The 144,179-nt window shown below is 42.1% G+C and overlaps 1 protein-coding gene and 2 long non-coding RNA genes across 6 annotated transcripts; 1 reads left to right on the top strand and 2 right to left on the bottom strand.

Moving 5' to 3' along the window:
- Nucleotides 1-26,799: 26,799 nt before the first annotated feature.
- GABRA2 (gamma-aminobutyric acid type A receptor subunit alpha2) lies at nucleotides 26,800-96,282 on the bottom strand. 4 transcript variants are annotated; one of them, XM_083755035.1, is made up of 10 exons: nucleotides 95,830-96,282; nucleotides 94,854-94,941; nucleotides 91,173-91,288; nucleotides 68,802-68,869; nucleotides 51,480-51,700; nucleotides 50,278-50,360; nucleotides 40,969-41,112; nucleotides 39,000-39,152; nucleotides 31,888-32,090; nucleotides 26,800-29,690 (listed from the first exon to the last, which is right to left on the bottom strand). In XM_083755035.1, exons 2-10 carry the CDS (start codon nucleotides 94,919-94,921, stop codon nucleotides 29,394-29,396), a joined length of 1,353 nt encoding a protein of 450 aa, XP_083611161.1. In that variant the 5' UTR covers nucleotides 94,922-94,941; nucleotides 95,830-96,282; the 3' UTR covers nucleotides 26,800-29,393. The 4 variants fall into 4 exon arrangements, with proteins under 4 accessions (XP_083611161.1, XP_083611162.1, XP_083611160.1 ...); XM_083755036.1 differs by lacking the exon at nucleotides 95,830-96,282 and adding an exon at nucleotides 95,739-95,757; XM_083755034.1 differs by lacking the exon at nucleotides 95,830-96,282 and having other exon boundaries at nucleotides 94,854-95,287.
- On the bottom strand, nucleotides 52,317-62,100 carry LOC310852175. The gene is made up of 3 exons (XR_014568008.1): nucleotides 61,863-62,100; nucleotides 56,050-56,120; nucleotides 52,317-52,642 (listed from the first exon to the last, which is right to left on the bottom strand). It is a non-coding gene; the product is annotated as an uncharacterized lncRNA (long non-coding RNA).
- Nucleotides 62,172-64,364, top strand: LOC310852185. Its single transcript, XR_014568018.1, has 3 exons — nucleotides 62,172-62,189; nucleotides 63,457-63,642; nucleotides 63,785-64,364. It is a non-coding gene; the product is annotated as an uncharacterized lncRNA (long non-coding RNA).
- Nucleotides 96,283-144,179: the final 47,897 nt, after the last annotated feature.

Raw genomic sequence — 144,179 nt, 5'->3', positions numbered from 1 at the left:
ACAGTGGTTTGTGGTCCGTTTCAATGGAGAAATGACGACCGTACACATAATCATGGAACTTTTTGATTCCTGCCACAATTGCAAGCGCCTCTTTGTCAATTTGAGCATAGTTGCGCTCCGTGGGCGACAACGTACGGGAATAGAAAGAGATGGGCTTTTCCGATCCATCCGGTTCCCTATGACTCAGCACCGCCCCCAGGCCGTATTGAGAGGCATCACATGCCAGGACCAGCGGCTTCGATTCATCATAATGAGCAAGGACGCTCTTGCTACTCAGCATTCCTCGCAAAGAGTCAAAAGCCTTCTGCTGCTCCTGCCCCCATCGCCACACATTCTTTTTCTGCAACAGTCTATGTAATGGTTCAGCTACCAAAGCTTTCTGGGGTAAGAACGAATGATAAAAGTTAATAAGTCCCAGGAATGACTGCAACTCCGTCTTGTTCTGTGGTCGTGGTGCCTCGATGATGGCCTTAACCTTAGCATCTGTGGGGTGGATACCTGATGCATCAATTTTAAACCCCAAGAATTCCACAGTTGGCACCCCAAAACTGCATTTTTCCTTTTTTAGTTGCAACCCCACCTCCTTGAACTTGAGCAACACTGCACGGACACGCGCAACCAGTTCCTGTGGGTCTTTTCCAGCAATCAAAACGTCATCAAAAAATGGCAAGACCCCCGGCAGACCTCTTAACAGGCGTTCCATGAGCCCTTGAAAAATCCCTGGGGCCACACAAACTCCAAATTGTAATCTGTTAACTCTGAATGCCCCTTTATGTGTGACAATAGTCTGTGCTTCCGCTGATTGTGGGGTTACTGGCAGCTGTTGGTAAGCTTGTGCCAGGTCAAGTTTGGCGAACACCTTGCCCCCAGCCAGTTTAGCCAACAGATGTGATACGACTGGAATGGGGTATGAGTTTCCCCTGAGTGCCTTATTGATAGTACATTTGTAATCAGCACAGATCCTGACTTCCCCATTTGCTTTAAGGGGCGTGACTATTGGAGTCTCCCACTTAGCGGAGTCCACGGGTGAGAGAACTCCCTGCTTGACCAATTTATCCAGCTCTGCTTCGATCTTGGGTTGCAGTGCAAATGGCACTCGCCTTGGTTTGAGTCGGATTGGGGCCACCCCAGGGTCCAATTCGAAGTCAACTGGGGGCCCTTTATAACAACCCAGTTTTCCATTAAAGAGACCAGCAAATTCTTTGCATAATGCCTCGCTCATCTCAGGGCAGGTTTGGATTGAATTAAGCCCTGATATACTCAGTCCCAGGGCAGGAAACCAGTCAGTGCCCAGGAGACTGGGGCGACTGCCCTTCGCAATCACCAGTTTGAGTACCGCCTGTTTGTCCCGGAACTGTACTCTCACGGCACACATTCCCATGACATGGATGCGGCCCGCTGAGTATGACTGCAAAGTTGCCGGGAAGGGCTCCAGAGGGGGCAACTTACCCCTGGGGAAGAATGTCCTCGCGGTCTGATCCGACATGATAGTGAATCCAGATCCGGAGTCCACCTCCATGTCGCACAGCTGACCCTCAATCTTCACCTTGACGTGTGCCTTGCCTTGTGCTGGAAACTGCACGACCCTCCCGTTGATCTCCGTTACGTAGTGGCAGTCCTTTAGAACATGGTTCGCTGTGGCTGATCTGCAATGCTCCAGTCTAGGTGCTCCTGTCGCTCCCAACGCCGCCGATCTACAGACCCTGGCGATGTGACCTGTCTTTCCGCACGTCCGGCACATAGCATCCCGGAAACAACAACTCTTCCGCTCATGGTTTCCGCCACAACCAGGGCACCTGCCTCGGTGATCTTTGTGCACTGTGCAGGCCTGACGCACTGACTCGACCCCACGGACTGGGCTCTGGCTCGGAGTAGCCTCTAGCTCGTCCATGGCATGCGCAACTTCTATCTGTGGCTTAGGGACCCTGCGACTGGCATCAAACTCCTCTCTTTCATAATTCTCCGTGGTGGTGGCCTCCTTCAAGGCTGAAGCAAGGGTAACCTCTTCTTTAGCCACGATGCGTCTTCTGGCTTTCTTGCTGCTCAGACCACCGATAAAACGATCCAGGAGAGTCTCTTCCAGATCTTGGAAGTCGCAGTGCTGAGCGAGCTTCCGCAGTTCAGCTAGAAATGCAGATACAGACTCCCCAGCACGCTGCTGCCTCTTATGAAACTCCATCTGCCGGGCCATCTTGGTCTCAGTAGGTGCTAAATGGCTTGTTAGGCAGGCAAGAATATCCTTGAGAGATGTCTCACTTAGCTTCGCTGGGGCAAGCAATGCCTTGGCCAGCTTGAAGGTCTCAGGCCCACAGTAGCTCAGGAATGTGGCCCTTCTTTTGCTGGCATCGGTGATCCCTTGAGCCACTGCGAAGAACTCGAAGCGTTCGACGTAGTCTTCCCACGTGTGGGGCTCTGATGGCTGGAAGGGCTCCAATACCCTTGGACTCTCCATTGTCCTGTGGGCAGGGTCGTCTTCTCAGCTGGCCAGTGAGTCTTGTTCTTAGCTACAATCCGGACTCTGAGGCAGGGCTGCGTTTAACCGCTCCTCAGCATTCCGGATCCCACCTTCGTCGCCAGTTGTTGTGACGTGGGGTTTGCGATTTCAGCTCTCTTGACATAATATGCTGGAGACAGTTCTATAGTAACACTTCTTTATTAAAGCAACAAGACTGAAGACTGAGGAGGAGAGAGCTACATTTATAGGGACAGGGAACAAACTAGAAAGGATACATTTTGGAGGGAACAATCTCAGGCAATCACAGTCCTGCCTTTTGGAGGCAACCAATAAGACAGAGGATCCAAATACAGCAGCTTAAATGAACCAATAGTAGCTGTACCCTCTGGAACCAAAAGGCAGTTACTTTACCCTAATGCAAATACAGACAATAATAATGCAGATATAAAATCCTTTGACTCAATACACAACACATACTGTATTGTTTGCTCTATAAGACTCACTTTTTCCCTCCTAAAAAGTAAGGGGAACTGTGTGTGCGTCTTATGGAGCGAATGCAGGCTGCGCAGCTAACCCAGAAACCAGAACAGCAAGAGGGATTGCTGCTTTCACTGTGCAGTGATCCCTCTTGCTGTTCTGGCTTCTGAGATTCAGAATTTTTTTTTACTTGTTTTCCTCCTCCAAAAACTTGTGGTCTGGTGCGTCTTATAGAGTGAAAAATACGGTACTTCCCCTCAAAGCAACTCCATTTAGAATTGAGGGAAATAATGACTTAGCTGTGTTTTCATAGACTCTTAGAGCTGGAAGGGACCCCAAGGGTCATCTAGTCCTACTTCCTGCAATGCAGGAATCTCAGCTCAAGCATCCATGACAGATGGCCACCCAACCTCTGTTCAGAAACCTCCAGGGAAGGAGAGTCCACCACCTCTCGCGGGAGTCTGTTCCACTGCTGAACAGCTCTTACTGTCAGAAAGTCTTTCCAAATATTTAGTTGGAATCTCCTTTCATGCAACTTGAAGCCATTGGTTCGAGTCCTACCCTCCAGAGCAGGAGAAAACTAGCACCAACAGAAGTTATAGTGTCAAGGGAAGTAATGGTACCACTCTAAGGCAGAATAGAGTGGTACTATTACTTCCCTTAATCTGGACACTATACTTCTGTTGATGCAGCCTAGAACTGCATTAGCCTTTTTTGCCGGTGCATCACACTATTGACTCATGTTAAGCTTGTGGTCCACCAAGATTCCTAGATCCTTTTCACATGTACCGCTAGGAAACCTGGTGCCCCCTTCCCCATCCTATATTTCTGCATCTTGTTCTTCCTGCCTAAGTGCAGAACCTGACATTTGTTCCTATTGAAATTCATTTTGTTAGCTTGCGCCCAGTTCTCCAATCTGTTAAGGTCATTTTGAACTCTGATTCTGCCTTCTGTGGCATTACCTACCCCTCCCAGTTTTGTGTCATCTGCAAATATGATGAGCACCCCCTCAATTTCTTCTTCCAAGCCATTTATAAAGACATTAAATAACAAGGGCCCAGGACAAAACCCTGTGGCACCCAACTTGTCACTTTTTTCCAGGATGACGAGGAACCATTGATGAGTAGTCTTTGGGTCGGTCAGTCAACCAGCTACAAATCCACCTAATTCAACCTACATTTTACCAGCTTCCTCATGAGAATATCATGGGGGACTTTGTCAAAGCCTTACTGCAGGCATAAGCAAACTCGGCCCTCCAGATGTTTTGGGACTACAACTCCCCTCACCCCTCACCACTGGTCCTGTTAGCTAGGGATGATGGGAGTTGTAGCCCTAAAACCTCTGGAGGGCTGAGTTTGTCTACGCCTGCCTTACTAAAATCAAAATACACTATGTCCACAGCAGGGCCCATTATTTACACCATAGGAGTCTACACAACACAAAATACTGTTGCTGTATGTAGGTTTTATTTTATTTGTTTTTATCTTATATTTTGGAAATGCACATCCAGGTGTTTCTTTTTCCTTTAAATTTTTTGGGGGCCCCCAAGAGAGTGGGTCCCTGAGCTATAGCTTGTTTAGCTTATACGTAAATCCAGCACTGCTTATACCAGAGAAAAGAGAGAGGGAGGTCTTACCTCTTTGTTTTTGTGTGTTCAGAACTGTTCTCGTGCACAGTACAGGGTTTGTTTTTTAAAATATTCATATGGAATTATCCTAACAATCCACACGGGGATGAACCAGGATACCCAAGTGGAAAACCAGTGTGGGACAGATTTGCCCATCCCCTACATAGAACCTACTTTTTTTAGATAGATATAGATAGATAGATAGATAGATAGATAGATAGATAGATAGATAGATAGATGATAGATAATACGGTACATCTAGAGTTTGTAAGTAATGTGAAGGAGATTATGTGTTGAAATATTTTAGTTGATATTTTAGAATGTAAAATGCTATTTTGTTTATTGATTTGTTTTACCTTGTGGGCTTATGGCCGAATAAAGTATTATCTATCTATCTATCTATCTATCTATCTATCTATCTATCTATCATCTATCTATCATCTATCTATCTATCTATCTATCTATCTATCTATCTATCATCTATCTATCTATCTATCTATCTATCTATCATCTATCTATCTATCTATCATCTATCTATCTATCATCAGTGTGGGACAGATTTGCCCATCCCCTACATAGGACCTACTTTTATATCTTTCTTTCCAAATCAAACCTCCTAATTTGAGGCCCATACTTTAAGGTGTTAGGGCGTGCGCAATAACCCAGTTTCAACTTAGCATCTGTAGGACTGTCTTATGGCTATTGCTTCCAAGATAATAGCAAGATATCCAGGCTCTGATCCAGCCACAGTCATCCTGGGCAATGAGTCAAAGGCGACAGCATGTGGCACAGGATCCAAGTGCACATCAGCATATGCATCCAGGCATTTCGATGAGGTCTGGATGAGAATCAAGATGTGCATCTGCCCATGCATGTCTACATTTAAGCTAGCAGTGCACACAAGATTGCTGCTCGTGTCTACGGATCAGGGCGGCACTTGTAGTTATTGAATCTGAGAATTGTAGGACGTGCTTAGTGCTCCAGTCTGTGTAAATGTGCCTTCCACCATAGAAAGCATGGCCAGAAAGACCAGGGTGGGTTGTGACTCTTTGTGCCATGCGAATCCATTTATTTTTTAAAAGGTATATTGGTGCAGCCAGTCAGACAGTAGATGAAATTCTAACACTTACAACAATTCAGATGTACCTTGATCATTATGCTGACCAATCTCCATGAATTTCAATAAAGGGTTTAAAATTAAAATAAATAAAAAATTAAGTTCCCCATGTTCTTTTTAAAAAAGAAAATTCTTCACATTTTAGTGTGAATATCTCTTAATAAACACATTTTATATGCAGTTTTGAGTAATGTACGCACCCTCCCCCTAAAATAATGCATTTTTGCATGTCGTTTTCATGAATACCTTCTTTTTATGCACACTTACTCACTTTAATTTTATTTCATAAAATCAACACATTCCTTGATTGTAAAAGCATCAACAACCTGCAAAGCCATTTACAAACGTCACCTATTATATGCATTTTTGTAAAACGTGGTTAGAGAACCGCAGTGCAAAATTTGGATCAGCGTGAATTTTGTCTTTCAGCTCACATATTATTTTTTTTAAAATGTGGTTTTTGACAGATTTGGCTTCAAATGTTCCCTGAACTAAATTTCTCCTACATCTCCAGTCAAGAGGTCTACACACTTGGGCATACCTCTCCACCCAGGCAAACAAGAGAAATTCCCATAATTCAAGGAGCATCTCAGCCAGGCAAAAGCACTGGAGGATGGTGCAGAAGAAGGCCAATGAAGGGGATGGCCTGGGAAGGAATCATGGCCAGATAGAGAGATGGGCTCCCCTATGCCAGTTTTAGCTCTTTGCAGCTTCTACAAAGATACAGAACTGAAAGCACGTAAAGCTGCAACTTAAGCAATTGAAAATGTTTTTGTTGTTACTATGAGGAAGGCCTGGGGTGGAGTGGGGGCAGGGAGGTAAATCCAGCAGACTTAGAAATAATGGCTCTCTCTTTAGTTCCATATGATTTCAAACTCCATGCAATATTTAAGAAGCACTGGGGAGTTACGTCTGATAGAAAGTGAACACTCCATGCTGCTAATTAACAGCCAGCGAATTAAACATGTCCAGAGGAGGGCAACCAAAATGGTCAAAGGCCTGGAAACGATGCCTTATGAGGAACGGCTAAGGGAGCTGGGCATGTTTAGCCTGGAGAAGAGGAGGTTAAGGGGTGATATGATAGCCATGTTCAAATATATAAAAGGATGTCACATAGAGGAGGGAGAAAGGTTGTTTTCTGCTGCTCCAGAGAAGCGGACACGGAGCAATGGATCCAAACTACAAGAAAGAAGATTCCACCTAAACATTAGGAAGAACTTCCTGACAGTAAGAGCTGTTCGACAGTGGAATTTGCTGCCAAGGAGTGTGGTGGAGTCTCCTTCTTTGGAGGTCTTTAAGCAGAGGCTTGACAACCATATGTCAGGAGTGCTCTGATGGTGTTTCCTGCTTGGCAGGGGGTTGGACTCAGTGGCCCTTGTGGTCTCTTCCAACTCTATGATTCTATGATAAAGCAGGCGGCTTCCTCCCAGGCGGCTATCAGTGGAATCTGTAGAGACATGACAAACTCCAAAGGCTTGCCTGACACGAAAGGCAGAATAGCTTGATGCTTGCAAACTTGAGGGCCTCTCTCATTTATATACCAACCCACACTTATTCCTATAGTCAATTGCATTTTTTAAATTGGCACGCATTTTCTCAGTAGTGTTGTATGGAAGTGAGAGCTGGACCATAAAGAAGGCTGATCGCCAAAGAATTGATGCTTTGAATTATGGTGCTGGAGGAGACTCTTGAGAGTCCCATGGACTGCAAGAAGATCAAACCTATCCATTCTCAAGGAAATCAGCCCTGAGTGCTCACTGGAAGGACAGATCCTGAAGCTGAGACTCCAATACTTTGGTCACCTCATGAGAAGAGAAGACTCCCTGGAAAAGACCCTGATGTTGGGAAAGATTGAGGGCACAAGGAGAAAGGGACGACAGAGGACGAGATGGTTGGACAGTGTTCTCGAAGCTACCGGCATGAGTTTGACCAAACTGCGGGAGGCAGTGGAAGACAGGAGTGCCTGGCGTGTTCTGGTCCATGGGGTCACGAAGAGTCGCACACGACTAAACGACAAAACAACAACACAACAACAAGGCCAGGCATGGCCAAACTTGGCCCTCCAGCTGTTTTGGAATTACAATTCCCATAATCCCTGACCACTGGTCCTGTTAGCTAGGAATGTTGGGAGTTGTAGTCCCAAAACATCTGGAGGGCCAAGTTTGGCCATGCCTGCATTAGGCTTATCTGGCACCCTCAAAGGTTCTGGAGAGCATTTCAATTATCCTATAATAGCTTGGTCATTTGGAAATGTTAATGAGGTGGATCTAGAGTTCATCATGATTCTCTTGATGCCTGTTGATTGCAGTGGGTGTATTCTAACTGTGACAAAATCTGGATCCAACCCAGGGTGGTTTTATGAATCCCTACCTGTTTGGGTGTCACATTCCAGCAAACTCTGGTCACATAGCAGAGAGAAATCAGCAGAACTTGAGTTAATCTCATTCACATGTAATTGAGAGCAAGTCTCATGGAATTTGTTGGGACTCAGGCTCCGTGATGCATTCCATTCTTGCAGCGGGACTTAGTTGCAACAGTTAGCTTTTGCTAGACTGCATTGAGCCTTCAAGAAAAAGCCAAGCAAGCAATCTAAATAGATTACTATTTCAGAAATAAATTATATAACATCCATATGTTAAATGAGTCCTGGATAATTTACTTCTAGGTTCTTTGCAGCGCAAGCCTATGAGTGCCTACTCAGAAGTAAGTCTTGTTTTAAGGTGAAAACTTTGTCGAAGAGTGGAGTTTCTTTTGGGACTATTTGAGAACTAGTCCAATGAAATCGTGAGCAGGATTTGAATAATAGGCAAGGGAAGGAGAGGAAATAAATGATTGTAATATAAGTTATACTACAACGGAAAATAAACAGCAGATATGAAAGCAGATAAAGGAATACAACAGGAACATCATGGGTGTAAGGATGGGAAGTCAAAATGTAATGAATTATTATACTGAAAGTGAATTGAATAATGTCACATTTTGTGTAAAACACGCACATACACACATATATATGAAGTAAGTATGAAACTAAATAGGACTTACTTTCAGGTAAGTAGGCATAGGGTTGCAGCAAATAGAATGGAAGAAAAACAGTGGACACTTTATGCTAAAGTGATCAGTAGGCACCCACCAATTAATTAGCTAAATGTTTGCCTAGGTGACCCCCCCCCCCCCAAGCAGAGCATGTATAATGTCAAGGTGAAAATAAGCTTTTTAAAAAATATCTGATTTGGCTAGTGCCTTCTCCTATGGATTCCCCACAGTCCAGTAGGATTTAGCTTAACGCCCTGTTTGATCAGCATTTATAACACACACACACACACACACACACACACACACACACACACACACACCAAAAGCAGCCCTCTCAAACTCATGGCTATAGATTTATTTACTTTTTCAGTAACCAATTACAATTCTTAATCAGTAGTTCTTAGGTTTATCTGACACCAGTGCTTTCCCCCCCTGGGGGTACGCATACCCCTAAACATTTTGTGAATTTTTGTACTTTTGTCCCTTTACTGTATTTATTTTTCCCAATTTCAGCTATAAAATGGTGATTTTCTTGAGTCAAAATGAGAGTACCCCTAAACATTTTTTAAGAAAAAAAAAAAAGGACTTTCTGACATGATAAACTACCAGGCTTCAAGGACTGTTTTAGGCAGCTCATCTGTTTGTTACTGTCACTGAGAGTTAGGGAGCTATTAAATTGCAGAAATTGCATAAAATGTATAAGCCTGTATGAGACTTTGTTTAAGTAGAGCCCCCAAGTTTCCTTCCCATCCATCCTCTTCCCTAAGGGCCAAGAGGGTCTGTTTCTATGCATTCAGAGTGTTTATTGCCTGCTCTTCACCACAGTCAATTCTATGACGGGGTACAGAATACAAGTTAAATAAATCACATAAAAACAATAATACATTACAAGACCAGGGGGAACAATAAAAGCTAACTAAAACTATGCACCTAACATGTTGCTATGGTGGACTGACCTTGGTTCCACCTCTGTGTGGAATCCCCTAGAACAGGTTTCAAAGGCAAGATGTTATGAATGTCTCAGTCATGTAAAAGGCTTCTTCAGTTGGAGCTCACAAACTATGGAATCTATGCTACACCTTGGTAGATTGATTTTATTTCTACATTTCTGAGACAGCTAGTGCCTTTTGTTATGGATTCTCTGCAGGTAGGATTTAACCAAACTGCTTATTTCATCAACTACTAGGTCAAGTGTTGGAAATAAAACCAACAACTTTGTTTTGTTTGTTTCACTGACTGCGTATCTGTGGTCTTTGTGGGTTGTTAATACGCCTGGCTTGTTTGCTGAATTAAAACTGGTATATTGTGATCTGGGTAGATTTTGAGTAATCTCATCCTATGCCAAGTGAATGCCCTGGCCTTGGGCAAGGTACGAATGGGGTTAAGTGTATGTGAAACCTCTGGATGAGTTGGGTGGATGGAAGTTGGAAGCTGGCGCAGAAATAATTTGGGGTTTCCAAAGATCAGATGTTCTGAGAACCCCATATGTGGGGTATGAAGGCAACTGTCACCTGCTGCTGCTTGCCCCTCCCCTCAAACATACTGACTGCTGTTATGTACTGAAGTTCTCACCCTGGGCCAGCAGGGGGATACTGTAGATATTTATGCAAATAAGGGATCGAAAGTGACATTCAGTGATTGGATAGTTTTAGAAAATTGTTACAGTTACATTGTACTGGAGCTCTATATAAGCAGGCTGACTGAACCCTTCAGTTCAGTTCTGTTCTGGCCTGTGAATAAATAAGAGCTGTTTGAAGAATCGCTGTGTCGTCTGATATGTTCACCCACAACTTAACAACTACCATTCAAAGGAATACTGATTTTGGTTTTACTCTCTTGCGACACCAGTGGACTCTAGGCCATCTCGCGCATTTCAAAAAAGGATCCCAGCTTTGCTACTGTGTACATTTGACAGAAAAATCTAGCCAATTCCAGATCTCTGATAAGTGTACTGTACAGTGGTACCTCGGGTTATATACACTTCAGGTTACAGACTCTGCTAACCCAGAAATAGTACCTTGGGTTAAGAACTTTGCTTCAGGATGAGAACAGAAATTGTGCTCCGGCAGCACAGCAGCAGCAGGAGGCCCCATTAGCTAAAGTGGTCTTCAGGTTAAGAACAGTTTCAGGTTAAGAATGGACCTCCGGAACAAATTAAGTACAAATTAAGTAACCCGAGGTACCACAGTATAATGGTTCAATTTGCATCTACACATATTTATTTAAGGGTGCTGTTGCACTTGGTATGTGTGTGATACTTGCTGCTGGGCACCCATCCTTTGAAAACCTACACTGCTCCTGTTTAAATTTGGTGTTTGATCACAGGAGGTTGCTTTGAAATTTTCAGGTGCATGTTGCAGTTCAGAAGGATTCTTACATACCTTTGCTTGCAGTCTTCTGGCTGCTTAGACCAGCAACAGCTAACATGGTGCTCTTCAAAGATTTTGGACGACAATGCCTGTCATCCTTGGCCATTGGCCATGCTGGCTGGGGACGATGGGAGTTGTAGTCTTCCACCTAGAGGCCACTAGGCTGATTACTCCCTAGCTTATAAAACCTTCAGTAGGACAAACGTGAAGCATGCGGTTTAAGGTCAGCCACCTTAAGCCGAAATGAGAGATTACTTTGGTAGCTCGGTGCCTCGAGTCTGTCTACTGGGAATTCTTCTTAGAAGGCTGTTTAAATATAGCAAATGCTTATCTTTACTTTCCCTCCTCGTCTGAGCTTTGAGCATATAATTATTTATTTGCTCTCTCTTTGCCCTTCAGCAACTTCTGAGGGTGCTGTGCCTGCTCACCTAGGTTGGGAATGAGGTGGAGATGGATAGAAACTATGGCCTCAATGGAGGTAAGAAGCCCAGGTCAAGGAGCTTAGGCTGTCAGATCCTGAAGGTGAGTGACCAGGTCAAAAAGAGAGAATCCTGAACATTTAATGGCTCTGCAGAAGAGAAAATGTTAGCCAGGTATAGCTTGTTATGCAAGACTTGCTGACATTCCCAGTTCTATGCAACTGCTTAAGGGACAGGAGCCTCCTGCTGACATTTTTTTTTTCCACCAGCCCACCCTATCCTGAAGAGATCACCTCTGGATTTGTTGTAGGAGGATCTCTCCCCACATTCCTATGGACTACTTAAGAAAAATCCCACCTGATTCTCCACCTAAGAATCGGGTGGAAAGAAGTTCATTGAATGTTTGGTAAGAGTCTATATACATGGCAGGGGACACGGGTGGTGTTGTGCTGTGGGTTAAACCAGAGCCTAGGACTTGCTGATCAGAAGGTCGGCGGTTCGAATCCCCATGACGGGGTGAACTCCCGTTGCTCGGTCCCAGCTCCTGCCAATCTAGCAGTTCGAAAGTCAAAGTGCAAGTAGATAAATAGGTACCGCTCCGGCAGGAAGGTAAACGGCGTTTCCGTGCGCTGCTCTGGTTCGCCAGAAGCGGCTTAGTCATGCTGGCCACATGACCCGGAAGTTGTACGCCAGCTCCCTCAGCCAATAAAGTGAGATAAGCGCCGCAACCCCAGAGTCGGTCACGACTGGACCTAATGGCCAGGGGTCCCTTTACCTTTACTTTATATACACGGCAGTTAGTCTGTGTTTGACAGGTTGTACTGATGTGTATTACACCCAAACAAATTTCTCTTTCTTTCTTTCTTTCTTTCTTTCTTTCTTTCTTTCTTTCTTTCTTTCTTTCGCTAGGCAGCTGTGTACTTTAGCCCTCCAGCAGCGAGAGACCCAGCTGTGCATCTCTTCTCCTTGATACTTCAGTTTTTGACTTGTGGGTAGCTAGCTTACAAACAGAGAGAAGAATGCTATACATTGGTTGTGGCATTTCAGGGTCTTTGCAGAGTATTTTAATAAAATGATGGCATTTAAACACAATTGAAGTCTCCTTCCCCTTCCTTCTCTCGGTACACATCGCAGTGCAACCTTCATGCTCCCTTCCCACATATCTCAATGATTTCCTTCTTAGGAAAGCCAGGAATTTTCAACATTATTTTTCTGGAGCATCCTTGCTACCTTTTCTGACTCTCCTTTCGGTTGAAAGTTATGGAATCATTACTGAGCCTTGAATACCATGTAAAAAACTGTATTTTTAAAACCCATTGGTTGAAGCTGTAGGCTTTAAAAATATTAGCCATTTTATTAAAAGCAGAGATTCAATTTCAGGAAAACAAGTGTCATGTTAAAAAAAAGGGTTTTCCAGCTAATATAACATAGATAAGACACACTATTTGGAAGTCCAACAGCTTGCATAATGACATTGCAATCCTATTCACGTCTGCTCAGAAATAAGCCCCACTGAGTTCAGTAAGACATACTGTGCTGGAATGTGCTGGAATGTGTGTGCATCAGTTATATACCTCTCCATATCTTAAATATTATGACATATCATTAAAAGGTAAAGGTAAAGGACTCCTGACAGTTAGGTCCAGAAGCAGACGACTCTGGGGTTGCGGCGCTCATCTCGCTTTACAGGCCGAGGGAGCTGGGGTTTGTCCACAGACAGTTTTTCTGGGTCATGGCTCCAGCATGACTAAGCCACTTCTGGCGAACCAGAGCAGGTAACGGAAACGCTGTTTACCTTCCCACCAGAGCGGTATCTATTTATCTACTTGCACTTGGATGCTTTCGAACTGCTAGGTTGGCAGGAGCTAGGACAGAGCAATGGGAGCTCACCCCGTCATGGAGATTCGAAGCGCTGATCTTCTGATTGGCAAGCCCAAGAGGCTCAGTGGTTTAGACCACAGCGCCACCCGCATCCCTATGATATATCATTACACACACCCAAATCCTCCAGCCACCGTCCATGCAAGCAAGGTAGATGAAACATGGCACAATTATAATTTTTCTAAAAGTAGTAGTGGGAAAAAATAACAACTCACAAAACTCTCCTCCTGCAACATTTCGGAATAGTGTTGCTGTCTAAGCGATGCTGGATGGGACTGATTAGATTTGTGGCCCAAGACATCTGAAGGGCACAAGGTTGGGGGAAGCTGCCCTAGAGAGATAGGATTCAACATTCTCTTTTGAGCAAGGAATATGCCATGGACTAGTTACATTCATGGACTACTTGCATTCTAGGGGTTACTAAGATTCCAAACATTGTACCAAACAAAAAGCTCTGTGCTTTAAGATCTCCATACACCCAAAAGGTCCTGATATCTATTGTCCTGACTGTTGTCCTATAGTCTTACCCTAGTGAATCATTAGTTTGAATGGAGAGGGGCTGGCATATATTTATTTTGAGAATTCAAGACTGTAGGATTTGTTTATTTGCACAAGTAGTAGCACATTACTATTAATTAAAGATTGTTTTGAATCCAGGCTTAAATAGCTTGCTAATTGCCTGCTTGGATGGCAATTAATGGAGCCTGAAGCAAAACATAATATTTTCAATAGGGAAGTTTTTAATGTAGAATGTTTTATTAAGTTTTTGTATATGCTGGAAGCCACTCAGAGGGACTGGGGTAACCCAGTCAGATGAACGGGTACAAATAATAAAATTGTTATTGCTGTTGTTATTATTATTACAGTACAAGACTTGAAAAAAAAATCACTTTCATTGTCTGATAGCACAATTGTTAAATAACTGAATGCAGCCTGTTGGTTACCAAGGTTGAGGCCTTAATATTTATCCTCCATCGAGAAGCCCAAGAAATGTACTTATGGGCAGGTCTGCCTTATTAATCAGATACCGCTCTATCTTACCATGAAGCAAATTCCTCCCCTTTTTGAGATGGGTACCGAGGCTTGAAAATTTCTCATCCAGAAAACTGAAAGTTGCCATGGTTGAGTATATGAGGAGTTGAAAAAAATATTTAAACAAACATTTGTAAAAAAAGAAGCATTTCTACTGAGCATAATAGATTCAGACATTGCAAATGAAAATAAGAGAATATTCCTTTATGCAACATCCGCAGCAAGAATACTAATTGCAAAAAACTGGAAAAGTGAAACAGTACCAACAAAAAAAAAGAGTGGCAAGAGAGATTTTTTGATTACCTTGAGTTGGCAGAAATGATGGATGCAATTAGGGGATAGTCTAAAAAAAAAAAAAATTCAAAAAGAGTGGGGAAAGTACAGAGATTATTTTTTTAAAAAACAGTGCCCTCAAATTGAAACCTGGTCTTGCTTCGAATAATTTTTTGCAAAACAAAACAAATACAACATATGGAGAAGGGTCGAAAAGACAAAATGTGAAAGAAACAGCTTATCAAGTTTAAAATCAGACCCGCGTTGAGGAGGAGGTCTATTAGAATAGAATAAGAACTAACAATTGGGTAACATAAGTCCGTGTGCAGATACTTGCAGATTTATGGATATATGTTTATCATTTAGTTTGTGTTTCTTTTGTAGTTTGTTTTTTAAGTGCTGTGTGTGTATGTGCTGTAATAATAAGTTAATAAAAAGCATTTAACAGAAAGAAAGAAAGAAAGAAAGAAAGAAAGAAAGAAAGAAAGAAAGAATTGCAATGGTTGAGAGGTTTTTTCCTGTCTCTTGGTGGGTAGCACAATTGCAAGATGTTCTGCTTATGGCTATCTGCCAAACCTTTGGTGGAAATGGCATTGGGTGGCAGAAACAATATGGGGTGCCTCGTTGGGGGGGGGGGTATTGAGAAGGAGTACCAGCTCCTGGCCCAAGTTTGGATGGGATTGGCCTGGCACCACTCATCTCAGGTTACCAGCTGCATTCCAGTCATGTGGCAGAGGGAACACAATGGCCCTTCTGTGTTGGTGAACTGCCACTGCATTCTCCAGAAGGCAAGCTGGGATGGTGTATTGGGCTTTAGATCAGAAGTCTTAAAAGGTAAAGGTAAAGGACCCCTGACAGTTAAGTCCGGTCGCAGACGACTCTGGGGTTGCAGCGCTCATCTCGCTTTACAGGCCAAAGGAGCCAGTGTTTGTCTGCAGACAGTTTTTCCAGGTCATGAGGCCAGCATGACTAAGCTGCTTCTGGTGCAACGGAACCCCGAAACCAGAGCAGCGCATGGAAACGCTGTTTACCTTCCTGCCGGAGCAGTACCTATTTATCTACTTGCACTGGCATGCTTTCGAACTGCTAGGTTGGCAGGAGCTAGGACCGAGCAACAGGAGTTCACCCCATTGTGGGGATTTGAACCGCCGACCTTCTGATCAACAAGCCCCAGGCTCAGTGGTTTAGACCACAGTGCCACCTGTGGTGTATTGGGCTTTAGATCAGAAGTCTTAGGGGCTGACAAAACCTGACCCAATGCCATGGTAACCCTGCTTTCCAAAGTGCAAAAGTGCTGCCTGTTTTCACCCACCCCCATGTCCTGAGTATTATTTATCCCCCTCCCACTCGACCCAGGAGGCGGCATCCATAATACCCCTGCCACACAAAATGGTACAACAGAACACAGAGAATTTTTTCTTTTCTTTTATGTGAACACCTTTCATTATAGTGCTTCCATTCTTTCCGTTTTACAGAACACAGAGAGATGTGGAGAGGTATGCCGTCAGAGCCAAAACAAAACAAATACAGTCTATTTAAATTATTTTAATAAGTACGAAAAAGATAATATTTAGCAATATTCTGTGTGGGGGTTAATAAATATTCTTTTAACAGCAAGCAGAGTGACACATTCAAACATTGGTCAAGTTATTTCTTTTACATTTTCATGAAAGCAATAACTTTCCCCCCAGCTAAACAAGGTCACAAATTACAGAATATTATAATCCCACTTTGTTTTTGTTTTTTGTTTTCTCCTTATCTATAGAACACTTAAAAGTGAACTGCCACCCAGAGATTTTTTTTTAATGACACTGATGTTCAAAATTACATAGACTACATTTATCATGCAGATTTTTTTTTAATGTGCAAGTGTTTAATTTGTGTGTGTTTGTGTTTGTGTGTGTGTTTCTTTAGAAAAGCAAACAATTCACCACTGATGCTCCTTTTTCACTCAACAAAAAAAAATCAAAAAAGTCTCATCAGGGTCACGTTTTAGGAGTGTCCCTGGACCCAACACTGCCCTTGGATGCCCTGGTCATAGTGGCGATGAATGTGAGTACTTTTCCCTAGATTAGGGTGGTGCCTTAGTGGCAACATTTTCTGGAAAAGTCAGGCCTTGTCACTAACACACACAGGACAGTTATCCACTGGATCACAGCAATGCACTCTACATGGCTCTGCCTTTTAAGTGTGCTCAGCTCACGGGAGCTACTAGATCACTACCTAGGGTGCATTATATGGAGCCTGTAACTCCTAGATTGCACCATCTTCTCTGATTTCCAATTTATTCTCTAGCCAAATTCAAAGTGCTGGCTTTGACCTCAAACAGCTTGGGTCCTATGTAACTCAGATGGCATTTGAAAACAAGCTGGCTATAAATGAGGCTTGCTCAACTTTCGATCTCACCAAGGCAAACAGTCCACCAGCTAGGCATGATTTACAGAGTCCTACCAGTGGTTCAGTGAATCTGTTTTTTGCTGTCACCGAGGGACACAGAAAAAGTGTGCTTGTCACACACATCTGGCAGGCCAAAAATAATGGCTAGTGGATTGCACATGGCTTGGTGGGTCAAAAGTTGCAAACTTTTTAAGGTATGTTTGATCATTTCTTTGGCCTAGAGAAGCCACTTTATCCATATCACAAACCTTGGTTTTGATGAAGCCAAATGAATTACTATTCAGTACTGAATAGAAGTCCCATCAAATCTTCCCTTGTTTTCCTTAGCAGTTGGCTATTCCCCCCCCCCCCGAGCATGTATTTATACATGTATCTTTTGATGAATAAGTAAATTCCATGTTGCATCCTGTGCTGAAAGCTAAATACTGTAAACCCATGACTGCTAGATACAACTAACATGATAATCTGAGATAGAATTGCCAAAAACAAACAATTTCTTCTCTAATTCTGTGTTAATTTAAATGGTTATGAGAAAGAAGTCTAACACACTAGATCAGGCATAGGCAAACTCGGCCCTCCAGATGTTTTGAGACTACAATTCCCATCATCCCTGACCATTGGTCCTATTAGCTAGGGATCATGGGAGTTGTAGTCCCAAAACATCTGGAGGGCTGAGTTTGCCTATGCCTGCGCTAGGGCTCCTCTAGGCCAAATATGTTTAAGATCTAATAATTACAAAAACCTTAATTTAGTGCAATCCTGAGCACCTTGAACACAAGTTGCATGAGTTGCAGGCCAACAGAATGGTGTGACATTATGCAACAATTAACATTTAAGGTGTATGATAAAAAAACAAGTTACAGAGCTTATTATAAGTGCACCAGGAACTGCCCTGTGATCTTCGGATGAAGAGCAGTATACAAATTTAATAAATAATAACAAGCCATCTTGCATATTTTCAAAAACACATTTTGTAACACTTTTCAGAAGTACTAAATCAAGCTATGGTGCACATCAATCTCTAGATATCCCTAAATGTTTATTTTTTTTAAAAAAGTCAGTTAGTTGAATTAAACTGAGAAAGGAGGAGTGACACAGATATAAGATGTTTCAAAGTAAATTAGTTTCTTTAACGTCAGAAATTCAAACTGCCAAATGAAAAGGCCTCATCCACATTTCCTTTTGTATAGTGTTTCTAGGCACAGGTCTGAGATTTCTAGGTTTGTGTTGGAGTGGGTTGCTGTTGGGGTTTCTTTTTGTCCTGGTGCTTTCCCCAGGAAAACCTGTGTTTTACTGCTGAATCAAAGCAAATGGGAATCGGGTTTCCTGCGGATCTGCATTTGCTCTGATTCAGCGGTAAAACAGGGAATTCCCAGGGAAAGTGCTGGGACGGGGGGGGGAGGGGGGAGACAATGCTCAGACCTGGAACGCCCAGACCTGCGCATAGAGAGCACAGGGCAAAGTTAAGTGTGCATGAGCTCAAAATCTATGTTGACTGAATTCAAACTGGCATGCCCATTGACTCCCCAACTCCCATCTTAAAGGCTACCATACTATGTTTTGTAGCACAGAAGTAGTGCAATAAATCATAAATGATTAACCACACAGAGAAAGTTAATACGCTTTCCTGTATCTGAGAAAGAGAACGACAGAAGTGTGCAAAAGAACCAGAAATGAAACCTATATTGACAGCTTGAGTGGGAATGCAACTGGAGCATATTCCAGACAGGCAAGTCCAAACACCCAACTGAGTCTGGAAATATCAGTTTGCAGAGGCTTCAGATCGGGGTAGCTGTTACGGCAAAAGCCTATAAACATCCAAACGCCAAAACCTCAGCACAAATAAGCTCTATGAGTACTTAGCAGCCCACATTATTGAAAAAACAAAATGCATCCCAGAATTACATCCCAGAATTACATCCCAGGTGTAATTCTGGGTTGGTTCACAAACACCTGTTCATCTAGAATACATGAATGAGGTGAGGTCACAGGAAACAAAGTGCTTTTCAAGTGTTCTTTAAAAGTTACAAGGAGCACTGATTTTCTGGCAAGAGTTCTAATTCCATAAGAAAGACGAACATATCTGGCCATTTCCATAACCTTGTAGGCCTTTAAACATTACAGTAGCACTGTATGAGGGATCCATGGAAAAGCACTTCCCACAGTCTGAATGGACTGTTTAAATGACACCTCAGATGCAGAATGATGTGCTTGTGTAAATCAGCCCTAAGTTTCACTGAAACCCAGTGGCGTAGCGTGGGTTGTCAGCACCTGGGGCAAGGCAAGTAATTTGCACCCCCTAACCCGTGGATTTGCGCCCCCTAACCCTAACCCCCAGATGTTGCGGCCGGCCCCCCCTGCACCCCCCATGCTACGCCACTGCTGAAACCAGCAAGACTTTCACACCAAGTCTGTACATATTTATTCATAAGTATTCCATTTAGTTAAATGGACCCTTCTTTCTATAAAAAATACAATTTTAGCATGGATTCACCTACACGTGGGTAGCTAACCCCATCAGCAACCATTTATAGCACAGTTGGGTTTGTCTACCCACACAGATGTGGCAAATCATTTGAAGTAGTTGTTTTCCTTGTGGATTTTACCCTAGCCAACAGCAACTTTAATTTTCATGTTTCCTAATTCCTGGTTAGCTTCAATAACTCAAAACTGCCTAGACTCGGGTTCTTAAAAATCCGGTTGTAAAATAATTTTCTGCTGATCAGATATCTGGGTTTAGAGTCAACAACGTATGGAAAAATAAGATAAATGAACCAAAAGGATACTTTAAGAAACTGGAACATTATTAATTTCAAATTAATAGTGTTCCAATGGAAGACACATTGGCCAGATCCACAAGCCACTTACAGTGACAAAACCCCATTTCTTCAAACAGGATTACTCTAAAGTAAATGTGGTCTGGTTTGCAGCTATTATAAGGCTTCTGAGAGAAAATGCTCTACATGTTTCAATAAGTAGGTGCCCTTTTCTGAGGACTCCAATTAACAGTTTCTCTCAAGTACATTCTTCTTTTCTCAAGTAAACATACAATAATCGACGGCCAGCAACTACTCATTTTACTTTTCTGCAAAAGAAAACAAGACCTTATTCATTCATTCGTGATATTCCTCCCATTAAAGCATTTCACAATTTCCCACTCAAATTCAGATTAAACACTAACCCTGCTTCACTCTCTTATAAAAGCTATATCCATTAAATCTCTCAGTCCAGAACCATGTCAACTACGCATTTCCATCACAAAGAGCAGTTTTTGACTGCCTTAGTATAGCAGTGTTGTGTTCTGCAGGGAGTGCTCTGTGTAGCCAGAGGGCCATTTCATACACAACACAGTAATAAACCTGGGTCTCTCACCCAGGGAACACTCAGCAGGGACAGCTGTAGCCAGTCTCTGCTCTAACAAGCATACCTATATAGAACACATATTTTCAGATATTTATTTTCCGCAATAACACCTTACATTTTGAGGTGTACATTTAGGTGTACTCATTTAACAATGTGAAGACGGTGTGTGTCTGTGTCTATGTGTGTGTAGTGCAATTAGGCAATGTTAGATTCTGGACTTGATGGGGGTCACTTCAAAATGTTGTTCACCAGCCCTGCTGCTCTTTGAGGCCCTTCTAATAATTCTGCTGAGTTGGACACTGGATGTCGGCCCCAAAGTCCTGAATTGATGACATCGCTGCAGAACTATGATTCAGAATAGTGGATTCTGCAATCATCACAGCAGCAGCTGTTCCAGACAAGATTTTAATTGCCATACAGATGTTGAAGACACAGTGACCACTTTGCATCAAGAACTGCTAACTCTAGCCTTTGACCAGCTATTTAAATTTAAATTAAGTTTCATTTGCTATTGATCAATATAGTTGAACCTAATGAAATCCATGCAAAGTTCTCACCAAATGTACCACCACATCCAGCAATTTCTCCCTGCAATCTTTTCAACACAGATGCAAAATTCAACAAGTAGAACTGCCACTACTCTTTTGCTGCAGGGGGTTGCATTTTTTTAACTAGCAGAGGAGCACCACAAACCCACCAAGCCAATTTTATTTAAGTGTTGAACAGGACATTTGCCCCCCAAATAATAACTAAAATTCTCTCTGCACAAGGCAAAATTTCATGCAACCTGAGAGAAGTTAGGAGCCTGCTGAATTCTAAAATTGCAGCAGGTGCATTAGGATTTTTTATTTAATTTTAGTATAGCTTGTCTTGTGAGTTTGACTTCTTTCCCCAGATTTGGACTTAATATTTGATCTGGTAAAAATGAAATAGAAGTTCCAGGGGAGAAAGCTTAACTGCAAACAAGCTAAAGTTGTAGCAGCTGCAGCATTTTCACTTTCTCTTTCTGTTATCAGAAAAAGATTGCACCCAATAAAAATTATAATATGTACCATACATTGCATTAAGGAATTAAATTATGTGCCTAGCTAAAGCATAATGAGACAGGACACAAAATAGGTTCACTTTCTATCCACTCTAAATAAACCCAAGGACCACATTGTACTTCTTTTTATGTGCTCAGAAAAACACACAAATCAGTCTCTTCCTTGATGGTCAATCTACTGAACACTATCCTAGCTCTCTGTAACTCCTAGATCACCTACATTTTCAGATTCTGCCATTAAAGCTTCCCTATACTAACTCTCACGTTTTTCCTTCTCCCCTCCCCCCCCCTTACACTCTGATCCAACTCACAATTGTGTACCAATTCAGCAAAGATGGCCTGCACATACAAACAAGGCTTTATATCTAGACTAGCATTTTGGATGCAATCCTAAAAGTGTGCAGTTTGCACAAGAAGAATTGACACTGAGCACCTGTTCAAGGAATCCTCTGAAAACAGAAAATAAAACAGGAGATCAGTGTTAGAGCACCTCTAAGGTTCCAGGCTCAATCCCAGACGACTCCAGGTAAGGTGAAACCCTGGAGGGCTTCTGCCAAGTCTGTGTAGATAATAATGGTTTTGATTACTCAACATAAGGCAGTTCCTTACCTTTATAAGTGGCTAATAATATTTTCAACTGCCTGCTAACACTTACCATAGTCTTTGTGACTTAGTGCTATGCAGTGTAATGCGCCCACTGAAGTCATTCTTAATTCCTTCGTTGGAGCCTCTGATCCAATTGCCAATACAGAATAATTTTGTACCCAGTTGTAAATGTCAGCGTCCAGCTGTGCTGATACGATTCCTCAGCAGTGCAGGAAGCTCAGCCTAGCAAACCAGACACAGGTTTGGAAACACACGGGGCCTAGCAGTCGTTGCAACAACTATCAACGCTACTGTGGCAAAGACAAACCACCACCAGCTCATTGTGTTTGCCTCATAATCAGAGCAATACAAGCACCCATATTGCATTAGTTCTTTGGATTACTAGGCACAAATGCAAGGAGATTAACTACTGATGGACAACAACACAGAGGGACTGGTCATTGCTACTACGACATATTGCCCATCTAAAGTCCCTAACCTTTGGATCTAGGAGTAGGCAGAGGCAAACTCAGCCCTCCAGATGTTTTTGAGACTACAATTCCCATCATCCCTGACCACTGGTCTTGTTAGCTAGGGTTGATGGGAGTTGTAGTCCCAAAACATCTGGAGGGCCGAGTTTGCCCATGCCTGATCTAGGAGACTTACTTTTTTCTGTATAGGGTTGAAACTTTAGGCTAAATACTGGGGGAAGATAAAAGGCTGCCAAGGAAAATAAACACTACGTCTATTTAACAGTGTGTTTATTGAAAACTTGAATTTCACACTCAATTAAACAGAGGCCACTTAAAATTGTTACCGCTAATCATTTTAAAATAATAACCAGAAAATAATGACAATGGGTAGAAAATAATTAAAATCATTTTCATTTGAAAAACTAGGAGGCAGACTAGATCCTATGCATTGCTACACATGCAAACAAGCGAACCTAGCAGCAGTCAGAAAAAGCCATTATGATCCCTGTGCCAGAACAAAGTTTTTTTGGGGGAGGGGGCCCTGACCCAGCATGGTCATGGTCAGTTGAAACTGATCCGTGTGGCACTGCCAGATATAGAAGAGAGTTTTATCACAGAAAACTACTAAGGCTGGAAGCAGATGATAGGATATTCACCACCTCACACCTGAAGGTGAGCTAATATTACTTTCATTGCATACTAAGTGTACATATTCGCCTGCTACCATCTCTGTTCACAGGTTTCTTTTGGTGTTTCGAAAATATGGAAAAACTTGTTGGATCGAGACGATAGCGATCAAAATGAAACGAAGTATACAACAGGCAACAATGGTTCTATCATGCAATCTCCAACTCTCTCTCTCTCTCAAAAAACAACAACCCCACACACAACCCCCCCCAAAAAAGCATTATAATCTTTCTCCTGCTTTTGAGAATGGCTGCAAAGGGAGGGGAGAGAACTAATTAGCTAGGAGCTAGTGATATAACCACCAAAATTACTACTTAACATACATTCAGAAAGTGCTGGACACAGTGCCATCCACATGAGTGCAACTGTCCTCATCTATATCCTATTAGAATGCAGTCACAGTTCACAAGCATCAGCACCGGATGGACTGATATCATTTGCTGTGTGAAGGACATAGCTGTAGCTCTGTAGTTGTAGCCAGCACTGGGCCACCACTACAGCTACCCATAACTTGAGAATCAGGGTATTATTGTTGAATTTGGAGGCATTAATTTTTCCGTGAGGTATGCTTTTGCTAAAAACAACATAACAATTACCGCCTCATCTACTTAAGTAGGAATGGGATGGGTATAAGGATGGGTAGGCAAACTAAGGCCCGGGGGCCCAATCACCTTCTAAATCCAGCCCGTGGATGTTCCGGGACTCAGCGTGTTTTTACATGAGTAGAATGTGTCCTTTTATTTAAAATGCATCTCTGGGTTATTTGTGGGGCATAGGAATTCGTTCATTCCCCCCCATAGTCCGGCCCCCCACAAGGTCTGAGGGACAGTGGACCGGCCCCCTGCTGAAAAAGTTTGCTGACCCCTGGGTATAAGCAAAGCTATGGTTTGTGCCTTTGCAGTGAATCTACTAATATTCTACGGTGTTTATTATTATTATTAGTGTGGATGTAAACTACTTCCACTGATGGGGACATACTACTGCACTGGCTGCCCGTGTGTTACCAGGCCAGGTTCCAGGCTCGAATTTACAAGGCCCTTAACAACTTGGGTCCAGGATATCTTAAGGACCAGATGATGCCCAATCACAGGGATCTTGGGGAGAGTCTCTGTTGGTGGTCCCTCATGGCTCAGAATCACAGCTTGTAACTACTAGAAGCTGTGCATTCATTGTTGTGGGCCCAACTCCCTCCCAACTTAGATTAAAGGGCCCTCTCCTTGCTGAACTTTAGGTGCATGACAAAGACTTCCTAATTCTAGGAAGCTTTTAAATGTGATATTTGAATTTATGTTCTATTTAATGGTGGATGTTCATGGTTTTATTCTCTGTCTGGTTTGTTTTTAAATACTGTGTCCTGTTTAGAAATGGTAATGAATAGGTGGTGTGTGAATGCCTTAAGTAAATAATAAATGTTTGCAATAAACATTCACATTTAGCTCAATTTTTTTAATGCATGTTTTCTTGGAAATAAGTTCCATGATGTTCAAATGGGCTTACAGTTCCAGCTAAGCGTGCATAGGGTTGTATACTAAGTGTTCAGACATATGACAGACTGTATTAAATAGTTCTGTTTAAGTCAACATTCCTAGCTTTGGCTTCCAACAGTTCTGACAACTGCAGCAGGGCGAAGATCGGTCCCTTGGTGCAGACTGAATTTACAAAACGAACAGTTATCCATAAATAGGAATTGAATTTTTGCACATATATTAGCACTGATCCAAAGGAAGAACAGGAGGGACCTCCTTGATTCTGTAGGTTCTTTATGGGTCTACTGTCCCTTAAGAACATGTGCCTTACTGAGTAACCAATGCTAAACTCATCCCTCTGCCAATTACTAGAAGACAAAGTTCTGATTTTATACTGTTTAAGAGAAAAACATCTCAGCTGTCCACCTAGATTACATGATGTAAAATATAGTCATTGGCCTTCTTATTTCAAGGCCCAGTCCTATGCGGTACTGAGAGCTGTCAGCTCCCATGGTAATTAATGAGACTGAAAGCACGTAGCATTTGGCAATAAAAGAGCTTGCACACCGCACACCAGCAACAAAGCTCCAATTATTACATTCCTGGGTGCTCTCACAACCCACTGACCACAAACTCTGGATCTCCTGTGCTCTTTGTAGTGGGAAAAAAGCAACAAACGAACTGGACTGTTTTCATATTACTTGGGTAAATTGTGTCTCTAACCACCTGGTCCACCCTTGGAGTGAATCTGAGTTGGGTAGCCAAAAAAGAGAGGTGTCACAGCCAACAAAATATGGTAGTTATTTTCTTCCCCTGACGAGCAGCAGTGGGCTTGTATATGCCCGATATTAATACAGATTGAGAATTCTCCCAAGAATGTAATGTTTAAACAGGACAAGAACTGATGAGATGGGCCTTGCTTTAAAGTCATGCTGTCAGAGCCCTTTGCCAAAATCAAAGATAAAATTGAATAAAATTGTCTATATAACTAGTATTTACAAGTGCTTTACATATGTACATATTTATATATTTATTTGTACCTGGAAAATGTAGCATCAAAGGGTATATTTATATTTTACAAATAAAACATTTTTTAAAAGATATGTATAACTGTACCATGAATAACTTTTTTTTTATTGCTTGCCTTCAAAACTTGCACAACTTTATCACACATTTCTGTACTACACAGATCTACGTTATATATAAATAGGTATGAAAATAAGGATTTTTTTCTATTTTAATGTTTCAAATAAAGTGCTCATTTCCCCCAACTACTGTTACTGAAGAGGATGAATTGATTAGAGGGGATCAAATGTATACATTATGGGGAAGGTAATGTTCTATTCTTTCAAGCTATTCTCATTGTGTTAAGTATCTTACCTGATTTTGGCTGCAACCCTACACATGGTCACCTTTGGAGTAAGTCCTGCTGAACTCAGTGGGGTTACTTCTGAGTTTACATGTAAAGGATTGAACTATTAATCTCAGAAGATCTATTTTACCTCAATGTTCTAACCAATAAAATGCATTTGTGACCTTGCCATCAATATTTCTCATGCAGAGTAAAGACCATAACCACATTAAAGGAAAATGAAACAATACAGAAAATAAAACAGCAAATGGAAATATTGTTTGATTTTGTGCATGTGTGTTTCCACTTCTTAAGGTAATTTAAAATTGTTTTAGAAATATTTAAACAGTGTTGTTAAACTTTGCAATATCTAGTTATGCACTATACTCAAGTACTGTACAAAACTGCAATAAATGACACTATACGACTACATATGCTTCTACTATAAAGCCACCATCAGAAAGGTGGATCTTTTTTTTAAGGTCAACTAATAACTGCTAATATGTACGTGAATCAAAATACCTTTGACTGGCCAAATGTATTATTAAAATCTAAATACAGTACACAATTATTTATGGTAGTATGATTTACAGGGCCTTTTTGGGGGTATAAGGAATATTTGCAAAGGTTTCATGAGAAATAGTTAATGGATCAATATTAAATATTATACAAAATTTGCAAACAGAGGCTCCAGTTTTGTTTCCGTTTGCATTTAAGTACTGATGATGCACTGGATTTTCTTTTCTTAAAAAAAAAAAGACCTCCTCTTAGCAAAATTATTTCTAATATATAAAGTCATTGTAAATTTATGCCAGCAAAGTGTAAGCTTTCAATTTACAAAAGCAGCAATAATCTTTAATCATGAGGACCCCCTCATGAAAACGAAATCCCAAAGAACGGTTTCCAGTGGCTGCTATGGATAGACAAAGTTAACCTTTTAAGGCAGATTTCATGGAAACTGTACTTCAGAAAAGTTGTACACAGAAGTTTTATATTACTAATATGCTTAAACCCTGAAGAGTAACTGAAAGCTTTTTTTTTCCTGGACATTTGGCTTTTCTCTCTCTCTCTTTAATTTATAAAAGTTTCAATTCACAAGACGGGATTAATACTTAAAATTGTCTCGTGAATGGCTACTATGTGCAATATGTTACTAGGTAACCTTGTAAATCTACAGCTAAGAATCTGGAATGTTGCTCTTTGCGAGATTTCAAAGAGCAAATTGAACCATTTGCAAAAAAACATGTTCCCATCTGTATTGGGTCCCTGGATTTTTTTGTGGGAGCACATCTGGATGAATGACTTGCCTTTGTGAATGCATGGTCACTGCCGATATAAAACACAGCTATAACATTTCTCACTATCGCCTCAAACAAACAGATCAAATCCAAAGACCCACAAGCAGAATTAAAACAGCCAGGGCTTATCCACACAACTTTTGCTCCACCCTTTCCAGGGACAGATCCATGCTTTAAAGTTTCATGTCTGAGAGCTCTTTTCCACCACCCCGGAGCATAAATCCACTCTTTAAAGCTGAGTGCAACAAACAGCAGTGGAAGAAAGGTAAGTGCAGATAAGCTCTCACTTGTGTTGACCTGCAAATGTTTGCAGTTATTTTCCTAGTGCTATCAACAGGTAGGTTTTATAGCAGCTTTCACGTTTCCGCTACTACAAGAGCTTGCACAAATGGAAGAGTGTATTTGGGTTCAGTTTTGCTTTTCTCATACGACACTCTGGAGCATGGTGCCAAACAGCCCCTCCATGAGCAGAAGACAGCTTCTGCATGTAGGTGGGCAAGCTTTGAATCAATGGATTCCATTTGTACATTCAGCTGCAAGTAGTCAACTGCACAGCAACCAAGTGTAGTAACATTTGAACCAGCCCTAGGACTGCACATCCGAAAGATCCAGAGTTTACCATTTATTTAGGAGAATAGCTCTCCTTCTGCATATCAACGAATTACAAAACAACAACTCTAATACCTGATCTCACCTTACTGTGCACTATTTACACCCCTGACCCTGAATGTTTATTTGGGAGTAAGTTCTGCTTCTCTGTGCAACTGCAGCAAAAAAAGAAATATCCTACTTTGATTGTTCTGTACCACTTGCCAGACAAGCATCCCTTTCTTGCTATATCTACCTGAATATATCAGAGCCAAAACAGCCCATGCAATGCTATGTAAGGAAGTGCCTGCAAAGCTCACCACAGAAAACATCTGTGATTAGCCAAAAAAATAATGTATGAAGTCATTGTTATTAATTAACACAGCCCCTAATCATGTTTTCCCCCCATATGATTCTTTTTTTCATATTGAAAAAGAGCCATATGACCCACCCCTCCTGGGCCCAAATCAGGGAACTGTTAACAGCTAGAAGAACTATTAAGGACTGAATGAATATTGGCCAATGTTTTTCACTAGGAGCAAGCAGGTTTGTGTTGATTACTTTGGTGTATCATCACTTTTTTATTTTTTAAAAAGTATGTTGTCAACTTCTACCACAGTGTGGCATGGAGAGGTTGGCTCAGCATCAATTCCCTTGCCCCCGATATCCCTCCCCCCCCCCACATTGCACAACTGCTTTTATAAAACACTTTAGCACTGGACACAAAGAAAGAAAAAAACACTTTTGCTACAATGATTGATAGGAATCCAGCTTTGGGGCTAGGCTGGAAACTTTTCTTTTCTTGTGAGACCCGCCCAAGCACCCAATCCTTTTGCCTCAGGAGCAGAGTGCTGACCATACCGCAGATCTAACTGTTAATCAGCAACTTCAGCGCTTGACTCAAAAGTAAAGACGTGCTTAACCCTGACATTCCAATAGCCTTTACATATATCTTGCATTCATAATGGTTGCGAATAAGAGAATACTTGAGCTCACCACACACCTGTAATATTTACATGGGCACTGCTACCGTAAGAAATTAAGGTTACTTCTTATAAAAAAACCCTTCTCTTTTAAATGATAGTTTCTTTGCATTAAAGTAGAATCAGTCATTTTATAGAAAAATATCTTAAACTTTAAATTAAAAAAATAGTGTTACTAAATAGTTATGTAGGACCATATGCGGTTGTATGGATATAATTCAGCATTATTTGAATACCAGTTTAGGAGAACTCACACGGATAGGAGAGCGGGCTATATTCGCCATGGGTGCCATCTGTTTACAGATCCCATGAATAAACTCTGTGCACCTCCTTTGGAGATAAATGGACATGATACCTATATACATTCTGTACATCTCGGTTCACGGGTTAGCAGTTATTAGTCGTACTGTACATAGGAAAACAATCTGATTATAATGATGTTATACGCCCTCAGCATAAAGTTAAGGTTTGCTCCTAAAACCCATGTAAGACAGGCTCCCTGTTTAGATATGTTGCCCAGTACACTAGATTGAAAGTACCAAATAAGACTGGAAAAACTATTCTCGACATCCTGTCGATTTTACTAACACTGTTGAAGGTTTTCTTTGCTTCCTGTGGCTTGGCTTCCGGCTTGGCTTTGTTGGGTTCTGTTGTGGTAGCGCTCTTGGAGATTGTCGGGAGAACAGAGTCCTTTGTGATATTTGGTGCATAATTGGCAACTGCCACTGCATAGGCGTTGTTTTTCTTAATAACCGATGCCTTTTCTTTTTTCTGTGGGGGAACAAAAAAGGCATTTGATTACCCAATCATGGTACTTGGCTGGCTAGTAGTTTTACTTACCCTTGCTTGAGTCCTCCCCCTCCCCCTGGTTGTATGAAATACTGTAAGCTCCCTTTCAGGGGCATGTATACACTGCAGCATTGCACAGGCACACTAATAATAATAATAATAATAATAATAATAATAATAATAATAATAATAATAATAATAATAATTTATTTATATCCTGCCCATCTGGCTGGGTTTTGCCAGCCACTCTGGGTGGCTTCCAACAGAATATTAAAATACAATAATCTATTAAACATTAAAAGCTTCCCTAAACAGGGCCGCCTTCTAAAAGTCTGGTAGTTGTTTTCCTGGTAGTTGTTTTCCTCTGAAAATCTTGCCCAATGCATACATTTGTCTTTCCTCTGTGCAAATGTATAGCTGAGTGGGGATACATCCAAATTTCACCTGCCTTCTTAGACTACCTTAGCATACCTTCGGGTCTTGTTGATACATAGCAACTCTAATCTCAGGTGTTTGCTCTAATAATGTGGAGCATGTGTAATTCCCACATCGGCTGCAATGTGTGCCTAGATTCAGCAAGCCTCTTGGTAATCTTTCCAATCCTTCTCTTCTCCCCAACACACAAATAATACACATCTACAGAATCAATTGAGAAAATCAGCGAGTTGCCACTGACAAATACAGGACAGAATAGAAAATGATGCCTTGTATAAGTGATGCAAAATCCCAATAGGCTTAGGAGGGAGACAGATGTTGCAAGGAATCTGACTGCACAGTCAATAACATATGTTCTCATAATGTTCCAGTGTCCCTTTGGAAACTTCAGAATCTCCCCCCCCAAAAAAAAGATTTTAGTGAGCTAGTGCTTATGCTCAAACATAAGGCTATGTAGGGCTGAAGTGAGGAAACCATCCCCAATAAAAAATATCTATTGCCTCCAATAGTTGCTGCTTTAAATGCTAATATATCTTCCAAAATATCCAATGAAGATTTCCAATTTCCATCTTTTGTCATCCATGAGTATTATGGGACATACCCAGAAGACCTCTGTGATGTTCCTAATCTTAGAACTTCTCTGATGTTCAGTACAATCGGATTCCTTAAGCCTGCAAATTTAATCTACATGTAAATTCTACTTTCACATGAGACATGTATGTAGCAAACTAGCAGGTTGAGCAACAAGTTGGCAAAACAACAACAACAAACACACACCCTTTACCTGGTTGGTGTGGTGATTAGAACATCTTGGGCAAAGTCCTGCCTCAGCTCTGAGAGTTGAAGAAAAGGATGACCATAGGCCCCTATCTCTGCCCCACAGAATATCCACATTACATTGCCCTAGCTTCTTGGGAGGAAGTGTGGTAAACAACTATAATAAATACGTAATTTATTTGCGTCGCACAGGGAAAAATAGCCCCCATGAAGAAGATCTCTATTTTCTGTGGTGAAGTGAAAGGTTCCAAATGGGGAACTGGAGCAGGGCTCTTAAGTAGGGTTTAATGCAGCTTTGCAGATTAAAATGGAGTAAAGTAAGAGTAAAATTGCTGACTTTCTACCACTAACTGGTTTGAAACTAGCTCCAATGTGAACTAATTATTTTGATATTTTTATGCAGGTTTTCAGGGCAAAAAACCTCTCTCGGTGCAGTTTTCAGAAATAACATTTATTTTTATTTGTTTTTATAAAAAAGAACCAAACACACCAGAGAAGTGTTTAAGCTAAAACAGCAAGTACCAGGTTTCTCACATAACAGCATAAATGTGGGGCTGAAATATGAAGTGTGGGGTTTCATTAATCCTGATTAAGGTTCGTCATAGGAAAGTAGCTTTGGCCTCATTCATTTTTGCGCAACAAACTGACGAAGATAATAAAATGCTGCCTAAGATTATTTTGGATAAATGGGCTATTGTTTAATTTGTAGGCAGCCTTGGGACAATATTTGTTTCTCCAAGATGAAGCAGATGGAGGAGACTCCATATGTACAATTTAATTTCTGCTGAAGTGTGTGCTCAAACTGTCAGCTACTTTTCCTTTCCTCTCCTGCGTCAATCTGCTCTGCCTTTATATTGGTTTTAAGACTTCAATTATTTTTCAGTAATAGAAAGCTATCAGCTGTAGATGCTACTAAATTGATTTCTTAGAATTGGAAGGAACTTTAAGCACTTTCTTTATCACTCACCTTATCGTTGACTACGCTTTTCCCATCCCACGCCCATCCTCTTTTTGTGAAGTAATTTACAGTGGCAAATTCTATCAAGGCAGAGAATACAAATGCATAACAAACAGCAATAAACCAGTCCATAGCTGTGGCATAGGCTACTTTGGGCAGTGAATTTCGAGCACTGATGCTTAAAGTTGTCATTGTTAGCACAGTTGTGACTCCTGGAGAAAATGGAAGAAAATAAAAGTGTTGGTCAGGGTAATTCAGAATTATTATTTTTTTTTTTTAAAAAAAAGAATATTTATCATCAGGAGCAAAAACTAGTGATTACAAATGATTAGTGTAAAGCTGCTGATTGCAGCTGATAACAACACTATGGGGGCTTGATCTAGAATTCAGTGGAGAGAGATAAAGCTCTACAGAAGTCACAGTTAAGATGCACATTGTGACTAAGAAAGTATGCAAGATTATATGCACAAAACTTGATACTATAGTGGTACCTCGGGTTAAGTACTTAATTCGTTCCGGAGGTCCGTTCTTAACCTGAAGCACCACTTTAGCTAATGGGGCTTCCTGCTGCCGCCGCGCCGCCAGAGCACGATTTCTGTTCTCATTCTGAAGCAAAGTTCTTAACCCGAGGTACTATTTCTGGATTAGCAAAGTCTGTAACCTGAAGCGTATGTAACCTAAAGCATGTGTAAACCAAGGTACCACTGTATCTTTGTGCAGATACATTCGGTGGTAGCCAACTAAACAGTTCCACTTATACAAGGGCTTTCCTCTTTCTACACACTGAGTAAATCTGCCCCAGAGGATTGGGGAATCCTCCAGAAGAGATTTACAGGTTCCGCAGTGCAGTGTGGGTATAAGAGAGGATAAGGAAATTCCACTGCACTGCTAAGCACCCTTGTTTAGTTGGATACCACCCATTGCTTTTTAGGGTAGCAATAATGTGACAAAATAGCGCCAACAGATAATATGCAATTCATGCTGTCTTCCCTGTGTATAACACGCAAAGTGGAAACTTCTGCTTCTCTCCTGCAGGAAAATGAATGAGCTTCACATATATCTGGCAAAATGAAAAGCCAGATGAGTAGGTTTCTGCTTGACATGTTTCACAAGTTACAGATAGGTAGCCGTGTTGGTCTGCCATAGTCAAAACAAAAAAAATTCCTTCCAGTAGCACCTTAAAGACCAACTAAGTCAGTTCTTGGTATGAGCTTTCGTGTGCATGCACACTTCTTCAGATACACTGAAACAGAAGTTTCCAGACCCTTCTATATAGTGAGAAGGTGGGGAGGCGTATTACTCAGAAGGCTGGTGGGAATGGGTGATTGGCAGATAGCTGTGATGAGCCTGTTGACGACTCTTAACGACTGCAATAGGTCTTACAGGAAGAAGCAAGGGGTGAAAAGGTGAAAAATGGCTTTGTCATGTATAATGAGATAAGAATCCAAGGTCTTTGTTCAGGCCAGGTTTCTCCATGGTTTTAAGTTTGGTGATAAGTTGTAATTCAGCAGCTTCTCTTTCCAGTCTATTTCTGAAATTCCTTTGTAGTAAAACAGCTACTTTGAGATCTTGTATAGAATGTCCTGGGAGATTGAAGTGTTCTCCTACTGGTTTCTCTGTCTTGTGATTCCTGATGTCCGATTTATGTCTGTTTATTCTTTGGCGTAAGGTCTGGCCTGTTTGTCCAATATAGAGAGCTGAAGGACACTGTTGGCATTTGATGGCATACACAATGTTAGACGATGAGCAATTAAATAGTCCCGAGATGGTATGTGTGATGTTGTTGGGGCCAGTAATGGTGTTGTCCGGGTGTATGTGGCAGCAAAGTTGGCATCTGGGTTTATTGCAGGCTCTGGTGCCAGTGTCCGTGTTAGGTCTGGTTGTAGTATTATTGTGGGTTAGGAGTTGTTTCACAAGAACTACAAACAAGGTGGGGGTGGGCCGGCAGCGGTTGGGTGAGCACAAGTCAATTATTTACTATTTTTCAGGGGTTGTTTGAGATATCAGGAGTTATCCCTCTGACCATATCCAATACATTATTTGAACCGCTAATACACAGTGGCTTGAATTCAGTGCTCTATGAATCTGGTGCCTTTCCATCCTAAAAAAGGTACAACAGGGTAAAGCACTAAATTCAAACAATATTGAATTAAATGCATAGGTGCAAATAAACAGTCACACATTCCCAATATCTCCTTCGCAGCCATGGGTCTATTGTGGTACTATTAGATTCTAAGGTTTAGAGTGCATTCCCAATTATACCTTTGAAACTGCAGCTTTACCAATCCCATGTTTGACATCATATGACAGGCATCCCCAAACTCGGCCCTCCAGATTTTTTGGAACTACAATTCCCATCATCCCTGACCAATGGTCCTGTTAGCTAGGGATGATGGGAGTTGTAGTCCCCAAACAGCTGGAGGGTGGGGTTTGGGGATGCCTGCCATATGACATCAGGTGATGGGCAGGTGGGCGTGGCTTGCCCCAAAGGCCTTGTGGGCCAAATGGAGAGGCCTGCCATGCCTTATTAGGGCCAGAGCTTCCCCACTAATGTAATGAAAGCTCAAGAGAAGAACACGCAGGTTTATTTGTTAGGTTGCAGGTATCTGCTATTTGTAAATTAAAGTGGCATTTGCCCCCCACCATCATATTTAGATAAACAATTCTAATTCTTTTTTGTTCTTGGGATCTTTCTGTTGTAAGCCAACCCCATACCTTTTGTCTAAAATTTGTAATTGCTTTATATGTATTTGGGGAGGAAGACTCAAGCTTCAACAAATGAGTCTGTATCAGTTATGCGTAGTTTGTCCATAAAGTGAAACTCGTGAGGTAGTTTTCTGGCAGGGATTAGGAGAGTCATTAAATAAATTACTTGATGCCAAGAGTCTAGTCTCCTCCAAATGACAAAGATAGTAATCTGAAAACAGCAGAAGTCCAATATTTAATACTCTTTCCATTTTTAGCTGCGATTTTTTTCATTCAAATCTAACATACTTTGATTAAGTTTAATTAGAATAAGAAACTCTCCACATTATCTGTCTTCCCCCAGGACAGAGAACTATGCAAAGATGATTTGCCTGTGGCTTACTGTCTGACCTGCCTTTGTACGAAAATTAGCAATGCTGAGGAAGCAGGCATAATTAGTACAAAAACAAAACAAAAAAAAATCTCTATTGTATCGCAGAGATGGCAATCTTTTAGAAAAAGTTCTTACCACAAAATATATGTATACCACTACAAACACACACACACAAACACACACACGGATTAATTCAGTGAATTTCGTAACATGTCTCCATATCTATCTGAGTATTCTTTCTAAGCAACTTGGTGATCCTGTTAACATTTCTAACAACTCTAGTTTTCAACTGAAGGGCAAAGAAAAGAAGCAGCAGTAGTAGTCACTATTTGGTCCTCATATTTTTTAATAGATTTCTCAATGCTAACAAAATTGTGCAATCGGATTATGCACTTGACCTCTAAAATTGAAATATTTGTGATCTAAGTCAAAGCCTAGGGACGCGGGTGGCACGGTGGGTTAAACCACAGAGCCTAGGACTTGCCGATCAGAAGGTTGGCGGTTCGAATCCCCGCAACGGGGTGAGCTCCCGTTGCTCGATCCCTGCTCCTGCCAACCTAGCAGTTCGAAAGCACGCCAGTGCAAGTAGATAAATAGGTACCGCTCTGGTGGGAAGGTAAACAGTGTTTCCATGCGCTGCTCTGGTTCGCCAGAAGCGGCTTAGTCATGGTGGCCACATGACCTGGAAGCTGTACGCCGGCTCCCTCGGCCAATAAAGCGAGATGAGGGCCGCAACCCGAGTCGGCCATGACTGGTCATAAATGGTCAGGGGTCCCTTTACCTTTAAGTCAAAGCCTGCTCTTTGAAAGAACATTTTGGTCAGGAATGACCAATGGCATGCAAACTATTCTATGCACAAAAGGTAAATTTGGACTTGTGCTTCCCAAATACCAATTTGGAAAGGAAACTATTGTTGAACCCAAAACAGATTATGATAAGCTGCCTCTGGCATGTCATGGGGTAAATTGTACCTGCTCTTCATACAAGTCAATATTCAGCACATGTAGCCCAGGACTTTAGATCCTATACCTGAAAAACTACTTTGTGTACTAACAAAGGTGGTGAAGGTTTTGACTTAGATATCCTTTGTATGCTTATTTAATATCCAGTGTATTTAATGTGTCTGTATTTTGCAATTTTTCTTTTTAAAAAAATAGTTGGCATTTAATTAGCAGCACAGAGTCATTGACTTACATTGCTGAAATAACACAAATGGCACAGATACCTTAAGAAATAAAAACAGATTGGAATCTTGAACCAAACAATTTTGTGCCAGCTTTATGCCTAGTCCCTGAAGGCACAATCAAATGCTTTTCAAATGCATCTTCTATGAAGAACATAGTCAAGATTTATCCAATTAGCAGCACTGCAACTTTTTACACAGGCTAATTTGAAGCAAGGCAAAGACAACAAATCATTTGGTCGTAATTCACCATGGACACTTTAGGTCAACCACATTAAACAGATGTCATAAATGAAAGGAACTGGAGAGAGTGATTATTAAAACTGCCTCATTATCCCAAGTCCTTAAATGCAACCTACTGCTTATAAGTACATTATGTGAGCAAAGTGAAATAGAGAGCAGTTCTCAGACAATAAATACCCAACATCTCAGTTTTTAAAAATAGTTTCTTTTTAGGCTGCTTCAGGGCGTGTTCCAATACAGAAAGTAAGCTCACTCAGGTGCATAATGCAGAAGAAGAAGAAACTTTTCATGGAAAAGCACAGTTGTAATAGTCCACATTTGGCTCATACCTCACTGTGGCGCTTGCCTCCTAGGTGGGTCATAAGGAAAGGGTTAAATGAGTGTGACGTGATTGGCCAGTGGAAACTGATAGGAGGAGTTAGAGTGAGAGTTGGAGTTGTGTGGAAGTCAGTTGAGGGTTGGGAGTTGGAGAAGGAAGAGGGAGGAATAGTCTGTGGGTTGGTTGAGTTGTGTTGTGAGAGAGTGAGAGGAATTGTTAGGTGGAGTCAGATAGTTAGTTGGGATAATCGGTTTGAAGTTGTTAGGAACGTTGGGTCAGTAAAGAAACTAAGATTAAGAAACTGCCAAGAAAAATTAACTGAAACCATAAGCTTTTTCATGCTTATAAAAATAAACTTGATTATTTGTTAATGTTAACAACTGTCTGGACTCCGTGTGTACCCATGAGAAAGGGGTTGGTGGCAGCGAAGAAAGCAATGACAGTGGTGGCACAGGGTCAATAGACCGTCAAACGTCCGGGGACCCTGTGTGATCGCCACACCCACTATTCTGCAAGCATATCTGCTCTTGGGTTTGAGAATGGTCCCCATGCAACTGCTCTTTTGATAATTGTGCTTGGATGTATTCCTAACCCAGTGCTAGCACAGGGAAGCTACCAGGGTGTTCCCCTGCCTGCCCCAGGCAAACGCACAAATGAGGCACAACTTACATTTCTCCACTGTAACTTTAACTCAAGTGGCATTCAAAAAAAGAATGCAGATTGGACATACAGTGGTACCTCGGGTTAAGTACTTAATTCGTTCCAGAGGTCCGTTCTTAACCTGAAACTGTTCTTAACCTGAAGCACCACTTTAGCTAATGGGGCCTCCTGCTGCTGCCACGCTGCCGGAGCACGATTTCTGTTCTCATCCTGAAGCAAAGTTCTTAACCTGAAGCACTATTTCTGGGTTAGCGGACTCTGTAACCTGAAGCGTATGTAACCCGAGGTACCACTTGCCTCTGCATGGGGTTTTCACTGGGCTGAAACTGTACTCCCCTCCATCCACTCCTTGGGAAGGTTGGATTGCTGGTACTGAAAATCCCTATAAGCCCTGAAATCTCTCTCTCTGTGTGTGTGTGTGTGTGTGTGGGTGGGTGGGTGGGTGGGTGATGTTTGCCAAAATGGGAGTGGTGTAGGCTGAGACACATAGAAAATATTATGTTGAAAGAAAAAAAATGTAATGAAGGGATATGACTGCAATGAAAGGCGCAAAAAACGAGTTCTTAAAACTGGGCTGAGTGGGGGAAAATGATATGGGTTCAGTTTAGAAGAGGTTGCCATTGGCAGCAGCTTTCTCAACTTTTCCTCTTCGTTAGTAGTGATGAAACTCCTTTCGGTGGCAGCTGGCTGGCAGCTGTCATTGCACCCTACTAATGCCCCTGGAGGAAAAGCAAGTAATGATGTAGGATCGTTCTAATGGGACTTTGACTGGAGGCAGGGGCACACGGGATGGTAGGTCATCACTTTGTACACATAATAATAGCAAGCCAAAACATCCACCAGGCTTTTCTCCTCTTTTACAACAGGAACATGATTGAGAAATGTACCCCTGCTGGTACCCAGACTCTGACATGGAGTCATCCCAATCTCAAAGCTGTATGACAAGTTCCATGTTGCATTGAAGCACCAAGCTTCCTTTGGGCACGGGAGCACTCCTGATATGGACTGTGGTCTCTACTTGCATGGCATAAAAATGGCAGACCAGAATTCAAGAGAGAAAGCTGGACTTGAAAACATTTACCACCAGAACTTTCCTAAAACCAGGCACATTTTTTCCTCCTGTATTTTAATGCCAGTAGAATATTAGAATCATAGAATCATAGAGTTGGAAGAGACCACAAGGGCCATCGAGTCCAACCCCCTGCCAAGCAGGAAACACCATCAGAGCACTCCTGACATATGGTTGTCAAGCCTCTGCTTAAAGACCTCCAAAGAAGGAGACTCCACCACACTCCTTGGCAGCAAATTCCACTGTCAAACAGCTCTTACTGTCAGGAAGTTCTTCCTAATGTTTAGGTGGAATCTTGACTCTACATATTGACTCAACATGCTTCGCTTTCATATGTTAATCCCCTTCCAACTCCCTGGAGCTCTGCGGCCTGTACCTGAAAGTAGTATTAGTGACAAATAGCCACAGTTTGTCACACTGCATAATGAACTTCAATCACAAAAAGAGAATGCATTCTTAAAAGAATGAAAAGATAGATGAACTAAATGTGCTATAGCTGGCACCTGAAATGCTGAGATGCCTTCAAGGCAAACTAACACAACATCCAGGTGTCTATCACAATACGCACCAAAGACCGTCCTTGCCGGGACAGATTCTCTGTTCAGCCAGAATGACACCTGGGACAGGATGACTGTCATGATGCAGGGGAGGTAGGTCTGAATCACAAAATAACCGATCTTCCTCTTCAAATGAAAATGAGCTGTCATTACTTTGTATTCACCTAGAAATGAATGGATCAAATTAGGAGGAGCGCTAGAAATAATTATGAATTGCCTCCACAATAAACCATTTTTCATGACAAGACATCTGCTTTAACAAGGCAAGCATACTGCAGATTTCCACACAAGCCCCTCTCAAAAAAGCTATATGTTGGTAAATCCAAACAAAGATTGAGCCCCACAAAAGCACACCTAAGAATTAATTTCAGCTAATTTATACTTTTGCTTTCTATGCCTTGCGTTTTATAGTATGATACAGTTACTAGTGATGTTATTGTTATAGTTAGTTACTTTGTTTTGATACTATTTTATATATTTGGACGAAGCTTCATTTTGAATATTGGTCATTGACCATAGTAGTAGTAGTAGTAGTAGTAGTAGTAGTAGTAGTAGTTATTTATACCCTGCCCATCTGGCTGGATTGATTGAGAGTTTAATTTTGAGCAGCACACCCTCAAAGCCTTAAAAGCTGCACCTAAAGCTCACTTTGGTCTAAAACGTGATTTGCGTGATGGGGAAGAGTACAGAACTAAATGCACAATTCTTTGGATCTCAACATTTTCCTTTACTCTGCAGTCTCTACAAAAGTGAATGTTGAATCTACTATTGTTGAATCATCCAGAACTATGACTCCAGATGCTTCCTAGACGGGGGTTTATTGTACAGCTCATGCATGGAAGTTTCTTGCAGTGTCCACCTGACACTGACATCATCAAAATGGCAGCCCATTTTAAAAAAAATTATATTTAATCCAGATTTCTGCTTACAATGGAAACTCTGTTAAATAAAAATAACCCATGTTGTTGCTCCTTAGCACACTGTTTTGGGTGTATGGTTTGTCATGTGTGTTAACTTTTTGGAACACATTCCAGCCATTCTGATTCTGGTAGTCCAAGTGGTGCAAGCAAACATTTTTGTACCACTTGCCACATGCAGAAGGTACATCTGAATTTGAGCAATCCAGTTCCAAGGACCTATTAATTTTTTTTAAAAAAACAAACCTAATACAGTGGTACCTCAGGTTTAGTACTTAATTTGTTCCGGAGGTCCGTAATTAACCTGAAACTGTTCTTAACCTGAAGCACCACTTTAGCTAATGGGGCCTCCTGCTGCTGCTGCGCCGCCGGAGCACGATTTCTGTTCTCATCCTGAAGCAAAGTTCTTAACCTGAAGCACTATTTCAGGGTTAGCGGAGTCTGTAACCTGAAGCGTATGTAACCCGAGGTACCACTGTAGAAATAGATAACCCCCCCCCAAAAAAAACACACCCTTGAAACATGGTAAGTAACCATGAAACATGATAAGTAAAGATTGGCAATGTTTGCTCTTGTGAATGTCTGGCAATTCATTTATTTTATGTGCACAGGGACACAAATATCTGTGTACACGCCACAAATAGGAAAAGCTAGTGGAGGGTAGGGAGTAATGATTAGGGCAAGGAGCTACAAAGCACAGCACAGAAAAATTCAAACAATGATGATAGGTCACTCAGAAATACATCTAAAACTAAAAAATGGAGTATGTGGACGTTCACATTCCAATTAACACAGAGAGAATTATATCTAAACGAGCCATTTTGCAACCTAGAGCTCCCATATGGAAGCCCTCTATGATATAGCATATTATAGTAACATCACTTAGAGACTTTGGTAATTCAGTGGTATATAAATACTTTAAATTAAGTTATCGCATCTATAATTTCCTGTGTCCTCAAGTCAACCTGGCAAGGCCACAGAGTGTAGTCTGCATGTATGGCCAAAAGTGCACCAGTGGCTGAAGGAAAAAGGACTCAAATGGTTTCTTCTTTGTCTTACTAACCTGTACTTGATTTAGCTGTTTCTTCTCCAATTGTTTGCCCTATGAGATCATACTGATTCAACCTCGAACCGTCCGGGGCCACTTCTACTGAATTAGATGCATTGAAGGTCCACTTGTAGGTCACTTCTGAAGATGTATATGCATCTACAGGGGGGAAATAAGAATACACGTTATCAGCTCAAAAGAGAGCAATTATATGGGCATAGCTGCTCAGAGAATTCAGCATAGCCTCTGATATTCACTGACTCTCTTGATCTCTTAAGCAGTAGGAACTTGGAAGTGCTTTGTCTATATAAGACAGGGGGGAAAGAACCTATGCAGGCCTTGGCCCAGTTTCATGAGGGTAGGGGAAATAGGATGGGAAGGGGAAAACCTGAAATGGATTGAGTGATTCAGGGGAGAAGCTGTCAGCAAGCAAATCCATTGAGAGCCCTGGCCCTCTGCCATCAACTTAGCTAGGAGATAGGGAGGGAGACAGAGAGGGAGGGGGGAAAGGGGTGTCCGTAAAAGGGAGAAGGGGCTGGCCCCACCCACTTTGAGCTCTGGACCCACCTATTACTGGCACGTGGCTCTGACAGATTGCCACTAAGGGAATGTGACCCTCAACGAAACAAAACTCCCCAATCCCTGATGTAAGAGTACACATAAAGGATGCAAAGCGGTTCTCCATGTGCAGAGGACAGGATGCAGAGATGGTTACAGATCAGTGCTGGCACCAGTGCAGCAACCACAACCTCCCACTACATCCATTAGGCCTGCAGTGTTCCCCAGGGGCCTGCGCTGCTTGTCTCAGCAGAGATGAGAAGCCAGACTGGGAAAAGAGAGAGGGCATAGGCTGGCTTCCTTCCCTTAACTGTCACTCAAGTGATGGCAGGCCCTATGTACATACGTCCAGCTGATACCTGCTCAGAAGCAGGTGAGAGAACAACATGGGAAGAAAGGGGCATATGGAGCACATAACTGCATCCAAAATTCCTTGCTTTGTGATTGTGAAAATACTGGATATCTGCTTTCAAAATAGATTAAGGATGTAACATATTTATCTCAAAATTGATTTAAAAAGACTGCTCAGCATAAACATCTCCCATTAACATCTTAGGGCAAGTGTCAGGAACCTCTGGCCCTCCAGATGTTGCTGAATTGCAACTCTAGTCAGTCCCAGTAAGCATGGCAGACGGCCAGGTATGATGGGGGTTGTAAGATCAGCAACATCTGGGGGGCCAAAGGTTCCCCACATCTATTCATGATTTCGCCCCCTAGAAGTCTGATATCTGATGGGCCTTCAGGAGATGCCATGGAGCAAAGATATTTAAAGAATGGGATACTTCATTTATGTTATCCTACAATGGAAAACATGGATTCAGTTGTATAAAATTTTTAGTTTTTCTTATAGGCAATTGTTAATTTAGATTTAAGGGAATTCATGTTATTGTATCTGCATTAAATCACATTGGTTTGCAGTTGGGAAAGTAAGTTACCAGATTTGAATTACAGGAACTTTTGACAGCATGGACTCTGCCAGAAACTAAAACTTGCAGTGTATGAAAGCAAAATGTATTTCCATAACACAAACAATCCTGTATATACCAAGAAATGAATAAGACTGCTATTATGTATAATTTTTTTAAAATACTTATACGCTACATATTTCATTAAAAAAGCAAAGTGGTTTAACAACAACTATACATTGCTATTACTATAGCTGATCCAGAATTCTTTGACATTGTGAGATGCCAGCTATAGGCTCTCACTAACCACAGCAGAATGGCATATGTCTGATCACTAATAATAAAGGGCTTCATGGACACATCATCCAGAGAAGAAATTCCTGCTTCAATATGAATATCAATGTGAAAATCAGCACACCTTAATGTTGCCCAGAGATACCGACATAGACAACTGCAAACTATAAACCTTTAGCATCAGAGTACTTGGATAACTATACTATCATAATTCTTGTGGATGCAAAAATCATCACAATTTCTTTGTGCCTTGATTTCTTTGTGTCCTTATGTTCTACTCATGAGAAGTCCAAATCAAGGAATTCAAGCATAACCTTATCCTTAACCCCTAACATGATCACATCATCTAGAAAATAGCTACTGAAGACTCAAACCACTTCACAGAATACCACATAAGCAGTATAGAAAAACACTGCAAGCAGGTTGCAGAAGTTCTTATAGCCATAGCTTGTGCAATTCTCTTCTCCACAGGTATAGCAAACCTCTTCTTTGTACCTGCAATATTAGGGCCATTTCCAGGCCAGATATTAGAAAACTGCCCCCAAAGAACGGGAAATTTGTCCTAAAACATGTATTCCCTCTGTGTAAATTTCAGAAAGCCATCAGTAATTTGGTTTTGGCAATGATCATACTCTAGGACATCCAGCCTTCTACACCATGAGATTGGCGTAATATGCTTAAATTAATTGCTTGGATAAGCTAACTGATTGCCAAATTCTGCACCTGTTGAAGTTTCCAAACCTTCTTCAGAGGCAGCCCTACACATAATGCATAGGGGATAAATTTGAACCCTGAGGAACCCCACATTGAAAGCTACACAGAGCCGAAGAACACTGCCCAAGGATTGCCCCCTGGAAAGGAGCATCCAAGGAGGACTGGCATCACTGCAAAGCAATGGCACCTACCCCCAGTCTTGAATTTGAAGTTGGAGGCTCAGAGAAGCCAATCTCAAATGAGAGCTGAGCCTTCAAAGCCCCTAAATTCATTTCCAGCTACGATCAAAATGTGAATTCCCAGCGTCCCCATTCTATACCCTTTACTTACTTGTCAAGCACCGATGGCTGTACATGGGAGAGGAGAAGAGGGAGGTTTTCCGCCCCATCATGGAGGGAGAGAAAGAAGGAGAACACGAAGCAAAAAAACACCCCCAATGCTTCTCCTGTCTCTGTTGTTGGGTTGCCCTCTGCTGCGGTTCTCTTACTGACCCCACTTATTGTTTATAGACATTTAAACAATAAGCTTAAACAATAAGCATTTATCTTAAGCCAATCGGATTAAGGTTGCTCTGCACTTTCTATTCAGTTTCATCCATGAATTGTTGTTTCTACAGCGCCTTTTCTCTTGTAAATCGAAACATTTTTGTTTCAGTTGAACAACGTTGACCAAACTATGTTTTCAGTTTGCTTGGAAATAGAGAGAGTGGATGTTTCATGACCCACAAACGTGGCAAAAGACAAACAAACAAACAAACAAACCACCGGAGGTGTTCAGTGAAACAGCCCTTTATTTATTTATTGTTCATTTAAATTTACATAAACAATAACAGTAAAAACAAAGAATATATATAGCACAAGAGTAATTTTGAAATACCTGACCCTTCCATTTTCAGAAATAAAAATGCTTGGTTATCTTATCTCCAAAATATGGCATCACATAAATATCCATGAGCTCTTTATTGTCTTAACTGTACTTTTAAACACAAAGGATCACAGTTAAGATCAATTTAAAGCAGCATTATAATTTATTAAATATTAAAGTAAATAATAGCATGCTGCAATCAATGTTTGGGGCTTTCAGGGAAAATAAAATGACATTATCCAGGACATGCTGATAAAATCAGCTTTGTTGTCCCTACCTTCCAAACGAGTGGCACAAATGTAATAATGGAAATGGTACCTGTTATGTATTAAGATGTTAGTCATGGTGTTGTTGTTTTTAATTTGATTAAATAAACAAACCATATCTCTGTGTCTTATTTGTATCTGCTCATGTAAGAAGCTGAAGCTTTCACCTGCCCTTTGCCATTTGATGACCAGATCCTTCACAGACATCATTATCTACTTGCCTCCTGTTTCTCAGGTTGACTGCTTAATATGAGTATTTAGTTGGCCACTCTATCTAGCACCAGGAGAAGGTGGGGCTAGTTTGGTTTCTGCATCTTGGGGTGTTTTCTTCTCCAAAAAACTCCGCTTCCACAGATCGGGGTGTCGCGAATACTTTTCTATCTGGGACATTCCATTCTGTTTCTTCCACGTTTGGGTTTACTTCGTCTACACCTGTGCATAAAATAAAGGACAGGTCAGTAGGCTACACCCTCTCTATTTTCAGTGGATAAACAGTGTTCAAGGTATCTTTGGTTTCGGTTGCAAATATGGTAAGCACAGCAGGTTCTCTATTGTTAATGATGACTCAGGCATGCACTTCAGGGCTGCTTGTTTGAGGGAATGCAGGGGTATTTCCGTGAGTATTTCCATGAGTATAATGGAACCCCTATATTTTGTGAGAGATGTATATGCTGCAACGGTTATGTAGGAGTTGTCAGCATCTTTTGAGAAACACTACATTCATGGCGCACCTAGGTGTCATGAAGTTGCTGCAGTTTGAACCAGGTTCTTAAATTTCACATATAGCATTGGCAATAAAGCAAGGAGGAGGAGGGCATTTAAGAGAGGTGTAAAAAAACCAAAAACCACTCACCTTGTAACTCTGTGAAACTTGAAAGCAGAAGAGGCTGACCAGGACTAAACTGTGGTGTGTGCAGGGACTGCTCTCATCAGAAACTATGTAGAATTAACTCTGGAAAGTTAAGAATAAATCTTCAAATGAGAACTGGAGGTTTAGAGAGAGATGACCCACACATCTGGTTCACCAACATTAGGCAGCAGCAATGTTGGATCCATCTTGTCATTCCAAACCATGGGTTGCATCTCTCAGGCATCATGGCACAGGGTGCTTTCCACTGTTGCATTCCAGGATCAACAGGACCTCAAGTGATCCTGCCTAGAGTGATGGAGGCTTTTCCCACAGTTTCACCAGCGAGAGTTACTGGTGAGCAGGAGCCTGAACGACATGTTAGACCAACATATAGCTGCCACTGTTGCCCCATGCCCTTTTACTTTCTTCGGGAAATCAGTGTACCTAGTCCCTAACATCAGGTGCCTGTCATGATCCCCGAGCCTACAGTGTCACTGGCCAAGGAGCTGGTCTAGGTTCCTGACTATGAGTCTCATGCTGAAGATCAGGGATCATGAAATCCAAGGCTGGCAGGCAGAAGAGATCCCATAGTACCAGGGCCTGTAGAATCGAAGACAGGATTCTCAAGGGTGTGTTGAGTGCACCAGACACAGGAAATGCATTAGGTTGGAGACTGTGGCACTCAGGGAACATACCTCCATTTAGATGAGTGTTGGCCTTTTAAGAGACTCTAGTTCTTCAGAAGGGAACAGGACAAAGGAGAGGCAGATGCAGGCAGAGAGTCGAAAAGTTCACCAATAGCTATTGTTAGAGCAAGCTGCTCACTAGGAGCTCCCCTTGCACTGACCTACTGTGTCCTATAGGCTCCTCCAGAATAGTTCCTGGTGTACAACAACCTTCTGCAATGTGTGCTGCTGTGGCTTCATTGCAGGATGTGTTAGCTGTTGTAAACGAATAGTTGCCTCTGTTGGATCAGTGCTGGGAGACATCTCAATGTCATCTGGGCCAAGGGTAATGGGCTAAAGACTCATATTGCTGGTCCTTGGATGTTTCTTCAATCGTTGTCTCCTGCTGCACAGGGATCATTTTTCTCCCATCCAACAGGAATGGTGCTAGCTTCTTATAGAGCTTCTTACTCATTTTTCCCTCAGTCCCTGCATGCATGGCGAGCTCTTTTTTTGTTGTTTTGAAGACCTTCACTTTTTACCATCATGGGACAGAGATTATGGAACATCCCCTCTTGCACACTTTTTAGGACAGTCAATTGAAAACTACCTCATCCCTGAACTGAGAATGAAAGGTCTCCAAGGGCTGGATTGCTCAGCTACAGGTCTCAGAAGCCCATACCCTATACTTTGGATATATATGTGCCTCTCCCAGCTCCACCCCCAGACTGAGGTGTGAAGCATTTGACAAACAAATATTTGTTCATCTGCCTTATTCTAATCAAATTCAGAAGTTTTATTGTTGTATTTTAATGACGGCTGATGTATTTAATGATTGTAAACCACTTTGGGAGACAATTGTTCTGAAAACATGGTATCTGATACTTTAAGATGAATAAATAAACACCATCTCATCTTATTGCTCAAGCTCAGCTTCAATAATTAGGTGTGAAATGCAATAACAATTACATTCCTATTTTATAAAGCATGTTCCAGGTATCTGTGAGTAGACCACAATGTAGCATGATTGAATTTTACCCCCAATATAACTTGCTCCATAATTTGAGCATCTAAAACCCACCTATGCTGGGAAATGCCGTTTTCAAAAGCTAAAATCTTTTCTTTTCCATAATTGAACTTTAAACAATTGTGCTTACAGTAGATTAAAAACTGAGATAACAGGCATTTTAGCCCAAGTATAGAGCAAGAGGGGAAAACTGCATAAAGTAAGATACAAATTTTCCTATTACCTGCTGATTCAGGACCCTAAACTGTGTTTTATATAATTTACTTTTTATTTTGTTCTATGTATATCACAATGTTTTTGGTGCTATGACACAAATAAAGTTTCATTCATTCATTCCTATTACCTAGTTTTGGTAGGAGTCCATCTGGGTCATTTCAGACAGTTCTGGGATCATTTAGGAACAAATTAAACAAAGTAGCAGCAAGTATACATCCTTGCTTAACTCCCTTGCTTGTGGGTTTATCTTTAGTAAACTGTCCCTTATTACCACATCTGATTTGTGAAAGACTATTGCAATATAAAGGCAAAAGAGGAAGAAGCGAGAAGTCTTTTATCAACAAGAATTTCATCCACTTTCTGCCATAACTTGATGCTGGAAATATAACCAAAAGCTACCTTTAAATCCATGAAGGCAGCAAACAGTTTCACTCACAAGGTTCTTGTATATTTTTCAGGAAGGTGACCAAGGATCAGACAGTGATCAAGGGTTGAACAATCTTCTCTAAATGCTGCTTGAGAATCAGTAAGTATATTCTCAGATTCTAAGAAAGAAATCATTCCATTGCTTAAGAACCTGGCATACAACTCCCCCTTGATTGATGGCAGGCTAATAGGTTTACAGTTTCTCAGATCACAAGCTTGACCCTTTTTTTAAAAAAAAGGTACCACTATTGTTTCTTCCAGCTAGAAAGGATCATGCCAGAACAATTCATTGTAGTAAAAAGGGCATCCAACAATTGTGCCCACCAAAGTTGCCTTACTTTTATAAGTTTCAGAGGGATATTAATCAATCCTTGGATCCTTCCCACTCTTGATCTGAGGAATCACAGGTAAGACTTCTTTTACAGAAACTGGGTTCCATTTTGGTGTGACTCATAGCACAGCATCAAGTAGAGAGCCTAAATAAGATGTAATAGTATCATCTGTGTCTGTAAAGTTGGCTCTAAAGAGGTCCTCAGACATAGAGCTTGTGATCAAGAATGCAAAACTCCAGAGACCACTTGCCAGAAGGTTTTATGGTCTTTATTAAGGAAAGCATTTAAAAGCAGCATCCATGGATCACAAAAACCTGGTGCTCTTTGTGTGGTAATAAGGCCTTTAATTTTTTTCCCCTAATTGAAAATAACAAAAGGAAAGATTGCTTAGCCCTGACTTCCTGTAAGAAAAACAGGAGCCTTTTAGAGCCTTTCCCCATCAAACTGCACTCCTCATCAAACCATTGGACACTCTCAGCATTATACATTAGCATTTTCTTCTTTTAAAAAGGAAGCTTTTCACCCAAAGAGATGCTCTCAGCAAAAATTCAAATTAAAGATTCAAACACATCAGTGTTATCTACTTTTATTTGCTCCGTAGATCTTAACCAGAGCACATATTGTTTTTTTCTTTAGGTCGTGTCCAGGAATTAAAATCTGAGGCATCCAGAGCCCTTCCTTAACTGACTAGACCAGGGTTTCCCAAACTTGGGTCTCCAGCTGTTTTTGGACTACAATTGCCATCATCCCTGGCCACTGGTCCTGCTAGCTAGGGATGATGGGAGTTGTAGTCTAAAAATAGCTGAAGACCCAAGTTTGAGAAACCCTGGACAAAACAATGACCCTATTCAGTCACCAATGCCTCCCTTCCCTAAGGCCCTTTGAGGCTCTCCTGTTTGTCTGTGTCCACATGTGGACTAAGAGTGTCAACTAAGGATTCTTTCATTATGTAATTCTTAGGTGACTCAACCTATTTTACCTTGAAAACTTGCAAGAGCATTCACATCAAAAGAGACATCCTTTCTCCTGGGTGAGATGTGGTTGCTTAAATCTAACTGAGAGGCTGATGCCTAAGTTCAAAGCACAATGAATAAAACGTAATTCACAACCACAATAAAAATGTATATTATTACTACTTTGGTGAAGGACATTTTATCACAAAGGATTACACAAAGTGTGATCTGCAAACTAGCTTCAAAGCAAAGTTGATTCACAAAATGTCTGCTCAGAAGTCACAACAACCCATGTGATTTTACAAGCCATGGTTTTTTGTGTAGTGTCTGAGCCAAGTCTATACTTCTCAAAGGAAGAACAAAATATTAGTGAGATATATTGTCACCTTTCCACCACACAAACAAACAATTAAGCATGGACTCATACCAGTTAGCCTATCCTCATATTAGCCTGGTTCACACATCACTTTAAACCATAGTTAAGCTTAAGCACAGTGTGCTGGTACACGGGTTGGAATGGTTTGGCCCGTTTCTTTCTACAAAAAAAGTGAGCTGTAACCAAGGATTGTTCTTCGCTTGGGTTGAACATAACACTGAGCCAAACTATAGCAAAGCTCCAAACAGCCCTTTTAAATCATAGTTAAACTAAACTTTGACTTAAAGTGATGTGTGAACCAGCTCACTATTTAGTGCAAATGCATTTTCAGTTGCACTTATTTTGTACAATTTAAAAAGAGTATTTGTTGCATTAGAAGAGTATTGTAGAAGATTTTACTTGCTACAGCCTTCATACAAGTACAAAAGAACAAAACATTAAGATAAACTTCAGCTTGTGTAGGGACTGCATTGGCGTAATTTCAAAGCACATGTTTTTCAGATATTTTATTTCATATTCCACGCTACATCAGGTATGTAATTATTCTTATCCAGGTGCTGTATTAACAATTGTGTCACTCTGCTACTATAACGATTTAAACCTATTGGTCAATAAATGACATTACTTATGATGAATGCTGCAATTAGGCCATAATATCTTCTGGAAAAACAAGAACCCAGGGAATTAGCTAACATGTTCAAATACAAAAGCACTGGAAATGAATTATTTTAAATATAAAAAACCCCCAGAATATATAATGCAGCACAATGTTGCTGAAGCATACATAAATTGTGAGCAAGTCCAAGAGCAGAAATGAGATGTTGAACTACGTAAGATATTTACTAGCTATAGGCTGCGCTTTTAGCCATGTTACTTACAGCTGCCAAATTTCAATGGGCACGAATGGGCATCCATAGGGAAGTCTTCTAAGTGCATTGGACACTCAGCCTGGACAGTAAGCCTAAAAGGGAAAAGACCACTATACTTAAGTCTGCTGTTAAAGAGTCATGAAAAACAATTCCATAAAAATAAACTGAATTTACAGATTGCAGAGATTAATTACACAAAACGAATTAAAACTTAACCCTCTATTTGTCCTTTATTTGTTTTATTTCATCCTTCAGAGGACCCTGCCTCATCACAACAAAACAGATCCCAAAACTATAAGGCCAGCTGAATGAAATGGTGAATTATGGAACTACAGGTTACCCAGAAACATTCAGTTCAAATATATGTGCCACATGAACACAGAAGTCCAATTAAAGGCACGTACCTAAAAAATAAATAAATAAATATTGGTTGTTTCAATAAAAGCAGCCCCAAAAATAAATGAATCAAAGCAAAGACTCATCTAGCAAAACTAGAAACATGCAGCAAACTGGTTTGCATGAAACACTAAGTCAAACCATGGCTTAGTATGAACGTATAAGCATATGGGTTCCCATGGGCAACACACTAATTCCTTGGACCTCTTGCTTTGGGTTATTGATTCATCTGAACTCAGGCTCATAGGTGTTCTCATTCTAGACAAGCCATGTGCTGCAAACAAGGTTTGTGCTTGGTTTACAGCTTGTGGTTGGGCTGAAAAAGATGAGCCTAGGTTCAAATGCTAAGCCCTGGATAGCGCAACAGCAGAAATATCAGTAGAGGAGTGCAGTGGCTGCAGTCTCCTTTTTTTAGAATCCACATGTTCATGCAAAATGAACCAATATTTGCAAACTGATAAGTTTATGTATTTTTTTTGCAAATGTAACTGATCTCTGATCCACCTGTATTGGGGCATCTCAGAACTATTCATCTGCTAGTTTCATAGCATGCAATGGGTGGTATGTATGTGTGAATAGGCTACTAGGGGGGTCTTTAGATTAACAGGGCCCTGGGAAGGATGCAGTTCTTTTCTGCATCCAGTACCTCTGAGAAATGGATGGCGTATTTTGCCATGTTAGGAGTCTGCTTACCCGAGTGTTTGCTGCAGGATGCCGTGAAATGAGAGTGTTAATAATAGGGATCATGCTGGCTTGATGCTAAAGTGAGAACAGCTTACCAGGACAGTGATCAAAAGACAAAATAAAATGTGCACCTCATGGTATATAAGAGAGTCCCGTCATCTTGAATTCGTAGTAGCTTATTTGGCATTGTCATGTTGTGAGCTACTGACTTCTTTCCATTATGAAAGAATGTATCTGGAGTCCAGATTTTGCTGGCCATTAAATTGTTCAGTCGAAGAATGTTCATTGGACCCTTAAACTTTAATCTCTCATCTTTCCATCTTTGGCGGAAGAAAACATCTATTGTGTATTCCTGAAGTGGGGGGATAGTAAAAGTGTTTTAAAGTTAGTTACTATCAGTCCATCTCAATAAAGTGAAAGTAGCATATTACCAACCTGGAGAAAAAGCAAGGAGAGGCAGAACAATCAATACATATTTAGAAATTGTGTGTGTGTGTGTGTGTGTGTGTGCGCGCGCGCGCGCGCATACTTTCAAAGTTTTGCTGCATGTCTGCATGGCTCATGAAGTTTGCTGTGTACAATGCTTCCAAACTGTGTTTAAGTTTGGACTTTGGTGAGTGTAGTGGATAATATAGCATGAAGGGGAGAAAATAACCAAAAAATGATTCTCTTCATGCCATGACTTCATGAAGTTTCTGCTATCATTAAGAAGATATCCTAAACAGATCAGCAAGATCATAATGGGACTCAATATATGTTTAATATCTTTATTCACTTCGCTGCATTCATAAAAAACAGGTGCAGAAAAACTGGCCTATACATTAGATGCGATATTTTCAGACAGCAATAAATTTATTCTATCCTTCAATTTTATTACCTCCTTCAAAACATGTTTCTCATTTTTGAATGTTTTGTTTTAAAAGGTTGTTTTAAGTTCTTTAATAGGATATCCCCCAAAATACAAAAATTTTAAATCCTCAAAACTATGCTAAAGAATTTTGTTGCCTTAGCTATTCCCCTCATTAATAATTCACACAACGATAAACATACAGCTTCATTTTACTACCTAATGTGTTCCAACTTAATTTTGCTAGCTAATGTGATTCTATGATGGTTGCTTTGCATATCGACAGTCCCAGTTCCTTGCAATTCAGTAGAGTAATTGCAAAAAAAGTGAGGTCTTCTTGTTAATTTGTGCCACAGTAAATATTTTTAATAGGAGTACAGTGCAGCATTTGATACACTTCCATTCTGGTAATTTTCTTCTGGTAATGCAAACTTCAGTTTCAGCAGCCTGGAAAACAGGGAAATATCATCAGAATAGGTAAACCTGGAATACAATCCTCCACACACTTACCTGGGAGTAAGTCCCATTGAGCTCAATGAGGCTTACTCTTTTGTAAGAGTAATGGATAGGATTGCACTGTTGGCATGGATATTGTTTGCCCCTCTAGCCCCTCGAGGACAAGTCATGACAAACGCTTGATGTTTCAATGACTGTCTCACCAGAGTGGTGCATGCTCTAGTTATCTCTCGCTTGGACTACTTCAATGCACTCTATGTAGGGCTACATTTGAAGATGACCCGGAAACTGCAATTAATCCAGAATGCGGCAGCTAGACTGGTGACTAGGAGTGGTCACCAGGACCACATAACACCGATCCTGAGAGATCTGCATTGGCTCCCAGTATGTTTCTGAGCACAATTCAAAGTGTTGATGCTGAGCTTTAAAGCCCTAAACGGCCTCGGTCCTGTATGCCTGAAGGAGCGTCTCCACCCCCATCATTCTACCCGGACCCTGAGGTCCAGCGCCGAGGGCCTTCTGGAGGTTCCCTCATTGCGCGAAGTGAGGTTACAGGGAACCAGACAGAGGGCCTTCTCAGTAGTGGCACCCACCCTGTGGAACGCCCTTCCATTAAATGTCAAGGAAATAAGCAGCTATCTTATCTTTAAAAGACATCTGAAGGCAGCCCTGTTTAGGGAAGTTTTTAATATTTAATGCTGTATTGTTTTTAACACTCAAATGGGAGCCGCCTTCCTTTTGATCTGTGGATAATGATGATAATGATAGTGATAGTGATGACAACAACGTTATTGTTTATACCTCACCCATCTGACTGGGTTGTCTCAGTCACTCTGGACAGCTTCCAACGCATACAAAAACATAATAAAATATCAGGACAACAGGCACAGTTAGCAGGATTCCAGAGAAAGGATGCGTTGGGGGAGCCATAGCAGCCAGATGGCAAATTCCTGGCTGGAGTTAGGAAGATTGGGTGGGTGCCTGTGGCAGAGGTGCTGGATGGGCTTGGGGCTTCCCAGAATTGGTAACCTGTCTAAGTAGATCCAGCAGCTATAACCGCTGCCTATGAGTGGATGACAGGGACGCGGGTGGCGCTGTGGGTAAAACCTCAGCACCTAGGACTTGCCGATCGCATGGTCGGCGGTTCGAATCCCCGCGGCGGTGTGCTCTCCCGTCGTTCGGTCCCAGCACCTGCCAACCTAGCAGTTCGAAAGCACCCCCGGGTGCAAGTAGATAAATAGGGAACGCTTACCAGCGGGAAGGTAAACGGTGTTTCGTGTGCTGCGCTGGCTCGCCATGTGACCCGGAAGTGTCACGTGACCCGCTGGCCACGTGACCCGGAAGTGTCTGCAGACAGCGCTGGCTCCCGGCCTATAGAGTGAGATGAGCGCACAACCCTAGAGTCTGTCAAGACTGGCCCGTACGGGCAGGGGTACCTTTAATTTACCTTTACCTTTATGAGTGGATGAATTTAACCACTGCAGCCCTTGGGAAAAGATAAGCAGCCTTGGCAGTGGGCTGGCTGTTTCTGCCTGTGATGAAAATGCAGGGAGATGACTTGAAGGCTTTGCAGGAGTGGATGAAGGCCATGGAGGAGGATGTGGTTCGGGAAAGAGATATGCAAGCTACCGTCTGTGAAGTTGTAAGGGATTCAGGTGGAAAGTTAGAGAAGCAGGAAAAGGAGCTTCTCACACTGGCTTCTCAATGTGCACAGAAAAGGGGACACTGTTTGCATAGCCCTAGGGTGCAACTATTCTTGGTCAACCTGCTTGGTCACCATCAGGGTGGGATGATAAAGCTGAGGACAGCCCCTTGAATGAGGAAGGGGAAGTAGTGATGATGATGAGGGAATGAGGCTGGCTGCACGTCCTTTGATGCAGGCTAAAGTGAAATAGTGTAGGGTTGGTGCTGCCCCAGCCTTGCCAATCTAGGTGAATACTGTTCAGGATGATAAATCTGGTGAGCTCATGGAGCTGGCTAAGTAATTTCATCAGTAGCCACACAAAACACTGTTGGCCTGGCTGTTACATTTGTGGGTTGAAGGAGATGGCAGTTTGAGTCTCTTGCTGGGAGAGGCAGTGAGCAATGTGGCTGCACACCCAGCCCCAAGGCAGCAGCTGCATGGGTCTCAGAAGATGCAAGGCAATCACTGTTTGCTTGATTGGATTATAGCCATATATCAAGATACTTGGGGAGCAATAGCAGAGGTGGAGGCAGAACACCCCCATGGCATACACAGGCAATGGCAAGTCCGCTCCACTTACGACTGGGACTCCTACTGGCGCTTATGCAAGAACAGCCCCAAGATCTGGGTGGGCCTTGAAAGCAGTGCAAATTCTAGCAGGTGTGATAGACCCCTGACTACCAAGAAGAAGTGAAACTGATCCTCCAAGCTCCACAGAAGTTGGCCTATCAGGCTGGGGAAAGGTTGCTTCAACTCATATTGGAACAGGCTGTAGTGGCTGCAGTGTCAGGGGAAGCAAAGGGTTTGGCTCCACTCAGTCCACTGGTGGAAGCACTCTGGCCAATTGCAAGTTGCTGAAATGCTGAGCCCAGCTGGGACAGCTACTTGTGTAGTGCTGCTCCAAGGAGACAATGTGCCTAGAATTGTGCCTAAATGATATCTGTCTGCTTGTTCAAAGGTTGTACCTGGAGTGGACAGCGGCAGTCACAGCCATCATAATCTGGAGGGTCCCAGGGTTCCTCTACTGACTGTATCCACACTTGTGCCAAGATGTTCCTGTACCTCCTGTAGACCAGGAGCTTGGCTGTCATCAACTCCCACAGCGGCAGTGGAAATCTCTACCTCGATTGGACCCATCGATCAGCAGAAAATACTGGCTATTATAACTGCTGGATCAGCACACAGATGCCAGTGCAAGGACACAGTGGCTTCCTCAACATATTTCAAGCCATTGGATAAAAATGATTATTGTGTGGTGCAATGTTATTTGAATGCTATGCTAAGCAAGTGCACCCTGTCCTATCCATCAGTACCTCAGTGTGTACAAGAGCTGCTCTCTGATCTTACCTTCTCAGTCAATGCAATGAGACGAGAAGGGATAAAGTATCCTGAAGGTATTAGGGTCATACTAAGCAGATGTGGGATGGGGTCATATGGTTAACTCCTTTATATGCCATCAGTCAAGCTGGAGGGATTTGTTGGGACCAACAAAATGCAACGTACAGTAGACCTGGTAAAAGGGAACCTATATGGAGCATGGGATCAACACCCTTGGGTTGTTTCCTGGAGCCAGGACCACTACAGACATGTTATGGCCTGGGACTAACTGGACCAGACCCCTGGGATTTACTGGGTGAGAACAAATGGTACCTATTGGGTATGTGGGAACTATGCCTGGCTGTGGTTGCCCCCAGGGTGGCATGGATGATGTTACCTGGGTCTGCCTTGGGTACCGTATCAGATGATGCCAGCCCTGTCTAGTGACAGGGCATTAAATTGGCGAACCTGGAAAGGAAGATGGACTTTGATCAGTTTTTAACCATGGTGATTATTTAATAGTATTGATTCCACCTGCTGGAATTATATTCACCATGATGAAAGTCAATGAGTTTGCTGAGATAATGCAGGCAGCTTTAAACACACTGCACTGGGGTTGGCTGCCCTCAGTGAGGACGCCTCTGCCATGAAAGCAGCTGTCATGCAAAACAGGCTAGCTTTATATATGATTGCAGCTGCTCAAGGAGGGTGTTGTGCTTTTATAAAGCAGGGGCGCTGTATATATATCCAGATAAACTAGCTTCCTAAGTAAAAGGATGCATGCTTTGTATCAAGATAGCACTAAGACAGCCAACATGGAACAAGAAACATGGAGGATTGTGATATAGGTTCCAAAGGCTTGGAGGATGGTGGCACTGCTTATTAATTATTATTGTAACAATTACAGTGATACGGTTGATTTTTGTTGTTGTTGTGGATTTTGCTTGCAACTGAGTAACAAATGCACCACAAATGCCAACTCCCCTCCTTTGAGACCCCAAGGGAACTACGGAAGAACACATGGGGCAGATTGTGTAGATCCAAATGGTGCAAATGTCCTGGGAGGCCTGTAAATGTCACCTTGGTAGTCAAGATAACCCCGGGTTTGAAACTTTGAAGCCTTAGTTTTGGTTTAGTTAGTTTGGAGAGGGGAGGCTTCTTGTGCTGACTGCCTTATCTGAGAGATGGGTTGGGAAGGTGCCTCTAAGCAAGGGGTGTGTTAATTGGGCTATTATTTCCTTTAAATAATCAGAACCAGCGAAGGCGGTGAAGGTCCTGTGTGAGTGCCTGAAGGCGGTTGGAGGATGGATGGTGGCTAACAGATTGAGGTTGAATCCTGACAAGACAGAAGTACTGTTTTGGGGGGACAGAGGGCGGGCAGGTGTGGGGGATTCCCTGGTCCTGAATGGGGTAACTATGCCCTTGAAGGACCAGGTGCGCAGCCTGGGAGTCATTTTGGACTCACAGCTGTCCATGGAGGGGCAGGTTAATTCTGGGTCCAGGGCGGCTGTCTACCAGCTCCACCTGGCACGCAGGCTAAGACCCTACCTGCCTGCCGACTGTCTCACCAGAGTGGTGCATGCTCTAGTTATCTCCCGCTTGGACTACTGCAATGCGCTCTATGTGGGGCTACCTTTGAAGATGAAACTGCAATTAATCCAGAATGCGGCAGCTAGACTAGTGACTGGAATTGGCTGCCAGGACCACATAACACCTGTCCTGAGAGATCTGCATTGGCTCCCAGTACATTTCCGAGCACAATTCAAAGTGTTGGTGCTGAGCTTTAAAGCCCTAAATGGCCTTGGTCCTGTATATCTGAAGGAGCGTCTCCACCCCCATCATTCATCCCGGAAACTGAGATCCAGCACCGAGGGCCTTCTGGCGGTTCCCTCATTGCGAGAAGTGAGGTTACAGGGAACCAGACAGAGGGCCTTCTCGGTAGTGGCACCCACCCTGTGGAACACTCTCCCTTCAGATGTGAAGGAAATAAGCAGCTATCCTATCTTTAAAATACATCTGAAGGCAGCCCTGTTCAGGGAAGTTTTTAATATTTAATGCTGTATTGTTTTTAACATTTGATTGGGAGCCGCCCAGAGTGGCTGGGGAAACTCATTATTATTATTATTGTTGTTGTTGTTGTTGTTGTTGTTGTCATCTTACTTAGCTTGTTTAACATATTAGCCCCTCACAGACAAGTCATAATGAATGTTTGCTGTTTCGGAGTGCAGTAGGGCTCTGGAGGCTGTCTTATCAGTTTCACCTTCTTCTAATAAAGCACTAGCACGGATCACTCTGATGTTTTTGACATCTGTTTTTGGAACCCCTGCACCAACCCACTCACACTGGCCCTCCTTTTGGGCTTGTGGATCAGGACAGTTCTTGTTGAACTGCCACCCTCTTCAGTTATAGAACAGAGTCAAACTTGTTCAAAGTCAGAAGTGCTCTATAAGGTGAAATCTATGAAATATGGTTGGGCGCACACACCACTGAATTCAAAAGTAGACAACTAACCTAAAAGCCTCAAGATGAAATCTGGCTGAGCTTTCTCTATTCCTGTATGCAACATTCAATATAAGAGATATTCAGTTTTGGATGTGAGTGTGGGATGTGATGTTCCAAATTTGATTCAGTGTAGGCCATGGCAACATTCCCACCTTGAAAACTTCTCCTTTCGTTGCAGATGTTCTGTTATGCATTTGTATTCACTAAACAGTATCTCATAAATCTACTTGGTACAAGTAGATGTGAAATATTGGCATGTGTAAATTTCTGTAAGTGATAAAAGTATATGCCCACCTCCCTTGTGGCTGATAAATCAGAGAGTGAAATCCAGCTGCTCATCAGTTTAGATATCAGTGCTCTTGGATGAGAGGATGAATCTGGAGACATGCGAATGACTAGTCCAAAATCACTGTAGCCACGCCATTTCATGTTAGGGGTGTTTGGATCATACTTTTGGTAAACACAGACATTTTCATACATATTTTGCTTACAAATTATTGCTTCTCAACTTATATATACATATAAACAACACACACACACAATTCCTTGGCATACCATCTTCATAGTCATAAGGCAAATTTAGTGATAAGCATTTCTAATTTAATTTTGCCTTGTTTTAGTTTCAGAACTTTTAATAGCATTACTGTACTGTATCAGAAACACATCTAGGAAGCTAATTAAGCTCTTTTGCGCAAACAGCATTTTCAAGAACAAATGTTCAAAGCACACACTTCTGCCAGGTATCTGAGCATAGATGTTTTATGATATATACCTGAGTGAGACACACTCAGAAAAAGTGGTGTGGCTCCCTCAATTCATTTTGTTGATGAGTAATTCCTTACTGCTCCCTTTTAATGAATTCTAACCTTTGTGCCAAACATCAATAAGGATTCTGAAGAAAGTTCCTTAACAACAGTAATTAATCAAACTGGATTTAAGCTTGTTGGTGTCTTTGGTATCTTATCTCTCTTACATCGTAGATGTTGATTCATATTATGGATGCTTGTTCGGTATTATTTTATTAACACTATTGCTACATGTTTGTCATGGTCTTTTGGCCAGAACAATAAACTTACAAACTTGAACAACAGTAATTAGAGATAGACAAATCTGTCCATTTCAGTTTCTCACCCCCCCCTTAAATGCATTTTGCCGCGTTTCTGCATCAGTTTGATTAAAAAAAGAAAAGGTCTCACAAAAATTCATCAGCATTCTGATGCATATTTCTTCTAATACACACATTTTGCAAACATATTTTCCATATTATGAGCATTTCTGTTATCTGCACTAATATGTACACTTTTTTTGATACACTTGACCCTAATTTAACATTGAGGGAGGGGCGGGTTTGCAGAACCAAAATCACAAAATTAAAAGAGAAGCAAATTTTGACGGCTACTTGCATTTCGGTTGATGCATTGCTTCGAGAAGCATGGATTAGGTAAGTCCGTGTTGAAAAGTGACCCAAACTGAATTTCTCTCCCATCCTTAATAGTAACTGTGTATTCCTCAAGCAATTCCCAAATGGCGAGAAGTTTCAAGGATGCAACACATACTGAACTATTGAAAATTCCATACATCTCTCTCATATATTCAGCACAGGGGTCTTTCCAGTGTCCCAGTGCACTCTTCAGAATTGTCATCGGGACCTCATAAGTGCCAAGTAGCAAAAGTATGACTGGGTTTTCACCAGAATAGAAGTTCTAAAAGCCTATTCTACTACAGTCATACCTTGGTTACAGATGCTTTGGGTTGCGCGATTTTGGGTTGTGCACCGCGCCGAACCCAGAAGTACAGGAACGGGTTACTTCCTGGTTTCAGCGCTTGCGCATGCGCAGAATAGCCGAATTGCAACCAGTGCTTGTGCAGGCATGGTGGTGTGGGTTGCAGATACTGTGGGTTGTGAACGTGCTTCCCGCACAGATCACGTTCGCAACCGGAGCGTCCACTGTATTACATGAGCAGCCTGGGAACAACTGAGGCACAGTCCCCACTCCTCCCCCAAAATACCAAAGGGGTAGAACAAGAGGTTTATGTGGGAAGAATCTGTAATATGCCTCACTATAACACCATCTGCATCGCCAAAACTCTCCAATGAATTGCCTAAACTTCAGTCTGGGCAACTGCAAATATGACTTGCATGGCCAAGACTCCTCTAATACACCGAGGGGTCAGTAAAAACCCTCCCTTCCTGTTGCAGTGAAACTGGGGCTTCAGAAAGAGTCCAATACATGATGGATTTAACAGTTAAAATACTTGGGACAGCACTGAATTCCTACAACATGGCAACGAAGAGAATGGGGGCAGGGGATACCACACATTTTTTATCCATCCTTCTTTTTCCTGATTGTAAGGAAATGTGCTGTACATTTTTCTAAATGAAGTGAATGTGCAATTAGCTATTTAAATCAGGACTTAATGTTATAGGTTTCCTTTGTCAATTATGGTGATTAACTGTTCAGAGTTCCTGATTTGTTTTTCTGTTTTGTGTTTTAGGGGAGTAACTTTCTTTTTAATTTTTTAAAGTGAACACAGCTTTTCCTCTCAGGCTAATGTCAGAATAAATTTACATCACTGGCTTCTTTGCAATTCTTTAGGGCTTTTTCATCACAACACTAAGCTTACACATTTCATAAAAACAGCTACAAGACAGCTGAATCTCCAAAGGTGCAATCTGCTTCATCCTTGCACTTTGCCTTCCTTTTGATGGTCTCTATTATTCTACATAATAAAGCCGAAAATCATCTCTGCATCCTTCACTCAAAGCATTGTTACTAATGCACTGAGCCTAAACTTGTAAAGCAGTGATTGAAAGTAAGGTTAGATTGGGAACAAATAGAGACATCCAGCTTACTTCGAAGGAGTCTGGGGGGCAGAATACCATGCAGTTGCATGTACCTAGTACACCGTGAAGTGAAAAGCAAATGGAGAGAAAAAGACTGCTTAGCTTTTGCCCTTTAGTCTATTTCCCCCCGAAACTGCACCACACCACCAAGCAGCTTTTATCTCTGCAAAGTTCTAGATCTAGTGAGATAAAATGGGTCTAGATCTAGAATACTGGTGGGAATACACAGCTGAGAAATACAGAGTTTCACTGCATGCAATTGCAGGATAACATGTAAAGGTAAAGGGACCCCTGACCATTAGGTCCAGTCGTGACCGACTCTGGGGTTGCGGCGCTCATCTCGCTTTATTGGCCGAGGGAGCTGGCGTACAGCTTCTGGGTCATGTGGCCAGCAGGACTAAGCTGCTTCTGGCGAACCAGAGCATTGCAAGGAAACATCGTTTAGCTTCCCGCCGGAGCAGTACCTATTTATCTACTTGCACTTTGATGTGCTTTCGAACTGCTAGGTTGGCAGGAGCAGGGACCAAGCAACAGGAGCTCACCCCGTCACGGGGATTCGAACCGCCAACCTTCTGATCGGCAAGTCCTAGGCTCTGTAGTTTAACCCACAGCGCCACCCATGTCCATTTTAGTATAAGATATAGTTTTTACCTAATGAAGTGAATCTCTTTAATGCTCCAGGCTGACACAGATGCATATTCCTGCATTACAGGTGGTTGGACTAGATGATCAGCAGGGTCCCTTCCAATGCTACAATTCTATGATTACATTACTCTAGGCATGAAGCAAGAGGTGTCTACTAATATGCAGGGCAACCTATATCATTTGATACTCATCTTAAGTAAGACCATTGGGGTTCTTACCTGTAAAGGGGATACCCCTACATGTAAAAAGATGGGCTCAGTGGGACTTGAGCTCCACCTGGTGGTTGAAGGCAAATCTGTAGCTCCAAATAGAGTCTTCAAAAATCCCTATCACTTTTGAAATTCTCAGTTTTCCACTATGACAAGCCAGAGAAGGAGAAGCAGAACAGATAACAGGAACAGCCAACGAAAAACAAACAAAGAAACAAAAAACACTCTCCTGGGATAAATAACCAATAAAAAGTGGGGGGGGGGACGGGACTCAGACAGACTGGACCATGCGTAGGTCAAAAAACTCAGACAGGAAGAAAAAAACTATATAACAAGGTGAGGCCTGGAGGTCATATTGTTACATGCACAGAAATCCCCCTTTGTGAGGGGGGTAGGAATGTCAATTCCAGATGAAAACCCTGTTCGATGGTCTCCAGGACCCAAAGGTCTGACATGATGGCCTGACATCTGTAAAAATGAAGGGAGAGAAGACCTCCTATAGGCTGGTTTCAGAACTGATGCTTGTATCTTCTGAACTAGTTGAATGAACGAAATCTAAGGAATGTTTCTTGTTGCTGGCTTCCAGTTCCCCTGAGAGCTTTATTCCAGGAGCAATAGGAGGACCAAACTTCTCTTCCACTTCTGTTGAGTCTGAGAAATCAAAGGGCCTGGTAGGATTGTTGGAGGATCTGGTAGGACTGGTAGGATCTGAAAGGAGCACTTGTCATCCTCCTTATGGGCTTGAGGGCAAGGCCTTATTTTCATCCTTTGATTCCACAAGCACATCCTGGAGTGCAGCAGCTCTTAAGAGCATTACCCCCCCCCCCGCCGCCATAGATTTTCATAGCTGAACTGGAGCAGAAGAGAACAACCACCTCCCAGTGGCACAACCAGAGAACTCTCCTTACCAAGTCACTTGCCACCAATAAGCAACCTGAAAACTGAATCACATCTGAAATAAATGCTGCCAACTTTTAAAGCTTAAGAGAGTATTGAGCTATGGGTTAGCCTCATCCAGCAGGTCCTCCAGTCTCAAGAGAGAAGCTTTGGCAAATATGGGGGCAGAAGAAGTTACCCACACCACCGACTCCCGCATGCACTCACTTGAGACCCAAATCCAGTTCCTGCTCTGTTGTGCATCCAAGTCCTTAGGATGAAGTATGTGATGGGCTGATCCTGTCACCAGTGCATCAACAAGCAGCAATTTATCCTTGCAACTGATCCATGACTTGTTGCTCCAACCTTTAATGATCGTTGCATTAGCCACGGTTGTGTTGGAGAGGTGTATCCAGTTCAGATTCAATAACCTTAGGGACTAAGGCAGGCAACTTCACCATCTTGGACTTGGGTTTAGGATCCAGACATACAGAACTCTGCTCTCACCCCACTGCTGCTGCCTCCACCTCCCAGCTTGTATAAATTCAGCCTGGACAGTGAAGACACCACTAAGAAGCCTTGTCTGGCACTCAAAATGGAGGGGGGAAAGCTATTTAAAGGCACTCCAAGAACCAGGGCCTTGTGAGGCTTCCACAGTTGCTTTTTGATGCAAGGGAGGCAGGAATTAGTGGAAATTACTATGTCTGCCTTTTTTTTTCCTGCACAGGGGCTGAAGTTGAAGCTAGCTAGCACCAAGAGAGCTGAGAGGCCCACAAATGCTGTTTGCAGGGAATGGAAGACTTCTTGAGAGCTTTCACCACGTTGTGTGGCAGTAACTGAGAACAAATGGGGTTGGAGAAAATGGAATATGGAAATGAAATGCCCGCACACAGATAAGGATCTTAAGGCTGAGGTAAAAACAGCTGGTCCTGCCATGGAGACAGAGAAATATTGGGTCACAGAGACAAAATGAGAATGGAATTCAGGGCTAAGGAAAATGGCTGGCAGGAGGGAAGGGAAGGAGAAAAACACTACTCTTCTTTTCTATTTTTCAGAAACAGAAGGAGGCAGCACACAAAAAAAAAAAACCCAAACACACAAAAACAGAGAGAGGAAACAAAGAAAATAAAACTACAAGCCTGAACCAACAAATGAAATCTCAGAGAGGTAAAAAGGAACCGCTTTATTGAAGGCAAAATTGAAAACTGAGGATTCCACAGGAGACAGTAGTAACTTTTGAAGATTCTATTTCTTTTGCCTTCAAGAGCTTGGTAGAGTTCAAATCCCACTTGCGGTCATCTTTACAAGCACAGAAAAATATCTGACTTACGTTATCTCATTTCTGTCTCTGAAAAACATGTAGCACCCATACTCCCCCTGTTCATGTGGTAGATGTCAGGAAACACAAGCTGCCCATGTCCTATGCAATCTGCACAGGAGGAAGGAAGAGAAGCAACATGGTGAAGCCAAAGCCTTCGCTCCAATTCCTTGTCTCCATTTTCCTTTCCCGCCCCATATATTGTTTTAGGATTAGCTTAAAAACATAAGTAAGCATGTGTCTACATGCCAGATTCTGGATTTCTTTCATCACTTTGCCCCATTTTACTGTATTCAAGAAATGAGAATCCAGAGGAGGATAAGGAGGAGATGAATTAGCAAGACTAGAGTGATGGGCTGGTTTCTCTGTGGTTCTCTCTTGAGTTCAATAGACAAAGGTTGCAAGTTGCAATCCAAGTCAAAAATTGCCACATCTAGGATGGAGGGATGGGGAGAGAGTTTCCCCTGAACTTCTCTGTTGCCTCCAACCATCATAATGATAGGCATTTTCTTCAGGACTCTAAACAGTTGTAGATGTGGGAATGTTCAGGGTGGAAGGAGAGGATATATTGTTTATTAATATCCTTCCTAACTTGCGCTAGCAAGTTCCTTTACTTAGCAGAGTGCATTCCCCTTTACACAGCAGAAAACGAGTTGCAAACTCGTGTGAGTTTCTTGAGACAATACACAATTCAATCTGGCTTGTCCTGGAAAGACCCCTTGAATCCCTCCTAAAAGGATAAAGACACCACAGTCTTATTCATAAGCAATGATTAGGCAGAGCACAGCATGATCCCTGAAGGCAGGCTTAAGGTTTAAAGTTACAAACGTATAAAAACAGGTTTACCCCATAAGGGAGATGGCCTGAGGGACCGCTTGGCTGGAAGTTTGCAGGATGAAAAGAAGATGGAAAAGGGGAGAGAGTGGTAGCATGCCTTGGCCTTTTACCAGGTCTGGAAAGGTCAAGCCCTCCCACTAGTCACATGCAAGGAAGGATGCTCCAGGCCAAGAGGAACCGTTTCGACTGGCTGGACCATGGGTAGGCAACCTAAGGCCCATGGGCCACAAGCGGCCACGGGGATTGTTTAACCGGCCCACAAGCTGCCCCCAAACTGAGCTGCCTGCCCGGCGAGTCCCCTCGCACTGTACTAAACCAGCGCAGCGTGGCGGGGGACTCACTTCTGCGGTTCTGGAAAAAATCATGTCTGCGCATATGCCGGAAATCGTGGGCACGTACACAATCCGGCCCACAGGGGGATCTCCGCTGGAGTGAACTGGCCCAGGCGAGGTAAATCTTGCCAACCCCTGGTAAACCTTGCCAAACATTCCCTTGCATGCCCACTCTAGGAAAACAAGGAATGTTGTACTTGACTGCTCTCAGTGGATTACATCCCACAATAGAAGTAATTCAAATAGGGGGAAACATGGCCTTGTTTATCATAGCTTCATCGGTAGCTTACCAGTTTTCCCGCTTCTATTTATGTATTAGGCTCACACTTCATTAAAGTGGTGTACAGCAACAACCTCTGAGGTAAATAGCTCAACTGGTAGAGAATGAGACTCCTTAATCTCAGCATCATGGGTTCAAGCACCATATTGGGTGAAAGATTCCTGCCTTGCAGGGGGTTGGATAAGATGACCCTAGTGACCCCTTCCCAACTCTACAATTCTTTGATTCCATGTCTGGCTGACAGATAGGGACTTGACTGGAGCCAACATGGGAGCTTTGTGAGTAGGGGTTTCAATCTTGTGTTTCCACCACTAAATGCATATGAGGTGGCTCTGAACAATGGATAGTCAGAAAACCAAGGAAAGACAATGCCAAAATAATAATCTTATGCTATAAAACGAAGAGGTTTTGTTTTTGTCTTTTTAAAAAACTTCCTTTGAAAAATAAAAAGAAGCAAAAATTAAAACTAATTGCATCTCGTTTCCAAATAAATGTTTATTTTCCAAACTATACTGAGAAGCTGAACACGGTATTTCTGTGTCACTGCACACCAAAAGCAATCCTGCTCAGAAGATCTCTCATTAATTTCCCCTTTTAAAGTATGGGGTATATTATTTCAGGCTTGTCCCTGCACAGAATTATCTGGAAGCTGGCTATTCAACATTGCCAACATTTTTATTTTTAAAAAGTGGAAAGTAACTTTCACGTTTTCGAGTTAATGTCGGCCCTTGGCATTAGTAAACACTTTAACCACTTTTATATAGCTGACTACTGAGACCTACAGCTAATGACTGTGGCTGTCATTTTGAGGCACAGATTTTCATTTCCATAAGTGCTCTCTGGAGAACAATCATTTCTGTAAATGCTAACTAGGATTCTGTTATCCATTGCTGTGTGTCTTATGTTCTCATTTACACCCAAGCAAAGCAAGTGCGAAATGCTGCCAAGTGAATTCTCCACCCACCTCACTAGATTTTTTTTTAAAAAAAATGTGTTTCACACTTAACATGTGCCGCAATGGCAAATCAGGCCCACAGTGACCAATATCAATAAAATAATGCGTCTGCTAAAGTAAGATGTAACGCTTTGTGTCATATGGATAAAATTTTGCTATTCACTTGAGTAACTGCTATACTTAATCATTATGCATAAACCACATATGCTCTATAGCCAGTTGTCTTCTTGAAGTGTATGTTACTTCAGCAGGGATTTGAGAAGTGTAACAAGAGCCCTTCCACTAATGAGAAATGCCCTGGACAAATTCAAATGGCATATCGTTTAACACTTGTCAGGCGAAACGAGCAGCACTGGTGTAATAAAAAGGAGCTCAACATGATACATCAATAATCTGTGTTCATGTTAGTGAAGAACCCATTTTGACTGAAATCAAAACATGTGACAAATTCAGCGACAACTGGTGACAAGAGTTGCATTAGATGTAACATTGGCTAAGTTGAGTCGTTTGTATTTTTTGTTTAACAAAGGGAGCACTGTGATTAAGGGAGCCAATGCCCTGATCTCACTATCTTCTATCAAACAGCTGCTTCAGTAAAACTATGAATCTCAACAGTCTATTTATTGCTGAGGTTTCTAATAATGAAATTCATAACAACATGTCATCAGCGTAGTAGTTTTTATGGGCTCTTGCAGTTGCTTACTACTGTATTATATTTGTATTGCACACTTCTCTATAGCAATTATGCATGGATCTGTGGTGTTTCTAACTTTGGTCTACAGACTAGAATGATTAATTACTTTTCGGTAGATGGTAGAAGTATGTACTTCCTGGTTGAAAAGCAAATGTCATCATGTAATGAAGCTTCCTAGTCAACAAATTAATGAGGCCATTTCTTGTTTTTTATTCTGATCCTGGTAAGCTACTTTGCATATCATTTACCCTTCCTTGGTAAAACTGTCACACTCTTCATCCCACCAAGAGAAGCATTCTGACTTCACATTAAAGCCCTTCAAAATAAGCTGTTAGTTACAACTCCAAATATTTTATTCTTGCCCATAATGGCCTCTTCTTGCGTTGATCAAGTACACTGCCTGCTGCCCATGGTTTTCTCTAGCAGAACATTTGATTCTTTCTTTGACACCGCATGATATTAAGATCAGCTTCCATGTGATCCTTATGAGAGGAGCTCAAAGTCTCATGGACTCCAGGATGGCAACCTTCTCAAACTGCCAGATTGTAGATTACTTAAAAGGCATGTCCTAAGCTGCCTGCAGGGTCTTCAGTCTTCAGCCGTGCCTGACAGAAAATGCTGCTGTAATTGGATTCTGTGAGTCTGACACTGGGTCAGGCTTGAGTTTTGCTCTCCAAGGTTGAAAGAGTAATTACTACCGGAAACAAATGTGTAAGTGCTAGTTTGATATCTTGGACCTTTACCTTGGACTGATATCTCACCCCGATGTGGTAAAAATGGTTGCTTAGTTTTACCTGTACGGAAATGAATCGGTAACACACCATGTGTGTGTCACACATTTGTGTACCATGTGCTTCCTGAAAAGTCAAAATGTCATTACTAATCTTCTTTTGAGTGACTCTTTCAGAAATGGTATTTTTTCCCTCTTCCCCTCCCACAATCAATGAATTCACCTCTTCAAGCACATAAGCCTCATATGCCTGTAAACACCCTTTATAGCTAAACTATGTTATCTTTTTTTATTAGAATCAGACCGTTTGTGTTCTAGCCCCAATATATGCATTTAGAGAATGGTGCCTCCAAATGGTTCATTCTTGGAGGCTGAGAGATCTCACTAAATGTTCCTCAGCAGCTCACCAATATATATTGCGAGTTCACAGTACACAGTACACAATATATATTGCCAGTGATTGAAGTTACAGCCAGTCTATTATTGGAATGGGAAGCTGCCATGCTCAGTGGCTGATTCTCATTTTCATAAAACTAGAAGCCTGAAGTCAACAACACTGGCTGATAAATTCCAGCACACCCGTTCTCTCCAACATCCCCACCAGATAGTCCATCTGCAGACTCATTCACTTTATACCACAACTGAAAATGAGGTTACAACTGAAAATGAGGTTGGCCAATCAAAGTTCCTCATCTTCATCGAGCTTTGTTTGATATGGCATGGCAACTAGCCCTGAAGTCTGGAGTGCTTCTCTGATACTCAGATTTCATAGCTGTGCCTTGGAAGTTCCTGGCCATCATCAAGATAATACAGTAATACAATTTAGCATACTGGTTCCTTGTGAAATTTCTGTAAAATGGTTGGGGGGTATATATTTTTAACAAAATAATTTCATGCCAAAATTTATTTCGCTTTGGGGAACTCACCATGTCTGTATCTGAAACTGGTCCAAAGCTGGTCACATATATGTTTGTGAAGACTTCAGTTGTACTGTCTGGCATAAGAAAATAAAAACAAGTGTGAGGATGTAGGTTTCTCCCTTTTTACAAGTATGCTGAGAAAGATCCTATGGTGTATTTTCTTCAATAAATGAAGCATTTTATTATTATTATTATTATTATTATTATTATTATTATTATTATTATTAAATACAGACGTGAGTAACTTGGTGGCCACTGAAACTGGACCCAGTTAAAATTCTGGACTTCTTGTTGCAGGAAACTAACAGCCTTAAAATACCATATTTGCATAAATACATTGAAAAGCAAATCACCCCAAAGGCCAATAGATAGGTAGACTGCATTCATGTTGTTCTGTATCTCTTAATTCAGAATGTGAGATATCTAGGGATAGCCTTTTAAAAATGCTGTAGAAATCTCAGTATTTTATATAATAATTAATAATAATAATAATAATAATAATAATAATAATAATATATTACTTAAACCCCGCCCATCTGGCTGGGCTTCCCCAGCCACTCTGGGAGGCTTCCAAAAGAATGTTAAAATACTGTGATACATCAAACATTAAAAGCTTCCCTAAACAGGGCTGCCTTCAGATGTCTTCTAAAAGTGTGGTAGTTGTTGTTCTCTTTGACATCTGGTGGGAGGGCGTTCCACAGGGAGGGCGCCACTACCGAGAAGGCCCTCTGCCTGGTTCCCTGTAACTTGGCTTCTCGCAGTGAGGGAACCGCCAGAAGGCCCTCGGTGCTGGACCTCAGTGTCCGGGTAGAATGATGGGGGTGGAGACACTCCTTCAGGTATACTGGACTGAGGCCGTTTAGGGCTTTAAAGGTCAGCACCAACAATTTGAATTGTGCTTGGAAACGTACTGGGAACCAATGTAGGTCTTTCAAGACCGGTGTCATATGGTCTCGGTGGCCGCTCCCAGTCACCAGTCTGGCTGCTGCGTTCTGGATTAGTTGTAGTTTCCGAGTCACCTTCAAAGGTAGCCCCACGTAGAGCACATTGCAGTAGTCCAAGCGGGAGATAACCAGAGCATGCACCACTCTGGCGAGGCAATCCACAGGCAGATAGGGTCTCAGCCTGCGTACCAGATGGAGCTGGTACACAGCTGCCCTGGACACGGATTTAACCTGTGCCTCCCAATATAATTATTTTGGGCTCTAGCTTTTGAGATTTAGAATATGTATTTACTATAAGCACATGCCTGGAACAATAGGAGATGGAGGCTTACTTTTAAAGTAAAATTTAGGAAAATCAACAAGAGACAAAATATGGCAGAAAGGTAAAGTGAGCATGTTTCCTCCCTTTCAGGGTACAGTAGTAAAATTCCAGACTTTTTCTCACTCTCAGATGCTCCAGTTTAGATTAACATATTTCCCATTTTAACCAACACCAAAATAATTTTCAAGTCTGGTTAAAAAAGGTAAAGGGACCCCTGACCATTAGGTCCAGTCGCGGACAACTCTGGGGTTGCGGCGCTCATCTCGCTTTATTGGCCGAGGGAGCCGGCGTCCAGCTTCCGGGTCATGTGGCCAGCATGACTAAGCCGCTTCTGGCGAACCAGAGCAGCACACGGAAACGCCCTTTACCTTCCCGCCAGAGCGGTACCTATTTATCTACTTGCACTTTGATGTGCTTTCAAACTGCTAGGTTGGCAGGAGCAGGGACCAAGCAACAGGAGCTCACCCTGTTGCGGGGATTCGAACTGCTGACCTTCTGATCGGCAAGTCCTAGGCTCTGTGGTTTAACCCACAGCGCCACCCGCGTCCCACCAAGTCTGGTTAGTGCACTGTAATAATAATAATAATAATAATAATAATAATAATAATAATAATAATAAACTATTAGTTTAATTCAAGCAAGAAAACTTACAAACTAATTTAAATTAGCTAATTTTCCTCATTAATGGCTCATTAAAAAAGCATCACACACTTTTATTGGCTCATTAAAAAAGCATCACACACTTTTTTGGATTTTGGAAATAACAGGAGACTGCTGCATCAGGTCAAAGGCCTGTCCAATCCAGTATCCTGTTCTCGCAATGGCAAACAAGATGCCTGTGGTTGTCACCATGCAGGACTGTGTGTAAAAGCAATTGTGATTCCCAGATGCTGGCATTCAGAGTCAAACAGTGGAGGTAGAAGAGATCCATCATATACACGTTGCATCAGATTAAGAACAGTTTCAGGTTAAGAACAGACCTCCAGAACGAATTAAGTTCTTAACCTGAGGTACCACTGTATTTTATTATTAGTATTTGCACTTATCATATGGGAGCCACAAATATATACTGAAAATGAAGAATATTTGTACCATCTATGATAGTTCATTAGCACAGACAAAACGTTCTACACTAGCAGCTGTATGAAGTGCTAGGAAATGTATGAAAATGGCTATAAAGGGTGGGAGGGAAGAATGGAGCACAAGAGACTGTGAAATCTGTCTTCTCCTGTAGGCACAGTACCACTTAACAACTGGACAGGGACGCGGGAGGCGCTGTGGTCTAAGCCACTGAGCCTCTTGGGCTTGCCAATTGGAAGATTGGCGGTTTGAATCCCCACAATGAAGTGAGCTCCCGTTGCTCTGTCCCAGCTCCTGCCAACCTAGCAGTTTGAAAAACACGCCAGTGCAAGTAGATAAATAGGTACTGCTATGGCAAGAAGGTAAACGGCATTTCTGTGTGCTCTGGTTTCAGTCACGTTTACGTTGCGCCAGAAGCAGTTTATGACCCACATGACCCAGAAAGCTGTCTGTGGACAAACGCCGGCTCCCTCAGCCTGAAAGCAAGGTGAGTGCCGCAACCCCATAGTTGCCTTTGACTGGACTTGACAGTCCAGGGATCTTTTACCTTTACCTAACAACTGGATGCAAGAGAAAGGAAGTAAGGCAAGCAGATTTAATTTTATCGCCGTCATACTAGAACAGTAATATTAAGCAAAACCATAAAACAGAATGGAATAATTCAACATTTACTCCACTGTAAAATGAAATCTGAACATGACCCAGTAAAGAAAATTCACAGTAGGAAGTTCTATCTTTCCATGTGTTTTATGAGCCAGTAAAAACAGATAAAATGCATCCAACCACATCTCCCAAAATAAGACACTAATTACAAATAAGCCCTCTAGAACCATGATGAGGAGCCAAATGAGGATCAATTAGTCTTTAGGTCTGATTTGACTTGGAGCAATAAGGTTCCCTGTTCTTCAATTGTAACTGAGCCTCTACCTTAGCCACAGGTTCTAGATACCTTAGATACACAAAAGCTCCACATAAAGAAATCAACAAATTCAAAATAACACAGCTTTGATGTAAAAAAAAACAACAACTGTCTATACTTTTAAAGTCCATGGTGGTGGGGGACAAGGCTAGATCACTGAGGGGCAGTCTATCTAGCCCAGGCTTCCTCAACCTCAGACCTACAACTCCCATGATCCCTAGCTAGCAGGACCAGTGGTCAGGGATTATGGAAATTGTCTCAAAACATCTAGAGGGCTGAGGTTGAGGAAGCCTGGGCTAGGTAGACTGTCCCTCAATGATTACTGAATAGCAATGGATTTATGATTGTCTCTCTTTTTAAAGCAGAGATGGGGAACCTGTGGCCTTTCAGATGTTGTTGACCACAATTCTCATAATCTCTGGCCATTGGTCATGCTGGCTGGTGTGACTGATGGAAGCTGGAATCCAACAGGGTTCTCATCCCTGACTTTAAAGAATTGGGGGGAATTGGATTCAAAGGATACCCGCCCCATGGGTTCTATATACCAAAAGACCAATTCTTTCAAATACAAGGAACATGCTTGTTTGTATACCCGGCATACAATTAAAATGATGATGGTGGTGGTGATTTGACCACTGAAGCCTTCCCTTCCCTTGCAGGTCACTCAAAACAGAACATCCCCAAACATTTCCCAGGCAATAATAAAACTGTTCTCAAGAAATCTACATTAACTCCCAATATGTTCCTTTGTACACTTCTCTCTCTTTGTTCATGCACTTTTTCCTATGTGGCTAACATTGTTCAGAGGGAGGGAGGGAGGGAGGGAGGGAAATTATGCTGGTCCATAGAAAAATGCCCAAAATCTACAATAGGACAATACCTTTATTAGGACCTTACAAAAAGTCCCAACACAGTCAACTAGCTTTTGAGTTTTCCAAAACTGTTCATTTTCCTACATGTTAGTCTAACCAGAAGGATGAACAAAAAGATGGCATGATGTTAAAGCCACAATTCTGCAAACTGAAACAGTCTTAAAATGGATTCCAGCAGTTGTTGTGCAGACCTAATTAGATTAGCCTCTGCTGGGTGATAAACAGATTTACAGGTTGCACGAAGGGCTACTAGAACAAACAAACACAAAAGGCTGATTCTGCCATTTTAAAGATCTGCCTATAGCACTAATCGGAACACAGAGATCCCTTGAGAGGCAGAGAACAAAGGTAAGTAAAGATTAACATAGTATTCATTATGTTAGCAAAGCTAGAGATTAATTTCAGGTGTTCACTAGGTAAAAAGTCAATAGAAACTAAATTGGGTTGCCTAGGAAACAGCATCTCCTTCTTTCTTGCTACCTGATACAGATCGCAAAGCCAGTATAGAAACATCACAACATTGCCATACAGCCAGTCAGATCTGGCGATTGACAGATTTACAGTATTTATTATATTTATTTGGGCTATTTATATATCATTTTCAAGCAAAATTATTTTTTAAGTAGGGAACAATTAAAAATAAAAACAAATGGGGGAAAACACAATACAAGAACATAATAAAACAATAACCTAGCATTAAAACTTATCATTCAAACTCTGACCATAAATGAAGATAATATGTGCCTGCTTAAAAAGGGCGCACTCCCACACATGCCACACAGTATTGAGAAGATGGGGTTTCAAAGCTTAGAGGCCACCACCAAAAAGGCCCTGGCCACCAACTTATGGTACTTGTCCAGTTAACCTATAATGCTAAGTCAAACTCTGAATGTGTGAGCATGAGAGTACTCACAATAATAATTATGGCACTTTGCTTCTTCCCCAGTTGTTCTGTTACCATGCTACCCAGAGCTAAGCCATGGTGTGGTTTACCATTACAGTGGTACCTCGGGTTAAGTACTTAATTCGTTCTGGAGGTCTGTTCTTAACCTGAAACTGTTCTTAACCTGAAGCACCACTTTAGCTAATGGGGCCTCCTGCTGCTGCCGCGCTGCCAGAGCCCGATTTCTGTTCTTATCCTGAAGCAAAGTTCTTAACCTGAAGCACTATTTCTGGGTTAGTGGAGTGTGTAACCTGAAGCGTATGTAACCTGAAGCGTATGTAACCCAAGGTACCACTGTACTTCTGAACATGGGGTCATAGTTTGTCTCACTCCACACAAACCACGAAGATCATTCTTGGCTATCCACGCATAGTAACCAAATAACCAATCAGATTTAGCTACATAATGAAGCCAATTCAGAGTAAGAGAACCAATCACAAAACTGGAACGCAGGCAAAAGGGGGGGGGGGAGGAAGTAGAGGGAAGGAATTTCAGGTGCTTGAAATGATATTTATGCCAGGCCCAAAGCGTTTCAAAGCAAATCTGTCCTTGGGGAACATTTTTAGCAGCAATTCTTATCAACTGGGCTCTGGAATGAATCTGATTTCAAACATCTATTCTTCCTTGGTTTTTGTTTTTGTTACCAATTCAGAGTAAGGGCAGGAACCATTGCCCATGTTATGAATTGGCATTATATTAGAGGCAGCATTGTGGTTGCTGCATTGTGAAGACTTCCGCCTCTGTTCATAGCCTTTTTTCTTTCCTCATGAAAAATCATCAAAAAGTGACAAACATTTCACACGGAGTGAAAATGTTTGTCAATTTCCTTTCAGCCACTTCAGAGTTCAACCCAGAAGCAAAAATGGAACCCACCCCCCTTTTTACAATGTCCCTGGAGCTCTTGAAGAAGAACAAATGTACAATTTGCAGCTTGTAGTAGAAAGGGAGGAACTGGTGCTAAATTCACAGCTTGGTTTTAATTAGGGTTGAATAGGTGGAGTGAAGGGAAGAACACAGAGGGAAGGGGGAGAGTTGCCAATTTTCTTTCTCATACCACAACTTCAAAATAATGCTTGGTGATCAAACTTTCTCCCTTTACCTCTTGGCTCCCGGGCAAAGCCAAGCAGAGCATGAAACAGCAAGGCAGGGAGAACAGCTTTTTCGGACTGCTGCAGATTACCCCTCCACTGCTCACCTCTTGGAATTGCAGGGAAGTAGAAACAAACACACTGTTTCACTTCTTATCTAAGTAATATCAGTTGGGAAAGGAGAGGGCGGTGGGTTTTTTTTTTGGGGGGGGGGGGGTTCCAGGAAGCATACGTGGTTCTCCCCATCTTCATTTTACTCAAAGAACCTCTGTCTGGTAGGTTAGGCCAAGAGATAATTGTTAGGATATACCATATTTTTTGCTCTATAAGACTCACTTTCCCCCTCCTAAAAAGTAAGGGGAAATGTGTGTGCGTCTTATGGAGCGAGTGCAGGCTGCACAGCTATCCCAGAAGCCAGAACAGCAAGAGGGGTTGCTGCTTTCACTGCGCAGCAATCCCTCTTGCTGGTCTGGCTTCTGAGATTCAGAATTTTTTTTTTCTTGTTTCCCTCCTCCAAAAACTAGGTGCGTCTTGTGGTCTGGTGCGTTTTATAGAGCGAAAAATACGTTAGTTCCGTTCCACCTTAAAGGGGAACAGGCATGACTGTTGTGTGTCACATGCCTGTTTACATTCCAGCAGTCTGCTGGGAGCTTCTGTTTGTATATTGCTTTTGCTTTTAGCTGTTTAGCTGGACACGAAGGGAAGCAGACATGTTTTTTCCTTTGTTCCTGAACTATGCTGAATAAATGCTGTAAATATGTTTATACATGACTCTGTCCGCCACTTCCGTTGTGAGAAGATTTATTCACTCTGCTGATAGAGCGTGCACAGCTTCTAAACGTATCTGAGGCTCGTGTCGCTGATCGATGCTGTTCCAAGGGAGACTGGTGATCACCTGGCTGCCTGATGCCCCTGTCTCCCCAGCAGTATCCCAACAATAATGACTGGCCCAAGGGCACCCTGTGGGCTTCATGTGGGGAACTGAACCCAGGTCTTCCAGGCCCTGGTCCAACACTCTAACTACTATGACACACTTGCCATGGCAAGCAGCACGGCTGGAAACATGAAGTGCTGGTAGGAGCAGTGCCAGATTTACATATAAGCTAAACAAGCTATAGCTTAGGGCCTTACTCTCTTGGGTGCCTCCCAATAAGTTTAAAGGGAAAAAAAACCTGGATGTACAGTTCCAAAATATAAGATAAAAAAACAAATAAAATAAAGCCTACATACAGCAACAGTGTTTTGTGTTGTGTAGGCTCCTATTATGTGCAAACGGCTTTAGATGCCTATTAGGTCCATAAATTACCATATAGCATATATTCAACACAAAAAACAGTGACAATTTGTTGTTGAGAAAGGACAGCTGGACATATAAAGGGCCCCATTACCTTCAGTAGCTTAGGGCCTCATCAAACCTAAATCCAGCCCTGGGTGGGAGCAAGGAGAATCTGCAGGGAAAGGCAACAGCAGCATATGTCAGAGGGGGTCAGGGTGGGCATGTGCCCTATTTTATAGAAGACACTCCTCTCTTTAAAGTACTGTCAGGTTTTAAGGTAAAGAACCATCAGAAAGGAGATCAGGGGCTTTGAAATTGCCCATCCATAGTTAGTGCTTGGACAGCAGGCATACAAGTCTTCTCCCACTATGGTGAGTTCGTATTTATTAACCACTTTGAGTTTTTTCACAGTCGAGTGGTATATAAATTTTATGAAATAAATTTGTTGTTTTTTATTCAATTTATATACAGTCATACCTCGGGTTAAAGTTCATCCTGTACTATCCTTCATCCAAGGTTCACAATACCTGTAGTCATTCTCTCTTTTTTAAAAAAAAAAATAATAGCACATTTATTTTTTTGTGCCAATCTGCACCTGCTTTGGGGATGATGTGGCTCAAGTGGCAACCCCAAAGGGAGTTCTTGAAGGAAAGGAAGCCTTAAGAAATACATTTCACAAAAGTGAACATAGGAAGCTGCCTAAATAGCTCAGTAGAACATGAAACTCTCAATCTCAGGGTTGTGGGTTCAATGCCCACAATGGGTAAAATATTCCTGCCTTGCAGGGGGTTGGACCTAGATGACCCTCGTGGTCCCTTTCCATTTTACAATTTTATGATTCTATTATTCTAAACCAAGTCAAATCAACTGCCCATCTAGCTCTGTATTGTCTATCCTGCATGGTGCTGGCTCTGCAGGGTTTCAGGCAAGTTTCCCTTTCAGCCCTAACCACGGATGCCAGGAATTGGACTTGAGACCTTCTGCATACAAAACATGTGGTCTACCTCTGGGCAATGCCTCTTCCCGATCTGCTATCCCATTCTGTTTGTTCAGCACACAAGTCAAAGGAGTTTGGCAGCCTTCGTACTGATCTGCAGGTTCATCGGTCAGTGGTGTTGCAGGAAAAAGAGAGAGGCCCTATCGTATTAACACTCATGGTATTAACACTTATTTCCACCTAATTGCCTGCGCAGCAGCCTCCAACAGGACAGGGAAGTGAGCTATCAGGCTAAGAGTGAGCTATCAGGCTTCATGGATTAGAAGCTTAGTATCCATGATTCTGCAACTCACCACCTGCCGTGTAGCACTGTGTGTGCTGTTCGTGATTTTTAAAAAAGAAATTTAAAATGGAACATCTGGAACACCATTCGAGAAGTGATGTAGTCGTAGCAGACTCAAGGAAGACATCACTGCTAGGAGACTATTTTAAAAACAATAAATAATTCAATATCTGCCTCCTGAAACAGCCTACGTCAACCAGCTACCACAGTGTTACAGATGGCAAGTTCATGCATTCTTTACTTGATGACCTGGCTATCAAATGATGGCATGCATGTTTCTGTAGAATGGCATTCCTGTCAAGATATGGCAGGTGCCTGTTATCTTCACTTTCTGTAAACAGCTGAAGACCTCTTCTTTTTTGTTCCATCAGCCTTTCCTAGCTGTCTAAATGGGACTTTCCCACAAGTGTGAACTTGTTAGGGACTTAATCTTGGTTTCAAGGTATTTGTTGCTTTTGTGTGTTGAACAGTTTTTAATTATTTTATGTTGTTTAGAAGGTGATTAGTAAATCAAGTCTAATAATAATAAAAAATGATGATGGTGGTGATGATGTATGAAAACTTCCCTCGCTTGTGGAGCTTTCGTAACACCACAAAACAGTACTTTCCGACGGAAAGAGTTCAAGGGCATGACGAGATATCAGGTGATGGGCATGCCTTTGCGAATCAGCTTACAGGCACCACTAATTCTAGCCCTGTCTGCTGGCACCCAACTATGTTCCTTCCGAACACAAGCCCCTACCAACCAGACTTAAAGGCCAATGACACAGTTGCACTTGCTCGATGAAATTTCACTCACGGTGAGTGCAAGTGGCAAGGAATTAGAGATGAGAGTAAACTAACATGACAAGAAATATGAGGGAACAAGGTTAAAAGATACAGAGAGGAAAGAGGCAAATCAAGAAATAAACAAAGAGAACAAAGGAGGAAAGTACAAAGGAAAGGAGGAGGCAGCATGCCAGGTATACATCTCTGCTCCTCAGTACTCCACAATTATTTAAATAAACAGCGTAAAAGCACCATTTAGCAGGGGAAACAGGTATTTCAAATCACGTGTGATTATTTGTCAGGGAGATCTATATTGATCACGCCAGTGTTGCACATTGAATGGCTATTGTAAGAAACAATAAAGCAGACCTATGTATGCATACCCAAAACACAAATATATTTGCTTTAAAATGGAGTGACTCTTGTTGCATCTATTGCTAGAATTATTATAATTCATTTTTAAAAAATAAATAAATAAACGCAACATCTGAGCTTTAAATAATGGTAACATATGACCAGGAATGGTCTTTGATACTTCCTGTGAATCTTGTAGCCTCCTCCATAGAGATTTCTCCTCCCCACTCTCCAGAATTAGAACTGTTGTGCCTGGTACACTGTTTCCTTTACTATGTTAAATATATTCACTGTGAAGGAAAATGGTTGCTTTCTGAATAGTGCCCAAATTGTTTTGCTACGCTACTAGAAAATTAAATGCAATGGATTTACAACTGTGCCCACCCTATGCCTGTGATTAAGCCCAGTAAGTTGTTTAGTACAAGCAAGAACATAAGTAAATCTTAGGGAGAAGATTCAGTCCCTATTTTAGCAAAGATGGCAAACACTTTTCATGCTGCACTAGGAAATGGAGAGTTCTAATTTCAAAGGGTGATGTAGGAAATAGAGAAACAGACAAGCAAGATTCCACACCCCACACTTTTTTAACGTACACTTAAACTAAAATAAAATAACACAGAGATTTCCAAGAGTTTTAATTATCACGCAGGCATTGACAACCACTGCAGTTAATGCAGAGCATCACTTTTCACAAGTTATGGTTTGTTTCATATTTCACAGCAACCCCTTCAGCAAGTGTGAGAAAATATGTTTCACTGCTTGCCTGGATATTAGCCCATGCCACCTTGCAACTAATATTGGATTTAATCCCATAATGATTGACAACAGTCTGAAACTCCCACCAGCCTGTTCTACCGTTTCCTTCACTATCCCTTATTTAGGTCTGATAAGAAGGCTGATCGCCGAAGAATCGATGCTTTTGAATTATGGTGCTGGAGGAGACTCTTGAGAGTCCCATGGACTGCAAGAAGATCAAACCTATCCATTCTGAAGGAAATCAGCCCTGAGTGCTCCCTGGAAGGACAGATTGTGAAGCTGAGACTCCAATACTTTGGCCACCTCATGAGAAGAGAAGACTCCCTGGAAAAGACCCTGATGTTGGGAAAGATGGAGGGCACAAGGAGAAGGGGACGACAGAGGATGAGATGGTTGGACAGTGTTCTCGAAGCTACCAGCATGAGTTTGTCCAAACTGTGGGAGGCAGTGGAAGACAGGAGTGCCTGGCGTGCTCTGATCCATAGGGTCACAAAAAGTCGGACACAACTAAACGACTAAACAACACCACCAACAACAAATTTCATAGAAAACCATGTACATTTCACCCAATGCCCTCTCTCTGGTCTATCCTACAGCTCTAAGAGTTATGGAAAGCTATATTAATTTCACCGACCAGTGTTTTGTTTTGTTTTGTAAAAAATGAAAATACTACTAAGTGTAGTAACATGGTGTGCTTATACACTTTTGATACATAGGGACACATGCACTTCTATATAAATTATACTAACAAGCCTTTTCTCCAATCTTGTCAGTTCTGCTGACAGTGGAAGACAGTGGAAATAAATGGCCATACCATAAATGCCAGTGAGCATGGAAAAGGTGGGAAAATTGGGTAAAATCGGGAGCTGTACATTGCAATAGTGGCCAAGAGAAACCTCTCTATAGAGACAAAAATTAACATGGGAAAAGTCTGTTGGAAGGATGGTGGATAGAAGAAGTGCTTTTAGGGATAATGCATCTGTTCACAGGGCAACCAAAATTAAAGATGTTTAAAATGTGATTATAAAGTGTCCTTCCTTCATGCACATCAATTTAAAAACCTGAAACATATACATTTTAAATTACATTTATAACAGAAGGAAGTCTCATAAGTGCTTTAAAGGGCACACGTGAAATCTGTCTGTTTCATAATCATCATGTTTTAAATATCATTTTAAAAGACTGTAAAATTTCAGAAAGAGGAGTCTTTCTGAATGGGAATTACTATATCAAAGCATAGTTTAAAGGTTTTTTACAATTAAGGGTTGGGGGAGTTCTCCCAAATTACACTCTAAATGCAGAACGCCTTACTGCAGTAGTGTTTCATTGCTTTAACAATCTGTTATGCAATCTGGACACAGTTGGATTTGATGTCTTTGAAAAACCTCTTTCCACAGAAGTGCAGTTCTGCCCCACTTTTGCCTCTCAGCTTTTTGTCTCTCCTTAGAAAAAAAATCTGCCTTTCAAGAGTAGCATATATTCTGCTGTATCTGATAAAAATCAGTGGGATATTGCTGATGTCTTGAAACATGTGAAACATCTATGTCTTGAGACACAAAAAATATTTACGATTACTAAAATGTTATGAATGACCTGATTGGAAATACGGTAATTCCCTCTGAATAAGATTCGAAGTCTTCCATACTTTAACATAGATACTTTAACATAGTATAATGCCATATTATACTTATTTTTTGATTCCCTTCCTAACATTTGGTACACTGGAAAACTGTTATTGAAATCACACATATATTCCACAGAATTCACTGAACAAAGAAAGTGGGTGTTAAAATACATAACCAAAAAAAGCTCTTTTTAAAAAATGAAGAAAAGCAATCAATGACCCTTCTGGAAAGAACATTTTGAGAAATGGATACCCAAATATATTTCAAAGTAGTAGTAATAATAATAATAATAATAATAATAATAATAATAATAATTCATTTATTTATACCCCACCCATCTGGCTGGGTTTCCCCAGCCACTCTGGGCGGCTTCCAACAAAATATTAAAATACAATGGTCTGTTAAACATTAAAAGCTTCCCTAAACTATGAAAATGAAATATCTATATTAATGAATTATCCTGTTTTTGTTGCAAAATGATGCTAGAAAAGTCTAGTTGCTGAGGTGCAGATTTGAAAAATTATATTAAAAAATTGAAGTAGGGACTTGTGGTTCAAGTTGTCCTACCCAGAAAATCACTATTTACCCAAAGTTTGGATAAAAATCAGAAACATCATCTGTAATAATGACATTTGAACCTGCTTATCCTTGCATGGTCTTGTTGTTTAACTTCTCAACAAATCATAAAATTTCTACTGATCTCCTGTCATTGGAAGCATGGAAACACTGTACCTTCAAACAATATCAAAAGCTAGCCTTTTAGAAAAAAAGACTTCAGGCTTAGATGAGATATTTCTGCCTCTGCTTGAGTACACAGAGTATTCTGTGCATTTCAAAAGCTTATTTCCAATTAGTTTACACACTGTTGCTAGCCCAGCAAATGCTAACATTTGGACTGACTCCTTCTTCTCTTTCAAGTGGAAGATAAATCAGTAATGAAGTAATAAGCCTTTGTTGACAGATTGTATCCATTTATTTTCTTGATGCTCATCCTCACAAATAAAGGCCTGACATTTCTTTCTGCGTCGCTTGGTTAAAGGTGGGGCATATACTTCACAGATTTGGAGGCAAGAACAAATACCATCTTTGTATGGCTGAAGAGTGGGACGCAGGTGGCACTGTGGGTTAAACCACAGAGCCTAGGGCTTGCCGATCAGAAGGTCGGCGGTTCGAATCCCCGTGTCGGGGTGAGCTCCCGTTACTCAGTCCCTGCTCCTGCCAACCTAGCAGTTCGAAAGCACATCAAAGTGCAAGTAGATAAATAGGTACCGCTCTGGCGGGAAGGTAAACGACATTTCCATGCACTGCTCTGGTTCGCCAGAAGCGGCTTAGTCATGCTGGCCACATGACCCGGAAGCTGTACGCCGGCTCCCTCGGCCAATAAAGCGAGATGAGCGCCGCAACTCAGAGTCGGCCAAGACTGGACCTAATGGTCAAAGGTCCCTTTACCTTTATGGCTGAAGAGTATCGTGTTTTCTTCTAATAATAATAAGGTATGGATGATGGCAAACTAACATCTGGATGAACATCACGCAACTACAGCTTCATGGAAGTCTTACAAAGAATTTTGTCCGACCAAAAATTGCAACGGCTGGTAAAACCCTAACAAAGGATTCTCCAGGCTTTTGCAGACGCTTCCACTTCCCATACCATTTTAATTATTTTTCTTTTCAAATCCCCAAGTACTATTTAAGTTCCTTTGACATTGTTCTGACATTGTCATATGATCTTCATGAGCATACTTCACTAATTCTGCCTACAAGTAGTGGAAAATGTCGCTCAAAATATGTTCTCAAAACTGTACAGGTGCAACAGTCCAATCCTTAAAACAGATCCCCCCTCCCAAACTTACTTCTGAATCAGTTCACTATGTGCAATGCCCATCTGGCAAATGTGTAAGTGTGGCTGTGCATGTAGCAATTTGCAAGCACCACAGTAAATAGATCCGATGATTTGAAATGGTGAGGAAAACAAGGATAATGAAAAGCTTCATATGCAAAATATTGTTAAATCAGGGGTTGCCAACCTTTCCATGTCCATTTGCAAACTGGAGAGACTGGTGTTGGCACCACAGGGCAAGGCGCAAGCTATTCTATTGGCTGCAAGATAATAATTCTTTTAAGCCAAATTTCAGTGTGGCAAGGGGCTCTGTGGGAGTCAGGGAAGGGTGCTACACTGCTGGTGACTTCCATGTTCACTTCACATAGAACTAATGTTCAAAAGTTAACAAGGAGAATCATGCAGTTGGCAGAAGCTTGTGGAAAGGTTTGACAGTCTTTTTCTAAGACATTTTCCTACAAGGTTTTGAGGACAGCATATTGCTGTGATGTACATATACCACAGATGTACAAAGAAGTATGCTTAAACATACCAGGAAGCAAGACACTGGAACTACGATAAATATGTTTGGGATCAGGGTTTAGATCAAAAATAAATATCCTCTTTGGAATTTCAGTGTGCCTATATCATCCACAAGATGGAGAGTGTTATAATCCTTCAAAACTGCAATTTTATATCCCCCCCCCAAAAAAAAGATGAGAAATAGAAATGGGTTTCTTCTTGGTGTGTTTGTGGCTAACTAACTTCCATTTTATGCTGATTTACGGTGGCATTCCAAGATTTACGGCGGCTACTTGGCCCCTGTTCAATTTGGCCGTGAAATAAAAATATTAGCTCCTTAAATATGAAGTGGGATGGCTGAAAGCATATTTGCCTAATGCTCAGTATGCAATACTGCCATACTGAAGTTTGAGAAATAGCATAGGCACATTAACAGAGTTTAACCAGGATGGAGTAACGTGAATCAAGGAACATCCATTAGGTACTACTTATGATGGCAACAGACCTATTCGTTTGAACTAGAGGGCTTCTCCAATTATGTATAAGGTAGAACATGGGTATTTTAACATGAAAGACCCCAAATTCAAGGAGGTCACATAGCAGCTGATGGGAAAGACCTCTGCTTTAGACATTGTAACGCCATTGCCTGTAAGAGTAGATAACCAAGTGGTATTATATATGGCATTTTGGTCCAAGAGGATGACCCCTCCTTTGATGACATACCACTATACAATTTTGTTGGGATTTTGGCTTGTATGACAGAATGTTGTTGTTGTTTTACTTCCTGCTGAGCTTTCATTACAGCTTTCTGTGCCTGTCATCGATGTTTTGGACTCTTTTTCACATACTTATTCTAGACCCTCCAAGTGTCCCTATTTTCAAGGGACAGCCACAGATTTACAGAAGCTATCCTGGTTTCTGAATGTGCCACTTTTCTTTAGGACATCCCTATTTTCATCAGAGAAATGTTGGAGGATATGTTATTGTCTTATGGTACATTAGCAATGCAATCCTATGCATGTTTTCTCAGAAGTAAATCCCATTATGTTCAATAGGCCATACACTCAGTTAAATGTACAAAGAATCACAGCTCTATTGCTTTTATTGAGACTGATTCCATCTTGAAAGTGAACGATAGTGACAAGAATAGAATTTAATATTTTTTTTTCCTACTGAAGAAATAGTATTCACAGGTTAGTAAATATTGCCTGACTGTGATCCTAGTTGTTGTAGAGATGTGTCACGCCTAGCTAACTGTGGTTGTAATAAAAAAAGCCCACACTTGTCTTATCATAGCCATTCACATGAAGGATTTCCTGTCACTAGAGGTCAGCATGAGCACAACATTAGATCAGTGTATACAGTACTAATCCCATCTTTAGAAAGCTTGCAGGTCCTATTCTGGAAAACCTCACTTAAAGAAAACAACTTCAGTGATCATATGTCCTATGGACAGGGCAATTTTAATATGTCTATTTAGGAACTGCATATTGTATTGATCAGTACATTGCAACTCATAAATCGGTGCGTAATCTTATTTCAGTGCTTCAACTAGAGCAAAATATTTTGATCATATTTTAGGCAAATAAATAAATAAATAAATAAATAAATGTGGGAGAGTGGAAGATACAATTGCTTCTAAAGCTGGCTTCATTTGTTAGTTCTAAAATTAGCAATATTGTAAAAGTAAAAAGTATGACATTTCAGGAAAATAACTTCTGAATTCACCCATCAGCTTCAGCGGCACGGATTTGACAGTGAATTCTAGTTTACTGGCTGTCATGAGCATTTTAGTTTACACCTGAACCAATTAATTGTGGTGGAATCTACGCACCTATATTTTTTAAAAAACAACCCGCTGTGAAAATGCTTTTTTAAAAAACGTTTTGAAAAATACATTGAAGTTGGCATGGCTCACTGCCACCATCTAGTGTGACGTTTGTATATTGCACTTTACAACACATTTAAAACATTTTATTTGCAGCTGTATAGCCGAGTCGTTTTTCTTCTTCATACTGCAGAAGCAAGACATCAACTTAAAGTGAGAGTTACTATAGGCAAGCAGAATAATGGATCTGGTTGTGGGAAACTTATAAGAGAATTCCTTCACAGTGATTAATTTAGACATGAGTGATTTCCTACTTTGCACCTGCACCTTTGCAATCGCGCTCCAGAAGGTGGCAGATTCTGTAGAGTGTACCATCTATGAGCAGTGCTCTCTACCCTTCCTATATGCCCTTTATATTCCAGTGCCACCATTTTGAGTACAGCTGTGCAGAATTTTTAAAAACAAATAGTTTTGAACCACTTTACAATCAAAGCAGATTAACATACCACTCATTTTTTTCTCATATTAATATAAAGTACAGTACATGCTTTCACATGTTAGTATGTGCTGCCCTTGATTCCCAGAACTTCCTTCAAGAACACCTAATCCCTGCCTCTTCCTCAAAACCGTTTTCCCCATGCATTTTTTGGCCTAATCCCTCTACCACCAACCCTTGAAACTGAGTTTCCATTTACTGTGTTTTGCTCATATCAGACCCATGTTCCCCATGGCCCTCTTTCCTTTCCTTCCTTTGATGCTGGTGGCGCTGTGGGTTAAACCACAGAGCCTAGGACTTGCTGATCTGAATGTCGGCGGTTCGAATCCCTGTGACGGGGTGAGCTCCTGTTGCTCGGTCCCTGCTCCTGCCAACCTAGCATTTCGAAAGCATGTCAAAGTGCAAGTAGATAAATAGGTACCGCTCCGGCGGGAAGGTAAATGGCGTTTCCATACGCTGCTCTAGTTTGCCAGAAGTGGCTTAGTCATGCTGGCCACATGACCTGGAAGCTGTACGCCGGCTCCCTCGGCCAATAAAGCGAGATGAGCATCGCAACCCCAGAGTCGGTCATGACTGGACCTAATGGTCAGGGGTCCCTTTACCCTTTACCTAAGCAGAGGTTGGGTGGTCATCTGTCATGGGTGCTTTAGTTGTGATTCCTGAATTGCAGGAGGTTGGACTAGGCAACCCTTGGGGTCCCTTCCAACTGTATAATTCTATACTTCTATGGTTCACTTACCCTAGTTCACTGCCCTGCTCACAGTTGTGAAGACTATTCTTATGTTATGAATGGTTTGCATTGCCATTAAGAAAAAGAGGTCAGAATAGGCCAATATATATGTGGACTGCCCCTGGATCTTCTTCAAGTTCTCAAAGCTCTTAACCTAGATCAAGATTGTCATCTGAACTAGACATATGTTTAACTGATAATCAATCAGATAATCAATCAATCAGCCCATCATTTGAAAAATAAGACTTGCGCAAAAATGGCAACTAGACATTCTGTTTTGGTGACTGTAACCTTGGTTTGAGGAGCCATTTGGCGCCTAGATTATATATCTGAGTTTCTAACTAAAACCATCCTGTTTAGGTAGCCTTTCTGGCCACGAAGGGCTTTTAGTTCCTGTACTGATATGTTTTGGTATTTTAAGTTTGTTGTACTGAACTGTTTTTATTGCTCTGGTGATTTCTTAAGACTACCCCTGATTAACCATGCTGGTGATGTATCTGTGTGTGGTTGGATGGGGGAAGAAATAGCTCTGTCAACTTCCGCTGGCCTCCACCATGCCTCCAATGTAAAGCTCTCCCTTTCACGTTCCAAAAACATGGTGGGTAGATTTACTGCTGCTGAAATCCCCCCCTACTGGTAGCCCATGGAAAGCTCCAAAGTTAGGCATTATGAGGGTAGACCCAGCCCAGGATCTACTGCAGGCTTCCTCAAATTCGGCCCTCCAGATGTTTTTGGCCTACAACTCCCATGATCCCTAGCTAGCAGGACCAGTGGCCAGGGATGCTGGGAACTGTAGTCTCAAAGCATATGGAGGGCCGAGGTTGAGGAAGCCTGATCTACTGGAACTTGAGCCATCCTTACTGCCACCACTTGACAGCAATGTGCTGAATGTGAGCCTGGCCAGTATGCAAGCTCCAAGCTGGCACAGCTCATAGCAGGGTTTTGCCTCCCAACCCAACCTCCATCCTGGTCAGTATGAGCAATGGGGCTACAGATGCAGTACTGCTACACTGCTCCACCCTGGAATTAAGATTACTCTGTAGTTGTTTTTAAAGCTGTCCTGTGTCTTTTTGTATTCAGCTGCTATGGGCACTTCTTGTTGCCACCCTCACATTTATTTTTATTTTTTTACAAGGTAGGGTCTAAATGTTTTAAATAAATAAATGCATTTTCGTGGAAATAAAGATGGTGGTTACAACTGGAGCTATCAAGAAGGCCAAACTGGGGCACTTATTCAGTGATGAGCACCATACAGTGGTACCTCGGGTTACATACGCTTCAGGTTACAGACGCCGCTAACCCAGAAATATTACCTCAGGTTAAGAACTTTGCTGCAGGATGAGAACAGAAATCGTGCTCCGGCGGCGCGGCGGCAGCAGGAGTCCCCATTAGCTAAAGTGGTGCTTCAGGTTAAGAACAGTTTCAGGTTAAGAACAGGCCTCTGGAACGAATTAAGTTCTTAACCTGAGGTAACACTGTACTGGTGTCAGACGTTTGTCTGGCACCTCCAGATGGTAGTGCTAGGCCTGGGTGTGTCCATATTCACACATCCATCTCAATCGCAATTTTAATTTTTTGCCATGAATAGATAGGATAGCACAAAACATCTAGCTTTAGAACTTAACAGTAAGGCAAGCTCCTGGTTTTTTTGTTTTTTTTGTTTAAAGAAACTGGGTGTCCCCCTCCCAACAGAAAGAGAATAAATCCAAAGAGACGGGGGGGGGTGTAGGAAATTACTGAGCCCTTTGTAGTAACACTGTTATCAGTATGAACAAAACGTTAAGACTGTGAGAACATATTAAACCATCTACTTTCTTAAACAAAGAACCAGGAAGTTGTGACAAAGCCGTACTGCAGCAATACATGGAAGAATACATCGGTTCTCCATGGCAACAGAACTACTTGGTAACTGGAGTGAGCAAAAGCAACCACAGAATACTACAAAAACAGGCATAGTCATCTATATTGCTGCACTGTAACATGCTTTGGCACACTTCTAAGAAAAGAATGAGGAGGCTTCCCCACAAGGAAAACTGGTCTTCTATATTCACCCATCATCAAAGAAGAAATCAATCAGCTATTTCAAATTTGTGCACCAACAAAATATTCTGTTTATCTTATTTTCCCCACCGTGCTAAACGCCATGTATTTCCAGCACATGCAGAATAGCTTTTGCCTCGCCTCCTTGCATAAAAATAGCACTTGTTGGTTTCAGTTCTATTCTCAGCAAAACTGCTCCAAAGACTGCATCCAAGTGAGGTTGCTTACAATTTTTCTGTTTAGATTTCATTGCAGGATTTCCATCAATAAGGGGGGAAAGAAATCAAAACCAAGGAAGGTTCATATATAAGGAGTTGGCATTTCATTTCAGGTTTCCACCCCCACCCCCGTTTTTTTAGTACTCCTGGGTTAGAAAATTCACCTAACCATAGCAATTTATCTAAATTTTATTTAAGCCAGCATAGCAAAAGTGATTATATGATCATTATCCCTTTTTGCCCACCTTGCACATTTATAGTATCATCATCTTGACATGCTCGTTCATTGCAACTTAAGTACTTCCAAAAAAAAAAACCAGCTTTCACCCCTGCATTCTATTATAACAGCTGGTGAACCCAGCATCTGGTGGGGGACAAGTAGTCCTCTTGTACATTTCTGATTGCGGACTGTGGTAAGCAAGCTTCTCGGAGCGGTTTGGTTTTGGATATATTCAAGATGAACTTGCAACAAACAAGCTACACTGCATTTTTTAAAGTGTATTTTATGCTTACTATTCTACACCTCACAACAACTGTAATGGTTTCATAAGCGCCAGTAAGTCATTTATTTTAAAGTAAAGGGATCTGTGTCTTTGGTACACCAGGGAAGGGAACCCATGGTAATGTTTCATGCCAACTCCTGCGAGCGCCAACTAACATGGTTAATGGTGAGGAATGAAAGCAGTAACATCTGGAAGGCCACATGAGTGTCCGTGCTCAGGTCAAGTGCAGGGCGGGCCATATATCTTGAGTGTCACCATTGCTTCATGAGAATTAAGAGCGTTCAAGAGAACACACCCAGCACGACTCTGCAGCTGTGTGTTGAAAGGGAGGAACTGATAGTGGTGGTGGGCAACTGAGGGAAGCTTTATTCATCTTCACATTGAGGAACTCCTGATAAACTTCTGAGGAACGCTAAGATTCCTTGGAACCATTTGAAAACCACTTAAAGCTGGGGTAGATTAGCTTGTTTCAGCTAACTGTGCCTGGGTTGCTTTGCTTTTGATCCTTGCACAAGGATGAAGAACAACAGCGGGAGCTCTTTTCTGCTCGAAGACTCTTCTGCTGGCTGCAACTGTATTCTGTGCTCCCCCCCCCTTTGCTTTGCTTTTGGGGATGACTGCTGTTTCCAGGGCTGCCATCAACAGTCTGCCTTGCATTGATTTGAGAGCTGCTTGGGCCAGAGGCTGGTGTGGAAAGGGCAGGAGTGGAAACACTTTGAAGCTGGAAGCTGAGTTTATTTGTCTTGCTCCTGTCACCCTGCAGGTAGGTAGGTAGGTAGATATGTATTCATGTATGTATATATCTGAGAGCTGCTTGAGGAAGAGGTGAGAGCCAAAGGGCTCTTGTTATGTAGATCTTTACATGCAGTATGGGGCCTGTGACAAGAATCTAAGGAACCTCACAGTGGCGAAGCGTGGGGGGTGCAGGGGGGGCCAGCCGCACCGGGCGCAACACCTGGGGGTTAGGGTTAGGGGGTGCAAATCCACGGGTTAGGGGGCGCAAATTACTTGCCTTGCCCCGGGTGCTGACAACCCACGCTACGCCACTGGAACCTCATGCTTTGACACCAAGCTCTGCAGTTCTAGCTCAAAATAGTTTTGATCTTGAATCTATGGCACAAGCAGCTCTGTGTCCTCAAGATGAAAGAGGTTTGGGTAACCTAAACATCCTGCTGTGGTCCCACAGGATTGGAGGGGGGGGGAGTGACCTAGTTGATCTTCTTGAACAGTCTGTGCCATTAGCTATTATGTTTATACACTATTAACCATTGTAATTGATGGAGGCGATTGAATAGCAAGAGATAGGTTGCCATTAAGAAAGTTTAGCTTTTCAAAAAGAAAAAAGAAAAGTTGTTTGACATCTAGGAGAAAGATGGACATGTAAATAATTTGTAGGAGCCATTTCCAAATTTCACCCTCTTTCTTTCTGAGCTCAGGCGAAAGGTAACCCATAACAGAGCTGCCATTTATTGACCTTAACAAATGCTTATAAAGGGAAAAAAACCACACTGTTATTTCGCCATGATGTTATTGGGAATCCTTCCAATGATTTCAGAGGCAGTTTAATGGTCAGAGGCTCGACCCCTGTATAATACAAAGTACCCACATCAGACCCTTGGGGTGATTATACTATTTATATAGGATTACTCAGCTGTAATGATCTCCTGTGCAGTCAAAACCAAATAGATGTACCTTTCCCTGTTTATTTGTTTTGTAACATAAAAACCCTTAGTAAAAACTATTTTCTTTAAAAAAACACAATCAAAATAATGCAGGCTATGAACAAAATGGCAAACATCAAATGCTACAAAAATGTCACACTTTCAGAAATATAAACAGAATCAATTTTCCTAAACCTAGTATCAAAATAGTAGACACTATTTGGGTTGAAGAACAGGTCAATATTCTCAGGCAAAATTATCAACATGTTAAGCACCAGAATTCTAATTACCCAATGAGGTCTTTTGTTTTTCAAAATGAAGTGTTATTCATTACCTCCTAATCCAGGTCTTAGACGATTATCATAACCATCCAGAAGCCTATCTAGAATTCTTGTAAAGATGGTGATGTTATTTTTTGCTTCATCTTCATTGGGGTCAACCGATGCTGATCTAAACAAACATTAAAAAAAAGTTAATTATGTTCTATGTACATTTAATACACTGTTAGTATTTATTAGCTTTGAATATTCTGTATATGCATTTAATACAAATTATTTGAAGATTCCACCTTTTTCTTAGCGAATAATCAGCATTCTTTAGCTTTTCATTTTTAGGACCCAACTTTAGCCACCACACTTCATCATGTGAGCAATGTTAATATTTACCATTTCCCTTTTCTTATTCATTCGCCATGTCCTTTTCTGTTTTATGTATGCTTGCTTCCTCAGCCAAGCCTATCCAAAACTTTCCTACTAGATATTTAAAACCCCACCCCAGCTAGGTATGCTTTTTCTCTTTCTTCCAATTTCTTCTCTGGCAGTCAAAGAAAATAAAGTGGCTGTTGGAGACAGAATACTGGACAACTTGGACCCTTGGTATGATCCAGCAAGGCAACATGTCTGTGTGTGTGCGTGTGTGTGTGTTTAAAAAACTTAAAACAAATGAAAATAGTAGCAAAATCACTGGTGCAACCCATATCACTTTTGTCCACTTCCTTACAACTTATCTGAGGATTGATTACTTGCCAACACTTGAAATAAGTGCTGCAAACAAGATCCAGTTGTATGTACCTGCAATACCTGAAGCACAGAGTAAGGTGAAACCTGTAACAGCAAACTCAAGAGTAGATCTTTGTCCACTAAGCCCAATACACCATGGAGCACAGGAAGTTGCCTTATATGGAGTCAGGTCATTGGTGTCTAGCTCAATGGTGTCTGCCCTGACTGGGGATTCTGCCATCCCAATCTAGAGATACGTACAGGGATTGAACCTGAGACCTTCTGCATAAAGTAGATCATAGAATCATAGAGTTGGAAGAGACCACAAGGGCCATCGAGTCCAACCCCCAATGATGCTCTACTACTAAGCCACAGCTTTTCTAATAAAAGTTCAGGTCCTTCCAAGAATTGGATCACTGTCAGTCAGGACCTCCTGCTACCCACTTCCTTTTCCAAGAAACTTTGTAGCAAAGCAGGGAACGAACACTGGAAAGAATTGGCCGGTAGGGACCTTATAGGACTCATAGGCCTTGATGCATTCACTGATTGACAAGGCCTCGGAAACAACAATCCATATGCATCCCAACGACATGGGTTACAAACTGCAAGGTCTTTGCCACTGACACCTGCTATTAGTGCTCTTTCACAAGGAAATGGAGAAATATAAATATATTTGGGAAAGCGGGGCGGACCAGCAGGTAATATTTACGTGCTTATTTTTTCTATAAAAAGTTTTTTTAAAAATAAAGCAGAACTGCAATGTAACTGGAGCACATACTACGTTTGTTGATGAGAAAGACATAAAATACTGGAATTTTAGAAAAGACTGGAAAATTCTGGTTTTCTTCATTATGGTTAAATACAATTGCACTGTTAAATACAATTAAACAACATACTGCAGCTATTTCTTTATAATGAACACTTGCATGGGAAGGAATATCAGGATGTGAAAAGCATGGTTTTCATCCTGGACCACCTTTGCCATCTTCTGAGAAGGCATTCTGACTATGCTTTCACTCAGTGACCATGTAGCACACAAGACATGGAGAAAAGCTGTTGTGATAAAACTGACTTCTGATGTTTGTAAATCATGGGTAGTTGCAATGAGATAGAAAAGCAGCAAACCACAAGAGAGTCTAAAATATGTATGGATCTTAAAACGAATCCTGTTAAATTATGGTAGCAGTAGTGGTAAAAGTATTAATTCAACGGATTTCCAGGCTGATAAACATTGGGGGAAAAGAAGAAGAAAAAACTTAAAATTCAGTTTTGAAGATGCCATGGAGAAAAAAAGGAATGAAAAGTAATCTGATCCCCCTTCATCCCATTCTGAAAATCAGCAGCAAACACAGTGACTTTCTTCATTTGCTGTCCACTTAAGACTGGTGCTGAAAAGCGAATGTCTCTTAAACTGGGAAAATCCAAACCAAGGCCTTGTAGTATTTCTTTGAACGTCAGTTCTGCTCCCTGTACGGATCTTTCCCATGAACCTTACAGTAACAACCAAATTTTTGCTTGAAATTTATGATGCTTAGATGCCCCTTTCATACAAGTTCCAAGTATTCAGCTAGCATAAAAAGAATATGATATACATTGTCTTTCCCCAACAATCTACAGTTATTTATGACATTTGGTGGTTTTTTTTGAATGCATGATTAATGCTATCCTCCTTCTGAGGCAATTTCTGTAATGTGAACACAGTTTGGACTAAAACAAAATAAATAATCAAGAAAGACAATATTACTTTTATATGGATAAACCATTATTGAGAAATTAAGAAAATAGGAATATTCAACAACATGGACAAAGCATTTAAATGTTTATGGGTTGTTGTTTTTTGCAGTTTGTGGTATTTCAGGACCCTTCGCTTACAAGTAATTTGACTTTAGTATTTCACATGTGAGCTGTCAATAAGATTTAAGATACTATTGTTAGTACTTGCATGTTGTATACAAGCAAATATTTTTACCAGTATTAAAGAAATACTAGTTTTGTAAGCAAATTATTAGATAAAAACTAACACTGATAATCCTATTAGAGTCTAATCCTGAAAATTGTAGAAGAATGTAGTAGTCTTTAGGTACACATGTTGACTCCTTGGCAGCAATGAGACTTACTCACTTGAGTAAAAGGACTAGGCCCACTGTGGCTTAACTAATACTGCAGCATCCTTGCTGGCTAGATAAACCTCAAAACCTCAAAGCAGCATTTAATTCTAGCCACTGAAATATATTGCCGATTACTTGGCTAAAATTGGATGCATTGCTATTCACTATCGGATGAGTTTCTTATGATTTTGAGGAAAATAAAAGACAGAAATATGTTATATGTTATATGCTACTGCAGCCCAAGCTGTGATCTATGAGCAAAATGAAGTTAGAAATCATCATTAATTGGATGCATAGAGGTGCCAGGTAAAATCAAATCTAAGCATGCATTTTAGGTTGCCTTTTATAATGCTATCACTTTAGATATATAGTTTATTAAGCAACATCAAAAGTTGATTAATGAATCAGGTTATTGTTTTATTTTATGGGATTGTGGAATTGTATACTATCTCCACCTAGAGGTTTGAAGATTAAATGTCTCCGTGTTCTGTTATGTTGACCAAAAATACTCCCCATTCCAACCCACGTCCACATGCAAAATATCCCACTATCTTCAGTGTTTTGGTTTCTTTCCTGTTCCTTATTCTCCATGAGGACTGGTGTGATATAACTAGAGTGACACAATGACTCCAGAAAACATTGCATAGCTTCAAAGGCTGCACAGAAAGATCGTATAGTGCTCTTCTTTTCAGAGGTAATCACGAAACTGTCATTTGGCTTTTAGAAAGACTTGTTTGACACAAGTTATTAACATTTCAACAACCTCAGGACTTCCTCCTTTACTTCACCTGTGCTGCGTACCAACTGATCTTATATTTAAAGAACAGCCAGTGTACATGAGCGGTGCTAACTAGCAGCAAACAAGGCAATCTCTGTTGCTGTTGATCAAGAAGCAGAACCTCCTCTCACCTTGCAGAGAAGCACGCCAACAAAACGAGAACCAACTGCATCATGTAGAACATCAGTTTCCTTTTCATAGCTGCTTCCTTTGCTTTTCCTAGCGATGTAAGAGGAGAAGAGAGAGAGAGAGAAAAACACTTGGCTTTGAATCAGTTTCCAACCAAGCGATGCCTTCAATTCAAACCAACAAAAAGATGCCACTTCAATGAAGACTTTGGACCCATGGGTCGCTGAAGCACTCCCCCGCTTAAAAAAACAACAACCACCCCACACTAACAAGTTATTACATCTCCGTCCTCCTCCCAGATCATGTGTTTTTCTACATGCAGTGCATAATCAAAACTGACATATGAGCAGATGCAGCAAACGTTGCTTTTCCTCCTCATTCCCATGCAATAGAAAGAAATCCAAGACTTCCCCCTATCTTTTTCTTGTATATTAAAAAAAGTCCATCAGTAATTCCTCGGCTGGTTTCGCTACATCTTCAAGCAAAAAATTTTTTAGGGAGATGTGGCAGGTGGGGGGGTGGTGGAGAGAGGCATTTGCAAAGGGGTTCACTGACACTGCCGTGAACCGAGGCAGCCCAGCTCTTTCCGAATGCTGAACATGTTTGACAGCTGCTTAAAGATAATAACTGCCACAGTCACGGAGATAGATGTCCAGGGAGAGAATTCATAGAGAGGCGGAATTCGCAAACAACAACAACGAAAACAGTCGCGGCGCAGCGCAAAGTTGCAGAAGCCTCCTGCCCCCCCCCCCCAGCTTCCAAATGTCTCACTCAAATAGGCTGAAGGGGGGAGGAAAGGTTCAAAGCCAAAGCATCCTCCATCACCCCCCCCTCTCCCAATGCAAACCACCCATAAACACACATCTCCTTTTCATTCTGGTACATACCCCTGGAAACCACTCACTCCCCACTCATTCCAAGGGAGGGGAGGGAGAGGGACAGAGGGAAGAAGGGAGGGAGAACAAGTAGGGAGCCTACCTTGGGAGCACCAGGAGGCGCTCAAAGGAGCAGCCAAAACATAAAGGATAATAATAATAATATTAATAAGGACTTGGCGAGCTTGAGGAGGGAGTCCTCCTTAGCGAGGCTCCGGAGAGTGGGGGGGGGGGGGAGCTCAAGAAGAAGGAAACTTAGCAGAGGGAGGGGGGAGGCTTCCAGACGACTGCAGCAGCCCCTGCGAAGAGAAGCGGACCCAGAGCGGCGGTGTGTTTGCGTGCGTGTGTGTGTGTGTGTTGTGCATGTGCGCGCGCGCGCAAAGCAGGCGAGCAGTAGCGCGAGGCGGGCGTAGAGCAGCAGCAGCAGTCAGTCAGTCAGTCAGTCCGGGGTATATGGGTATGTCTCCCTCTCTGCGTGTGTGCGACCGCGTGCGTGTGTGTGAGGGAGTGAGGGCGAGCGCGCCAAACGCGTGCTCGCGCAGGCAGCGGATGCAGCTGGCACGCGCCCCCGGGGGCTCCAGCGAGGAAAGGCGGGAGGAGGAGGAGGAGGGTGCGTGGCGTGGGGCGGGGGGGACGGGGAACAGTGAGGGGGCGGAGCCGCAGAGAGAGAGGGAGAGACACCGTGAGGGGAAAGAGCCGTTTGTGGTCCACCGGCGCCGCTGCTGCTGCTGCTGCTGCTGCTGCTGCTGGAGCACCGCGGGGCAGGAGGAGCCCCGAGGCACCCGGGAGCGGGGCGTGGGCTCGGCCGGGCCCTAACGCAGGGCGTCGTATCGCCCCCCCCCCACCGCCTTCCTGCTTGCCTAGCAACCGGGCGACGGTGGAGTCGCCGTCTGGCGGGGCTTTTTTTTAGGGGGGGGTCTGTTTGGTTGTGAGGGTGAGGTAGACGCCTCCGCGTCGTGCGTGGTTCTAGCTCGCGTGGCAACGGCCCGGCCTGAGGCGAGCGTCGTCTCCCCGTGAGGGAAGGAGGAAGCAGCCGGCGCCGTTCCCACCCACTCATTTAGCCCCTGGCAAAGCGGGCAGAGACAGCGGGGTTAACCTCCCAGGGGTAGGGGGGGGAGAGATGGGGAGGCCTGTGGGGAGAGTTGCGCTCCCCCCCCCCCCGCTGCCCAATTGCAGCTGCTCGCCCCGCACCCCCAGCCCCCTTGGCGCTTGCTCGGCTGCTTCCTCGCGCATCCCTTTTCTGGCTGATCTATCCAGACAGGTTACTGCAATCCCAGCCGGCCGCTCACACACCCAAGAAACGTGCTCTTCCAAGAAGTTTGCATCGGCACGAGATTTGGGGCGGGCGGCGGGAAGCAAGGGGGGAGAAGGTGGCTTGGGGAGGGGGGGACTTCCCTCTCCGTGCCTGCTTTGCACTAGCAGCAGTTGCTGGAGATGTTGGAGAATAGATGGGCTGGAGGAGGAGGAGGAGGCGGCTGGGGCTGTTGCTTAATTTAGCCTTTCACTTGTCAGATCCATGTGCACCAGAGAAGCTGTTTCAGGCTCTCTGGGTCTCCGCCACCCTGTTCTCCTCTGCTTTGCCTCTCTTTGATCTCGCTCCTCTGGAGTCTCGGTGTGTTTTTTTGTGTGCTTTCCCCCCCAGGTGATGAAATGCAAACGAGGGGAAAGTGGGTCTTGCTTGCAGCAATGTAGACTGGCATTCATAAGGTGCACTCAGAAGGGAGGGCGAGCAAAGTATAGAAAGAGCTGCTTCCATTGCCTCTCTCATTCATCCCCCCAACAGCATAACAGGAAGCTGTAAAACATGCTGGTGATGAGAGAACAGAAGACTTAAAAAAAGAAGTAGTAGTTCCCCATAAAAAAAACAGGTCATTATGACCTCCCTAAGTGCTGCTGATTCTTCATCAATCTAGTAAACCATGAACATTGTATAAAATGGAATAATATTGTTGCACTCCACCACAATCTCTGAGTGGTGCAGGATTCCAGGGGTTCCAGATGCACTTTACCCAGGGTTTGTGCTTCCTTTTGGAAATGTGGCACAGTGGAGACTGTGGTGTTTTTATGAATCATGGTTTATTTACACATACAGTGGAACCTCGGGTTGCGGACATAATCTGTGACGGAGGAACGTCCGCAACCCGTACCGTTCGAAAGCTGAAGCGCCGTGTCTGCACAGGCACCGGAACGATTTGGCACTTCTGCGCATGTGCGAAGCATGATCTAGCACTGCTGCGCATGCACAAGCAGCAAAACCCAGAAGTAACCCGTTCCGGTACTTCCGAGTTTCCCATGGTCCACTACCCGAAAACATGTAACCTGAAGTGGGTGTAACATGAGGTATGATTGTATATACAACTTATGATGGAGGGGTTCACAGCATTAACACCCAAAAAGGGTTTTGCTTATCCAATAGTTGCAGTCTTGAATCCAAACAGAAATCAGCCATTGTACTCTTGACCGTCTACTCCAGTTTACTCCCTTTTACAGCCTGCAGCTTTTTGCTTTCAGCTTCTACCTGACACACTAGCAAAAACTCCAAGGACTCTCAGCTTTTGTCTTTCTAACTAACTAAACAGGTGGAGGGAGGTGCCCCTCCTATTTGTCCACTCACAGAGCCCCTCTCATGTAGCTTTCTTAATGGGCCCTTACCTTCCTTTTGTCTTCTTAGTGGATCATCTCCCATGCCATTACCTCTTCAAGAAACTGGCCTGGCTTATATTTTAATCTTTGCTGAATCCAGGGGTTCAGTGTTTGGTACTCAGAAACTCATAACAGGGGGGAGTCTAAAACTCATAACACAGGGAAGTCTAGCACACACAAACTCATAATAAAATATCCCCTTAATTTTTAGATTTGGATGCACTCCCCTCAACACCTTGTAAGTCAAGAGCAACAAATTTGGATGCAGCAGGAATTAATTCTTATTAATTCTCCTTAGCTTTTGTGTTATGTGTCCCTATACCAGAAGCCTCAAAGCCAAGGATAGGGAATTGGGAGTTCTTGGTAGTAAAAGAGAATGCAGAAATAATATATAGTGTGTATATCAGAAACTGAGTATCAGTGAGATACAGCTGTGCCTTGATATGAAATCTATTGAAAGAAGTGTGAAGTGCATATTAAAGGAAGTATACAGTTGTGTGTCAAAGGGCATGTGGAATCCCATAAAAGGGAACAAATACCATCATGTGATCGTGGGTGGAAATACTAAGCCTAAAAAATAATATAGTACTGGAAACATATTATTGCCCCCTAACCCAATCTCTCAAGATGGTGTCACTGTGGAGAAACATATTAGGAAGGTAACTAAATAAGAAATAATGGGTGGCTTCAACTACCCACATGTTGGGTAAATGTTCATTCATGTTATGGCAAGCAGACAACATTTCTAGATTGCACAACATACAGTATGAGTTCTCCATAGAACAGTGACTTATGGACCTAATGAGAGGAAAAGATATTCCTTGACATAATCTTAACTACAACCTGGGTCTGGTAGTGAAATGTACATGTAACCAGTTACTTAGGAATGATGATCATAGTACTGTCAAGTTCAACACATATGTAAATGGAAAATAATCCAGGAACTCTAGCATTATACCTTCGTAAAAAAATTAAAAGTGGGAACACCAGCTTCCTTTTTGGCTCAGATGTTAGTGTTTATTAAAGCAAACATTTGATAGGGTAGGCTAACAAGCTTTCAAACTTCACAGAACTGTTCACGGAGAGGCGGGTTGGGGGGAAAGGCTCTGTGCTGCTCAAAGATTTACTACCCGCCACTGATTCCAATAAAACATCATTTGAATTACATTGGATTCCTTTTGTCTTTTGCATTGGCTCCTATCTTATTATTGTATCTGTATGCTGCTGTGATTATGATTATAGTTTAGGATTCTATTTCTCCTCCCCCCCCCCCTTCTGTTTAAGAACAGTTCAAGGCTTTCCATATCAAAGAAAAGGTCTTTAATATGAAGGAACAGTTGAAAGGAAGGAGACTGAAAGTGTTAGGATACTTAAATCTCTTCAGACTGGTTGAAGGCTATTTAAACAGTATTAGAAAAGGTTAAACAAAATCAGTAAAGATTAAACATAGGATGTTAGCAAGTCTTGCCCAGATGAAAAAAATCAAAAGGGGCACAATCTCTGGCAAAAAAACTGTGTAAATAAATGTTAAAGGAAGCAAAGTAGAATTTGTGGAGCACTTTACCAAAAAAAATTAACATAAGCAATAAAATGTTGTTTTATGTATGAAGCAGAAAATGGGTGGGGTAGGTGCAAAATAGTTGTACCATTATTTGAAATGTGATGAGATTAAAAGGGATAGGGAGATTGCAGAGAAGCTGGATCATTATTATTTTTCGCCATGGGTCTTCACTGAAAAAAGCTTGAAAGATACACTTGGAACAGAGATGTCACCAAGTTTCATAATTTTTTGACTGAGAATATGAAACTCAGTGATTTGTAATGTTTACCTTAAAAACAAGATGGATTATTATGCCCCTAGAGCTCTTTACAATGAGCTGGAGAAGAACTCCCACACGTACACTCACCCTCTTAACCTAGCTGGTATTCTCCAGCTCATTCTTCCCCAGTTTAGATCTCTGATCCCTGGAATACTGTTACAACCATGACTCAGTTGCATTGCACTGAGCAGTATTGGATTTTCATCAGTGCCAATATTATGAACCAGAAGAGAATCCTCAGGAGTCAATGAGCTGCTTTCCTGAATACTCACTGGAACAGCTTGTAAATACTGAGCCAGTTCTGAGCAGGGCTGAGGAAAACTCCTGTCCATAGAGGGAAGTAAACACTGAAGTTGATTAAGGCGCTGTGTTGGGACAGAGGCTATTCAATCTATTCATAATGGTCTGGAGTCAGGAGTAACTTAGCCAAATTTGAAGATGATAGCAAATTAAAGGTAAAGGTAAAGGTACCCCTGCCCGTACGGGCCAGTCTTGACAGACTCTGGGGTTGTGCGCCCATCTCACTTAAGAGGCCAGGGGCCAGCGCTGTCCGGAGACACTTCCGGGTCACGTGGCCAGCGTGACAAAGCTGCATCTGGCGAGCCAGAGCCGCACACGGAAACGCCGTTTACCTTCCCGCTGGTAAGCGGTCCCTATTTATCTACTTGCACCCGGAGGTGCTTTCGAACTGCTAGGTTGGCAGGCGCTGGGACCGAGCAGCGGGAGCGCACCCCGCCGCAGGGATTCGAACCGCCGACCTTTTGATCGGCAAGTCCTAGGCGCTGAGGCTTTAACCCACAGCGCCAGTAATTTGATAGCAAATTACCGGTACTCAAAACAGAAACCCCAAGCAGAACTGGATTGTTTGGGCAACAAAATGGCAAATGAGATTGGATTGTAACTAGATGCAAAGAGATTCATGGTGAAATGTTAAAAACACCAGCTTCACATATAAGTGGAAGGGGTCTGAACTAAGGCAAGATGGTTTGAACATATAGCACCGATCCTGGCCCAACTGCAATGGCAGCCAATTAGTTTCTGGGCCCAGTTCAAAGGGCTGGTTTTGACCTATAGAGCCTTAAACTGCAATACACCAAGAATGGCCTCTCCCCATATGAACCGACATGGACCTTGCAATCATCATTTGAGGCCCTTCTTCACATGCCTCCTTTGCAAGAGGTCCAGAGGGTGACTCCCTGCTTATGAAAAGCCCTCCCCAGTGAGGCTCACCTGATGCCTTCATTGCATATCTTTAGGCACCAGATGAAACTGCTTCTCTATAACCAGGCCTTTTAGAAGTGGGAGGGATATTTTTAATGTATTTCTCTTTACTCTTGGTTTTAATGTACCTAAGTGGAGTTTAATGTACCTAGGTGGGTTGTCCTGGGCAGGATAAAGCAACTAACAAACTTAATAATGAGAAGAAGAACGGCAGCTGAATTCCATATCAACAAAACATAAACTAAAACAGTGCTAACAGAAAAGTATCTCTAAAGTAAATAAGAAGTGGCATTGTCAGAATATCAAATAATCTGCATACATTCAAAAAAAAATTCCTTAACTGACTTCTCATCCCCTGCTTCCATGGTTCCTCTTATCACTGCTTTTTCTCGTGTTGTCTTGGTTCACCCCGTCTATCGCAATTGCTTTTGTAAACTTACGTTATTTCTTTCACTGCTGAAAACCTTTGAAATCCTGTTGATTGTTTGCTTATAATGCTTTTCCATATATTCAATAAACAATATCCAGTCCTCCTTATATCTTTTGTCATTTTGATTTCTTATTTTAGTTGTCTTCCCTGCTAGCTCCGCATACTCTAACAGTTTAATGTGCCATTCCTCTTTTGTCAGTGCCTGTAATGGTTCTAGGGGTTGCTCGTGCGTAAGCTGGCTGTATCTACCTCGTCTTTCACTTCAGGTTCCAAACCCGCTTCAAACAGGATTTGTACTGGTTCAGAGTCCGGATCCCACCCGAGCTTGTGGACTAACATCGCAAAACGCGACCAGTAGTTTCTGATGGACAGGCTCCCCTGCTTGCACCTCATCAGCTCCCTCCGTGTCACACTTTGCTCAACCTCGCTGGAGAACATCGCATCCATTGCCTGGTAGAATTTCTTAAGATCTTTCAGTGCGTCATTCCCCGTTGCCATTAAGGGCCTGATCCATTCCCGCGCCCCATCTTGCAGATGTCCAACAATGTAAGCCACCCTCTCCCTTTCATCAGCAAAGTCATTTTTCTGCAATTCCAAAGCGTATTGAATTTCTGTTCGGAAAGCATTGTAGTCTTGGGGCTTTCCACCAAACTTGTTTACCAGCCCCGGGACCTTCCTCCCTATCGGGGTGGCTCTGACCTGTGCATCCTGAGCCCGCTTCTCCTCCAGCTGCGCTGACAGGGTAGCGACATGTGCCTCCAGGTCTCAGTTCCTCTCGACCAAACCTCGCACCATGGCTTCTTGCTCTGTCTCTCCAGCCGGCCCTGTTTGGCTCATCGTGCTGCCTCTCCGGGGCTGCGCACAAGCAACGTCAGAGACTGACAGATTGCTGTAATGGTTCTAGGGGTTGCTCGTGCGTAAGCCGGCTGTATCTACCCGGCTGGGTGCAAACACCTGGCTGGGTTGCCTAAGTGAACCTTTTCTGTCCGGACAGCCACTCACCTGTGGCTGACTCAATCACTGGCAGAATCCGTCAGTGGGCGTTTCTTAAACTTCTTCCAGCAAAGAAGCTCTTTGACGCCTAGTCTCCTCCTACTCTCTCTGCGCGAAAGCCTTCTGTGCAAGGAGGGTGTGGGCAGCGGAGGACCCCTACTCTCCCCGCTGGTCCCCGGCAAGGAGTCATGGGACCACCTCGCCACTTCCCCCATCTGCCCCCCTTCTCCACTGGTGCTACGCTGATTCTCTTCCCCAGAAGATGGGCTGCTCCTCCCGATCCCTGGACGCTCTCTGGAATCCCTCTGGCTTTAGCTCTCTCCCTCCGGCACTGATGGCAGTTCCCTGCCAGTACCCTATCTGTTTTCCACTTTTATGCTAATAACGTACAGCCATTGCTGCGTATTGGAACAGATTTCTCTCTTTTTTGGTAACTTCTGTTGTTATTAACCCCAACAACAATGCTTAGGGGTTTTTAGGAAAGGATTCCTGAAACCTTTTGTAGTAGCCCACCATGAGCCCATTTGGTCCCTGGGCTTTTCCAGATTTCCCCTGGCTTATCACCTGATGTACTTCCATCCTGGAGATGGGCATATTTAATAGCTCTGTAGTTTCACTCTAAATATTTCCCAACTTACTTCCCTCTATATTCTCTATAAGTTTAAAGTCTCATTTCTCTTTTTTTATACAGATCTGTGTAAAACCTCACAGATTCCTGTCTGATTTGTTTTGCATTGTTTATGTGTACTCCGTCCTTTATCAATTCATTAATTACTCTTTGTCTACTCTCTTTTTAAAGTTGCCAGGCCAGTAACTTTCCTGGTTTATTTGCAAATTCAGAATTCCTTTGTTTTGCAAACTTAATTTTCCTTTCTATTTCATGGTTTACAAGCATTGAATATTGTATCTGTAATAATTTAATCTATTGGAGTTTCTCTTTATTTCCTGGGCCTTTAACCAATTCTTTCTCTTTCTTTATTAATTTGTCAGATATTTCCAATTTCTTGCATTCCCTTACTTTCCTCTGGTATGCACTTTGCTGGATTAAATAATCTCTTAAAACTGCACCCCAAATGGTTTTTAAGTCAACAATTCATTTCAAAATATTCTTTAATAATTTTCTTGCCTTTCTCTATCGTATCTTTATTAATCAGTATATCTTCCTGTAGCCTCCATCTTTTATATGCTAGTTCTTCTCCCTGGAACGTAACTAGTGTAGGATTATGGTCTGAGAGTGTTCTGGGTTGTATTTCCACTTTCCTTGCTCTAAGGGCCAGATCTTTTCTAACAACAACTGAATTATCACGGATGAAACCTTGTGATCTTGGGGTATGTCTTGGTTATGAAAAAAGCAAATTCCATGTTAGGGATTCTTTTAAAAATTCTGTGTTTGGGATTATAAAACAGCCAGAAGAATAATAGCTAAAATATAAATCTGCTACATTTGAAATAAAGAACTGAACTTCCCACTTCAAAGAAGATTATAGATCTGAAAAAAGGGTACAAAATCAAGGAGCCTTGTTCATGTGTTTATCGCGTTGCGATGAGTGTGGGTGTGTGCAGAGAAACCTGTATGCATAGCCCTGTACTAAGGATATGCACTGGATATAGAGAAATTCTGAGATGAAGCAGAATCTGGGATCTGGTACATTGCAGGTAGCAAAAAGGGGCCAAAAGTTGCGGGGGCGGGGAGATACATATACAGTGGTACCTCAGGTTAAGTACTTAATTTGTTCCGGAGGTCCGTACTTAACCTGAAACTGTTCTTAACCTGAAGCACCACTTTAGCTAATGGGGCCTCCTGCTGGTGCCATGCCGCCGGAGCATGATTTCTGTTCTCATCCTGAAGCAAATTTTTTAACCTGAAGCACTATTTCTGGGTTAGTGGAGTCTGTAACCTGAAGCGTATGTAACCTGGAGCTTATGTAACCCGAGGTACCACTGTAAGTGATTGCTGGAAGTGAAAGTCATATTACTTATTAAAAGCTTACTATAATGTCAGGATGGAAAGCTGGGGAAAGGGACTGCGGCAAGAGTATTGTTAGCCCAGAAATGGAAACAAGAAGAAATTCCAACAAAAGAAGAATGGCAGACGAAATTAATGGACTACGCAGAATTGGACAAAATGGCAGGAAGGATTCGAAACATGCGGGACCAGAGATTTACAGAAGACTGGAAGAAGTATATGAATTATTTGAAGAGCAACTGTAATCAACAAATTATGCTAGTAGGACTACAAGAAGTTTTGTAAGGAGAAATATACGAAGTGTTGCAAAGTAGAAAAAGATAGAGATATTGGTTTGAAATGTAATAGGGAAGATAAGAAATGCATACTGAGAGATTAGATTGGAAAATTTTCAGACAGGATTGATGGAAGTCAAAAATTTGAATAAGATGTATATGTTTAATTACTGTTGGAGCAACCCCCGAAACGTTGAGGGAACCCCGTAAGGGGCTCCGGATCGCAGAGGGGGCAGCGGCGCTGTGGGTCTATGCGCATTCAGCGGAGCGAAGCCGCGCTGCCGTTGCCGGTGAGCGCCGACCTTTCTTCCTGCAACACAAGATCCTAAAATGCAACAACCCGTGAGTAACTGAGGACTTTATTAAATTTTGGGACTAAAAATATTGAAAATAAGCTGAAAGCGGAGAGACGAGGAAAAGGAAGTCCGTCTTCCGCAGCCATTGACCTTTAAAGCAAAGAGCAGGAGGAGTGGAGGCATAGAGAGAACTTTTGACAGCTCAGATTGAGCACCCGCAGAAATTACTTTCAATCCCTTTAAAGACCGTAAGCAACTGAATTTTGGACTTTGATCAGGACTTATATATTCTCTTCTTTGTGGATTACAATTTTATTTAAGAAGCCAAGGTGTCAGAACTGCCTGAGCAGCAGAACTGTCAGACTGCAAATTTGGATACATTGTACTTAAACTTTGAGACAGTCTGAGGGAGTTCAGAATGGTTACGTTCTTGCATTATGGAATTCCAGTAAGCACAACTTGAAATATTGTGGCAAACCTAAAACCAACTCTGCTTAAACTACTTTTGTGAAGATCCCTAAGTATTGGTCCAGATTTCGTATGATTGGAATGGACTCTTCTTCTTAGGACATTTTATGCTCCCCCTAGAGGATTGAGGATTTATAACAAAAACATTGTTTTACTTTCTATTTCCCGGCCCTCTGTTTGACTGTTACCATCTGGGCCGTAGCTTTCTCATGGGAACAACTCAGCTTGACCTTGACTGCTAGATAACTTTGGAATGAGTGGCGCAAAAAGAAAGGGATTAAGAACTAGACAAACAACTCTGACAACCTTAACTGCAGCCTCACAAACACGTAGATCATCTGTGCCTACTCTGCCCTCGGAGGAAAAAGCTACCTCCCTGTCACAGGCAGGGGAGGGAGAAACTGAGGAATTACAACTAGAAGAGATGGCTTCAGGAGGATCTGGTTCTGTACTAGAGAGAATTCTTGAGAAATTGGAATCTTTGGACAGGAAAGTTGACCAACAAACTGCGAAAATTGACCTTAATACAGAAACTTTAAACAAATTATCTGGGCAAGTTGCACAGAATGCACAAGCAATCGGACAACTGAAGGAGGCTGCAGGTGAGAATCAGAAACTGGCCGAAGAGACCAGCCAAAGAGTGGGAGAGTTGGAAAAAGAAGTAAGGCCGCTCAGCAAGCAGGTTGGGGAACATCAGACCTACCTCTCTATGTTGGAACTTCGGAACAGGGAGACTAACTTAAGGATAAGATCGATACCAGAAGTGGAAGAAGGTAATCTAGCTGAGTTTTTGACCAAAGAATTCTCCAAGTTCTGGGGTCTAGAGGAGGAAGACTTTAAAATTGTGTCAGCCTTCAGACTTGGAAGACTTACAAAGAGAGAAAAGCCCAGAGACTGTTTGATTACGTTGAGATCAAAGGAGGAAAGGGACAAGATTTTGGGCCTGCACTACGGAAGATCTCTGAACATTTCGGACAAAAGAATTGAGATTTTTAAGGACATTCCTAAACAGCTGTTGGATCTTAGATCTGAATATTTAGACTTAGTAAAACTGTTGAGAAACAACTCAATCATCTTTAGGTGGGACTTTCCCCAAGGATTATCCTTTACCTTTAGAGGGAAGAAGATTAAAATTAGAACTTTGGAAGATAGGGATAAGTTTTTGACTGCCTACGGAGAGGACCTTCATAAAGGACTTGAACTACCCTCAGGGCCTGAACCACCACAGGTACCTGTACCTCAGAACCCTGAAGACTCACAGAACAAAACACCATCCCAAGGAAACTAAACAGATTTATCCAGGATGTCTCTGCAACTTTTAAGCTGGAACATAAATGGCTGTAACAGCCCGGAAAAAAGGAAGAAAATCTTTCACATATTAAAGAAGGAGCAACTAGACATCACTTGTCTACAAGAAACACATGTGACTAGGCTCCACAGAAAAATATTGGTAAATAAAAGGTTAGGCCAAGAATTTATATCTTCGGATTCAGTTAAGAAGAGAGGAGTGGTGATATATGCAAAGGAGAGCCTTTCACCAAAATTTCTATTTAAAGATGAACATGGAAGAATTTTGGCAATTGAAATACAGCACCAAGGAGAGAAAATTTTGATATTAGGAATCTACGCTCCAAATGAAGGGAAATCAGAATTCTACAAGAAGTTGCATGAGATTATGCTGGATTATCTGGACTATGATAACATCATCATGATGGGAGATATGAATGGGATCGTTTCAACGAATATGGATAGGTCACAAAGCCAAAAGGTTACTAAAGATGGCAGACTACCAAAGACATTTTTCGAAATGACAGACAACATGGACTGGATTGATATATGGAGGACAAAGAACCCCTTGGGGAAAGAAGGAACATTTTTCTCTGAAGCCCAACTGACTTGGACAAGAATTGACCAAATATGGATTTCTAGAGGTCTGGCTCCTAAGGTGAAGAAAGTGGAAATCTGCCCAAAGACCTGCTCCGATCATAATGCGTTGAAAATGGATATGACATTATTACCAACCGGCACCTTTAGATGGAAGATGAATGACAATTTGTTTAGAGATCAGGAGATTATTAAGAAGGCCAAAAAAAAACAATAAAGGACTACTTTGAGATAAATTTGAACACTGCTGTGGAAAAAAGAACAATCTGGGACGCAAGCAAAGCTGTGATGAGAGGGTTCTTGATACAACAGAACGCTATAAAGAAAAGACTACAAAATGAGAAAAAGGATAAGATTTTGGGGAAAATTAAAGAGTTAGAGAAGAAACTAAGAGTAAACCCGAAGTCACAGCCGATCTTGAGAGAAATTAAACTTCATCAGGCACAATACTCCAAACTGATAAATCAGGAAATAGAATGGAAGATTAAATTGATGAAACAAAAAACATTTGAATCGGCTAACAAATGTGGGAAACTGCTGGCTTGGCAGTTGAAGAAGAGACAAAAGTTGAACATAGTAACAAATTTGGAAATAGAAGGAAGATATATTCAGAACCCGGTGGAAATTAGAAAATGTTTCCAGAAATATTTTAAGAAATTATACACTCAAGGGCCACAAAATGAGGAAGAGATTGCAAAATTTTTGGAGAAAAATGGACTTAAAAAACTATCACAAGAAAATAGATCACTCCTGAATAGTAAAATAACACGTTTAGAGATAGAACATGCCATTCAGAATATGAAGCTGGGCAAGTCTCCAGGGCCAGATGGCTTGACCTCCAAGTATTATAAGACATTAAGTGACTTTTTGATCCAACCACTGATGGAGGTCAGCAATGAAATTATGGAGGGAAAGAAGGCGCCTGAATCGTGGAAGGAAGCTTTCATCACATTGATACCAAAATCAGAAACTGAAAAGACACAACTTAAGAACTACCGTCCCATCTCCCTTTTAAATGTGGATTATAAAATATTTGCTGACGTTTTGGCAGGAAGACTCAAAAGAGTTTTAAATGAGATAATTCATAAAGACCAGGCAGGCTTTCTCCCAGGAAGACACTTGTTTGCTAATACAAGGAACATTATTGACATTTTGGAACCTTTGCAAACAAATATTAACACTAAAGCAGCTTTAATTTTTATAGACGCGGAGAAGGCCTTCGATAACATCTCTTGGAAATTTATGAAGGGGAATTTAAAAGAAATGGGAGTGGGGCGGGGTTTTGAAAATGGGATTGATGCCATTTATTCAGAACAAAAGGCAAAACTGATAGTCAACAATGTGGTTACAGAAGAGTTTAAGATTGAAAAAGGGACACGACAGGGCTGCCCGATTTCCCCCTTGCTGTTTATTTCTGTCCTGGAGGTGCTCTTGAACTTGATTAGAGGGGACCGGTTGGTGCAAGGGATTCAGATCGGAGCGAAACAATATAAACTTAAAGCTTTTGCAGATGACCTTGTTTTGACATTGCAAGAGCCAGAATCTAGCACAAAAAGAGTGTTACAATTGATTCAGGACTTTGGTCGGGTAGCGGGTTTCAAACTAAATAAACAGAAAACTAAGGTGTTGGGAAAAAACTTGACAGATGCAGAGTCAGAACGGTTTCAGAGAGAAACAGAATTAACTGTGGTTAAAAAAGTAAAGTACCTAGGGGTAAACATAACAGCAAAAAATCTGAGTCTATTTAAGGACAATTATGAAAAATGTTGGTCTGAAATTAAGAGAGACTTGGACAGTTGGTCAAAATTGAAGCTTTCTTTGTTAGGCCGAATTGCTGCTATTAAGATGAATGTATTGCCTAAGATGTTGTTTTTGTTTCAAACATTGCAAATTGTGGACAAGACGGAGTGTTTCAGGAAGTGGCAGAGAGATATTTCTAAATTTGTCTGGCAGGGCAAAAAGCCCAGAATTAAGTTTAAGATATTAACTGATGCGAAAGAAAGAGGGGGCTTTGCCCTGCCAGACCTAAGGTTGTACTATGAAGCCGCAGCTTTCTGCTGGCTAAAAGACTGGCTACTTCTAGAGGACACCGATGTGTTAGACTTAGAAGGTTTTAACAATGCATTTGGTTGGCATGCATACTTATGGTATGACAAAGTTAAGATCAATAAGGCCTTTAAGAACCATATTGTCAGGAAAGCAGTGTTTAATGTCTGGACAAAATACAAAGACCTATTGGAAAATAAAACTCCAAGATGGCTATCACCTCTGGAGGCTAAGGCCCGAAAAAGACCCAATATGGAGGCCAAATGGCCGAAATATTGGGAAATAATAGAGAAAGAGGGCAATAATTGGAAATTGCAGAGTTTGGAAAAAATGAAAGACAAAGTGCGAGACTGGTTACATTACGCTCAGATTCAAGAAATTTTTAAAAAGGATAAAAAGTTAGGATTCCAGGTGGAGAAATCGAAGTTGGAAACAGAATTGTTAGAACCTAAGACTAAAGTACTCTCAAGAATGTATAACTTGCTGTTGAAATGGAATACACAAGATGAAATGGTTAAGTCGGCTATGATAAAGTGGGCACAGGATATTGGGCATAATATTATGTTTGAGGACTGGGAAAGGTTGTGGACCACGGGGATGAACTTCACGGCATGTAATGCTCTGAAGGAAAATGTAATGAAAATGATATATAGGTGGTACATGACCCCAGTTAAACTTGCCAAAATATGCCATGTGCCAGACAATAAATGTTGGAAATGTAAGGAAAATGAAGGAACATTCTTTCACCTCTGGTGGACTTGTCCCAGGGTGAAGGTCTTCTGGGAAATGATATATAATGAGCTGAAAAAGGTATTTAAGTATACCTTCCTTAAGAAACCAGAGGCCTTCCTCCTGGGCATTGTCGGCCAGATGGTGCCAAAGAAGGATCGAACATTCTTTTTGTACGCAACAGCAGCAGCAAGGATACTTATCGCCAAGAAGTGGAAAACTCAAGATCTACCCACTCTGGAAGAATGGCAGATGCAGCTGATGGACTATATGCAACTGGCTGAGATGACTGGCAGAATTCGAGACCTGGGAGAAGAGAGGGTTGAAGAAGATTGGAGGAAATTTAAGACTTATTTACAAAAATATTGTGATTTGGTGGAAGTTAAGTAGGATGTTTGATCATAAATAATTGGCCACCACAAAATCGGATCGGAATGGGATGTAAAGTGAGATTAAGAGAAATTAATTTGCAGAGGATTATATTTAAATAAGTGGTTATAAAATTTGCAAATTAGATGATAAATTGCATGGGAAAAAAAAATCTATGATGATGAAAATGGTAGCGGGAGATGTGAGGAAGTCCAAAGAAGTTATGAAACTCTGTTAAAAGTAAGGTTGTTTATTGTCTTTGTACTTTATTCTGTAAAAACCCCTAATAAAAATTATATTAAAAAAAAAAAGGATTGATGGAAGTCAAAAATTTGAATAAGATGTATATGTTTAATTACTGTTGAAAATGATATGTTAAAAAAAAACTAATAAAAAATTATTTATATATATATATATATATATATATATATATATATATATATATAGGAAAGCTGGGGAAAGGGAGAACAAATGCCATTGTACGGGAGGGGCAGAGGAAGAGCTGCATTATAAGAGTCAAGTCAACCTTGTAACCTGAGATAATGACTTTAACCAGAAAACAATCTCTTTCTGTTCTTCCCAATCCAAAATCAACTTTAAAGGCGGCTAGCACTAAAACTGACAGATCTATTTGTTTCCTACTGGCCATTTTCTTGCCCCAGGACACCTGTCTGGTGGTTGCAATTTTCAGACCAATTGCCCACAAAGCAGTCAGAGACACTATGATTTACCAACCATAAAAACTGTAGTGGCTGCCCATGTGCAAAAACCATGGCAGCTATCCTTCTGAAATTTGGAAGTGATTCATGCCTGCAAAATGGACAACCTTGCTTGCAAATTTCATCCATTTCTGCAAAAAAAAACCCCATAGTTATAGACATTTCCTTTAAAATTACAAATGTTAAAGGTGTTTAGCGCAAAAACTCCTGTATCTATTTGTCTGTGATTTCACAAACTTCTTTCCACACTGAGGTGGATTATAGTACTCAGAGTGGTCCCTGATAATAATACTATCCTGAGCGCCCTTTAACCTTAAACTGGCCTTTTGTATTCCTGTGCAACATGGTCTAGCAAAAAAAAAGACAAATGATCTATAATTAGCTAAACTAAAATGGTTCCGAAAGGTTTTGTTCTCATCTTTTATGAAACTTACTGTGCCAATTAGCAAAGATGCATTAAACATAATGGACTTCAATAGAATCAATAACATTAAAAGTATGAGTCCTAGAGAAATTTGCATTTGTATAAAACCCTTATACAAAATTCCAAGAGACTGTTGCAATCTCTCTCCCTCCCTCTCTACACACACACACACACACACACACACACACACACATACACACACACACAGCCCCCACCCCTACTCATGTTGCTTGCCTACCCCCCAACCCACCCCACTGACACCCCTCATTCCTTTACACCTGGCCAGGTCTCCTTCCCATCCCTTTTCATCCCAACCACCCACCCATCCAGCCACCACCCCACCCCCTCACCACTCACCCCTCTCCCATGACCTCACTGCTCACCATACCCCACTGGCTGGAGAAAGGGAAAGAGGTTCTTCTTCCCTTCCTCTCCCCAACAATAAATAAGGTGATAAAATAAAATAAACCAGGGCTCAGAATCTCTTCCAGACATCTCTGTCTCAAGGCAAGGGACAAATTTCAGCAGCTATTAGCAGTCGAGGGACTTATATGATGCGCCAATGTACCAGTTTTCCAAGCACTGACAATTTAAGTCAAATGATGAACATTTTGTGCAGTAGAGGGCAGTGCAACGCACACACAGACACACACACACACACACACACACACACACACACACCACAACCATCATGAAGGATGGTGAAAAAGACAACTGGGTAAACCTCCTTGATTCAAATTGATTTCCCCAGATGTCTTTCCTGTAAAGCATGGGAGAGTGTAGGTGGACCTGTAAATTCTCATCTAAATATTTCTCTATTTACTTTTTACACTTGCATACCAAATAAAGTTCAGGGAATTGTAATTAGGCAGCCCACACACCAAGGCACATTTTGATGTAAAATTACAGCATTAAGATGGCTTTTCATAGTGGAAATGAAGCCCAAATTGGTTTTTTTAAAGCCCATTTTCTAGCATTGTATCTGTCATCTATCTATCCATCTATCTATGGAGAATTAGTAAAAAAAAACTTTGTAAAAACAACAAGATTGTTTTCATTGTTTCCACTAGCCCCACTTGGACTCAGTTGTATGTTGCTCCTAAAATAATTACCAATCGTCAATTTCAGGTATGTGTCTGAAACTCTTCCCTCTGAAGAACAGTTTTCTGGATGGAAGGACCTTTTTGCTTAGATGAGCATTTACTTCCATGATCCCTCACCTATAGTCCGAAATGGTAGAGTCCAGCTATAGATTTGCCACTTAAGTGCAACAAAAGTAATTAAAAGCAAAAATATAAAACTAAGTTCAGTGTTTAGTCCATCCCTGGGACCAGGATGTTCATCTTGCAAAACCTGAAGAACTTGCTATATGCTTTGATTCAATATGGTGCATATATACATGGTGGACAAAAGGATTTGTGACAATCTCTATTTCAAAGATGCAAAAAGGATAATCCTGCACTTAAGCTTCTTATCTGAGATGCACACGACAGATCAGGAAGAATCAGCCTTCATGATTTGCTTCATTTTGCTGGGTAATCCATTTTTTCAAATTGAACACAAAGGATAAAAATATATTTATATATCTACTTCTTTCGTAGAGTCATTGAAGAATTGCTGTTGGCTTAACTTTGTGAATGTTCTTTTTAGGGTGGAGACAGTTTGTTTTTTGGACAACACAAAATATATCCCACTGATTCAAAATCCTATGTCTTTACATTGTATCTACAGTCCCCCAACTGCTACCCACATACAAGCTGAAAGGAAAGAGATAACAGCTGATTATCAATCATTATTTTTAGATTTTAGATTATTTTGTGTTCTTCAAAATGTCATCCTAAGCTAAATGGGTAGATGTTAAGGGCAGGCTGACACGTCATAAAACAAAACTAAATTCCATTATCAACTATATTACAGGAGGCTATACAACGGTACCTTGGTTCTCAAACACCAAAAACCCGGAAGTAAGTGTTTCAGTTTTCAAATGCTTTTCGGAAGCCGAACGTTCAATGCAGCTGTCTGCTATTGTTTCTGGGGCGCCTGCACCAATCAGAAGTCACGCCCTGGTTTTCAAACATTTCAGAAGTCAAATGGACTTCCAGAATGCATTAAGTTCGAGAACCAAGGTACCACTGTATTTGGCGATTTTGGTTTTACTATTTATTTTGCTGCTTTTTTTTAAAGGCTTTTTTGGTTAATTTGTTTTTTTGACTGTGTGGAACCCAGTTCAACTGATTGATTGATTGATTGATTGATTGACTGTGTGACTGAGGAAATGGATAAAAGTCCCGCCCTCCAAACAATGACTATCATCAGAGCAAGTAAGAAAAAATAATAATTTTAATTTTCATCATCTACAATACGGTCCTATTTATTTTATAGTATAGTACATTGATTATTGCTTTCATTTTATGGATCAATGGTCTCATTAGAGAGTAAAATTCATGCTGTTTTAGGGGTTGTTTTTAAAAGTCTGGAACGGTTTAATTTGTTTTGCATTACTTTCTATGGGAAAGCACACCTTGGTTTTGGAATGCTTTGGTTTTGGAACAGACAAATGGATTAAGTTTGAGAACCAAGGTACCACTGTATTCAGATTTTACCATGGCCTATTGGTGAATCAGTGAAACTGCTTTTTGACCAATCATTTGGGTATGCATAATTTCATCTCTGTTTTCTTCGTACGGTGGTACTTCGGTTTAAGAACAGTCCAGTTTAAGAACAATTTGATTTACAAACTCCGCAACACCGGAAATAGTGTTTTGGTTTGAGAACTTTACCTTGGTCTAAGAACGGAATTTGAATGTTGGAAGGGCACCGGTGGCAGGAGGCCTCATTATGGAAAGCACTCCTCGGTTTAAGAACGGTTTTAGTTTAAGAACGGACTTCTGGAACGGATTAAGTTCGCAATCCAAGGTACCACTATACCAACATGTGGGCAGACAATGCTTTGAACCACTCTGATCCATTCAGACTTGTCTTACATTTTATCTCTCAAAACCTGACACTTCTTTAGCCTCTCTTCCAGAATCTGTTCTTGATTCCAAATTCCCCAGTTCTTACTGAAATGCAGTAGAGTCTGAAATCTCTAGAGGCTTCTCCTTTACTGTGAGCCATGGCTCACCAACATGGTGCATGCAAGTGCATCAATAATAATAATAATAATAATAATAATAATAATAGGACCCTTGTACCTACGGACCGCCTCTCCTGGTATGCCCCGCGGAGGACCTTAAGGTCCACAAATAGCAACACCCTAGAGGTCCCGGGCCCTAAGGAAGTTAGATTAGCCTCAACCAGAGCCAGGGCCTTTTCAACACTGGCTCCAGCCTGGTGGAACGCTCTGTCTCTTGAGACCAGGGCCCTGCAGGATCTGATCTCTTTCCACAGGACCTGTAAGACAGAGTTGTTCCACCTGGCCTTTGGCTCAGAATCAGTTTGATTCCCTCCCCCTCTTTCTTTTCCCTTTCTCCTCCTGCGAAGAGACTGCATCCTAATGTTTTAATGTTGTATTTCAATCTTGTTTTTTAAATTGTATTTTAATCAACTTGTTTTTATTATTGGTTGTTAGCCACTCTGAGTCCGGTCTTGGCTAGGGTATAAATAAAAATTATTATTATTATTATTATTATTATTATTATTATTATTATTAATGCCCATTGTTCCCCCCTGGAGTCTGCAGGGGCTCCCCTGATGCTGAAGTTGGAGCTGAAAGAAGAATTGTAGAGTAAGCAATAGAATAAGTTGCAGTCTGTTCTTGGTTGTGGGGTGTATATGGTGCCTATTTGGGATGTAGGTGGCGCTGTGGGTTAAAGCACAGAGCCTAGGACTTGCTGATCAGAAGGTCGGCAGTTTGAATCCCTGAGACAGGGTGAGCTCCCGTTGCTCGGCCCCTGCTCCTGCCAACCTAGCAGTTCGAAAGCACGTCAAAGTGCAAGTAGATAAATAGGTACCACTCCAGCGGGAAGGTAAACGGCGTTTCCATGCGCTGCTCTGGTTCACCGGAAGCGGCTTAGTCATGCTGGCCACATGACCCGGAAGCTGTACGCCGGCTCCCTCGGCCAATAAAGCGAGATGAGCGCCGCAACCCCAGAGTCGGCCACGACTGGACCTAATGGTCATGGGTCCCTTTACCTTTTTATTGTGCCTATATCAGTTCCGCCCATTTGCAAATGTGGCCATGGGCTCAAAAGTATTGCATGCCATTCTGGGTGTGTGCAGAAACCTGTCAATCCACTACCTTCAATTCTGTTTTCAGCAGAATAGAACTAAGCCAAAACTGTGAACCTAAACTCATTAGTGCTACGTACGTCCAAGATGATATTTAAAGTCATAAAAGTTCAAAGGAGCTAGTTCGTTTCCTCTGTTGGACCTCAGCATAGTGCTATATTCCTTTAATGCACAATGAAAAAAGCTCTGCATGAAAGTGTGCCCCAGATATAACTGCAGAGTAAGCCTTCATTCTCAAATCTAGTTCATCAGAGTACTTAAAAGAGATCGTAACCTGAACTTTAATTCCCAGTTAGGATTTTCTACAAGCCATTTTAGGATATAAAGCCATTGTCTCCTCGGTCATTTCCAACATCACTGCAAAATCCCCTGTTGATGAACTAGATTAATATTTTTTGCAGCATATAGGATTTTTATGTCAGGTGTTAATGTTATGCAACTACGACACTAATGGCTTGCAACTGATCAGCCTTTAAAATCAATCACAGAAGTGACACAGATTAAGAAACTGCAGTGTTCATAATGTTGCGAAGTTCTCTCTGTAGCATTTATTAAGCTGTTAATCTGCTGATATCTCTGGCAATCTCTGTATTGGGTGGGGAAGGACTGTAAAATAAAAACATTAACAGATCAATCACAGCTGGGAAATTCCTTTATGGCACTAAAGCATTAAAATACTGCTGCTATATCAGGGGCAGATTTGGGGTGGGGGGAGGTTGTATTTGGGTTTTTTTCTATTAAAAACAACAACCAGTAATGTGGATTTTTAAAATGTAGTTCTCAAGTTACTACGTGTCTCTGGAGTTAAGATGGGGAGGCTGTGGGTCTCCAGTTGTCATTGGACTCCAACTCCCATCACCCCCAGCCAGCAAGGCCAATGTTTCCCATCACTGCTCAAGATGAACAGGCCAGTGGGAGATAAGGACAGTAACAGCGACACTGAATAAGAAGCCAGTTCAGCCTGGAGACTCCATCTAAGCAACATGATCAGACATTCCTATGCACTTGTTCTTTTGATAGCCTCTTTGCTCAATACCAGCCTTAAACTCAAGGCGATTACAACGTGGTCAATGAAAGATTACAGAAGACCTTCCAAGTGTTCCTATTTTCCAGGCACAGGTCAATTCTGTGTCCAGGGCAGCTGTTTATCAGCTCCATCTGGTACACAGGCTGAGACCCTACCTGCCCGCAGACTGTCTCGCCAGAGTGGTGCATGCTCTAGTTATCTCTCGCTTGGACTATTGCAATGCGCTCTATGTGGGGCTACCTTTGAAGGTGACCCGGAAACTACAACTAACCCAGAATGCGGCAGCTAGACTGGTGACTGGGAGCGGCTTCCGAGACCACATAACACCGGTCTTGAAAGACCTACACTGGCTCACAGTACGTTTCCGAGCACAATTCAAAGTGTTGGTGCTGACCTTTAAAGCCCTAAACAGCCTCAGTCCAGTATACCTGAAGGAGCGTCTCCACCCCCATCGTTCTGCCCGGACGCTGAGGTCCAGCGCCGAGGGCCTTCTGGCAGTTCCCTCACTGCGAGAAGCAAAGCTACAGGGAAGCAGGCAGAGGGCCTTCTTGGTAGTGGCACACGCTCTGTGGAACGCCCTCCCACCAGATGTCAAAGAGAAAAACAACTACCAGACTTTTAGAAGACATCTGAAGGGTGTCTTCAGGGAAGCTTTTAATGTTTAATAGGTTTTTGTATTTTAATATTCTGTTGGAAGCCACACAGAGTGGCTGGGGAAACCCAGTCAGATGGACAGGGTAATAATAATAATAATAATAATAATAATAATAATAATAATAATAAAGATAATAATTCCTCCAGGGATGCCCCTGATTTAGAGAAGCCATCCCAGTTTCTGATCTGATCCTGGAATGTCCCACTTTTCCTTAGGATGTCCTTGTTTTCATTGGATCAATGTTGGAGGGTAAAGAGTTATCCGACCCTTGAACTGTCTGAAGGCAATCCTGTACAGGGAAGGTGGTTATTTTTTAATGTTTAATGTTTCATTATGTTCTTATATATGTTGGAAGCTGCCCAGAGGGGCTGGGGCAACCCAGTAAGATGTATGGGATATAAACAGTAAAATTTTGATTACGGAAAATTTTCATTGGAGAAATGTTGGAGCGTATGGAATATATATGGCATTATGATTTTAATGTATTTTTAATCTTTTGTTAGGGATGCAGGTGGCGCTGTGGTCTAAACCACAGAGCCTAGGGCTTGCTGATCAAAAGGTCGGCAGTTTGAATCCCTGCGACGGGGTGAGCTCCCGTTGTTCGGTCCCAGCTCCTGCCCACCTAGCAGTTCAAAAGCACATCAAGTGCAAGTAGATAAATAGGTACTGCTCCAGCGGGAAGGTAAACAGCGTTTCCGTGCGCTGCTCTGATTCGCCAGAAGCGGCTTAGTCATGCTGGCCACATGACCCAGAAGCTGTCTGTGGACAAATGCCGGCTCCCTCGGCCTATAGAGCGAGATGAGCGCCGCAAGCCCAGAGTCAACCGTGACTGGACTTAACGGTCAGGGGTACCTTTACCTTTAATCTTTTGTTGGAAGCCACCCAGAGTGCCTGGGGAAACCCAGCCAGATGGGCGGGGTAGAAATAATAAATGATGATGATGGTGATGACGACGACAAGTGTTGACCAGAGTTTGTAGCAATGTTTACAGCCAACTGTTATTGTGACCATTTGCAGCAGTGCCGGATTACCAAATAGGTAGGCTTCCCTGTACAGGACTGCCTTCAGACGGCTTAGGAGTTAAATAACTTGTTTTGTCTTCTGGTGTGGAATTACACAGCATTAGGGAATTATATCCTTCACTGGTTCTCTTGTTTGTGTTACCTTTTCTTTTAGATTAATTTGCTGCCTATAGAACTCAACGTTGCCACTGCATGTTGCTGTATGTGGCTATCATTTGAATTAATTATAAGAAAATGGCTTCTTTAGCAGGTTTCACACAAATTAAATTAAATGTAATGGATTGAGACTAGATTTAATCATAATAGTTGGAGTGAGCTCACTGATTTTGATGGGTCTACTGGATCAGTCTACTGGAAGTGAGAGCTGGACCATAAAGAAGGCTGATCGCCGAAGAATTGATGCTTTTGAATTATGGTGCTGGAGGAGACTCCTGAGAGTCCCATGGACTGCAAGAAGATCAAACCTCTCCATTCTTAAGGAAATCAGTCCTGAGTGCTTCCTGGAAGGACAGATCCTTAAGCTGAGACTCCAATACTTTGGCCACCTCATGAGAAGAGAAGACTCCCTGGAAAAGACCGTGATGTTGGGAAAATGAAGGGCACAAGGAGAAGGGGACGACAGAGGACGAGATGGTTGGACAGTGTTCTCGAAGCTACCAGCATGAGTTTGACTAAACTGCGGGAGGCAGTGGAAGACAGGAGTGCCTGGCGTGCTCTGGTCCATGGGGTCACGAAGAGTTGGACACAACTAAACGACTAAACAACAACAACAACAACTGGATCAGTCTGCATCTGAACCTGTAAGATGATTCCAGTATAAATGTTTTACATTGTTTTTCTGATGTGTGAGGGGAAATACACAAAGCTTTTTAGACTGAGGACTCAAGCCACGTTTTCACCTGCATTTTGAACCCAGCCCACTTTGTTATGGTGTGTCACACAGCACTGGAATCGCATGCTCGCTTGAGAGTATGAAGCATCCTCTGAATTATCAGTGATTATTCACCACGGTTATCTTAAATTCAAGCTGAATCACTAGAATATCACGACTGATCTGGTGTCCTTAGATACGCGATAAAGCTTCCTTTGAGAAATAATTATAAAACAAATCATAATGTAGGGTATGAATTATGTACATTTTGTTCCATCTCTCCACTTAAGACTTGCACAGAAAGTAATTTACCCAGTTCAACCATTGTGGCTCTGAGGGGATCTGCTATCTTTCCAGTTTGAAGAAAAATTGCCACAATTCCATTTTGTGGGCACCTCTGCTATTAGGATCGAGTAATAAGAACTGTAAAATGTTTCTCAGTTGAGCTATTTAGAAATAACATTGACCTCTAGCTCAACAGGAATCATTTAAAATGAGCCGAGCTTCTGTAATGTAAAAATTACTTAATTTTGTATGAGGAGGGCAACATTCAGGTCACAAGTAAATAGTTTTAACACTAGGACATTTGAATCTCAAAACCGCTGGAGGCAGTAGTTTTAAAATATATCTCTTTGGAGTACCCTTAGAACATAATGCAGAAAGGTGACTTGTTATGCATTTCTGGCCCCAGCCTTTGTAAATCGAAGTGTAATCTTATTTTTTTTTAAAAAAATAATTTTTATTAATTTTCCCACATACATTTATAATATCCAATCTAAATTTATCACATATTTTCTCTTTTGGACTTCCTTCAGCCTCTCTAACAATCATCCATTATTCAATTTGTTAATTACACATTTCCTAATTTTTATATTGCATTTTATATACCTTCACCGTCTTATTTTTCTTCAACACAATATTCCTCAAACATTCACAGAGCTTCTTGAAATCCCACTCGCGTTGTTTGCTCATCACATATACATTTCAAATAACCTGAAAATTTTCCCCAATCTTTGATGAACTTTTGGTCACGTAGGTATCTGATCTTCCCCGTTAGTTTATCTAATTCTGCATAGAAGTGTAATCTTAGAGGCACTTTCACTTGCATATGCTAGTTTGATCCAGCTTACCTTCTGGATTTCCTCACTATTGGGGTCTCAATCCTTATCCCCATGAGGCTGCTCATGTTGCCATCTCATGAAGAACGTGATGGTCCTGGAGAGTGTTTAACAATTATCACTCACTGGTGAATATCCTCACTTTGGTCAAGGTGCTTGGAAGGGTAGCTTCAGGAATTCCTGGCGCAAAAACTATTATCTGGACCTATTTCAATTCAGTTTCTATTTTTTTAATAGATATTTATTCAAGTTTCAAAAATTGTATTAAAAAACAAAACATAACAACAGTACAAACAAACACAAACAAAAAAACAAGTATAATTTCATTCCCTTATTTTCTTATACCTTACTTCCCCGACTTCCTCATACCTCCCCTTTCTGTATTCCAATTTCTAATTATTAATTCAGCAAATCCTCACCCTTATTTTTCATCTAGTTTTTAACCTTTCTTTTCTATTTACTTAAACCATTACAGCTGGAAACCACATAATTTCTAAACCAATGTCATTCTAACATTCATTAATTTTGCAATGTTTCCTAAGATAGTCCTTAAATTTCTTCCAATCTTCTTCCGCTGTCTCTCTTCCCTGGTCTCGGATTCTGTCAGTCATTTCTGCCAGTCCCATATAGTCCTATTTCAATTCAGTCTCAGGCCAGATTGGGGCACCAAAATTGCTACGGTCACCCTGATTGAAAACATTTGTTCAGACAGAGATGTGGATGTCAGGACAGGAGGGCATGTCCTCTTTGATCTTGCAGTGGCTTTTGAGACAATTGCTTATGGTATGTATATATACATACAGTGGTGCCCCGCAAGACGAAGGCCTCACAAAACGAAAAACTCGCAAGACGAAAGAGATTTCCGTTCTTGAGTCGTTCCGCAAGACGAATTTCCCTATGGGCTTGCTTCGCAAGAAGAAAGCCCATAGGGAAATCTCCGGGGACCTCTTTTAAATGCTGGCAGTGGGGAGCAAAGCCTTTCGCCCCCCTCCGGCCTTCAGAAGAGGTCCAGGAAGGCCGGCGGGGGGCCGAAAGGCTTTGCTCCCCACCGCCAGTATTTTAAAAGCGGTCCGGGATAGCAGGGAATTGCGCTGCGCTTTCCCGCTATCCCGGACCGCTTTTAAAATGCTGGCCGTCGGGAGCAAAGACTTTCGCCCACTGCCAGCCTTCAGAAGAGGTCCTGGACGGGGGACGAAAGTCTTTGCTCCCCCCCCCACCTGCCTTCCTGGGATAGTGGAGAAGCGCAGCGCGTTTCTCCGCTATCCCGACGGCTTTTGAAGGCAGGCGGGGGGGGGGGAGGAAAGACTGGACCTCTTCTAAAGGCCGGCGGGGGGCGAAAGTCTTTGCTCCCCCCCGCCTGCCTTCCCGGGACAGCGGAGACTTCTCCGCTGTCCCGTGCGATCTTAAAATGCTGGCGGGGGGCAGCGAAGCCTTCGCTGCCATCCCCCAGCATTTTAAAAGCCCCCGGGACAGTGGAGACTTCTCCGCTGTCCCGTGCGATCTTAAAATGCTGGCGGGGGGCAGCGAAGCCTTCGCTGCCATCCCCCAGCATTTTAAAAGCCCCCGGGACAGTGGAGACTTCTCCGCTGTCCCGGGGCGATCTTAAAATGCTGGCGGGGGGCAGCGAAGCCTTCGCTGCCGCCCGCCAGCATTTTAAGATCGCCCGGGACAGCGGAGAAGTCTCCGCTGTCCCGGGAAGGCAGGCGGGGGGGAGCAAAGACTTTCGCACCCCGCCGGCCTTCAGAAGAGGTCCAGGACCTCTTCTGAAGGCCGGCGGAGGGCGAAAGTCTTTGCTCCCCCCCGCCTGCCTTCAAAAGCCGTCGGGATAGTGGAGAAACGGCAGAGAAGTCTCCGCTGTCCCGGGAACTTTTAAAATGCTGGGGGTTGGCAGCGAACGCTTCGCTGCCGCCCGCCAGCATTTTAAGATCGCCCGGGACAGCGGAGGCTTCGCTGCCGCCCGCCAGCATTTTAAAATCGCCCCGGGACAGCGAAGGCTTGGCTGCCGCCCGCCAGCATTTTAAAATCCGCTGTCCCGGGGGCTTTTAAAATGCTGGCGGTCGATAGCAAAGCCCTCCTGTCCCCGGAGCTTGCGGGGCGGGAGTTGGGGAGAAGGGCTTTTCTTCCCACCGCCAGCCTTCAGAACAGCCTTCTGAAGGCTGGCGGTGGGAAAAAAAGCCCTTGTCCCCCCCCCCCCAGCCTTCAGAAGAGGTCGGGGGACAGACTGTCCCCGGACCTGGTCTGAAGGCGGTTTCCACAGGATGGCATGCATATTTGTGGTATGACAAGGTTAAAATACATAAGGCCTTTAAGAACCATGTTGTCAGAAAAGCAGTGTTTAATGTCTGGATAAAATATAAAGACTTACTGGAAAACAAGACCCCAAGGTGGCTATCACCAATGGAGGCTAAGGCCCCGAAAAGACTCAATATGGAGGCCAAATGGCCGAAATATTGGGAAATACTAGAAAAAGATGGAGATAACTGGAGGTTGCAGAGTATGGAGAAAATAAAAGATAAAGTGCGAGATTGGCTACATTACGCTCAGATTAAAGAAGTTTTTAAGTCAGACAAAAAGATAGGATTCCAAGTGGAGAAATCAAAGTTAGAAACAGAACTGTTAGAACCCAGCTCTAAGATACTTTCAAGAATGTATAATTTGCTGCTAAAATGGAATACACAGGATGAAACGGTTAAAACAGCTATGATAAAATGGGCACAGGACATAGGGTATAACATTATGTTCGCTGACTGGGAAAAGTTATGGACCACCGGTATGAAGTTTACGGCATGTAATGCCCTGAAAGAAAACATTATGAAAATGATGTACAGGTGGTACATGACCCCAGTCAAGCTTGCAAAGATATACCATTTGCCTGATAACAAATGTTGGAAGTGTAAAGAAGCTGAAGGAACATTCTTTCACCTCTGGTGGTCCTGTCCTAGGGTGAAGGCCTTCTGGGAAATGATATATAATGAGCTGAAAAAGGTATTTAAGTATACCTTCCCTAAGAAACCAGAGGTCTTCCTTTTGGGCATTGTCGGCCAGAGTGTGCAAAAGAAGGACCGAACTTTTTTTATATATGCCACAACAGCAGCAAGGATACTTATCGCTAAAGGCTGGAAAACTCAAGATTTGCCCACATTGGAAGAATGGCAGATGCAACTGATAGACTATATGGAACTGGCAGAGATGACTGGCAGAATCCGAGACCTCGGAGAGGAACTGGTGGAGGAGGATTGGAAGAAATTTAAGGACTATTTACAAAAACATTGTAAACTGTACGAATGTTAAGAAAGATGTAAGATTTGTAATTATATGGCTCCAACAAATTAGTAATAAGGGATTAAATTTAAAGGTAACTGAAAGAAAAGACAAATTTTGGATAAATAATATGCCAGAATTAAATTTTAAAGAATAAGTGGGATTTAAATTCTAAAGTTTGAGATTTAATATTGGACAATTACATAATATAAATTGAACTAAGTAAATAATTTGCTAGAAAAATGTATGCGTTGAGAGTGCAGCAACAAGAGATGAGAGGAAGTCCAAAGATGAGAATGAAATGTGGTTATTGGAAAAAAATATGGTTTTTTGTTTATTGTTTAAAAATTTAATAAAATTATTATTAAAAAAAGAAGGCGGTTTCCACAGGAACACATTGATTGATTTTCAATGCATTCCTATGGGAAACCGTGCTTCGCAAGACGAAAAACTCGCAAGACGAAAAAACTTGCGGAACGAATTAATTTCGTCTTGCGAGGCACCACTGTATAGAGAGAGAGAGACTGCTAATATGTATATAAAATATCAAAGCAACTGTACATAAAACTGGTAAAATTAAAAGCATATCAAAAAGTTATAATCAGAAATCAAGTAACTATTGTCATCCTTTTAGAGCAGCTCTGGGAGATGGGGTATTGACTTACAGTGTCTCCACTATTACCTTAGATGCTGCTTCCAAAAAGTAGTTAGGGGGCACTATTGCTTTGCCAGGGACACGGGTGGCGCTGTGGTCTAAACCACTGAGCCTCTTGGGCTTGCCGATCAGAAGGTCAGCGGTTCAAATCCCCATGACAGGGTGAGCTCCCGTTGCTCGGTCCCTGCTCCTGTCAACGTAGCAGTTCGAAAGCATGCCCAAAGTGCAAGTAGATAAATAGGTACCACTCCGGTGGGAAGGTAAACAGCGTTTCCATGCACTACTCTGGTTTCAGTGTTCCGTTGCGCCACATGACCCGGAAAAACTGAGGACAGACGCTGGCTCCCTCGGCCTGTAAAGTGAGATGAGCCCCGCACCCCATAGTCGTCTACGACTGGACTTAACTGTCAGATCCTTTTATTGCTTGGCCCCATGGGAGTTGTCTTTCATCATCCAAAGGGTTCCATCTTGTCCCAAAGCTACCATATTTTTCCATGTATAAGACACCCCCATGTATAAGACAACCCCTATTTTTTTAACCCAAAATTAAGAAAATGCACTATGCAATATCAATGTATAAGATGGCCCCTTATTTTAAACTTCAAAAATTTAGGAAAAAATATAGTCTTATACACGGAAAAATATGGTATTTAACATGTATTTGAAGCCACTGGGATCTGTCATTAGGAGATCTGGAGTAAAGTGTCATCAATATGCAAATGACACCCTGATCTATCTCTCTGTTCCATCTGAATCAGGAGAGGTGGTTGAGGTGTTAGACTGGTGCTTGGACGTGATGATGGGCTGGATGCGGGACAATAAATTAGAGCATAATCCTGAAAGACAGTGGTGTTATGTACCCCAGGGTCTTACATTAGGAAGGTAGGGAGACAGCCTGCTCAAATGGGGTTGCACTCCCTTGGCAGGAGCAGGGCTGCAGCTTGGGGCTGCTCCTAGATTCAGCCCTGTCACTGGAGGTTCAGGTGACCTTGGTGACTAGGAGTCCCTTTGTCCAGATGGCTGTGCTGGTTTACCTTAAAACAGGACCACTCCATGTATGAACCTCCATCCAGAATGTAGCCCATTATTCATGCATTGTGGCATCTCAGGTGTTTGAAGGTGCCCCCTGCAACATAATTTTGCTCTTTTAGGTAGGCAAGGTGAAATATTCCATGTAGACCCTGGAGAGGCACCATACATGGTTGTTGGCCTACATCTAACAGAGAGGGTCACAAGTTGTGCAGATGTGCTTCAAATACTATTACAGTAATGAAACAACAGGTTGCAGCAGCACTTGGATCTTGCAGAATAACCTGTGCTTTGAAGACCAATTGAAAAGTGATTGGGAAAGAGGGCGCATCAAAAAATGTCCACCCACATAACTGTAAGTTCTCAAAATAATGGTCTTTACTGGATGATTTGTGTTAATCTAGTGACTCAGAGGCATTTACTTTTGCAAGAGCTCAGGATGAATTATTGTCACCATTGACTAGGGTGAATACATTTTATTACCCCTGTTCTTGCACTTAGTCTGATTATTATGCTGCTTCAGACTTCTGCTACCTCTCTCTTGTCTTATGCTTTGGCTCTAACTACAGCAGCCTCATAAAAGCTTTGCCTTCTGCTTTGTCTCATTTGAACAGAAGTCAGCTCTTTTTCTTCTTCTCTTTCTGGTTTCTCCTTTCCCCCCCTTACATCCATGCCCATGTGGATTATAAAGCAGAAGTCTGGGAGCCATACATTGGTTCCTTTCTTATTTCAGCGTGTCCTCATTTACAAGGGCATTCAACAGTCATGAAGAACAAACAGAAATTTTAAGAGGCAGAGAATCAGCTTTCACTATTTCTGAATCTCGTTCTCTGCATTTACAAATGCAGTATGACTTTCAAAGGTACAAGAGAGAATTGCTGCTGCTGCCACTTGCGTGGTGGACGACAACAAGTTACCTGGACAGGAAGATGGCATTCTCACCAGCTCCACCCAGGAGGTAGTGTAGCATTTAAAGTATTGGACAAGGACCAGGGAAACCATGGATCAAATCCCTACTGAACCATAGAGCTCACTGGGCCAGTCACTACATCTCTGAATCGCAGCCTAAGCTATCTTGCAGGCTAAAACGGTGCGGGGGGAAAACCACGTATGCCAGCTTGAGCTCCTTAGAAGAAAGTTGGGATATACGTGTAACAATAACTGCATTAACCATAAAACACCAATCCTGAAAGACCTACATTGGCTCCCAGTACGTTTCCGAGCGCAATTCAAAGTGTTGGTGCTGATTTTTAAAGCCCGAAATGGCCTTGGCCCTGTATACCTGAAAGAGCATCTCCACCCCCATTATTCAGCCCAGGCACTGAGATCTAGCTCCAAGGGCCTTTTGGTGGTTCCCCCACTGCGAGAAGTGAGGCTACAAGGAACTAGGCAGAGGGCCTTCTCGGTAGTGGCACCCACCCTGTGGAACACCCTCCCATCAGATGTCAAGGAAATAAACAACTACCTGACTTTTAAAAAACATCTGAAGGTAGCCCTGTATAGGGAAGTTTTTAATTTTTGATGTTTTATTATGTTTTTGTATATGCTGGAAGCCGCCCAGAGTGGCTGGGGTGACCCAGTCAGATGGGTGGGATAAAATTGTTATTATTATTATTAACTAAACCTTTAGTGGTACTTAACTAGGAAACTAGGGACTCATAAGGTGAACAGGCTCACCCCATCCACCTTGTCCAACCCCCCAAAAATCATTGATTTCAGTGCCTGGGCTATATTCTTCCTAATTATTTTCTTCCAAAGCAACTACTCTATTGCAAACTTAAGAATGGAAAGCAAAATACTGGCGGACAACAATAGAGATTTAAAGATGCTCTCAAGGCAAATCTAAAAAATAATAATATGCAGTATAAGCACCGATAATTGGGAAACACTAGACCGCAAGCTGGGATGTGGGTGGCGCTGTGGTCTAAACCACAGAGCCTAAGGCTTGCCAATCAGAAGGTCAGCAGTTTGAATCCCTGCGACGGAGTGAGCTCCCGTTGCTCAGTCCCTGCTCCTGCCAACCTAGCAGTTCGAAAGCACGTCAAGTGCAAGTAGATAAATAGGTACCGCTCCAGCGGAAAGGTAAACGGCATTTCCGTGCACTGCCCTGGTTCGCAAGAAGCGGCTTAGTCATGCTGGCCACATGACACAGAAAAACTGTGGACAAATGTCAGGTCTCTTGGCTTATAGAGTGAGATGAGCGCGCAACCCCAGACTCGGTCACGACTGGACCTAATGGTCAGGGGTCCCTTTACCTTTAGACTACAAGCACTCCAATTGGAGAATAGTCTCGACTAAAGGCATCATGGATTTTGAAGACACACGAATTCAGGATGTATGGGAGAAATGAATTAAGAGAAAGGCATGTTTGGCAAATCCTCATCGTGATTGCCCAGAAACCTATGTCCCCACTGTGGAAGAATGTGCGGATCCAGAATTGTCCTCTACAGTCATTTACGGACACACTGCAAAGACAGCATTCATGGAAGACAATCTTACTCTGCCAGAGTAAGACAACACACACACACACACACACACACACACACACAAGATGCCCACCAAGCAGAGGGAATGTGTATTCAAATGTAGCCATAAAGCTGCTGAGTAGTATTTGGGGCACTAACTATCCCTCCTTTCCCTTTGCAGTTGGCTTTGCCCTACATTGCCCCCTATTTCCATCTCTTTGGGCTGTTGCCTCTGGCCATTGCTTTATCATAATCTTTATTGAAGGCCCCGTGCTTCTTCTGTTTGACACTTCCAGGCACTTAAATAGCTCCCTCCTGGCCACTGTGGAAGAAAGTGTAATCCTTTGGAGTGACAGACACTTCTGGACATTTAAACGTGGCAATTCCCTCTCTCTCTCTCCCCTTCCATGGGCCTGCACTCTCCTAGCCTTAAGCAACTTCTGCATTCTAGAGCCTATTGCCCATATGTGCATTACAGATTCCGATGTATATTTTGTGACCATCCAGCCTAACTACTGATAATCATGCTCTGTGCCAAGGGGATTCATAGTTAAGGAATATATTTTATTTGGTTCTTTAAAAAATAATAATTTCCTGCCCTTTTTTAAGTTTGAAGAAATTTGTCCTGTGGTTTCCAAAACACAAACTTAGGCTCAGTTGGTACAGCGTGAGACCTTTTAATCTCAGGGGTGCGGCTTCGAGCCCCACATTGGGCAAAATATATTCCTGCAATGCAGGGGGGTTGGACTAGATGACCCTCGTGTTCCCTTCCAACTCTGCTAGTCTATGATTTGAGGATTCAGTACAGTGGTACCTCAGGTTACATACACTTCAGGTTACATACGCTTCAGGTTACAGACTCCTCTAACCCAGAAATAGTACCTCGGGTTAAGATCTTTGCTTCAGGATGAGAACAGAAATCAGGCTCCGGCGGCGCTGCGGCAGCAGGAGGCCCCATTAGTGGTGCTTCAGGTTAAGAACAATTTCAGGTTAAGAACGGACCTCCAGAACGAATTAAGTACTTAACCCAAGGTACTACTGTATATTTTTTAATTATGGTGCTGGAGGAGACTCTTGAGAGTCCCATGGACTGCAAGAAGATCAAACCTCTCCATTCTGAAGGAAATCAGCCCTGAGTGCTCACTGGAAGGACAGATCCTGAAGCTGAGGCTCTAATACTTTGGAGGCCCATCTAGTCTATTATCCCATTCTCACAGTGGCCAACCAGATCATAGCTGTCAACGTTTCCCTTTTCTTAAGGGAAATTCCCTTATTCTGAATAGGTTTCCTCGCAAGAAAAAGGAAAAGTTGATAGCTATGAACCAGATGCCTCTCTGAAGCCTACAAGTAGAACCTGAGTGCAATGGCCCTCACCCAACTTGTGATTCCCAGCAATTGGTATTCATGGGCAATCCACATAAAATAATCTTTATGGTGCAAGGACAAAATCCCTAGGAACTAAAGCATGCTAAGACTGCAACTTCATTGATCAAGTGCCTAAAGTGAAAATAAAGAAACTGGAGCTGTAACGTACAAAATATATAATCAGACCCAATCCACCATAGACTTAGGCCTGCTTATGTCCAAACCCAGTTTGACATGCTGTCTGCAAAGTCATCTTCGGCTGCCAGCTACCGAAGGAGGCTGCCCTCATTTTCTTAATTTGCACTATCTTGCAGGGTGATCCTAGCTATGTCTACTTAGAAATAGGTAAAGGTAAAGGGACCCCTGACCGTTAGGTCCAGTCGCGGATAACTCTGGGGTTGCGGAACTCATCTCGCTTTATTGGCCGAGGGAACTGGCATTTGTCCACAGACACTTTTTCCGGGTCATGTGGCCAGCATGACTAAGCCGCTTCTGGCGAAACCAGAGCAGCGCACAGAAATGCCGTTTACCTTCCCGCCGGAGCGGTACCTATTTATCTACTTGCACTTGACATGCTTTCGAACTGCTAGGTTGGCAGGAGCAGGGACCGAGCAACGAGGGCTCACCCCGTCGTGGGGATTTGAACCGCCGACCTTCTGATCAGCAAGCCCTAGGCTCTGTGGTTTAGACCACAGTGCCACCTGTGTCCTCTACTTAGAAATAAGTCTCATTAAATTAAATAAGACCTACTCCCAGGGGTTAAGATTGCTGCCTTGGTAATTATTTTATACAGTTTGATTTTGTTAGCCACCTTGAACAGTTGAACAGAAACAGGGAAACATTTTTTTAATAAAGGAAGAAAATGTGGTGCTCTCTCTATTTGGGCGGGCGTCCCAAGCCTAGCTCATACACCTTGAGCCTGCTAGGAGCAGCTGCTAGGGGATGTGTGCTAGGCTTGTTTGTGGAACAGAAGAGTAGCAGTTCTGAAACTGATTTCCCAGTGAGCTAGGTTGGGAAGGAGAGAGGGGGTATACTGGGCTGGCCTTCTTCTCCATCCTTCTCCTCCCCTCCTTCCCCCTGCCACTTAGCAACCATTGATTTCTGTAGTCATCCAGTGATGAATATGGATACGTGAATCAGCTCTAACACAGCTTTAAAAGAAAGAAAGAAAAGTAGAAATAAATTCAATAACAGAAGCTGTAAATACATAATAGCAGAACTGCATGTTCTGAAACTTGGGCGTTTACACGCTTGTGTGAAGTTAATGCTAATCACCCTGGGGGTTTGCTTTCATCATCTTCGCCTTCAGCAAGAATAAGAAGCGAATTGTTTCGCCTTGCAGCATGTTGTTTTCTGAGTGCATCTAGCGTACAAGTCTATTGGTCTTTATTAATCATTGATTCAGTCTGTCTGGCTACAGGGGGCAAAAAAAGCTTAACCTTTGTCAATATTTGTTTCAACGAGCTGTCTCTCATGTACTGATGTATTATTTGCTGTTTCCAGTAATTGGTTGCTTTGCATTCCATTTGTCAACCCACCAATTTTCAGGGAAAAGGTGTGGTATCAAAGTTACATTGGGCCACCAAAGCTCGGTTATTCATTTCCTGCAAGATTCTCCAAGTCTTTAAATCAAAACTTGTCAAGTGTTAATCCCTTCTTCCTTCATGGTGAGGAACTGCAGAGAACTCCACTTCAGCAGCAGAGATTGGCACGCCCAACTATACGCCATACATATTTGTCTTTCTACCTAGGACCCAGGTGGCACTGTGGGTTAAACCACAGAGCCTAGGACTTGCTGATCAGAAGGTCGGTGGTTCAAATCCCCACAACGGGGTGAGCTCCCGTTGCTCGGTCCCTGCTCCTGCCAACCTAGCAGTTTGAAAGCATGTCAAAGTGCAAGTAGACAAATAGGTACCACTCGGGTGGGAAGGTAAACGGCGTTTCCGTGCACTGCTCTGGTTCGCCAGAAGCGGCTTAGTCATGCTGGCTGCATGACCCAGAAGCTGTACGCCGGCTCCCTCGGCCAATAAAATGAGATGAGCGCCGCAACCCCAGAGTCGGTCATGACTGGACCTAATGGTCAGGGGTCCCTTTACCTTTACACCTAGCTGAAACAATTTGCTACTTTACCAAGTCAAATGAAGGCCACCAGTCATGTGCTCTGGCCTGCCAGGTGATACCCCCCTTTCAGAGGGTATAGAATTGAAGCCTTGCAGCAAGAATGCCTGGCTTGCATACCTTTCCACACTTGTTGTTATCTCTGAGAAACGTAGAAAATAACAGGATATATTTATATGAATTCTTCAAACTTGCACGATCCTTTAAAAATTAGGTAAGGAACCAAATGTTATATAATACTGTTTTACAATTTATGACTGTTTTACAATCTATGATACTTTAGAATTTAAATGTATTTGCATGTAATATTTGATACTTCCAGCTGATGAAGGTGAAAACATCGAAACAGGGCCGTGTCCTGGTTTCTGATCCATAATTGACTTCTAACTTCTGCTCAATGATTGAAACTAAGACCTTCACATCGAATCTGACTATAGACTAACATGAACTTACTTATTTCTGGTCCATAATTGGATATACATATCCTTATGAGTTTGAGTTTGTAATCTCTGTTTGAATTTGTAATCTCTATTTGAGTTTGTAATCCTTGTCAGAATACATACTTTTGAATGGATTAGTTTTTGTTACAATTGACTATTGATTTGCAAGTAGGGACCACTCCCACTATTGAAACTTATATTGGCCTGAGTTCTTGGTGTCCTTTTTTCTCTTGGTATAAAGGAACAGGTGGGCAGGGTGGTTGAGAGAGTGGTGGCAGGTCAACCACAGACACACCAGGAGGATATACAATATCTAGACCCATTTTAGCCTGGCTTCAGACTTTGGTTTGGTTCGCCTTACTCTCCTTGATAGATGACTTTTTTTCAGGAGGCAGAAATGAGGAGACCCTCCTGTTGATTGTTGTGGATTCCTCAGTGATGTGCCACACTGTGATATCTTCCTAGAACAGCTCAGTGGGCCAGGAGTTGGTGGCACTGTATCAAAGTGGCTGAACCCATCAATTTCAATTTCTCTCAGTTTCTCTCTTTTTTTTCAAATCTTAAATTCAGTTCTCCACATTTCTGCACAAGTTTGGATTTTTTTTTTAAAAAAAAGACCTAATGGAAATTCAGCAGCGTATTGGAGCAAACTGGTTCTTATATACACATTTTGGATGCAATAGACACACCTTTGCAAGCTCTTTCCCCTAATGTAATGAATTTTAGGCTACTTCCACTAATATGTGAATTTTGATGCATACTTTCTCCTAATATACACATTTTATTTGGCTGTAAACCTGCATCACAAAATTGGGAGGAATGCAGTTTGAAGGTTAGGTATGCCTTGGTTTGCATATTGTTGGGGCAACTGCCAGTTAGGTGGGTTCTCATTAAAATGCAAATTGAATACATGTTCTCCACCTCCTCAACCAGAACCAAAGCACTGGAGGGCTTCTGTCAGGCTCTTGTGCTGTCGCCCCACAGGGATCATCTTGACCTCTGTGCTGGTTAACCTCTATATGAGACCGTTGTAAGATGTCAACCAGGAATCTGGGGTGTAGTGCCATCAATAGGCAATATGCTATTTTTCTAGAAAAAGAAGTGCCAGCTCTCACCATGAACATGTCACTTGTTTTCTTATCATGGCAATGACATCCACTGGAGAGGGGCCGGAAGTGAGTTCTGGTAGGTTCTGGATGAAAAAAAGCCCTGTCAGTATGTACTGTATATGATACTCTTCTCAATTTCTCCTTTGCCTTTGAATCAATATAGACTGGACCAATGCCTGGAACCAGTAAATGGCTGGATAAACTGAAGCTGAATCCCAGCAAGATGGAAGCGTCATGGGTAGGAAGTTCTCAAGTCTCAGAATTAGAAAGGCAGCCTGTCCTGGATGGGGTTGCACTTCCCCTGAAGGATGAAATACATAGATTGGAGGCTCTCTTTGAGGCTGGCACTCAGTGGCAAGGAGTTCCTATGCCCAACATTCCCAAGTCTGCCAGTAACAGCTGTTCTTGATTGAAGTAACCTGTCCTCATTAATCCGCACTCTAAATGACCTCATTGTTATTTATTGGCTGGAGGTGTGGAAAATAAATGGGGAGACTCATCTCACACGGGCAGCCTTTGAGCAGGGTTGGCCCATCTATGAGGCAGACTGAGCTAGCTGCCTCAGGTGGCAGAATCTTCTGCCCGAGCATCACAGTGACCGATGCCAATCAACACTGGCACACTTAGGGATCCGCAGGGTTTGCACACCTTGTATGACAGACCTCAGCAACTCAGCATTTTGGCTAATCTCCTTTATTTATGCACACAGAGCACTGCAACATGGCTCCCTCTCTCTCTAGCTTCAGACAGCAAAGAGAAAGAACAAAGGACAATAGCCCCACTTCACGGAACACAGTAACACAAACTTCCTGTCTCCGTCACTTCCCACTCTGTGGAGTCAAAACATATACCGTCATGTGAAAAACAACAATTCCATGACTGCAATCATAGATCAGGAATTCTAACATCTCTATGGGTGTGCCCTCCCCCATCACTGGAGAAATGAGAAGCAGCTGCAGCGGCTTCCAGGTTCTGGCATGATCTCACAAGAGCTCCATGAAACTGCATGTGAGATCTTCTGGAACCCAGAAGCTGCAGCTGTGTGATCCCTGTTAAGTGAGGGGCGGCAAGGAGCACATGGTGCACGGCACACATGTAGGATAGCATCTTCCTGTTTTGCCTCAGGCGGTGAAAAGGGATGGGCTGCCCCTGTCTTTGGGAGACTGTGAAAAAAATTAATCAAGCAGCTTAAGAAGATACTTTGAAGAGGTAAACCTGGAAAGAGTCTGGAACTGGAAGCAGTTAAAAGTCCAGAGAGGGGCTAGGAGCTGAGGAATCCTTGTGGCAGCAGGCAGCTGATAAAGGGGAAGGAGCCAAGTCTTCAAGCTGAAATCACTGAAAACAAAAGCTAATGTTTGCAAGAGGAGAAAAAAAAGACTCCAGCAGCAGTCCTTTGGGAAGAACTAAAGCCAGTGTCTCACCAGCTGACAGTTAATCTGAAGAAACAATAAGTCCCTGACCAGAGAGAAGACTTCTGGTAATATTGCAGTGACTTCTGAGCACTTGCTCTATTCCGACGCAATACTATAAAAACAACCATCATGCCATGTAGACATAGCTTCCTGTTTCATCCTGCCCTTAATGTGTCTTGTTTGCCCACGGTGACATTCTTGCATAGCCAGGAATGACTTGGCAGGGTTGTGACATCATCATGATAACTGCATGGTCCCCTCATTGGCTGGGATCATGTGACCCAAAAAACAAAAGTTTGCTATTCCAAAATAGCAGACAGGGAAACAGCCATGAACAGTAGTGAAAAAAGACATAGGATTAAGGGTTATTTTTGAGGAAACCGTTGAAGATATTTTGAAGATCTGGATTCTCCTGTTGGGAACTGTTGCAAAGTGTGATGAATCAATGAACTGCAGCCTTCTCAGTGAAGAATTCTTCCAGTTCTGAACTGACTCCGCTCACCCAGATTAGCCATTGGATCCTCCTGGGCAATAATTCAATGAGGTTTACATACTTCTGAGATGCATAGGCTTGTGATATACCATAACTAATACATAAGAGTCAAAGCAAGATCTCTTAACACAAACTGTAATCTGAAAAATTCCTTCCAGTAGCACCTTAAAGACCAACTAAGTTAGTTCTTGGTATGAGCTTTCGTGTGCATGCACACTTCTTCAGATACACGTGTGCATGCACACGAAAAGTGTGCATGCACACGAAAGCTCATACCAAGAACTAACTTAGTTGGTCTTTAAGGTGCTACTGGAAGGAATTTTTTTGTTTTGACTATGGCAGACCAACACGGCTACTTATCTGTAACTGTAATCTGAAAGTAACTTAACATGTATTTGCTCAAGTCTTCCTCATTTGCACATTGTTTTTTCCCCTCCCTTTGGCACCCAAGCAAGATGAGGTTAGACAATAATACAATCCCATGCTTGTCTCATAATGTTAACATGTCTGTTGGATCAACAGGCATCTTCTGGTCTCAACAATGGTAGTCATAATTTATAATAGGAGTCACATTTAATGTCCTCCTGAGGGAATTCTCTTTCTACTCAGAAACCTCATCTGTGAACTGAATGTGGCATTCATTAATCATTTCTACTTAATCACACTTTCATATAATTGAACCTTGAACTACATGGGTGCCAATAGCTTAAATTCTTTTCTTCTTCTTTTTTCCCAACTGGCTAATAACAACTAAATTATTTACCAGTTGCATTTTTAAAGAGGTGCTATCATTTCCAGTGCTTAAAAAAAAACCCCAGCTATGCTAGAACTTTTACTACTGCTTACTATTATTGCTGCTAGTGTATGGCCACTGCGGGGGGCAGGGTGGATTCTATGTTAGAGATCATTAGGAAGGATATTGAAAATAAAATGGCTAATATCACCATGCCGTTATGGTGAGATCTTACTTGGAACTCTGTGTCCAGTTCTCGGCTCAAAAAGGATATTGCAGAGGTAGAAAAGGTTCAATGGGCAACAAAAATGATCAAGGAGTTGAAGAAACTCCCCCCTACAAGTTCAATATTTGGGGCTTTTTAGTTCAGCAAAAATGTGAGTAAAGGGGGACATAATAAAGGTGTATAAAATTATGTGTGGTGTGGGAAACAGGATAGGGAGCCATTTTCAGCACTCCTTCATAATGCTAGATAGAACTCAGGGTCATCCAATTGTTAGGATTCTTTCTCCGTGTTTGCAGTCATGAGATTATTGTCTGTCACATGACGGTGTATGTTTTCATTCCACAGTGTGGGAAGTGACGGAGACAGGATGTTTTGTGTTACTGTGTTCCGTGAAGTGGGACTATTGTCCTTTGTTTTTCCTCTTTTTGCTGTCTGATGAGAAAGAGGAAGGAATGCTCCGAGTGTATTATATGTAAATAAAGTAGATTAGCCAAAATGCTGAGCTATTGAGTCTGTTACGCAAACTGCCAATACTCTGCAGGATCCTAAAGCGTGCTAATGCCTCTTGGCATCAGTCGCTGTGATGTTTGGGCTGAAGAAAGCTTTTGAATCTCCCAAACGATTGACCAGGAGGGAGAGAACATGCCAGTTGGGTCCTACACGCGAGTAGGACAAATTGTTAAATTATGGACTTCACTCCCACCAGAGGTAATGATGGCCACCAACTTGGGTGGCTTTAAAAGAGGATTAGACAGAACTATGGAGGAGAAGGGTATCAGTGGCTGCTAGCCATGATGACTATGTTCTACCTTCACTGTCAGAGACAGTACAGTATGTTTCCAAACGCCAGGTCCTAGGAATCACAAGATGTCTTTCCTGCTCGTGGCCTTCCTATTGACATCTATTTGGACGCTGAGAGAACAGGGTGCTGGACTAGAGGGGCATTTGAGCAGGACTCTTCCAATGTTATTATGTTCTACTACTGTACTCTTAACATCTAACATTTATTTACCAGGCTGAGGCTGCAGTCCTATACACGTTTACCTTGTACAGTAATAAGTCTCATTTGACTCAACTTGGCATACTTTTGAGTAGATATGGATAGGACTAAACTGTGAGATAGTTATTGTCCAAAAAATATAGGTGTGATATAGTCATGCCACCAGTTTAAAAAGTCAGTGTTTTCAGCTCTGATAGCTGTAACCATTAATTGGAGAAGGAGGATTAAGTCAACACTGCTAAATTAATCAAGAGAGTGACATTGGAATGAAATTTTCAAGCATGCCCACAACTTCTGAGGACACCTTCTGAATCTGGCCTTCAGAAGGATAGCTGCAGTGGTTTCCTAGCAAGGGCAACCATTACATTTGTAGATAAAAAAGAGAATCAATTTCCCCTAGGGTTTCCTGGGCAATTGGTCTGAAATGTTAATTATTTAACTTGACATGGGATGACTATGGTGTACTTGAGAGTGATGGTCTTAGATGTCAGATATGTGGGTTGAAATTGCAGATGACTCTTGAGCCTAACCCAGGATTCCTTGAAGTTCCTTGAAAGAAAGTTTGCAGACATGTGAGAAATAAAATACTCAGAGTTAATAAAAGTAACAAAGAATTTTGAATAACAGGGGTATTGAAAATGGAGTTTCTGCTGTGAATCAAATGTGAGAAATATGGATGAGTATTCAAGTTTGCACAGCATGGACATGTAAATGCTCAAATCCTGAGAAGATTAATTTCAGCTATATGTCAAATATTTTCCACACTATATTTCTCCTGGCTTTCTAATATCTCCTTATTAGACCTTCCTTGACTTCTAACTATAAACTACAGAGAAAATGTGATCTTGGTGACAGTTATGCGCTGGCATATTGGCCTGTGGGCTAAGCTCATCCCTTGTGTAGGAGCAATTGCAATGAATCTATACTGAAAACTTGAGTTAAATTCACAGCTGGTGCAAGTCATGAAGTACTACTATACCGTGCACACTGATTTATTTCTCAGTGAGCATGCAAAATGAATAAATTACATCCAAGATCGCTGAAGCAACACTTCACAAAACTTATTTCACTTTAGAAAGTGCAACTCAGGCTTAGGTTTCAACCATGCTGTCTCTACAGTTTTTTGCCCGTGGGGTCAAATGCTCAAATTCTGCAGCTCCCCTACCCCATGGGGTAGTCTTTATCTGCAAAAAAATGTTTCTTTTAAGTGGAGGAACCACCACTTAATGGTAGAGTATGTGCTCTGCATGGCAAAATTTCCAAGTTCAGTCCTGGTGTTTCAGGTTAAAGGAGTATCTGGTGGCTCCCTCACTGTGAGAAGTGAAGTTACAGGGAACCAGGCAGAGGGCCTTCACGGCAATGGCGCCCTCCCTGTGGAACCACCAGATGTCAGGGAGATAAAGAGCTGCACAACTTTCAGAAAACACCTGAAGGCAGCCATGTATCAGGAAGTTTTTAATGTTTCATGTTTTATTATGTTTTTATATGTGCTGGAAGCTGACCAGAATGGCTGGGAAAACCCAACCAGATGAGTGGTGTATAAATAATAAAAGTGGTGTTGTTGTTGTTAATAGATCACCTGCTAGGTGTGTGTGGAAGGCTACCCCACCTGCGGCCACACCTGAAGCAGCACTATCAATAGCAAGGCTGAAGGAAAGAATTTCATCCTCCAGCTTCACATGCAGTTTCACAGATTGGGGTTACAGTAAATATGCCGAGTATTCTGAACATATATCCAAAATTAGAATACTGCATGAAAGTGCTTTTTCCTTGCAGGGGAGGAAACAAGTAAGGTTGGCTTTCCTTTAAAATATGTGTCATTACCAAGGACAAATTGGAGAGAGGATAAGGCACTTTATTATAAATTTATTGCACTTGGTAGAGCATGCTAAGTCAATTTCACCTTGAAAATTATAAATCCTGGTAAGCATGATATTAATTTATGTCTCGGCAGCAGTGTAAAACACTTTTTCTAGTGTTGAAATATTGATGTGAAAGGACTTTCACTGGAACAAAGTTTCAGTGAAAGTTTCTTCTAGCCTATCTAGAAGGCTCAAAACAGTGTGCGCCTATGCAACAGGTGACCCACCAAGCTGAATGCAGTCCACTGGGCATTTATTGTGGCCTGCCACAGGCTCAGTGTTTGTTTAGTGGGGTTTTTTTTTAGAAGTCTTATATCCCACTTTAGGGGATGCGGGTGGCACTGTGGGCTAAACCACAGAGCCTAGGGCTTGCCGATTGGAAGGTCACAATTCGAATCCCCATGACTGGGTGAGCGCCCGTTGTTTGGTCCCAGCTCCTGCCCACCTAGCAGTTCGAAAGCACATTAAGTTCAAGTAGATAAATAGGTACCACTCCAGTGGGAAGGTAAATGACGTTTCCGTGCACTGCTCTGGTTTGTCTGCGGGTCGGGGTACCTTTACCTTTTATATCCCACTTTATGTCATGCCCACCTCAAAGTGGTTTCCTTATACAAAATATTTCAACTACAACCAAGTCAAGAACATAACATACAAAACAAACATAATAATTCATAGCAATTTCATTCCATTTAACAACAGTACAAAAAAGGGGGAAGAAGAGTGACAGAGAAGCTGGAGAAAAACAAAGTCGGCCTGCAGATGTAGAGAATCCCTACTAGCAAAAGAGAACAGCACCTCTTGGCAGAGAGTTTTCCATTCTTGGCAGCCATCTTGGTTGTCAGGCTGGACAGTAAACCGTGGACTGCAGATCAGAAGAAAGTGAATAGATTCTACAAGGTGCAGAGGGGCTGATGTAATCACTGTGTGATGGCCTGGGACTAGGGCTCGGACTCTGAACCGGAGGAGTCTCAGTCTGCACAGGTTCCCCTGCAACAAGCACCAGCAGAGCTGAGTCAGGGGCCTGAGCCTGCCCTGGCTCCAGATGCGGGGATTACCTCGTTGCCCTCTGCTGGGCCATCACATGCAGCTGCTCCACTACCAGCTGGGTCAGGAGAGGCTGAGGTGGCCTCTGGGTCTAGTAACCCACCGACATCTCCCGAGCTGCAGAGACTCAGGTCTGAGAGAAGGAGAGACCTGAGTACTCGCAGGAGGAGTGCTCGCCTTTGGGCGAGACAGGGAGGTGAGTCATCAGGACCAGCCAATACCCCGTCAGATATAAAAGGCTGCCAGACCCTGTCCCAGGTTGCGGGAGCAACATTGCTGCTTGCTGGAACCTGCCTGTTATCCTGTGCCTGACCTAGCCTGGTTTCCTGCCTTGGCCCTGTTGGACTGACTCCTCGTGGAATCCTTGGATTCGGGACTGGACCTGGACCGTGTTGCTTGGGTTAATCCCCAGGCCCAGCACACACTGTAGGTTACCAAGCATGATCTTCACCCCATGCGGGTTGCAAGAATAGCACCACAAGCATGACCAGCTTGCTAGATCTCCATTGCTTGCTGGGTTGGAATAATTCCGTACCCCATTGTTTTTCTGGGATGGCACAAGCATTTAAGGACTCAAGTAAGCCAAATCACTTTTCTCCACTAATCCCCCATTTTCCACTTTTCCTTTCCCATTGACACTCAAACTTCTGTGGCTTTTGGGGGTGAATGAGAAAGCTCATGTGTGTCTTGCATATTGATTTCTGTTTTTGGAGCATGCCTGTTTGTTTATTTATTTATTTATTTGGAGTGGGCAGTTTTGTACTTCTGCATAACTTGAGATTCACCTGGATAGACTGATACTTCCCACTTCTTTGTTGGTGGCCCCAATTTGGCATGGGGGGTGGGCACTGAGTCCAGTATTATAGGGAGTGATAGCACCACCCATGTACACATAGCTTCCAAGCACACAAGAGGACAGTAACCAGATCTCACTTTCTGGTCTAATGCCAGATCCAGTGGGGAAAGTGGCAAGGGAAAGCCCGGCCAGATGTTTCTGAAACATGGACAGCTCCAAGTCAGCCACTCACTCTAACCAATGAGACCTGATTTTTGCAGCTGAAGGCAGGTAGCAGAAACCTGGACTGAGCCCCTGACAGGCTATCATAAATAGTTAGGGAGGCTGTGCTCAGCCCCTTGGAACACGCATTGTGTGGGACTGACATAGTGAATAATAAAATGTGAGTGATTTTGAGGACATATTCTGCAAGTGTTTTCCCTTGTAAAATGTGGACTTTGTGTTTGTCTTCTGACTCCAGCAATTTAATGAATATTACACATTATCCTGGATATCTGATTACTTTTCTTACTCTGTCCCCAATGCCTGTGTAGTGATCACACAGGGTCCCCGGACCTTTAACGGTGTATTGATCCCTGTGCCACCACTGTGCTTGCTTCCCTGCTGCCACCAACCAGTTACTCTCTGGTAAAACCAGTTACTCTCTGGTAAAACACTGAGTCCAGACAGTTGTTAAAAGTGAACCAAAAAAACCAAGTTTATTTTACAGACATTAACAAGTTTATGGTTTCTCCGATAATATTCCTGTCAGTATCTTAACTTTATTTTCTTTACTGGCCCATACCTTCCTAATACCTTCTGACTGTTTATCTCAACTGTTTGACTGACTCCTCTTAACAAATTCTCTCACTCTCTCACACCAGACTAGCCCAATCCACAGACTTATATTATCTGTCTCTTTTAACTCCACCCTAACTCTAACTCTCCCCCCCAAAACCTCTGTGCTTAAACCTGATACACAGTTAACTCCACCCCCTGGGTTCCCATTGGTAAGTCATTTTACAATTAGTTAACCCTTTCCCTATGAACCCAGTATGATGTCACACACCTAGGAGGGAAAACGCCACAGCCTGCAACTTAAAAGTTATGGTAAAAAATAATTTCAACCACATGTGGTCTGCAAAGTGCCTTCTCCCATTTCTTCTGCCCCAGACTCTGCGGTTAGCAGGGGAATGGAGGGCCTGCTACATAGAGCTGCATGGTGTTCCTGCCCAACAGTAGAAATCTATTGGGATTCTGCCAACAAGTAAAAGCAATCTTGTTCTCCTAGGCATTTGGAATCAAGGAGTAAAACCACTCACTGGATGGTTGCATAATTACATAGGTGGATGGATGGTTGGGTTGGTAACCAGGTAGGTAGAATACTTATGTAATTAGGACTATCACTGTCAGCTCCCTTGTGGCAATACTTGACCAGAGTTTTGAACTTGATAAAGGAGTGTTAATAGCCTGTGATATTCAGGTAATGTGTCTCCATCAGAGTGAACTCTTAGATAATTGCTTCTTCATGCAGGACCACTGTGGAATGCTCAGAATAGGAAAAATTATAAAAAGGGAGGGGGAAGGGCATATTTTTCCTCCCACATCAAAGGTAAAGGTAAACCATGGGTAGGGAAACTAAGGCCTGGGGGCCGGATCCGGCCCAACTGCCTCCTAAATCCGGCCCACGGATGGTCCGGGAATCAGCATGTTTTTACACAGGTAGAATGTGTCCTTTTATTTAAAATGCATCTCTGGGTTATTTGTGGGGCATAGGAATTCATTCATTATTATTTTTTCAAAATATAGTCTGGCCCCCCACAAGGTCTGAGGGACAGTGGACTGGCCCGCTGCTGAAAAAGTTTGCTGACCCCTGATGTAAACTAAGTGTGTGGATCTTTCATGTGAGAAACAGAGCTTAGCTTTGGAATCTAAAAACACAGAGGATGAGCTTCTTGGGAATAACTCTCTCTCTCTCTCTCTCTCTCTCTCTCTCTCTCTCTCTCTCTCTCGATCACCACTTGGAAGATCTCACCATTTGGAGAAGTGGGATAAGCGTAATTCCATGTATATCAACATATTTTGTTATGCTCACCCCACTTCTCAGAACACACATACACACACAACTCAAAATCTACTACTACACACTGATATCAACATTTTAAAAAGATAATTGGAATAATCCGCATTAAAATCATAATCACTGCAGTGGAACTGATTGAGGTGTTACAAGGAAAATATCTATTAATTTTTCTCTAAGTGACAACAGTTAATTTGATGTTCACGGTAATATTATCAATCACTATTAAAAATGGCAACTTTGCAATGTGCTCCTTCTACCAGCTAATGTCCCATAGTTTCAATCTTTTAACAAACTGAATGGAATAAGATGTTAAAAATGGAGCTAATGGTGGGATTTTCTGTAATAATAATTTTGTGATAATAATGACTTCATTTCCAATTACAGTAGGTGAAATACTTGTTCCTGAGATATCTTTTTTTTATAAATCTCACCTCTTAGGATCAGAGTTGAATTGCCTTCCTCCATTTCTATCGAACACATACACACACAAATTTATATATCCACACTTTATTTACAGCCTAACAAAATTAATTTTTTTATTGTTGGAACAACATTGGAAACTGAAAGGAATTGGAAAGTTTGAAGTTCTGGTCTAGTCTATAATAATGCAATAAGAGTACAATCCTATACACGTCAAGTTAATATGAATTCAAAGAAAGTGGGTATATTACAGACTTGACCCCATAATAATGGTTAGTTTACTACTGTACCCTTCACCTGATTTCTTAAGTCCAGCAACCAAAACTCAATCTAGTCTACAAAGACCGTTTTCACCATCTATTAGATAGCCCTTGACAAACTCAAAACCAGTCTTTGTAAGACTGTTGAAGGTCAGCAATCAGGAAATGTAGGCACAAGTCCCCTGTTCATTTCCATCCCTCAACCCCATAACCCCAACTCCCTGTAACCCAACATACCCTCTTCTTATCCAGACATTGACAGACAGATCTTGCATTCTAACTCCAGGTCAGTGGCAAGAAGTTTGATCTTGGAACAAAGTGGATAGCTAAATGAAAACATTAACTTTGTGTGCTGCAGCTGTAAGAAAGAAAAAGGCAAAATTCATTTTAGGAGCTGTTGGGAAAAGAACTGACAATAAAACTGTCAATTTTGCAATGCCTTTATCGAAATTTACGGTGCAACCGCCTTTGAAATACTGTGTGCAGTTCTGGTTGCC

Source organism: Podarcis gaigeae (assembly GCF_964106915.1).
Source record: "Podarcis gaigeae genome assembly, chromosome: 9".
Taxonomy (NCBI): Eukaryota; Metazoa; Chordata; class Lepidosauria; order Squamata; family Lacertidae; genus Podarcis; species Podarcis gaigeae.
This window is presented reverse-complemented; position numbering and strand designations above follow the sequence as displayed.

Bases quoted from the DNA above. Each gene is read 5' to 3' on its own strand.
- GABRA2 (XM_083755035.1), bottom strand. From the start codon at position 94,921: ATGAAAAGGAAACTGATGTTCTACATGATGCAGTTGGTTCTCGTTTTG. The intron at 32,091-38,999 runs GTGCGTATTGTG...CATTTTCTCCAG, and splicing joins CCCGGCAAGGACGGTCTTTG to GAGTCACAACTGTGCTAACA. The intron at 29,691-31,887 runs GTGAGTGATAAA...GTTCCCCCACAG, and splicing joins AAAGCGTAGTCAACGATAAG to AAAAAAGAAAAGGCATCGGT.